The sequence below is a fragment of the Ornithorhynchus anatinus genome, chromosome 8 (genome assembly GCF_004115215.2).
Source record: "Ornithorhynchus anatinus isolate Pmale09 chromosome 8, mOrnAna1.pri.v4, whole genome shotgun sequence".
Classification (NCBI taxonomy): Eukaryota; Metazoa; Chordata; class Mammalia; order Monotremata; family Ornithorhynchidae; genus Ornithorhynchus; species Ornithorhynchus anatinus.
The window spans coordinates 972,019-1,093,914 of record NC_041735.1 but is presented as its reverse complement, the minus strand read 5'-3'; the positions used below and the strand labels follow the sequence as shown (position 1 = coordinate 1,093,914).

Below are 121,896 nucleotides of genomic sequence, written 5' to 3'. Positions count from 1 at the left end.
GCGCTCAATAAATACTCTTGTATCGTATTTATTGAATGAACAAATACCACCATTATTATTAGGGTAGGGACCGTCTCTCTCTGTTACCGATTTGTCCATTCCAAGCGCTTAGTACAGTGCTCTGCACCTAGGAAGCGCTCAATAAATACTATCGAATGATTAGCCCTCCTGCCCTTCCCTCCGCCGGACGGGCGAGGGCCGAGCGCGGCGGGCTGCGGTGCTCGCAGGCCGCCAGCAGGGGCCGCCAGCGGGGGCCGCCGCGGCGGGCCGGCGTCTGATTGGGCGTGGGCGAGCGTCCAGGCGGGCTGTGATTGGTGGGCTGTCAGGTGCCGTCTCCGTGGGAAGCGGCTGCGCCGGGCCGAGCCGAGCCGAGCCGGGCCGAAGGAGGAGAAGGAGGAGGAGGAGGAGGGAGGTGAGCGGGCCCGGGCCGGAGGGCAGTGTCCGGGCTCGGGGGCCGGGACCGCCTCCCGCTCAGCCGCCCGGGAGGGGCCCCCCCCAGGCTCGGCCCCCCGGGGGTCGTCGTGGGGCCAGCGGGGCCATGCCCGGGGGCCGGCCAGTCCTGGGGGCGGGGGGGGGGGGGGGAAAGGCGGGATCGGCCCCTGGAGGGGGGCCGGGAGGCGCCCCAAAGGACCCTCCGGGCCCAGGGGGACACCACGGGGTCAGCGCCCCGGTGGTCGATGTGGGCCCAGCGGGGCCATGCCCGGGGGCCGGCCAGTCCTCGGGACGGGAGGGGGGGAAAGGTGGGAACGGCCCCTGGCGGGGGGCGAGCGGGCCGGGGGCGCCCAGGGCCCCAGAGGACGGTCAGCGCCCCCGTGGTCGTGGTGGGCCGGCGGGGCCAGGCCCGGGGGCTGCTCGGTCCTCGGGGCGGGACGGGGGGAAAGGTGGGATCGGCGCCTGGAGTGGGGCGAGCTGGGCCCGGGGGGGCCCAGGGGGACACGACGGGGTCAGCGCCCCGGTGGTCGTCGTGGGGCCAGCGGGGCGATGCCCGGGGGCTGCTCGGTCCTCGGGGCGGGAGGGGGGGAAAGGTGGGATCGGCCCCTGGAGGGGGACGAGCTGGGCCCGGGGGGGTGGCCCAGAGGACGGTCCGGGCCCAGGGGTCACCACGGGGTCAGCGCCCCGGTGGCCGTCGTGGGCCCGCAGGGCAATGCCCAGGGGCTGCTCAGTTCCCGGGCGGGGAACGCGAGGTCAGCAAAGCCGGGGCGGGCGTCAGGGGCCATCGCCCAAAAGATGGACGGGACCCCCTGGGTCGGCGCCGGGGTGGCCAGGGGTCGGGGACCAGAAGATGGTCGGTTCCCGGAGGGACGCGACGTGATCAGCGGCGGGGCAGGTGCCCGGGTTCCAAGGGGCCGAGGGGGCGACGCCGAGGGGCTGGGCAGGTCCCCGGGGGACATGAGATCAGCGCCGGGGCGGGCTTGGGATTGAGCGGCCATTGGGAGGGCAAGGGATCAGTGGCGAGGGGCTGGTCAGTCCGGGGGGACGCGACGAGACGAGGGCCGGGACCCGTGTGGGGGCAATAGCGAGGGACTGGTCGGTTTCTGGGGTGGGGGACACGTGGTGGTCAACGCCGTGGGGCGGGAAGGTGGGGAAGGCCTATTGTTTGGGGAACACGTTGCCTGTAGTCGTGGCAACCTGAGCCAGCACAGGCCTGCCCGTGGGCACCGGCCCGCTCTCTGTATTTAGTATTTATCCGGGCCGATCCGGCCCCCCCATCCGGGGGCAGCGGCCACCGGGCCTCCCCCGGGGCCCGCCCCCTGGAGAGCCGGGATCCAACCCCGGCCTAGGGGCCTCAGGGAGGAATCGGGTCCGCGTCTCCCGAAAGAATAAGAATTAGGGTGTTTGTTAAGTGCTTACCACGTGCCAACCGCTGTTCTAAGCGCTGGGGTAGATACAAGGTAATCGGGTTGTCCCACGTGGAGCTTACGGTCTTAATCCCCATTTTACAGATGAGGGAACTGAGGCACAGAGAAATTAAGTGGATTGCCCAAGGTCACGCAGCAGAAAGGTGGCGGAGCGGGGATTAGAACCCAGGTCCTCTGACTCCCCGTGCTTTTTCCATTAAGCCACGCCATTTCTCTAGATGCGCCCTGGAACCTCTCCCGGCCACCCCCACTGCACCCAGTTGGGTTTTGGCGGTCGGGGCCCGAGGTTGGGGTCGGGGCTGGGGTCAGGGCGCAGACCAGGTTTGGGGGGCCGAACTAGCTGAGGACCGCGGCTCCGGAGCAAGGCGGCTGGGGCAGGGGCCCCGGGGTGAGCCCCGACTCGTTCTTTCCTTCATTCACTTGTATTTATTGAGTGCTTACTGTGTGCAGAGCCTGTACTAAGCACTGAGAATTAGACACGCTTTCCCGTTCCTCCAGGGTTTTACAATCAACGAGTTTACGTGGAGAGAAGGGATTGGGATCGGACACGCCAGAGTGATGAAACATTAAAGCACAGCACAGATAGATGCACAAAACAGGCTCAAAGTCTCTGCAGGGACAGATGAGTCCAAGAGCCAGCGGGAAGATGGGGCCGGAGGTGGGGACCCTCGGCGGCGGGAAGGAAGCCGTTTACCGTGGTGCTTTTCTCGGCGGGGATGGAGGCGGTATTGCCCAGTGAAGCGCCTGAGTTTGTTGTGGTGGCTTACTGGAGCCCCAGTGGTAGGGAAAGAGAAATGTGGTTCCGTGCTGCCCACAAAGAGCCCACAACCTTGTGGGTGGCAGAGGGGGACCGGAAGGGCAGACGCGGGAGGGTGCCCAGCGGTTCAAGTGAAAGTCGCGGCCGTGGTTGGCCGAAGGAAATCTGGACGAAGGAAGGGGATCCCTGAGGGCTTGGGAACCTGGCCTGGGAGGTCAGGGACCGGGGGGTCTGGATGGGAATGGGCTTGTTGTGGACAGGAAAAGAATCACCGCTTAATTGTCATGTTGTACTTCCCCAAGTCTTAGTACAGTGCTCTGCACACAGTAAGCACTCAGTAAATATGATTGATTGAATTGAATGAATGAGGGAGTGGGAATTGCTGGAATTCAGAGCAATCGGTGGCCTGAGGGACTCTTCTAGGCATCCCACACACACATACACCCCTCCCAGCACACCCCATATCCCCATCCCACTCCCCGCCCTTCCCGCCCCACTGTCCGTTCACATTCTCCCATCCCACCCCCTGTGTAACAGCCATGTTCTGGGAGGGCCAGGGCAGTGGACGGTGCCTTGTGGGTCAAGGAGGGTCCGGGATCTCTCTGTTCCGGTCTGATGCTCTACCAGTGAAAATAACTGGATCCACGTGGGACAGGGACTGTGTCCAACCCGATTTGTTTGTATCTCCCCCAGAGCTTGGTACAGTGCCTGGCACATAGTAAGCGCTTAATAAATACCATTAAAAAAATATCGGGCCCTGAAGTCATCCTCATTCCCCAAATTTACCTCCCTCCTTAATGGCAGAAGACCCGTCGTGCCTCTCTCCCTTACCCCCTTGTTACAATTCTAGCTCCTCGGAGCCAGAACTGTTGCTCTTTCCTTTTGTCACCGAAAGGGTTAGCCCTCCCAACGTCATCCACGTCCCCCACCAATGCTTAAGCTACCCTGCAGTGTTCCTGTCACCTCCCTCCCCTTCCTTTCATTCTTTCAAGAGTACTTATTGAGCGCTTACTATGTGCAGAGCACTGTACTAAGCTCTTGGAATATATAATTCCTTCCCCCTGCCCCCTTCCCCTAGGCCTACGTCAACCAGTCGCTCGATCGATCATATTTATTGAGCGCTTACTATAAGCAGATGACTCTACTAAGCGGTCGAGACAGTACAGTGCAACAGAATTAGCAGACGGGTTCCCTGCCCGTAATGAGCTTACAGGCTAGAAGGGGAGACAGACATTAATATGAATAAATCTGTATTTCATAACATATAATTTAAAGATATGTAGACAAGCACCGTGGGGTTGGGAGTGGGGAGACTATCAAGTGTCCAAAGGTCGCAGATTGAGTTGCATAGACGATGCAGAAGGGCAAGCCAGCCGGGGAAAAGAAGATTTAATCGGGGAAGGCCGCTAGGAGGAAATGTGACCTTCGATGTCCTGCCATCTACCCCAACTCCCTCCTTCCAGGCCTTCCTCCCTTGCTTCCTCCTCCCTTCCATCCTTTCTCTCCTTCCTCCCTTCTCCTTCTCCCCCTCCGTCCATCCCTCCTCTTCCCCTCCTCCTTCCCTCTGTCCCTCCCTCCCTCCACATTCCCCACATTCCCCCCCCACTCCAGGGACTGGAGCTGGGCAGTGTGTGCCCTGGGCTAACCGGACCCTGATTTTTATGCAGAGCGCGATGAGTGGCCCCCCCCCGGTGGCATGTGGTCACTGAAAGCCGGCGAGGGTGAGAGAACGGCGCCCCGCTTCTTCCTGGGAGCTGGAGATGAGGGGCTGGGAGCCTGGGGAGCAGGCATGAGGACACAGGACAGCCAGCTTCTCGAGGACCAGGACGAGGATGAGGAGGAGGAAGAGGAGGAGGAGGTGGTGAGCACCAGGAAATGAGGGAGGAGCCGCGGCGGGGGAGGTGGTCTTGTAAGGGGCAGCTCTCCGGTCACCTCGCCACCCTGGACCTCCAGCCCCAGGACTCCCTGCCACTTTAGAAGGGACACTCCACAGCCGGAAGCGGCCACGTGCACCCTCCCTCTTTCCCTCCCTTCAGTGGGGAGGTCGTGGGAGTGGGGGATCTGGGGCCCGGGTATCTCCTGAAAGTGGGCCCTCCCCAGCCCCCAGAGCCACAGATCGTGGTGGGCATCTGCGCCATGACCAAGAAGTCCAAGTCGAAGCCGATGACCCAGATCCTGGAGAGACTGTGCCGCTTCGACTACCTGACTGTGGTCATCCTGGGGGAAGACATCATCCTCAACGAGCCTGTGGAAAACTGGCCGGCCTGTGACTGTCTCATCTCCTTCCACTCCAAGGGTGGGTACCGGACTGGTGGGCCAGGAGGTCGAGGGGCTGGAGCCGCGGGGGGCGGGGGGGGGCGGAGGGTGGCCGACCACCCGACTGTGGTCATCCCGCGGGTGGGCATCATCTTCCACGAGCCCGTGGAGAACCGGCCTCAGCTCCTTCCACTCCGAGCGTGGGCCCCGGGCCGGGAGTCAAGGGGCTGGGGACCTGGCATGCTGGGGGTAGAGGTGGGATGGAGCAGGTCGTCAGCCCCGATCCCTCTGTGGCCCAGGCTTTCCCCTGGACAAGGCCGTCGCGTACTCCAAGCTCCGGAACCCATTCCTCATCAACGACCTGGCCATGCAGTACTACATCCAGGATAGGTGAGGGGCAGCCCCAATCCGCCACAAGCCCAGCCCAGGCCCTCCCACACCAGGCAAGCTGGCTGAGAAATATTTCTTCCCGGATCCGGTGACTCCCCCCCTCTTGTCCCCGCCGCGCCCACCAGCCAGCCCCCTTCCCGGCCGGCCCCCTCCCCGGCTGACGCTGTGGGTCCACAGGCGGGAGGTGTACAGGATCCTGCAGGAGGAGGGCATCGACCTGCCACGCTACGCCGTGCTCAACCGAGACCCTGCCCGGCCGGAGGGTACGTGCGCCTTCCACCCCTCTCCCCTGCCCCGCGCTTCCGGCCTGACACCGGAGCATGGAGGAGGGGGGCTCGGGTCAGCATCTCCCCGTGCAGGGAGCGGGGTCTTGGGCTGCGAGGGGGTGTGGCAGGTGGCATGTCGGCGGGCTCCCCGAAGGGGCGCGGCGGGCTCCACGAGGGGCAGCGGTGGGCAGCTCATCCGGGGGTTCCCCGCGCGGGCTTGGGCTGACACTCCGCGCCGCCCCCAGAGTGCAGCCTGGTGGAAGGGGAGGATCAGGTGGAGGTGAACGGGTCGGTGTTCCCCAAGCCGTTCGTGGAGAAGCCGGTGAGCGCCGAGGACCACAACGTCTACATCTACTACCCCAGCACGGCCGGCGGGGGCAGCCAGCGCCTCTTCCGCAAGGTGGGCGGGGTTGGGGGCAGGGGGCGGCCCCAGGTGTCCGGAGCAGGGCAGCCGGGGAGCCGCCCTCTCCCGCCACCCCCTCCTGCCCCCCCAGATCGGCAGCCGGAGCAGTGTCTACTCCCCCGAGAGCAGCGTCCGCAAGACGGGTTCATACATCTACGAGGAGTTTATGCCCACAGATGGCACTGACGTCAAGGTGAGGGGGCGGCGCAGGCGGCACGGTTGGCAGGGGAGCGGAGGGCCACCTGGGGAGCCAGCGGGCGATCTCGGGAGTTGCGTGGGAGGGCAGGTGCCCGGGGCTGGGAAGCAGGCAGAACAGAGGCCCAGATGTCTGAGTGGGAAGCGGGCGGTGGTGGGTCCGGTCCGTGACGGTCAGTTCCGCAGGTGTACACCGTGGGGCCGGACTACGCCCACGCCGAGGCCCGAAAGTCGCCGGCCCTGGATGGGAAGGTGGAGCGAGACAGCGAGGGGAAAGAGATCCGCTACCCCGTCATGCTGACCGCCATGGAGAAGCTCGTGGCCAGGAAAGTCTGCATGGCCTTCAAGGTGGGGACCAGGGCGAGCTGGGGGGAGGCAGATGGGGAGCGAGGGATCGAGGGGAGAGATGGGGAGCAGAGGACTGAGGGAAGAGCCAGGGATGGAGAGCAGGGGATTGAGAGGAGAGATGGAGATGGGAAGCGGGGGAACAAAGAGAGATTGGAAGTAGGGGATCAAGGGGCTGGAGATGGGGATCGAAGAGAGAAATGGGGATCCGGGGACAGGCGGGGAGAACCACGAGACACGGCAGGAGGGCTGGAGGTACAGGCCCAGGAAGTAGAGAAGCAGCGTGGCTTAGTGGAAAGAACCCGGCTTGGGAGTTAGAGGTCATGGGTTCTAATCCTGGCTCTGCCACTTGTCAGATGTGTGACTTTGGGCCAGTCACTTAACTCATCTGTAAAATGGGAATTAAGACTGTGAGCCCCACGTGGGCCAACCCGATTACCTTGTTTCTACCCCAGAGCTTGGAACAGTGCTTGGCACACAGTAAGCGCTTCACAGATACCATCATTATTATTATTTTTACAGGCAGATCATTCCTCTCTGTTCTCTCCTTTCCTCTAGCAAACAGTCTGTGGCTTTGATCTTCTCCGGGCCAACGGACACTCCTTTGTCTGTGACGTGAACGGCTTCAGCTTCGTCAAGAACTCCATGAAATACTATGACGACTGTGCCAAGATTCTGGGGTATGGTGGGCCAGGGGCCACGGGCGTTGGGGGGACTGTGAAACACTGGACCCCTGCCCATCCACCTGCCCACTGCTCCTCACCGTGCAATCCCCCCCCCTTTGATAAACTCTTTGATACCCACCCCAGCCGCACAGTACTTAACGCAGATATTCTTTTACTCTACTATTTCTCCTGGCCCTGTCTAATGTCTGTCTCCCCCTGTGGTCTTCAAGGTCCTCGTGGTCAGGGATCGTGCCTACCAACTTTGTGGCATTGTGCTTTCCCAAATGCGCGAACAGTGCTCTGCGCACAGTAAGCACTCAGGAGACACCATTGACGGATTAACTGGGTGATCTCTCCCCCTGGGCCCTGTGTTCCTCCCTCTCCTCCTGTCCCCCAGGAACATCATTATGCGGGAACTCGCCCCCCAGTTCCAGATCCCGTGGTCCATCCCTACGGAGGCTGAGGACATTCCCATCGTTCCCACCACGTCCGGCACCATGTGAGAATGGGACTGGGGGTGGGTGGGCCCAAGAGCGTCCCATCCGAGGACGCCGCTGAGCACTGGGCCGAGGGGGTCTCTGCAGCGGCTGCAGAGCTGGGAGTCCCTGATTGGGGTCATGGGTTGTGCAGGATGGAGCTACGCTGTGTCATCGCCATCATCCGCCATGGGGACCGCACCCCGAAGCAGAAGATGAAGATGGAGGTGACCCACCCCAGGTGGGGTCAGGGCAGAGCTGCCGCCTGGACGTGGGGAAGACAGGGAGGGACAAGGGGCTGGGCCCCCAGAGGCCTGATCCCGGACCCTTCCCAGGTTCTTCGCGCTCTTTGAGAAGCACGGAGGCTACAAGACAGGGAAACTGAAACTGAAACGACCTGAGCAGCTACAGGTGAGGAGGGTGGGATGGAGGGCGAGCCCGTGAAGTCGGGTGGTTGGGGAGGACCAAAACAGGTGGGTTCTGGAGAACAGCAGTGGTGTTGGGGGTGCAGTCCTTGTCCTCTAACCCTGCATGCCCCCAAGGCTCAGGATTGGGTCCCCCACTCTTCTCGCTTGACAGCTCCCCCCCCCCATCCCCGGGAGCCCCCACCACCAGTAGGCATCCGACTCTCAGGTCTCCCCCTGGCCCCTACCTCTCCTGCATTCTTCAGTCTTGCCTCCCTTCTTGCCTCGGGGCCATCTCCACCAGACCCTCACACTCGACCTGGCTAAAGCTCAACTCCTGCTCTCCCGGACTAACCCCTCCTCTCCTCCTAACTTCCCAACTCCTCTCCGTCCGCCACACCACCATCACCCTTGTCCCAGAAGCCAGCATCCTTGGTGTCACCCCCCGATGCCTAATCGCCTTTAAGCTCTCGCTTTCGAACTTCGGCTAGATCCTGCCCCTCTGCCGCTGTCTGCTATGTGACTCTGGGCAAGTCACTTAACTTCTCTGTGCTTCAGTTCTCTCGTCTGTAAAATGGGGATTGAGACTGTGAGTCCCACGTGGGACAGGGAATCCAACCTGATTACCTTTTATCTACCCCAGCGCTTAGTACAGTGCCTGGTGCAGAGTAAGTGCTTAACAAATGCCACAATTATTCATTATTATTCTTCCAAATCGTGCCCTGAATCTGCCCCTTCCTCTCCACCGAAACAGCTATGACCCTGGTCCAACCATTCATTCCACCAACAGCCCTCTGGCCCCCATCAAGGACCCCCCCGAGTCCCCTCCCAAGCTCACCCTGCCCCTTCTATCAGTCTCCTTACTGGTCTCCCTGCCTCCATCTCTCCCCTCCATTTTGGTCTCCACCACATGTGACTGCCCAGAACATCTTCCTGCAATGAGCCATGGTCCCTCTAATAATAATAATAATGGTGGTATTGGCTAAGCAATTATAATGTGCCAAGTACTGTCCTAAATGCCTGGGTAGGTACAATAATAATAATAATGTTGGTATTTGTTAAGCGCTTACTATGTGCCGAGCACTGTTCTAAGCGCTGGGGTAGACATAGGGAAATTAGGTTGTCCCACGTGGGGCTCACAGTCTTAATCCCCATTTTACAGATGAGGGAACTGAGGCACAGAGAAGTTAAGTGACTTGCCCACAGTCACACAGCCGACAAGTGGCAGAGCTGGGATTCGAACTCATGAGCCCTGACTCCAAAGCCCATGCTCTTACCACTGAGCCACGCTGCTTCTCTACTGAGCCACGCTGCTTCTCTTGGTACAAGAGAAGCTGCTGCTGCTTTTGGTACAAGAAAACCAAATCATCCCCACCCTTAAATACCGCCAATCAATCGATGGTCTTTATTGAGTGCTTACTGTGTGCCGAGTGCGTGGGAGAATGCAGGGCAACAGAGTCGGTAGAGACGTTCCCTGCCCACTGCGAGTTTACAATCACTACTCATCTTCCTCTGCACCGTGCCGAAATTCCTGACCATGGGCTTCATGGTTGTTCCGCAGCTCACAGTGCTCCGCACAGAGTAAGCGCTCAATAAATACCATTGATCGACTGAGTGATCTTCCATATCTGTGAGCCCTTCATTGGGCAGGGATTGTCTCTATCTGTTGTCGATTTGTCCATTCCAAGCGCTTAGTACAGTGCTCTGCACATAGTAAGCGCTCAATAAATACTATTGAATGAATGAAGGAATGAACTCTCTTCAGTTGATCAAGCAGTAGTATTTATTAAATGCTTTCTCTGTTCAGAGTACTGTACTGAGTGCTTGGCAGAGAGAACAGGAGAATTAATAGACATGATCCCTCCCCTCAAGGAGCTTACAATTTTTTGGGTGCAGAGCACTGTACTAGGTGCTTGGGAGGGGACAGCAGAGTTAATAGAATTGATCCCTGCCTTCAAGGGGCTTACAATCTGGCGGCTCTCTTCACTTCTCCCAAACTCGTCCTTTCACTCTGTCTTGCTCTGTCTCTCCCGTCTCTGATCCCTCACTCACAAGATGCCCAAACACCGCTTTTTCCATCTTAAAAATCCTCAATTATAATAATAATAATATTTATTAAGTGCTTACTCTGTTTGAGGCACTGTTCTAAGCCCTGGGGTAGATACAACACAATCGGTTTGGACACAGTCAGTGTCCCCTATGGAGCTCACGGTCTTAATCCCCATTTTACAGATGAGGGAACCGAGGCATAGAAAAGTGAAGCGACAGGCCCTAGGTCACAGAGCCGACAAGTGGCAGAGCCGAGATTAAGACCCAGGTCCTTCTGACGCCGAGGCCCACGTTCTATCCACTAGGCGATACTGCTTCTCTGAAATCCCACCTCCTCTAGCCTGTTAGCTCACTGTAGGCAGGGAACATGTCTACCAACACTGTTGTACTGTACTTTCCCAAGTGCTGAGCAGAATGCTCTGCACACAGTAAGCGCTCAATAAATCCGACTGATTGATTGAAACCTTCCCACTTCATTCCCAGCACGCCATCGGTCTCCCTTAGCACATATGGCTTGTCCCGCATAGGGGGCAGAAAGTCCCCGTGGCCTCCTCCGCCCACCTTCCCTCCTTCCCTCCCCGTTCCATCAGGAGGTGCTGGACATTGCGCGGCTGCTGCTGGGGGAGCTGGGGGCCGAGTCGGGCAGTGAGATCGAAGAGCGGGCCAGCAAGCTGGACCAGCTGAAGACGGTGCTGGAGATGTGAGGACGGGGAGTGGGCAGTGGGGCGGCCAGGGGAGGGGCCCGTCGTGGGGCTGATTTCAGGGGGTCGGTGAGCTGGGTCCACTCGGGAGGTGGAGCAGCGTTCAGCCGAGTGGGTCCCTCGTGGAGTGCGGAGGAAGGTGGTCTGTGTCCAGGGAGGGGCCGGGAGAGTTTAGCTGGGTCCAGGGTGGTTGGGGGGTGGCGCGGGTGTGGGTATGGGTGTGTGTGTGTGCGAGCGAGCCGTGTCTCCCTGGCAGGTACGGTCACTTCTCGGGCATCAATCGGAAGGTGCAGCTGACATACAATCCCCACGGGGCCAAGGCCCCTGGCAACGGACAAGGTGAGACTCCAGCCGGGGGGTCGGGGGTGGAGGGGCGCATCTGAGCGCTGGCTCCCCCGAGGAGCGGGCATGGCAGGCCCGGAGTGGATGGAGGTGGGGCGGGGGCACCATCCCCCGTCCCATCTCCACACACTGCAACCCCTGCCCTTCCCACACTCCCCTTCTGCCCTCCCGGCACTGCCCCCTGCCCTCTCCGCACTACCGCCCCCCCCCCGGTCTCCCCGCACGGCCCCGCAAGCGTCTTCCCCCATCCTGCCCCTCTCCAATGCCATCCCCTGCTTTCCCAGGCTCCTTGCCCTGCTCCTCACGCTCTCTGGTCTCCCCCTTGCACCGCCCTCGCTCTTCCCCGGCGCCCTTCCCCGACTGCTCCTCCCTCCTCCCCCGGCCCCGTCGTGCCCCGTCCCTAGGCCTCGACCTTACTTGTCCCAGATTCCCCAGCCTCTGACTGCCGCCCTCGTCTGTGCCATCCCCGTCACTGTCCCTTGTCCCCGCAGGCCCCCAGGGGCCCGCCCCCTCTCTGCTGCTCGTGCTGAAGTGGGGGGGAGAGCTGACGCCCACGGGCCGGGTCCAGGCTGAGGAGTTGGGGCGTGCTTTCCGCTGCATGTACCCCGGGGGGCAAGGTGAGGGGAGGGGCAGGGCGGCGGGACGGTGGTGGGGACAAGAGGGAGGGGAGGGGGTCGGCGGGGTGGGGGGAAAGAGGAGGGGAAGGGGTGGGACATCTCTGCGGACCCTTGTCCTCTGCCCGACTCCTTGGATCCAGATCCCCAGCCCGTACGTGCCCCTTCCGCCATTCCCACCGCACCCCCAGATCCCCCCTCGCTCCCGCAGCCCTCTCTGGATCTCCACCCGCTCCCCTCGGTCCCCTCCGTCCCGCTCCCCACCCCGGTCAGGTGACTATCCGCCCCCGCTCCAGCAGCCCTCCCCGGATCGTCACCCGCTCCCCTTGGTCCCCTTGGTCCCCTCCGTCCCGCTCCCCACCCCGGTCAGGTGACTATGCCGGCTTCCCTGGCTGCGGCCTGCTCCGGCTCCACAGCACCTACCGGCACGACCTCAAGATCTACGCCTCGGACGAGGGTCGCGTGCAGATGACGGCCGCCTCCTTTGCCAAGGTGACCGACGGCCCCGAGGCCCGAGGCGGGCCGGCCCCCGGGGCCTCACAGCCCACCCCCTTAGAGAAGCAGCGTGGCTCAGTGGAAAGAGCACGGGCTTTGGAGTCAGGGCTCATGAGTTCGAATCCCAGCTCTGCCACTTGTCGGCTGTGTGACTGTGGGCGAGTCACTTCACTTCTCTGTGCCTCAGTTCCCTCATCTGTAAAATGGGGATTAAGACTGTGAGCCCCACGTGGGACAACCTGATTCCCCTGTGTCTACCCCAGCGCTTAGAACAGTGCTCGGCACATAGTAAGCGCTTAACAAATACCAACATTATTATTATTATCACACGGACTTCTGCCCGGCTCCTCCCTGCGGGGCCTGACCCCCCTTGGTGGGCCGGTCCCCAGTGGAGAAGCTGGTTGTTCCTGACCTCCTGACCCCTCGGCAGGGGCTGCTGGCACTGGAGGGGGAGCTGACACCGATCCTGGTGCAGATGGTCAAGAGCGCTAACATGAACGGGCTGTTGGACAGCGACGGAGACTCCCTGAGCAGCTGCCAGCACCGCGTCAAGGCCCGCCTGCACAGCATCCTGCAGCAGGACGCGACCTTCAGCCAGCAGGACTATGAGCGGGTCAGGACCCCCGGCCCCGGTGGACCCCCGGCCCTCTGCCCTCCGCCCGCTTCAGGGGCCTCCCTCTCCCTCTGTAATCAGCCTCCACCTCTGGGGCCCAAATAGTCCAGACGGGGGCGTTTCCAAAGGAACTGTGGGCTAAGTGGTCTCCTAAGCCCCCGACCCCTTATCAACCAAACCCCTGACTCTTCTCTCTCTATCCCTGACTCTCCTCCAGTGACCCAGCATGGACAATTCAACACCCCTGACTCTCCCGTGACCCGTCCTGGACTCTAACACCACTGACTCTCCCCAAGGTGATCCAGCCAAGACCACCCAACTCCCCTGATTCTCCCCTCCCCATCCCTGACTCTTTCCCAGTGACCCAGCATCGACCATCCAGCACCCCTGACTCTCCCCTCTTCGACCCCGACTCTCCCCTAGTGACTCCAGCATTCATTCATTCATTCATTCAATCGTATTTTTTGAGCACTTACCGTGTGCGGAGCACTGTACTAAGCACTTGAGCACAGACCTCCATCACCCCTGACCCTTCCCCAGTGGCCCAGCACAACCCAGAGTCAGCCCAGCCCTGCCTGCGGGAGTAGGGGTGCCGGGGAGGGGGCATAGGAGTGTCTCGTTCCCAAAACCCATGACGTTAAAGGGTGGGGTGGTCGGAACTACCAAGTTCTCCCTCGGCATAAGGTGGGAGGGTCTGAGGGATGGATGCTCCCCTCAGGCCGACCGATGATCCCCCAGGTGGCCCTTACTCAAGCTTCCTCAGAGGCTGGTGTTGCCCACCGACTTGCCCACTCCTCTGCGAGCCTCCGCGCTTCCTCTGCCTCCACCTGAACTGCCCTCCTCACTCAGCGTCCACTCTCTCTGTCTCCAGCTGGCCCCCACGGGCAGCATCTCCCTGCTGAAATCCATGGCCGCCATCGGAAACCCAGTGGAGATCTGTGACAAGGTGTTTGCCCTCATCGAAAACCTCACCCAGCAGATCCAGGAGCGGCTGGAGGACCCCAAGGCTGCCGGTGGGTCCCAGGTCGGGGTGGCCACGTCCCTCCACCCCCCACGGCTCTGCCCCGGGGATCCCCCACACCCCCTCCTGGTCTCGGGCCCCGGACAGCTGCCCCCAGTGACTCGGCCAGGAGGCGCCCGGGATCCCTACCCATCCTGATGGCCGCCCGCCCGGCCGCAGACCTGCAGCTGTACCACAGCGAGACGCTGGAGCTGATGCTGCAGCGCTGGAGCAAGCTAGAACGTGACTTCCGCCTGAAAAGCGGGCGCTACGACATCAGCAAGATCCCCGACATCTACGACTGCGTCAAGTACGACGTGCAGCACAACGCGGGGTTGGGGCTGCACGGGACGGACGAGCTGCTGCGGCTGTCCAAGGCCCTGGCCGACGTGGTCATCCCCCAGGTGCGGCCCGGGGGGCGGGGGCGGGTGCCCGGGGGGCAGAGGGGGGAGTGGCTCACGGGGCTCCGGGTGGCTCACGGGGCTCCGGGCCCTCCGCGGGCTCTTCCCAGGAGTACGGGATCAGCCGGGAAGAGAAGCTGGAGATCGCCGTGGGCTTCTGCCTCCCGCTGCTCCGCAAAATCCTGCTCGACCTGCAGAGGACCCACGAGGACGAGTCCGTCAACAAGCTGCACCCCCTGTGAGGCCGGGCTCCGGGGGGGAGGAGGGGGATCTCCCTCGGGCGGGGTGCCGGAGCTGGGCCCGATGGTGACCGGGCGCTCCTCCAGGTACTCGAGGGGGGTGCTGAGCCCCGGCCGCCACGTCCGCACACGGCTCTATTTCACCAGCGAGAGTCACGTCCACTCCCTGCTCAGCGTCTTCCGCTACGGCGGGCTCCTCGACGTAAGTCCGCCACCCCACAGCCCCATCCAGTCCCGCCCGCTGCCCCGTCCCTGCCGGCCTCCGCTCGCAAACCCCGCCTCTACCCGCCTCCCCCCACAAACCCCACCTGTCTCCGTGTGGGCAGGAGTCCCAGGATGCACAGTGGCAGCGGGCCCTGACCTACCTCAGCGCTATCTCCGAGCTCAACTACATGACACAGATTGTCATCATGCTGTATGAGGACAACACTCGGGTGAGAGTTCCCCTCCTCCAGCCCCTGGAGGTCTCTCACCCCCCAGCCCCCGCCCTGGGGCTAAGTCAGGCGAGTGCTCAGAGAAGAGAGGGCCGAGGAAAGGCCGGAGCCCCCAGGACAGCTTGAACCAAAGCTATAGGGATCGCAGACTCGACCCTGCCTCTGGTTTCCAGAGAATAAGGGTGAGGTGGGGTTCAGAGACCCTCCTCCCTTCCCTTCCCCACTGAGGGCAGCTCAGAGAAGCAGCATGGCCTAGTGGAAAGGGCGTGGGCCTGGAAGTCAGAGGACATGGGTTCTAATCCCGGCTCTGCCACGGGTCTGCTGTGTGACCTTGGACAAGTCACTTCACTTCTCTGTGCCTCAGTTACCTCATCTCTAAAATGTGGATTAAGACTGTGAGCCCCATGTGGGACAGGGACCGTGTCTGACCTGATTACCTTGTATCTACCCAAATGCTTAGAACAGTGCTTGACACATAGTAAGTACCCAAATACCGCAATAATTATTATAGTCAGGGTGCAGGGAGAGACGACAGGGGAGTGCCAGCCACCCAGGCCCCCTGACACCCCCTGGCTGGCCTCCCCCCAGGACCCTTCATCCGAGGAGCGTTTCCACGTGGAGCTGCACTTCAGTCCTGGAGTCAAGGGTGGCGAGGAGGACGGCAGTGCCCCCACTGGCTATGGCTTCCGACCAGCCTCCTCTGAGGTGAGTATTCATTCAATAGTATTTAGCGCATGCTTACTATGTGCACGGCACTGTACTAAGCGCTTGGAATGTACAATTCGGCAACAGAGACGGTCCCTGCCCAGTGACGGGCTCACGGTCTAATCGATGGGTGTGTAGGGTGGGGGGTGCCGGGATAGGGGGAGCTGGGGGACCAGGGGATCCGGGGTCAGGAGCTGAGCGAACTGTAGGGGTCGGGAGGAAGGAAGACGGAGAGTTTGGAGGAGGTGAGTGGGTGGGAGTTAGGGGTCAGGAGCAGAAAGGGCTGAGGTGATGGGAGCGTTAGGGAACCGGGTCCTGGGGGTTCATGGGCCGGGAAGAGAAGGTATGTTCTTGTTGGGAGGCAGAGCCCAAAACCCTCTCAGCCCGACCCCAGAGTCGGCCCGAACCCCGCTTGACCCGACCCCCACTGGATGGGCTCCCAGAGGAAGTTGGGGTCACACAGACACCTTGAGATTGGGTGGGGGGGCGTCTCCTTCCATTCCCTGTCTCATCATCCCCATCCTTACCCCCGCCCCTCCCATCCCTACTGTCTGGGGCAGAATGAGGAGATGCAGACGGACCAGGGCAGCATGGAGGACCTGTGCCGGCGGGGGGCACCGGATGAGCCGGACCGCGCTCCGCAGCCCGCCCCCCAGCCCCCGGAGCCCTCCGGCCTCCCGAAGAAGTCGCCTCTCATCCGTAACCGCAAGGCCGGCTCTATGGAGGTAAAGGGGGGTGGGGGAAGCTGGGGAAGGGGCTCAGGTCCCCCCGCCGCCTGCCTGGCAGGGATCTTTGGAGACTGAATCTTGGTGTTCCTTGGAACCACCCCCAGAGGATTCCCAACTGCAGAAACCTCACCCCATCAAGTCCCGCCTCCCAGAAACCGAACCCCTTTAGGGGACCGGGACAGGAACTTCACCCGCATCCACACTGCCTGCTCTACTGGCTTCCCTAACCCTAACACCCTCCCTGCCCCTCCAAAAACAAACACACACACATATACTCTTTCTCTCTCTCTCTTCCCCCCTTCTCCCCTCACCTCCCCACCCCGCCTCCTCTGACTCTGTGTCCAGCTCTCTATCCTTGGTGGGGAGGGGGTCCAGTATGTCCTGTTCACTGACCTCAAGGGGTCAATGGTCTGGCTTTTTGTCCTTGGGTGGGTCTGTGTGCCCTATTGTCTGTCTTGGGGAAGGGAGCAGTCTTTGTGTTTTGGAGGAGCCAGTGTGTCCAGTTCTTTGTCCTGTGGGGAATGGTCAGTTTTCTGCCCTGGCAGAGGGGAGCATCTGTGCACCCCATTCTTTGGGGATGGGGCAATCTCTGTGTCTTGGAGGAGTCAGTGAGTCCAGGTCTTTGTCCTGTGGGGAACGGTCAGGGTGTGCTGTTTCTGTCCTGGAAGGGGAGTTGCCTGTGTGCCCCATTCTCTGTCTGAGAAAGGGGAAGGTTGTGTTGCCTAGAGAGGTCAGTGTGCCCAGCTCTCTGTCTTGGGGGACAGTGTGTCTTGCTCTTTGACCTGGAGGGGAGTGTTTGTGTGTCCAGCTCTGTTCTCTGTCCTGCACGGTGTCCCGTCCAGTGCTCAGCTCACGGGCTTTGGGCTGAATTCTGCCAGTCCAGCCCTGTGTCCGACTGCCGCCCTAGGAATCTGGCCAGCTCTGTGTCTGGATCTCTGGTCCAGGCTGCAGACTGCCCAGCTGTGTGTCCATCAGTCCCCGGGGTGAGGGCCGGCTGGCGCCCGGTGACTGGGCTGTCCGGTCTGCTTGCAGGTGATGAACATGCAGTGCACGGGGGGCCTGGACCTGGCCCCGCTGCGGGGCCGGCGCCGCCAGAGGTCAGGTGACCCCCCCCGGCCCCCGCCGCCCATCGGCCTGCAGCCCCGGGCCATGTCCAGCTCTCACCTGGCATCCAGCACACAGGTTCCTGCTTCCCAGCAGGGCTGCCTTCCCTGCTCACTGCCGCCTTCTCTCTCTCTGCCATTTAGCGTACCGGTGCCGGCACCGGCCCACGGCTGCTGGGGGGCGGCCCGGGTGGCGAGACTGCGGGTCTTGGCAGTCTGTCCGGCTTGCGAATTTCCGGGCTTGGGTGGCGGTGAGAACTAGGTCTGCCGGGGGCTCGTGGCAGGCCCGGCTCCGGTTCATTCAACTGACTCGGCCGACCCTGGCTCTCCTTCCTGGGACCGATGGGTGGTGCGGGTCGCGGCGGGTGGGGCAGGGTGGGACTAGCTGCCGCGGGCCCGGAGCCGAATTGCTTAGAGGCCGTCAGGCGGGTGGGGCTTGGGTTTGTTTGCTCCAGTTGGCTGCAGTCTCCTCCCGCCACCTCACATCCTGGGCTCTGGGTGGGGGGCTGCCCCACATCTAGTCCTTTGGCACTCAAGGCCTCCCGCCCCAGGATCCCCAGGCAGCCCTGGGTCTGGCCCAAACGGTAGAAGGTCGCCCAGCACCTGTCCTGGACCCTGTGGGTCATATCCTCTGGTCCCAAGGAGGGAACAGGGATCTCAGCCCTTCCAGACCTCCTCTCTGCTCAGGACCCCTGCCCCGATGAGACTCCCCCGGAACCGGAGGGAGGTCGGGCGGGCGGGCTGGGCAGAGCTGGGCCAGGCCGGGGCTGGGACTTGCGGCCCTCGTGGGAGACCGTGACCCTGCTCCTGTCTCCTCAGGTGCTTTCTGAGAGCTCGTCCTCAAGGCCTGGCAGTTACCGGCTCTTCCCGTCCTCACGACCCCCCACGGAGATGAAACAGAGCGGCCTGGGTAGGAGATTTTGCCCCCACATGCCCTGGCTCCCTCTGACCCTCCCCTTGCCAAGCCCCAGTGGGCGGGGGGAGGCTGGGAGAGTGGGAACTCGGACCCCCAAGGCCTGGCTTCTCTGGCCCCCCGGCTGGGAGGACCAAAATTCCTGCCCAATGGCCAGTCTAGAGGTTCGCCAGACCTGGAGGTTTCCGGAAGCTGAAGCTCTGGAGCTCAGCTCCCTCCCCGCCCCCTTCCCTGCCCCCATCCCCAGCCCCGATCTTCCCCTGGGCAGCTCTGCTGGGGATCAGAACCCGTGGTGATCTCAGGGTGCCCGGGTCCTGTTCTACCACCCAGGCCCATTAGACTTTGGTTTCTGGGGCCCCCAACCCCCGTCCAAAAGCCAAGCGCCGATGGACGCCACTGTGAAAAGGAGCTGGGATGCCAGGTCATCCCCTCCTGCAGGACTCAGCCACCTCCCTCTCTCTCCCCGAGCCCTGCAGGCCTGCCCGGCTTCACCCCTTTTCCCAGGCCACTGCTCTACTTTCCTCCTGTCCCTGCTTCCTCTCCACCTCCAACCCCACCTCCTCCTGCCTCCATCCCCTCGGCCGCCGGCCGCAGCCAGACAGAGCTGGGACCGACCACGGCTCCTGCTTCCTCAGATCCATTTGAACTAGTCCTCGTCCCTGTGCCCCACTCATTTTTTCTCCTGGGCCAGGATTCCGGTGGTGGACCCTCCCCTAGGGCATCCTTAAGACCCCTTCGGTCCTCCGCCTCCCAGTGCTGCCCCCGGGCACAAGCCCCCAGGCCCAGCCCCTGCTCCATCCACCCGGCCAAGCCCCCAAGGCCGAGAACTGGAGGTGGCGGGCCAGAGTTCTGGGCCAGTCAGGCTTGGATTCCTGGGGGCCAGAGTTGGTGAGCGGGAGGCTGCCCTCTTTGAGGGGTTCTGTCCCCAGGACTACCATCCTCCTAGTCCCATGGCCCTTCCGAGCACCCCCAGGCTTCCATGCATCAGTGCTTGGTTGTTCCTAGCAGACCCCATCTGACCCAGCAGGTGAGGGCTAAAGCAGAGACCCCTGAACCCCAGAGTTAGGGCCTTGGTCCCCATTCTGGGTGGCCCCTCACAAGGGGCATCAGCCAAGAGAAGTGAGGGAGCCAGGGTTGCCCCTCTGCCCGGGAAATGGGGTGAGGAGGTCTGAACCAGTTTTAGCTGGGCAGGGTGGCCACCAAACTTGTAGCCTCTCCCTCCCTCCCCATTTTTTTTTTGTTATGGTATTTGTTAAGTGCTTACTACGTCTTAAGCACTGTACTAAGCGCTGGGGTAGATCCACGTTAATTAGGCCAGATACAGCCCCTGTCTCACGTGGGGCTCAGAGTCTAAGTAGGAAGGAGAACATTTATTGAATCCCCATTTTTCAGTCGAAGAAACTGAAGCCCACTGACTTGCCCATGGTCACACAGCAGGCAAGTGGCAGAGCCGGGATTAGAACCTACGTCCTCTGGCTTCCAGGCCCGTGATCTCTCCACTAGACCACGCTGCTTCCCACTCCCTCCCACTCCTCTTCCCAGAGTGGGTCCCACCGGGCGAGGGTGGGCCCAGGTAGGGCCCTCGCAGGAGGGGGTGCTGGGACCCCAGACCTTGAGATGAGACGAGGGGCTCATGGGAGGTGAGGCTGGGGGCCAGAGTGCAGGCCTCAGAGACCAGTTTTAGGGGCTGGTTACAGTGCAGGGAGGGTCCGTGGGGCCCTGCTGCCCCACCCCTAAACCAAGCCCAGGAAGGCAGCAGAGGAGAAGAGATAGAACACCACAGTGGAGAAATGGCCAGAGCAGTGTCTAGAGACTGGAGTCCAGGTGTTCAGCAGACATTGCCCCGACTCCTGGAGCCCCGGGCCAACCTCGCTCCCTACTCCCACGGCAGAGATCCTACTCTGGATGAGGGCAGGCAGAAAGGAGGGGCAGCTGGGGAGGAAGAAGAGCTGGAGGAGTTCCAGCCACTCACTGGGGAAGTAACTGCCCTGGAGAGCTCTGTCTGGTCACCTCAGCTTAGCCAGAGAAAACCCGCCACAAGACCCAGCCAAGGAGGTCTTGGCCCCTTGGGCTGACTTTTTCCAGGATTGGTGGCCTTTGACCCCGGGCCAGGCCCCCCCACCCCAATCCATCCTCTGGATGGTGGGTGAACTCACCTGGTTGGGATCCCTCCCCAGCCTGCGGCCCCAGCGGCATCACCTGTGGCCACTAGAAGGGTGGAGTCCCGAGTAGAAGGGTTGAGGGGCGGGACTGGCCTGCTCCTCCTTGGACCGAGTGGCCAGCCTCATGACCAGCTCCTGCCCTTCTCTCTTCCCCTCCCAATGCCGAGGGGCAGAGTCTGGGCAGTGCTTGCCATGCCTTGCCCCGTGCCAGCCCAGCCTCTGCATTTCACCTGTGCTGCCCCAGCCAGGCTAGGGGCCCTTGGGCAGGGCCAGTCTGCCCCATCCTCACCCAGGAGGAGCCCGATTTGGGTGCTGGTGGGTGAATGGGTGGGCGGCCGGGTGGGGCTGGGAGAGCCAAGGGCAACTTCCCCTCCTCCCCTACTGTCTCTGGGATGGTGGGGGGAAGGGAGGGTCAGGTACCCACAGGGCCAGCCGAGACTCCTTTAAAATGACTAAACCTGCATGTCCCCTCACCTCTCTCCACAGACCACCCCCCCCCACCCCCACCTCCTGGCTGTGGGTGGCTGCATGGGGGGTGGCGTGTGGGTGCATGTGCTGGCTGCGTGTGACGGCTGTATGTGACGGCTGCGTGTGGCCACTAACTGGGTCGCGCCTTGCAGGCTCGCAGTGCACGGGGCTGTTCAGCACCACGGTGCTGGGGGGCTCGTCCAGCGCCCCGAATCTCCAGGACTACGCCCGCAGCCATGGCAAAAAGCTACCCCCCGCCAGCCTGACCCTCAGAGACGGTATGTGGGGCCCAGGCCCCTGTCCCCCCCGACCCGCTCAGGAAGCCCCGGGGGCCTCGGGCCCGGCAGCTGGGCAGCTTGGCTCCCAGCGGGGCAGCGGCGCCGGGGGGGGAGGGTGAGGCCGGCCCCTATGCCCGTTCCCAGGACCTCCTGCCCGCCCAGTTGCCCCTGCCGTGACCCTCCCCCAGGGGCAGCTGGGTTGGCGCTGGAGTAGGCACGGGGCCCTGCGGGTCGGGGTGGGGACGAGGGGTCGCCAGGTGGCAGATTTGGAGGTTGGAGGGGCTGGGGTGGGGCTGGCCTGATTAGAGATGGGGTCCCTAGAAAGAAGGAAGGAAGGATGGAAGGAAGGATGGAGGCACGTGTGTACCTCGTGGTGGTGGGTTCTGGGGCAAAGGGGGCACAAGGGGGTGGTGGCAGGGAGTGGGGCCAGGACCTGGCCCCCACTCGACCCTGCTTGCCCCGAGCCTGTGGCTTCCTGCCACGGGGCTGATGCCGTGCTCGCCGCCCCTCCCGTCGGAATCTGCCGTTCTCGGGCCGCCGGGCCTTGTCGGCGCCGTCTGCTCTGGGGGCCTCTGGCAGGGCGGGCTGCCGGTGTGGGTCTGGGCCGGCCTGGGCACTGAGCAGAAGGCTCCATGACTCCGGGTGGGGGGGTGGCAGAGCACCCCCCCCACCCCGGCTTTTTGTACCTGAGGGAAAGGGATTGTGGGAGGGTGCACTGGGGCCGGCGGTACAGCTCCCTCTGTTCCAGGCTCCGAGGGAGTGGGGGTGCCCAACCATCTGACCCCAACGGCCCCTTTGCAAGACCTGTGTTCATAGACCGGCCCTGTCTACCCTCCCTGTGCCCACAGATCAATCCCGCCTACCTACCCTGTGCCCACGAACCAACCCCTCCTACCCTCCCCGTGCCATGGACCGACCCTACTTACCCATGGACCGACCCTACTTACCCATGGACCGATCCCACATACCTTCCTTGTGTCCGTGGACCAATCCCCACTACCAGCCCTGCACCCATGGACTAACCCCACCTACCCACCCTTTGCCCACAGACCAACCCTGCCTACCTGTGCCCATGGACCAACTCTAGATATCCACCTTCCGCGTGCCCCCGTGCACCCATAGATCTTCCCACGCCCCCGCCAACAAACCCTCCGTACCCAATCTGCACCTGCGGACCAACCCCACGTACCCACCCTCACTGTGGTCACCCTGGGCCCATCAATCGTACCCATTACCCACCTTGTAGCATGGACCAGCATCATGTAACCACCTTCTCCCGACGCCCACCTCCCAAAACGTGTCCTGCACCCACAGACTTACCCCTGAACTTGTGGCCAAACCCCACTTACCCGCTTTTCGCCCACAGACCACCTCCCCACCCTGTCCTGTACCCTCAGACCACCTCCGTGTATTTGCCCTCCGACCACAATCCTACCCCGCGACTTTGATGAGGGTGCCCATGCTCAGAACGTGGGGCCTGCGGGACTTTAGGTTTCCATCCTGCACTTAATGAGGTATGGCAGGAAAGTGGGACTGCGGGTGTAGTTGTGGGACACAGAGGAGAGCAGGGGCCAATATAGGGACATAGCGGGGCAGGTGTGGAGACCCAGAAGCGGGCATGGACATATCTGCAATTTATTCAATTATATTAATGCCTTTTTCCCTCGCTAGGCTGTAAGCTCCTTGTTGGCAGGGAACGTGTCTATTAATTCTGTTGTATTGAACTCTCCCAAATGCTTAGTATAGTGCTCTGTGCACAGCTAACCCTCAATAAATGCCACCGATGGATTGACAGGGAAATGGGTAGGGGAGGCACAGGTGTAGGGAGACGGAGGGGTGGGGAGGAGGGCTAGAGTCAGGGTGAAGCCTTCAGAGCCTGGGGTCAGTCCCGGGCGTGATTCCCATGATATTTTCTCTCCTCAGAGCTCTTGTCTGTCCCGGCTGTAAAGCGATTTTCTGTGTCATTTGCAAAGCATCCGACTAACGGTACGTTTGCTTCTGACTCGGTGTCATTTCTCTTCATCGCATCATCGCTCCAGATTCCAGACACCAACCCTCTCTGTTGCCTTGGCTCAGACTCTAACCCCCAACTCAGCCCTAACCCTGCTCCACCCCCAGTTACCACCTGCTCCGCCCCCTGCTCACCTCATTCAATCATTTTGTTGTATTTATTGAGCACTTATTGTGTGCAAAGCACTGTACTGAGCACTTGGATCACTCCCTTCTCCCCCCATCCTCTCCCCATCCTCCACTCTGCTTCTCACCCTCTATTCCACTGCACTTGGCTCCTTTTTCACCATCACCCGGCCCAGTCGGGCACTGCCCACAAAGTGACCCAGACCCCTTCTCCACCCCAAGGAACTTACAGGCCCTTGACTCTTCCCACTTCTCTCCCTTCCTCCTGCCCGGAGTCGTCAGGGGCAGAGCCCTGCTCCCGCTGCCTTGCTGGGTCACTCATACCAGACCCCATACCACCCCTCTGAATCCCTCCACGTGTGTCCCGCCACTGTTTCTGCCGAGTGGCTCTTGTGCTCCTGCTATTTGCTTCCTGCTGCTACTCACCTTCCCGCTGCTTCACCTTTGCCTGCTCTTGTTCTGGCTCCCGCTCCCGAGGCTGGGGGTCAGGCTCAGAGAAGGAAGGGTTGGATCCCGATCCGGAATCTCTCAGCAAGGAGGCCGGGCCACCCGACTGGAAGGACACGCCTCGGGGACGGGGTGCGACGGAGCCAGCTGAGAAGTGAGGGTTAGGAAGGATCAGGGTCGGGGCTTCAGAGGCTAGGGATCAGGGGTGGGATTGAGAATTCCCTCCTGGGCCTGAGGGCAAGGGGCTGTCTGGAACTGGGGCTTGCACTCTGAGACCTTTTATTTCTCCACGCAGTAGCAACAATCGCTGTGGTATTTGTTAAGCGCTTACTACTTGCCAAGCGCTAGGGTACAATAGATAGACTCTAGCCAGACCGCCCGTCGCCTGCTGGGGCTGCCCATCTCGCCGGGGTCTGCCCCTTTAGCCTGCGGCCAGGTGCCCTAGGCGGGTCCAGAGGGGGTTGTGATGAGGTGATGGGGTACCGTGCCGCCTGCCTGTTCGCCCCAGGCCCCTTCCCGGGCTCCTCGGCCCCTCCTTGGGGGCCCGTAGTTGGAGCCCCCTGTAGAGGTGGCCCGGCCATGGGGGGTGCTGCAGGAGCACCGGGCCCGGCCCCTCCCAGCCTCGGTCTCCTCCGTTCTGTCACTGCAGAGCCTGGTCCTGGCAGAGAGCTGGACCCTTCACCCCTCTGAGTCCAGGATGGCAATGTCTTTTGCCGTCGGGCAGCCTCCCCAGTGGGTTTGGGCAGGGGGAGGAGGCTGCCCAGATCCCTTGGGTGTCAAGAGGGGCCGTTAGGGCCCGGATGGTCTCCAGAGTCAGCTGGCCATGTTCCAGCCTGCTGGAGGGAGAGCAGTGGAGAGCGACCCTGACCTCCTCTGAAGGAGCCTTAGGGCTGAGGGTGGGGCTTTGACCAGAGAAGAGCCCAAGCTGGGAGTGAGACCTGCCCCTGTTTTTTGCTCCCATTGGCCGAGTCCCCCTCCCCACCTCATCACCCCTACCAGAGGTGGCTTTGCAGAGTCAAGGTCAAGGGGCTTGGTGGGCAGGCAGGACCCCTGTCCCTCTCGCCCCTGCTGGAGGGCAGCCTCCAGCCCGAGCTCTGAGCAAGTTTGGCAGTCACCCAGGAAGTGACCTGTCTGCAGCCCAGTCCTTAGGCCGGGGCCCCCGCCTCCCAATCGTTCCCCTCCAACTCATTCAATAGGACCCTTTCACCCCAACCAGTTCACCATGATTGGTTCAGTATAACCACTTCACCCAGACCGGTGAACCCAAACACCCTGGCCCATTTGCCTAGCCCTGTTCACCCTGACCCGTTTCTGCTACCAGCTGATCGTGACCGGTTCACCTCAGCCCGTTCACCCTGACCAGTTCTCCATGACTAGTTCACCCCAGCCTATTCACCCTGACCCGTTCACCTTGACTGGTTCACCCTGACCCGTTCATCGTGACCGATTCAACCCGGCCCATTCACCCTGATTAGTTCACCCTGACTGGTTCACACCAGTCCGTTCACCCTGACCAGTTCGACGTGACTGGTTCACTCCAGCCCGTTCACCCTGACCAGTTCGACGTGACTGATTCACCCCAGCCCATTCACCCTGTCCAGTTCAACCTGACTGGTTCACCCCAGCCCGTTAACCTTGACCAGTTCACCCTGACTGGTCCACTCTGGCCCATCTACCCTGGCCGGTTCACCCCAGCCCGTTCACCCTGGCCAGTTCACCACAAGTTCACCAGAGCTGATTTACTAGAACCCGATCTCGTTCACCAAACCGGTTCATCCCATCCCATTCACTCAGACCCGATGACCGCAAACTCAGACCTGACTGACTGGCGTCGGCATCGGTGTTGAGGTCTGCAGAACCGTCCTGGAGCAGGAGGCCACAGTTGGGGCTGGAATTTCACGTTGAGTGACTCAGTCTAGGTGGGCTGAGAGGCTCCTGGACTAGTTGCTACCCACAACCATCTCCACCCCTGCCTGGCCCCTCACCCGACTGTGTCTGGGTGGACCCAGAACCGGCCCTGACCTTGGGGTTTGAGGACTACTGGCCCAGAGAGAGCCATGGCCTCCGGGACCCTCGGTCAAGGCGGGGAAGCTGTTCCAGCTCCCGTGTTTCTGCTCGACCTCGACCCCCTGACCCCAACTCAGCAAGCGCCCCGGGCTAACCTCCTCGCGACAGCCACCGCCCCAGCCGTCCCGCAGGCCAGGGCCGCTGGCTCTGCCCTGGAGCCGGTGAAGCGGTCACGGTGGGGCCCCCTGGTGCTATCTGAGCTGACCACAAGCCTGCCCCCCGCCCTCCCCTAGTCCCCCGAGGCTCACGGCCCGATGCCCCTTGCCTGGGTATGTCCGGCCGGGCCCCGGCCCCCGTCTCTGCTTCCGGTCTCCCGGGCCCGGCTGGGACGGTGCCGTCCCCCGTCGGGCTGCGTGCCAGCCCTCCGGCCCCCCTCGCCGGTGGTCCGCTCACTCTCTCTCCCTTTTCTCTCTCTCTGTGCTTCCCACCGCGGCCCCACCCTCCTCCAGAGCTGCTGGACGAGCAGCACCCCGTGGTCCGGCTGCTGCGCAGTTTCTCCTCTGAGTGCCCGGGGGGCTGGCCGCTCTCCCTGGACGCCACGCTGGCGCACCACCTGCACCAGTGCTCCTACCACCTGCGCCTCTTCCGGAACTGGCTGCGCTCGGGCGGGGGCGATCCCGAGTGCCTCTACGGTACCGGCCACTGCCCGCCCGCCTGCCGCCCGCTGCTGCTGGTTGCTTGCTCGCCTCCCTCAACGGGAGAGCCAGCCTACTCACGTCCCGACCCCCTGGGGCCGGGGCCCTTTGCCTCTAGGGCCTTGGGTGGTGCAGGGGGCTGGGCGCCTCTGCCTGCCAAGCTGGTGCATTGGCCGATCTTCCCTCTTCCTCCTTCCTCTCCTCCTCCTCTTTCTCTTCCCGCCTCCCCCTCCCCAGCACTATCCTCGGTGGGGGCTGCGAAGGGAAAGGAGTGCGCCCTTGCCTCCCCCCACAGCTCTGCTCCGTCAACATGAGCCCTCGTGCCCCTGACTCTCATCTCGCCCGGGGAAGGCTGCCCAGGAAACTGAGGCACGGCTCTCCTGAGGCCCAAAGCTAGGGGCGGGGAAGGAAAGTAGGCAGGTTGAAGGAGGAGAAGGAGGAGAGGCCAGGGAAGAGCAGTCCTTCTTGGGTCCCAGGCTTGGCCGGTGAGAGCTGGGAATGGAGGCCTGGAGCCTCGGGATGAAAGCAGAGGGACAGAGGGAGTCGGAAGGCTGTTTCCCCAGGGTTTGAGTGGTCCTTTCTCAGGGCTTCCATTCACCGGGCCCCCCAGGCCCGAGGTCACAGCTCTACGGGGCCCTTGCGGGGTGCTGGGAGTTCCCAGGGGCGTCCGTACCCTTCTTTGGGATGGGGAAACTGAGGTTCACAGGCCTGGCCTTGTCCAGAATGGGGCTGTTTGGTCAGAGAAGGGTGAGGGCAGTTGGTGCTGGGGAAATAGCAGGGCATGCGTGTAGCAAGGGGACAGTTTCTTGGCAATATCAAGGGGTGATCACCGAGGCCCGTGATTGGATGAAGGGGGTGCGCTGAGGGTTGGGGGCGGGGTAATCTGTGCAGGTAGGGGACAGTTTCTTGGCCATGTTTTGGGTTGGTGAGAGGAGGCCTGTGATTGGTGAGAGGGTTGCTGGGGAAGCTGCTCTTGCATGAGCCTCGCTGGCTGAGCTGTATGTGTATGCTGCATGCCCTCCCACCTACCCCTCCCCACATCTGCGCCGTCCGCCCAGACCAGGGGAGTGTGGCCCAGATGCCCCTGGTGGGATCGAGTCCGGGTCCCAATCACCCTAGAACCCCACCCTGGACTGGGGGAGGGTGGGTCCCTGAGTTTGGAGGGCTGGGTCTGCGGCCCCGTTCGGAACCCGTCTTGGTGGCCCCCGAGGACGTGGTGGACGGAGGCAGCGGGCTGGATGCACCTGTGTCTCTTCCTGCAGGGTTCGAAGGGTGCTCTATGGTGCCAACCATCTACCCGCTGGAAACCCTGCACAACGCTCTCTCCCTGCGACAAGTGAGCGACTTCTTAAGCTCCATCTGCCAGCGCCACACCGACGCCCACACCCAAGCCTCTGCAGGTACGGTGACTCACCCTCGCGCCCTGGACCCCGGGCCGAAGGGGAGGGGAGGCGGGGGTTGGGGGGAGCTCAGGGGCGAAGGTCCGGCTGGCTTCTAGCGCCAACCCGCGGGACTCACTTCCCAACAGCTTGGAGGGGCCAGCCCCACTGGTACCCGGCACGGCCGGCACCCGGCCCCGCCAGCACCCAGCACTACCGGTGTCCAACCCCGCTGGTGGAGAGGCTTGGTCGGCAGCTGGGGTCTCTGGGTCCTGACGGGGTGGAGTGACCCCGCCTTGACCATGCAGAACTCTCCTCTGTCACTCCCACAGCCCTGTTTGACTCCCTGCGCAGCGGCCAGCCCCCTGGGGGCCCATTCCCCCGCCCGCAGACCCTCAGTTCGCCCCCTCTGCCGCTTCAACAGCAATCCCAGAAGCCCCCCTGGTGTGAGTACGCCTGCTGGTTTCGGGGTGGGTGGGGAGGGTTGGGCCGCTGACCATGCCAAAGCAGGGGAGGAACATCCCGGGGCGGGGCTTCCAGGGATTGGTGAAGGCCTGAAAGACATCCGCGGGGGGAGAGGGACGGTTGGCTAAAGCTGCTGCTTCCTCTCCCATTCCTCTCCACCCCCTCCCCCTCCTGGAATCTCAGGAGGGGCAACCCCGGTTCACGCTAGACCCTGGTCAGTCTCAGCCTCACCCCTCACCCACCCCTGAGAATGAGCCTCTGGGGTGTGGGGTATCTTGGGAAAATGAGTACTTGGAGCGGGAATTTGCCCTAGTAGGCCACCTGCTCCTGAGTCATGTCAGCCCCTCACTGCTCTGGGGCCTCACAGCTGGGGATGGGTGACGCCAGGACAGATTCCCAGCAGGCGGAGCTCAGCCTCCCGGCCCGGCCCGCGGGGCTCGGACCCAGCCGGTAGGGTTCAGCAGTCGGCTTTTCCTTTGCCTTGCAGACAGCAGCGGGCCCTCCAGTGCAGTGTCCAGTGCTGGTCCATCCTCGCCTACCATGACAGCGGGGGCTGCCTGCTTTGGCTTTGGTGACCGCCCAGTCTGGAGTCCCCAAGGGAGTGAGGAGCTCCTGGCCCCAGAGGACAGAGCCCAGCCGACCCCCGAGGGCAGGGCCTGGGAGACCTCTAAAAAAGGGCCCCCGGAGATGGAGACCCCTGAGACTGGGGCCCAGGAGGTCCTGGAGATCACTGAGGTTGGGACCCGGGAAACCTCTGAGGTCGAGACCCCAGAGACCTCCGAGGTTGGGGCCCGGGAGACCCCAGAGTCCTCCAAGGTTTGGGCTTGGGAGACCCTGGAGACCCCCGAGTCTGGGGCCCGGGAGACGCCGGTGACCCCTGAGGCTGGGCCCCAAGAGACCCTGGAGATCACTGAGGTTGGGACCGGGGAGATCCCGGAGACCTCTGAGTTTGGGGCTCGGGAGCCCCTGGAGTCCCCCGAGTCTGGGTCCCGGGTGACCCTGGAGATCCTGGAGACCTCCAAGGCTGGGGCCCGGGAAATCCCTGAGACCTCTGAGATTGAGGCCCGGGAGAACCCAGAGACCCCTGAGGCCGAGGCCCTGGTGACCCTGGAGATCAGTGAGATTGGTGCTCGGGAGATCCCTGAGACCTCTGAGGTTGGACTCAGGGAGACCCTAGAGATCCCTGAGTCTGGGGCCCAAGAGACCCCGGAGATCCCTGAGGCTGGGGCCCAGGAGACCCTGAAGATCACTGAGGTCGGGGCCTTGGAGAGCCCTGAGACATCTGTGGTTGGGGCTCAGGACCCCCCAGAAACCACTGAGGTTGGGGCCCAGGAGACCCCAGAGACCCCCGAGGTTGGGGCCCAGGAGACCCTGGAGATCACTGAGGTTGGGGTCTGGGAGAGCCCTGAGTCCCCTGAGGTTGAGGCCCAGGAGACCCCAGAGACCCCTGATGAGGCTGGGGCCCAGTTAACCCTGGAGATCACTGAGGTCGGGGCCCCGGAGAACCCGGAGACCTCCGAGGTTGGGGCCTGGGAGATCCCGGAAACTTCCAAGATTGAGGCCCCAGAGACCTCCAGGGTTGCGGCCGGGGCGACCCCCGAAGTTGGAACCCAGGATGCCACAGAGAAGGGGAAAGGGTTGCCCCCCGAGCCAGAGCAGGGCCCTGCGGAACCCCGTGAAGAGGCCGAGCTGCCACCCGGCGAGGAAGGGCCCCGAGCCCCACCCCGATCTGCTGTCTCGGGCCTGCAGGAACCACTTCTAGCCTGTGACCCGGCCTCTCTGGACCCCCCAGACTTCCCAGGCTCACCGGCCTCGCATGACTGAGGCACCTGTGAGGTCATCACACCAGCCCGTGCCTCTGGCCACTAGCCAGCAGTCCTTGTCCTCCCTGCTGCCAGCCCTCCTGGCCCTGGAGAGGCCTAGGGGCGGCAAAGGAGCTGGCAGGGGCCAGGACACTGGGTGCTCAGGAAGCAGGTTCTCCCCTCGGGGGGACGGGCATGTGGCACTGGAGTTGAGGGGCCCCTGCCAGGCCCAGCAGCTGCCCATTGCCCAGCATGGCCAAAGCCTTGGGCAGCAGGCGCCCGCAGATCTGACAGCCTCATCCCTGCCCCACCCGAGAGGGAGAAGCAGCATGTCATAGTGGAGAGAGCGCAGGACTGGGAGTCAGAAGGTCATGGGTTCTCTTCCCGGCTCTGCCACTTGTCTGCTGTGTGGCCTTGGGCAAGTCACATCACTTCTCTGTGCCTCAGTTACCTCGCTTGTAAAATGGGGGTTGAGACTGTGAGTCCCACATGGGACAGCGACTGCATCCAACCTGATTTGCTTGTATCCACCCCAGTGCTTAGTACAGTGCCTGGCACATAGTAAGCACTTAACAAATACCACAGGTATGATTATTATTTTTAGGGGTCCCATAACCCCAAACCCCATCGCTGCCACCAAAGCGGGAAGGCCATAGGAGTCTTGGGGTGGGGCAGGCCTTCTCACTGGGGTCAGTCCTCTCCCGTGGATCAGCCCCTACCTGAGGGGTGTCTCCAGTGACTCCCTATCTCAGCTAGGGTAGCATTAGGGAGAGGGGCGCCGGGACCCCCGCTGGCTGTGAGGGGCCAGGGAGGGCGCAGGCCTGTGGGGGAGAGAATCAGGTTCTGTCATAAGCAATCAGCACAGAGGTGATCATTGTAGAGGCTCAAGCAGAAGTTTAATATATATTTCTTAGGCCGGCCAGGGCCCGCTCTCCTGCTGGGAACCGTGCACTCCGGGGTTGACCCCACTTTGGTATCCAGCTGAGGCCCCGCTAGGATTGTGAAGCTTTTCCCAAAGGTCTATGGGGGTGGGGGGTAGCGGGGGGTAGGGGTAGGGGACATTGTGCAAGCTCAATAAACCGGTGACGGTGTTGACAGGGCATGGACATGGTGTGTGACAGAGCGGCAGCGGGCTTGGGTTGGGGCTGGCCAAGGGTGTTTGGTTGTGTGGGCGATCTCTGGCCGGGGGCCAGAGGTCCTTGACTCCAGGAGCCCCGAAGAGGATGGGCCCCGCCTCACTTTGCCTCACCCCCAGGTCAAGGGGGCAAGATGCTCGATTTTGGAGTCATTCCCGACCTGGACCATCAGCGGGTACTACGCTCCCGGATGTCTCCAAGCACCCTGGGCCAATTAACCTCTGCAGGGACTGTGCCTGCAGATACACACACACACACTTCCCTCCCCCCACCCCACTTCCCTCCACCATCACCAATTCCCAAGACCGAGCCCTGCTAAATCCCTGGAAATCACTCCCTGCCCAGCCCGGAGATGCCCGTGGTACCCTCCCTCCCAGACCCAGCACCCCATCTCCCATTCAGCACCATCCCTTCTTCCATCCTTCAGGTTCTCCTCATTTTGAAAACCCACAGGGCTTCCAGGATCTTCAGAAGGTAGGGCCTCTCCTGGCACTGGTGAGTGTGTGCCGGCTACAGGCGGGTAGTCATGTAGGGGAAGACCCCCGTGGAAGGGTTTGGTCCATAGGACCCGCTCTCATGGGTCAAGGAGGGCGGCCCAAGCGGAGTGTCCATTAATTAAGCCAAGCTTTTAGCTGTCCCTCACTTTGGACTCTCCCGGCTACAACTCTCTCCCTCCTCACATCAAACAGACCCCAGCTCTCCCCATATTCAAAACCCTTCTAAAATCCCACCATCTCCAACAGGCCTTCCCCGATTAATTTGCCATCACTCTGAGCCAGAGCATCCCATCGGGCAACTCTAGCATTTCTGTACCTCTTCCTTAGCACTCAGTCCACTCGAGTCCACTCAATTTATTCTGAACGTGTCTCTGTCTCTCCCTTAAGGGTGTAAATTCCTTGCGGGCAGGGAATGTGCCCCTTGGTTAATCTGTACCTCAAAAACCCAGTACGTTGCAGTGTGCCACACCAACTGGGTGCTCAGTGAATGCAAGTACACTAGTAATGGGCCTCCCCTCCAGGGTCCTCCCTTCCAGGTGGGGCTGCTGACTATCTGGGGGCATTTACCAAAGGCATAGCTTCTTCCCCGGCTGCTGGGGGAAACTGCCCGTTTAAGCAGAACCCTTTGCCCCACCAAACCAATCTGGCTGGGGCCGGCCCGATCCGCTGCCATTCTGGTCCCACCTAGGGACGGGACAGTGTAGGGTGAGCTCACCCGAGATCTCCCGGCTGGCAGGGCTGGGGTCTGGGCCGCAGAGAAACTGCCAACGGTGCCCTCGCCTGTCGTGCCATGGGCCTCAGCTGCTCGCGGCCTGGAAGAGTCTCTTGGGGGGCACCAGAGTTGTGGCATGGGGCTGTGGGTTCCTGAGGGGCACCTGGGCATCCACCCCTCTCCAGTTGTTTCCCCTGCTGGGTGTGTGTGGGGACGTTCAGAGCTCTGGACCCGGGACCACGGTCACCCTCCACCCCAGTTAACCCACGCCCGATGCCCCACTCCCCAAATTCCCCTTCCTTCCCCTGCTACGGCCTGAGGGCTGATTCCTGCGGCCGTGTGGCGATCTCATGTGGAGAGCAAGGCCTGGACTCCCACACGGGGTGGGAAGTGCGGAGGAGGAAGCGGGAAGGGGAAACGGCGGAAAGAGGGCGGGCGGGCGGCGATGCGCGTGGTTTATTGGAGTGTCGAAGGCGGCTCCTTTTACAGCAGCTGGAGGCGGGGCGGAGCGGGGCAAGCCCCAGGGAGGGGGCAAGAGAAAGAGGGGCGCGCTTCGGCTTTCCCTCGTTCCACTGAGCAGACAGACCAGGCGGCTGGTCAGGTCCGGAGTGGCGGCCGCCCTGAGGGGGAGCGGGCCCCTTCCTGAACCCCGCGGCTCCGTCCCTCACCCCCTCGGGAGAGTTCGTCCATACAGCTCCTCCTCCTCTTCGTCCTCCTGCCCGGAGGGGGATGGGATCGAGCCCTGCCGGGGGTCAGCTAGGGCTGGGGTCAGGCCGGGGGCCGGCCCCAATCCTTGGCAAACCAGGTCAGGGCGGTCGGCCGCATGCAGAGAAGACAAGCAGTGGGTGCTCTGTGTGTGTGTGTTGGGTGTGTGTGTGTGTTTTTGGGGGGTGCACGAAGGCAGGGGAGGGAGACTGGGGTCTGCGCTAGCCACCCTCCCCAAGCTTCCCATCAGGCCTGAGCTGGAAACTGCAGGACAAGTGTGGAGTAGGAGGAGGAGGAGGAGGAGGAGGAGGAGGGAGCAGAAGGAGGAGGAGGAGGGAGCACCCCACCCCCAACCCTCAGAGGGGCTTCAAATTTTGGCTTTGGAGACATTCAGATGTAAGGGATGGACTGGGGGAAGGCAGTGCAGCACAGAGTGGGGCTCGACGCAACCTAGGCCGGGACCCCGGTGGGAGGGGGCAGGTGGGAGAGGACAAGGGGAGGCACAGAACCCTGGGCATCGAGCACCCCACCGCGGGCAACAGTAAATTACACTCAACCCTCTTGCGGGGGCAGGGGCTGCGGGGGGCGGGGATGGTGGCTGGGGCGGCAGGATAGATCCAGAAAACGGGAATGGGGCACCCTGGGGAAAGGGGGCCTGGCTCTCCCTGAGAGGAGGGGTCTGGCCGGCCGTGTCCCCTCTCCCGCCCTGCCGCAGACCTGGGCACCGCCTTGGGGGGAGGTGAAATCTGGCAGAATGGGAGGTGGTCGTGGGTCCCCACTCCGCACCCTCCTCTTTCTTTTCCGGGGAAACAAAAAAATAAATCCTTTGGTTCTCGGGCCCCGGCCAGGCTGGGGAGGGGACACACTGCATTGCGGGGGCCGGAGGAGGGGGAGAATGGCCTCTCCCCCGGGGACCCCGGGACTCCCGCCCATCCCTTCCCCGGAGGAGTCGGGGCTCGGGGCTCGGGGCGGGGCCGGGGGCGGGGCCGGGGGGCAGGCCCGGGGGCCGGGGCGGAGCGGGGCGCGGCCGTCGGGCTCTCAGAACTCGATCTTGCAGGCCGGGAAGGACTCATCTTGCATGACTACGGTGCTGCTGCTCGCCAGGACCAGCACGTTGAGCTGCTGCTGCTGTTCGTGCGTCTGCTGGTACCATTCGCGGGTCACTTCAGTGTCGTGGGTGGGGATGAGAGTTACCTGGGGGGCGAGGGGGGATGGGAGAGAGACCCCGATGGGAGGGGAGGTGGCATGGGCGCCCCCGGCCCGGGCCCGCTCCGTACCCTTTCCGGCCTCCCCGGTCCCCCCTCCGCCCCCCGCCCCCCGCCCTCGGCCGCTCCGGCCCGCCCGTCCGCACCCGCCTCGGCGCCCCGCGCCCACGGACCTGTAGGTTCTCCCCCCACTGGGCTTTGCCCTCCAGCAGCGCGTCCAGCACGGCCCGGCTCGGCTCGCCGTTGGCCGGGTCGTTGCCGCTGACCACGTAGTAGGAGGCGCGAACGCGGCGGAAGAAGTCGAGGTCGGCGTTCTTCCCGCTGCAGTGGTTGGGGATGTAGGCGAGGTCCACGTAGACCGGGGGGCCCGAGCTGCCCTTCGGCCCCGCGGCTCCTGGGGAAGGGGGGAGAGGAGGGGGCTGAGAGAGGACCCCGGCCCACCCCCTTACCCTCCTCTTCCTTCCTCCCCGCGCCCCTCTCTCCCTCCCGGCCCGTAGCGGCGTCCACCGCCCTCACCCGGGCCGGCCCCTCACCCGGCCCGGCCCGGCCCGGCCCGGCCCCTCACCTGGCCCGGCCTTGAGGCCGCCGGCCGAGCCCTTGGGGGGCGAGGGGCCGTGTCCGTCCCTGTCGTCGCCGGCGGGCGGCGGGGGCCGGGCCCGGGCCCGGGGGCCTCGCTCGGCGGGCGCTTTGGCCGGGGTGGGAGAGCGCTTGGTCCGCAGTTCGAGGCGCCGGGCCGGGGAGGCCGCCTTGGGCCGCCCGGGGGCCCTGCGGCCGGGGCGGCCCTTCTCCCTGTCCCGGGGCCGCTCGGCCCGGCCGGGCTCGGCCAGGCCCTCGGGGTCGGCCATGCAGACGTCCGGGCGGGGCGGCGCCGGGCGGGGGTCGGGGGCGGCGGCGGGGGGCGGGTCGGGCCCGGGCCGCTGGGCCTGCGCCCCGCCGCCCCCGGCCTTGTCCACCGGCAGGAAGTCCGCGTCCGAGTCCGAGTCCAGCGCCGCCTCGGCCGTGATGGACGGACACTCTTCGGTCTCCGGGGGCACGTCCGAGTCCGACTGCGAGGAGCCCGAGTCGCTGGGCGAGGTCGGGGGCGTCTCCTCGGCGGGCGCCGAGCCCCCGGAGCCCCCGGAGCCCCCGGGCCGCCGCCGGCCCCCGCGCCCGGCCGGACGCGCCTCGTCGGCGGAGGCGTCGCTGTCGTCGGCCCCCCGCGGCGGGGACGGGTTGAGGAAGGACGGCGACGGGTCCCCGCGGGGGGCCCGCGGCTCGGCCGCCCAGCCCTGCGGCCCCGGCCCGCGGCCCCGGGGCCCGGGGCGGCCTCCGCGGGGAGCAGGGAGGTCGGCCGGCCGCGGAGGCCCGGCGGGCTGCGGAGGCCGGGCGGGCTGGGGGACGGGGGGCTGTCGGGCCCGGGGGGGCTCTGGCGGCCGGGGGGGCTGGGGGTCGGGGGGCTGCGGAGGCCGGGGGGGCTGGGGGTGGTCGGGGGGCTGCGGAGACCCGGGGGGCTGGAGGTCGGGGGGCTCTGGCGGCCGGGGGGGCTGGGGGGCGGGGGGCCGCGGCGACCGGGAGGGCTGGAGCTCGGGGGGCCGCGGAGGCCGGGGGGGCTGGAGCTCGGGGGGCCGCGGAGGCCGGGGGGGCTGGAGCTCGGGGGGGCGCGGAGGCCGGGGGGGCTGGAGCTCGGGGGGCCGCGGAGGCCGGGGGGGCTGGAGCTCGGGGGGCCGCGGAGGCCGGGGGGGCTGGAGCTCGGGGGGCTGCGGCGACCGGGAGGGCTGGAGCTCGGGGGGCTGGCGGGGCCGGGGGGCTCGGGGCTCGGGGGGCTGGGCCCGGGGCCCGGGCTGCCGTCGGTCGGCCCATTGGCCGTGCGGCGCCCCGGCGGGGCGGGGGCCCCGGAGCTCAGCGGCCCGAGGTCCCAGAGGCCGCGGGCCGGCAGGACCGGCGTGGTAGCCTCGGACGACGAGTCCTCGGACGGGGCCGGCGAGCCGGGGCGGGGCAGGCGGGGCAGCGCCGAGTCGAGGCTGGGCGCCTTGGTCCCCTCCAGGCCGTCGTCGGGGCGCGGGCGGCCCGGGGGCCCGGGGGCCGGGGCCAGGGCCAGGGCGCGGTCCCCGGAGAAGGCCAGGGAGCCGCAGGGCGCCGAGCGCGGCTCGGCCGGCGAGGGCGGCGCGGGGACGGCGGGCCGCAGCGACGAGAAGCCGAAGGCCGAGGCCGGGAAATCCAGGCTGGGCCGCGCGGGGCTCCGGGCCTGGGCCTCCTTCTCCGGCGGCTCCCGCGCCCCCTTCTCCGGCTCCGGGTCGCTCTCGTCCGACGGCTCCTCCGGCCCCGGGCCCGGGCCCGACGCCTTCGGGGCCGGGGTCGGGGCCGGGGTCATCGCGTAGTCAAAGGCGGCGGCCCGGACGTCCCTCGGGGAGGCCGGGGACGACAGCTCCTTCTCGGCCGGGGTCTGCCGCCCGGCCGCCGCCTCTTTAGCGGAGATCCCCGGAGGGGCCCCGGGAGCCCCGGGAGCCCCGGGGACCCCGTGCGGAAGCTCCCGGGCGGGGCGGACGGGGCCGGGCCTCGCCAGCAGGACCTGCTCGTAGATGTCGGCGTAGTGGAAGGCCTTGTCGTCGGGGTAAGGGGTGGGCTCCCTGGGCTCCGGCTCCGGCTCCGCTTCCCCGGCCTTCGGTTCTCCGGCCTCCGGCTCCCCGGCCTTCGGCTCCCCGGCCTCCGGCTCCCCGGCCTCCGGCTCCCCGGCCTCCGACTCTCCGGCCTTCGACTCTCCGGCCTTCGGCTCCGGTCCTCTGAGCTCCGTCCCCTGCACGCCCACGGGCTCCGGCTCCCGATGCCCGGGCCCGCGGACGGGAGCCTCCGCGCAGCTTTCCCGCCCCTCCTCCCCCTCGACCCCGGCCCGCTCGGCCTTGCGGTAGTCCTTACCCAGCGGAGAGTAGGGCCCCCCCTCCAGCTCCGCCGCCCCCTCCTGCACGGCGGCCACCACGCTGTCGTAGTCGGCCACGCTCCACGGGAACGGCGTCGGAGGTGGCGGCGCCGGGGCGGGGGGCGCCGGGGAGGAAGGCGCCGGCGGGAGGGGTCGCTCCCTGGGCACCCAGGGAGGGATCTCGGCCAGCCAGGAGGGCGAGGGGGGCTCCCTGCGGGCGGGCGGCCGGGGCCTGGGCTCCGGGAGCGGGGCCTTCGGAGGAGAGCCCGGCGGGGACAGGATCTCGAAGGGCGAGGGCGCGGGGTCGGGGGTCGGGGTCGCCCCCCGCTCTCCCTCCCCGTCCTCCGGACCCTCGTCCAGGAACCTGCTTTCCCGCTCCTCGCTATAGCGTGACCTTGACCCCGGGTCGGGGGCCCCGTCCAGCTCGTGGGGAAACCAGACCTTCCGCTCGCAGCTCAGCTCCCTCCAGGAGGCGTCCTCCTCCAGCGCCGTCCACAAAACGTCCGAGGCTCCCGCCGGGCCCGGTTCGGCCCCCGGGGCCCGGTGGCCGCCGAGCTCCCCGGCCTGGCCTGGCCCGTCGCCCCCCGGGGCCGCTCCGACCTCCCCCGGCACCGCGGTGGCAGGCGGGGCTGTCTCGGGGCTGTCCTGGGCCCGGGGACCGCCCGGGGGACTGGGGTCGCCACCCTGGAGCGGACTGAGGCTGTCTGGAGTCAGCTGCTGGGAGGAGATGTCCAGTGAGGTCTCTCGGCTCGGGCTGTCTTCGGAGAAGGACAGCAACCGCGGATCTGCCGGGGAGAGGTCGGGCCACGGGCCGGGGCCCGCGGCCGGGGACATCCCCGTGGGGCAGTAGAGGCGCTGGGGTTCTCCACCGAGCCGCCCGACGCCTGGAACCTGAGGGGAGCGGCCCCACTGGGACTGGGGTGGCTCCTCCGAGGGGAGGGTCTTGGCACTCGGGGCCTGCGGCTCTGGCGGTGCTCTGGGCTCAGGGATTTTTGCGGGCTCTGGTGGTGCTATGGGCTTAGAGATCATCGGGGGCTCCCACGACGCTTTGGACTCAGGGATCTTCGTAGGCTCTGGTGGTGCCGAGGGCTCAAAGGTCTCTGTGGGCTCTGGTGATGCTTTGGGTTCGGGGATCTTTGTAGGCTCCGGTGGTGCCGTGGGCGCAGGGATTTTTGTAGGCTCCGGCGGTCCTGTGGGCTCAGGGATTTTTGTAGGCTCCGGCGGTGCTGTGGACTTAGAGATCGCTGTGGGCTCCCACGATGCTTTGGGCTCAGGGATCTCTGTAGGCTCTAGTGGTGCCGGGGGCCTCGGTGGTGCCGTGGGCTCTGAGATCTCTGTGGGCTCTGGCGGTGCCTTGGGCTCTGAGATCTTTGTGGGCTCTGGCGATGCCTTTGGCTCTGAGATCTTTGTGGGCTCTGGCGATGCCTTTGGCTCTGAGATCTTTGTGGGCTCTGGCGATGCCTTTGGCTCTGAGATCTTTGTGGGCTCTGGTGGTGCCGTGGGCTCCGGTGGTGCTGTGGGCTCTGAGATCTTTGTGGGCTCCGGTGGTGCCTTTGGCTCTGAGATCTTTGTGGGCTCTGGTGGTGCCGTGGGCTCTGCTGGTGCCTTGGGCGCTGAGATTTCAGTGGGCTCTGGTGACGATGCATTGGGCTCAGAAATCTTTGCGAGCTCTGGTGACAATGCCTTGGGCTCAGAAATCTTTGTGAGCTCGGGTGGTGATATGGACTCAGAGATCTTTGTGGGCTCTGGTGGTGATGAGGGCCGAGGGATCTTAGTGGGCTCCGGTGGTGATGTGGGCTGAGGGAACTTTGTGGGCTCTGGTGGTGCAGTGAGCTGTGAGATCTTTGTGGGCTCCAATGGTGTTTTGGGTTCTGGTGGTACCTTGGGCTCTGAGATTTTTGTGGGTTCTACTGGTGATGCGTGGGGCTCAGAGATCTCTGTGGCTCCTGGTGGTGCCGTGGGGTCAGAGATCTTTATGGGTTCTGGTAGAGCTGTGGGCTCAGGGATTTTCGTGGGCTCTGCTGTTGCCGGGGACTCTGAGAACTTTGAAGATTCTAGTGGTGCCGCGGGCTCAGAGACCTCTGTGGGCTTTGGTAGTGCTGTGGACTCCGGTGCCAGGGTTTCTAAAATCTTGGTGGGCTCTGAGATCTTGGCAGGCTCTGAGGTCTTTGTGGGCTCTGGTGGTGCTGGGGACTCTGAGAACTTTGTGGAGTCTAGTGGTGCCACGATCTCAGAGCTCTCTGTCGGCTCTAGTAGCGCCGTGGAATCCGAGAACTTTGTGGACTCTAGCGATGCCGGGGTTTCCGAAGTCTTGGTGGGCGCCGAGATCTTTGTGGGCTCTGGTAGTGCTGTGGACTCCGGTGCCGGGGTTTCGAAAATCTTGGTGGACGCTGAGATCTTGGCAGGCTCTGAGATCTTTGTGGGTTCTGATGGTCCTGTGGGCTCAGAGACCTTTGTGAGCTCCGATGGTGCTGTGGGATCAGGAATCTTTGCGGGTTCCGGCGATGCTTTGGGCTCTGAGATCTTTGTGGATTCTAGTGGTGCCGTAGGCTCCGAGATCTTCTTGGGCTCTAGTGATGCCTTGGGCTCAAAGAACTCTTTGGACTCTGATGGGGCTGAGGACTCCAAGAACTTTGCGAAGTCTAGTGGTGCCTTGGACTCCAAAATCTTGGTGGGTTCCAAGATCTTTGTGGGCTCTGGTGAGGCTGGGGGTCCTGAGATCGCCGTGGACTCCAAGATCTTTGTGGCCTCCGGTGAGGCTTTGGGTTCTGAGGCTGCTGTGGATTCCGAGATCTTTGTGGGCTCTTGTGAGGCTTTGGCTTCTGAGACTGCTGAGGACTCCAGGATCTTTGTGGGCTCAGGTGAGGATGGGGGTTCTGAGATCGCTGTGGACTCCAAGATCTTTGTGGGCTCGAGTGAGGCTAGGGGTCCTGAGATCACTGTAGATTCCAAGATCTTTGTGGGCTCTGGTGAGGCTTTGGGTTCTGAGACCGCTGGGGATTCCAGGATCTTTGTGGGCTCTGGTGAGACTGGGGGTTTTGAGATTGCTGTGGACTCCAAGATCTTTGTGGCCTCTGGTGAGGCTGGGGATTCTGAGATCGCTGTGGATTCCAAGATCTTTGTGGGCTCTGGTGAGGCTTTGGGTTCTGAGATCGCTGGGGATTCCAAGATCTTTGTGGGCTCTGGTGAGGCTGGGGGTTCTGAGATCGTTGTGGACTCCAAGATCTTTGTGGCCTCTGGTGAGGCTTTGGGTTTTGAGATCGCTGGGGATTCCAAGATCTTTGTGGGCTCTGGTGAGGCTTTGGGTTCTGAGATCGCTGGGGATTCCAAGATCTTTGTGGGCTCTGGTGAGGCTGGGGGTTCTGAGATCGTTGTGGACTCCAAGATCTTTGTGGCCTCTGGTGAGGCTTTGGGTTTTGAGATCGCTGGGGATTCCAAAATCTTTGTGGGCTCTGGTGAGGCTGGGGGTTCTGAGACCTTTGTGGACTCCAAGATCTTTGTGGGCTCTGGTGAGGCTTCGGGTTCTGAGATCTCTGTGGACTTCAAGATCTTTGTGGGTTCTGGTGAGGCTGGGGGTTCTGAGATCGCTGCGGGCTCCAAGATCTTTGCTGGCAGTGGTGGTGCTATGGGTTCCAAGATCTTGGTGGGCTCTAGCGCCTCCATGGGCACCTTGAACCCCGAGACCTTTGTGGGCTCCGAGATCATTATGGGCTCTGAGATTCTCACTGGCTCTGGGGGTGCGGTGGGTGTGATAGAGGCAGGTGCCGAGATCTTGGCCGGCTCTGGCGATGCGGTGGGCTCTGAGATCTCCATCGGCTCCCGTGATGCCGTGAGCTCCGAGGTCTTTACGTGGTCTGTGATCTTTGTGGGCTCTGACATCTCCACTGACTCCACTGGTGCTATGGGCTTTAAGATCTTGGTGGGCTCTGGGACCTCCGTGGGCTTCTCAGATTCCGAGACTTTGGCGGGCTCCGGAATCTCTGTGGGCTCGAGCGGTGTCATGGACTCAGAAATCTTTGTGGGTTCCAAGATCTTGATGGGTCCCGGGGGTGCTGCGGGCTCAGAGATCTCGGTGGGCTCTGGGGCCTCGGTGGACTTCTTGGATTCTGAGATCTCTGTGGGCTCCGAGATCTTCATTGGCTTCAGCGGTGCTGTGGGCCCTGGGGACTCTGAGCGTTTGGTGGGACTTACGGGTTCCAAATTCACCGCAGACTCGGCACTGGCCGGCCCCGGCTCCACAGAGGCGGTGTCCTCGAACTCTCCCTGCTGGGGTCCTGACTCTGCTGCCCCTTTCTGGCCCTTCCCACCTAGGCCCACGGGGCCCACGGGCAATGTGGCTTGGGCTCCTCCCTGCAACACGGCTGCCTCAAAGGTCTGGGGTTCGGCCTTCTCCTCGAGGGGCGACTGGTGGGAGGGGGTGTGGCCAGCGCTGGGGGGTCCTGATGCGGGCGGCGAGGCCATCTTGACGGTGCTGTCGTCGGGGCTGAGGCAGCGCTCCTCCAGCTCCCCACCCTCCCCGGGGGGTGAGGGCGATGGCACCGCCGGGGTCACCGTGGGGTCGAACAGCTTGGGCCCGGGGGGACCCCGCAGCTTCTCCGGCTGCTCCACGTTGGGGGTCTCATCCTCTTCCTCCTCCTCCTCCTCCTCTTCAGCCGTCACCGCCACCACGGTCCCCGCTCCGGGCAGCACCCTCCCCACGGCCTCCCCGGAGGCCAGGAAGTCTTCGCAGGGCGGTGATTTGAAGCCCCGATCTTCTTCCAGCGAGGAGGTGGGCGAGATGGTGCCTGCAGACGGTAGGTAGTCCAGCCCCTGTGTGGCCTCGGTGCGGGACGAGGGGATGCTGGGTCCCGTGTCCAGCGGCAGGGACCCCCGGCCGGCCTCCTCCGTCTGCGGAGCCGTCAGCGACGCCCCGGATTGGTCCTCAGCCACCGATGTGGCAAAGGAGGAGAGCTTGTCCCCCTCGGTGATGGATGTGGTGGACGACACGTGCTCCTCCTCCGCCAGCGGCGCGGCCACCAGATGCGGGGCGTAGGGGGCCGGGGTGGGACCGGGGGGCTCGAGGGCGGCGACGGGGAAGCGGGGGGCTGCGTCGGGCTCGTCGTGGATCTCCTCGTCCGAGATGGTCTGCTCGGTCTCGGAGTAGCCGGGGATCGTCTCGTCCTGGATGTAGGACACGTGCTCGGGGCCGGCCGGGCCGCCGAGCAGCGCCTCGTCCCTCTCGGGGCCCCGGGCCCTCAGTGGGGGTCGCGGCACGTCTAGCCGGGGAGGCCGGAGGGGTCCCACGGCCTCGGGAGCCACCTCCGGCGGTTGCTCCGGCGGCCGCTCCGGCGGCCGCTCCGGCGACCGCTCCGGCGACCGCTCCGGCGGCTGCTCCGGCTCCTCCATGGCCTCCACCTCTGCCTTCTCGATCACATCCTCGCAGGCCTCGGGCTCGCTATCCTCTCCGGCCTCCTCCGGGGCCTCCCTGGCCAGGGTCACCGGCGGCGTCGGGGTGGCCTGGTCCGTCCCCTTGGGCTGCTCCCCGGGGGCTGACCGCTCGGGGGCCGGGCCAGGTGGGACGGTCAGCTGCTCCAGTCGCAGAACCTCCACGTCTCGGCTCAGGTCCTCCGGGGGGGACGGGGCCGGCACCGCGGGGCCCGGGGCCGGTGCGGGTGCGGTGGGCTGTGGTGGCGGCTCCTTGTCGCCCCGGGCGCCGCGGGGTTTGTCTAGCTTGGCTCGGCCGGGAGCCTTGGCCTTGACCAGGGTCTTGCGCACCTCGGGGGTGAAGGCCTTGAGGTCGGGCCGAGGCGGCCGCCGTGGCTCCGGCCTGACCTCCTTCTTGCGCTCGTCGCTACGCCGCACCTCGTCCTTGCGCTCCTTGCGCTCCTTCTTCAGGTCCCGCTTCTCCTTGTCCCGCTTCTCCTTGTCCCGCTTCTCATCCATCCGCGCTGCCTTCTCGCGCCCGTGCTTCTTGGCTCCTTTGTCCCGCTCCCGCGCCGGCCGCCTCTTCTCCGTCCGCGGGGCCTCGCCCACCTCGGTGCGGGCCTTATCGGCCTTGGCCTTCTCGGCCTTGGCCAGCTCAGAGCGGGCCTCCTTGGCGCCCTCCTCAGCCGCCTCCTCCTTCCGGGGTGGCCTGGTGCCCGTGGCCGTGGCAGCGGGGCCTCGGAGGCTCTCCTTGCTGTCGGCCCTCTGCTTACCTTTGGCGGCGGCGGCGGCGGGGCCGGCGGGGTCGCGGGGCGTGGCCGTCGGGGCGCGCAGGAAGTCCAGGTGGCGCAGCCGGTCCAATCCCTCCAGGATCTTGCTCTGCGGCGCGTTGCCGGGGAAGAGCACGCGCACGATCCTCTCGGCCGGGCTGGCGGGCAGCCAGACCACCAGGGCCGTGATGGAGGTCAGGTAGGGCACAGAGATCTCGCCCTCCTTGCCGCTGGCCAGCACGATGCCCGTCTTGGCCTTGCTGTTGCCCGCCCAGCGCTGCATGAGGAACTGCATCTCCTTGCTGTCCCGCACGGGGTTCAGCACGTAGAGGTCGAGGCGGCCCACGCCCAGCTTGTGGAACAGGGTCAGTGGCTCCAGGGCGGCGGCGCCCGCCGGCCGGGCCAGGGGCTCGGGCACGATCCCCAGCCGGTCCAGGTAGTGGACGGCCAGGCTGGCCTCCTCCAGGCTGCGCTTGGCGCGGCGGGTGGCGTCGGGCAGGCGCAGGCGGTCGGGCACGTTGAAAAAGACGACCCCCAGCTCGGGCGAGATGAGGTTGCGGACCCAGTCGCCGTAGCCCCCACCGCCCCCGCCCCCGCCCCCACCGGATCCCTGAGACGGCGGCTCCTCTTCCAGCTCGGCCACCTTGCGCTGGAGCAGCCCGTTGATGCCGGGCAGGTTGTCGGCGCCGATGTGCGTGAGCAGCAGAGAGTCGATGCGGTCCAGGTGGCGCACCAGCTTCCAGAAGCAGGCCCGCCGCTCCGACCCACCGTCCACCAGCATGTTGAACCCGCTGACGGCGAAGAGCGCCGAGTCGCCACGGCCGCCGGGGAAGATGTAGCAGCAAGGCCGGGACAGCTTCAGGAAGCCGCCGGACGCGGGCGGCTCCAGCAAGTCGAAGGGCGACGGCACGTCCACCGTCTCCGAGACATACTCGGCGAACTCGGCCGCGCCGTCCATGGCGGGCAGAGCCGGCTCCGGGTTCAGGCGCAGGACCAGGCTCTGGCCGGGGCCCAGAGGCGCCCCCTGCCCCCAGTCGCCCTCCCCGAGGGCGGACACGGTCAGGGAGGCCTGGGGCCCGGGCTCGCCGGGGCGGAGCCGCTGGGAGACCTGAGGGCGGCGAGAGGCACTTGGTCGTCCGCTCGTCGCCCCGGCCCCCCCGGCCCCCGGCCCTCCCCGGGGGGAGCGGGCACACTCACCTCAGGCTCGAGCAGGATCTGGGCGAAGCTGCGCGGGGAGAAGGTGCCCCTCTGCAGAACCAGGTCTCCCGTGGGTTCGGTGGCCTGCCCGCTCAGGATCAGCAGCTTGTGAGCTGAAGGGGCAGCTAGGAGAGTCCGCACCTGCGGCCGAGGGACGGGGGGATGGGGAGGCGCTGATGCCGGGGGACGGGGGGGGGGGAGGGGTGGTCCACAGGAAGGCCCCCCTACTCCCTCCTCACCTCAGAGCTGATGCTGTTGGCGGCGGGGTTCACGAGGATGACGGTCTCGAGGGTCTCGCTGTGATGGCTGAGGGTCCTCTGGCCTGGGTGGGAGGGGCAGAGCGGGGCCGGGGGGATTGCTGGGGAGGCCGCAGAGCATCCTGGGGAGAATGTGTCCCTCCCTCCTCCCCCCTCCCCCCCACCCCTCAAGCGGACAAGGGGCTTTTGTCTTCCTCCAGTGTCGGGATCCTGGCACAGCCCTGGGGGAAATTACCACGTTGAGGGTTGGGGGGCAGGGGGTAGGTCTGGGCCCTGCCATTCTGACCGATATCCCCCACCGTCAGGATCCAGAATCCCCACCCGGCCCCAGGGGGGACTGACCCCACACACCCTTGCAGGAAGAGTGACTGAGGAAAGGCCGATCCAGTCCCCCTCCCCCGGCCCCAGGCCAGCACCCCCAGTCCCTCCGAACACACAGCCCGGGGTTCATGGGGAGAGGGTCTTGCCAGTGATCCTTGGGAGGTGGGAAGCAGTGTCATCCCCTCAAACTCCCCTTAAAGATACCTCAGCACAGCCCACAGACCTTGACCAGAAAGAGAGCAGGGGGCAGGTGGCCTAGAAGACGAATGAAGGTGGGCACCTGTTTCTCCTCCTCCCCCCGTCCCCTCCCTAAATTCATGAGAGGCCTAGGGTGCGGGTGAGCGTGGGTGGGTGACAGAAAGCAGAACGTCGGGCAGAGCAGTCGAGACAGAGTGACCCATTCGAGAGGCGGCAAAGCTGCCTTAGCTGACTGGACACCCCCCAGCCCGCCACCCCCCAAAGTCTGTGTAGAAGAGGCCGTATCCTCTTTTCTCTTTTTATCTGGGGTTAGGGGGACAGTCTTCCGGGGATCTCTCAGGATCCACAGTGATGTGTGTGTGTGTGTGTGTGTGTGTGTATGTGTATGTGTATGTGTTGGTGATGGTGGCGATGGGGGGTGGGGGGGGGGCAGCTCCGGCAGCTGCAGTGTGCCGCAGTGTGTGTGTGTGTGTGTGTGTGTGTGTGTATGCACCCGCACCGTGCACGAGCTTAGCTCCGCCTCCCCCCTCCCCCCACCCCACCATGACAAGCTATTTTCTTGGCTGTCTGCGCAGGGGTGAGGGGCCTTGGGGTCTCCACTCCTCCCAGCTCCCCAGGTTGGGAAACGAGGGTTGGGGGGGGCATCGGCCCCCCGATGGTGGACGGGGGCCGCAGAGAAGTCTCTCCCCTGCCCCCAGAAAGAAGGGTGCAACCTAACAGTGACCGGAAGGCCCCCCGTCAGCTCTGTGACCCCTCCCGGCTCCCCAGGGGGGCCGGTCCCTCCAGAGAGCAGCTGGGAAATGCTGCAGCGGCAGCTGGGGAGGGGGAGGGGTGGGTGGTCATGGGGGTGGCTGCTCTTGTGGCACAATCCCCACCTCCGTATATCCCCTCTCTCCTCAAGGACTCAGCGCCCAATGGTCGCCCTCCCCATCCGTCCAGGGCCTTGGCCCCCGAACGTCCAACGAGGAACTCGGCCCCCTATTCCCTCACAACTACCGTCCAACAAGGGAGTTGGGCCCCCGATCCCCCTCCCCAAACTACCGTCCAACCAGGGAGGTGGCCTCTGATCCCCCCAACTACTATACGACCGGACACTTGGCCCCCGGTCCCTCCGCGACTACCCTCCGACGAGGGATTTGGCCCCCGATTCTCCCCCTGCCCCAACTACCGTCCAACCGGGGACTCAGCCCTAGATTCCCCGGACTACCGTCCAACCAGGGACTCGGCCCCCAACCCCCGCAACTACCATCCAACCAGAGACTCGGCTCCCAATCTCCCCAAACTATGGTCCAACCAGGGACTCGGCCCCCGATCCCCATCCCCGTCCGGAGATGCTGTCCCCAACCCTCTTGCCCCACCCGTTTTGGTGGCCTGAGGTTCTGACACCATCACCCCCCCCCCCCCGGGCCGCCCTCTCTCCTCTCGTGCCTCCCAGGTCCCCACCCTGACCCGGCCCGCTCCTACCCTGCGCTGGGCGGAGGGGCCGGCATGGAGACGACAGGGGTGCCCCTGACCTGCTGAGGCTGCGACTGGATGAGTCCGCAGCGTTGGGTGGAGGGGAGGGGAGGGAGGCGGGGCTCGTGCTCCATGACGCGTTCTGGGAGCCTTAACCCTCCCTCTGCCGCCCCAGCCACACTCATTCAGCTCTGGGTCCACCCCTGCCCCCGTCCCACCGTGGGGGAGGGAGAGGCCCGTAAGATGGTCGAGGCAAGGGCCCCGGGTAGTGATAACGCCAAGCCTGTGACCTGCTCCTCTCCCTGCCCGCGGGGTGATCCAGCTCTTCTCTGCCTCTGGGCTCATCTACCTCCAGAGGTTTGGGGGTGTCCAGCAGAAGCCCCCTACTCCACAACCGGGCTGGTGGTACTGACCCCCTCTCCCCTCCTCCCCTACCACCACCACCCCCACGAATCTTGGGCCAGGACACTCCCCATTGAAGGAATGGAGCCAGCCTATCCCTGGGCCTGGTCAGAGAATCCAAAAGCTGAGAGCCATCACTGGGTCTGGACAGCAACGTGTCCATCCTTCCGCCTCCCCCCAAACCCCCCATCACCGGGCTCAGTGATGTGGAGAGCAGCCGGGAGGCCATGGCGGCAGAGGCTGGAGCTGAGTCACCATTAGCACAGGAGGAGGGTGGAGGAGGTGGACCGTCGCTTCACGGGGTCTAAGGGTAGGGGGATGTCCGACTCCTCTCTCCTGGACTCGTTGACCCCTGCCCGGGGGTAGGATGCTCAGGGCTAGGATGCCCAGGGCTGGGATCCCTAGCCAGGCTCCAGGTCCGGGAGCCCGTGGCACAGAAAGCAGCACTCACACCTACTGCTAGGCCAGACAACCGAGCATCTCCCCACACCCTCCGACGTGGGCTCTGACCAGAGTGGGTTCTGGAGGACTCTCTGGACCCTGCACCAGTCTGACAGCACATAGCTTCAGGACTTGGCCCAGGGCAAGGGCCTTTTACCTCGATGTGGTCCAGCTAAACCTCTGGTTCCCTTAAGCCCCCATGGGCCTGGGCTCAGAGGGGTTGATAAGTCCCTTTCTAGCCACAGGCCGGGGGAAGTGAGGGGAACCTTTTGGGATTTCCTAGGTACTCTCAGGGACTAGGACCTTCCCGACTTCCCAAGAGCCCACCCATGGATCCCATCCCCGCAGTTCTCGGCCCCGCAGCCTGATTTCCTTGAAGTTCTCCCTCTCCTCAGGGTAGGGTTGTAACAACACAGAAGTTATTCTTCCCTGCAGAACTTGGGACCGTCGGCGGACGGACGGATACCTGACCGTCACCGGAAAACAAATGGTCTGTCCCAGGGAAGACCAGAGTCGGGTGCCTTCTCTCTTCAGCAGCAAGGGGAGGGTGGGTGGGGGCCTGGGGCTGCACAGGAGCAACTCAATCATTTTAGCCTCCGTGAAGCTCTGTGTGTGTGTGGTGTGTGCTCGTGCGTGTGTGTATGCACGCACACATAGTAATTATAGTATCTGTTAAATGCTTATTAGGTGCCAAGCACAGTACTAAATGCTGGGGTCCACACAAGTCAATCAGATTGGACACTGTCCCGTCCCACATGGGGCTCATACTCTTGATCTCCATTTTACAGATGAGGTAGCCCAGAGAAGTGAAGCGACTTGCCCAAGGTCACATGGCAGACCTGTGGCAGAACTGGGATTAGATCAAGTCCCTGTTCCAAATGGGAGAGCGTGTAAGGGCTGGCAGGGACTTGGTAGGGCCTGCTTGGTCCATGGGCTCTCGCCCTCCTTAGGGTCAGCCCGCTCTAGAAAGGGGGGTGAAGGGACTACTGGTCCCCCGGTTCCTTCCCACACGGGGCCCACAGCTCGGCCGAGAGGATCAGACCTCCCCCTACTCCTCTTCCAGCCCCAGTCCACCCCCACTCCCAGCCTCTGACGCTGGGAAAAGAGAAGTTTCAAGGGGAAAGGCGAGAAGGAAGTAGGGAGTTGAGCAGCCTGGGTAATCTACCCCCTGGATAAGTGACAGCGATGGGGGTCTTTCCTCCAGTTGATATACCAAGAGCCCATGCTGGCCTGTTTCTAGCAGAGATGAGAAAGACTGGCACTTTTATAAAAGGGCCTGGAGAATCCTGGCAGCAGAGGGCTCAGACCCAACTTGCCTGACCTAGGGGCCTAGGGGATCCTGTTGTCCTTGGAGCCTGGCCCCACGAAAGCCTGTGGACTTGACTGGTCCAAGACTCGCCTTCTGGGGAGGGTTTGGAGGCTAAGCCGAGGGGCCTCGGGGGGTGGGAGGGACTAGAGGCGAGGAAAGAGAAGCCGCGTGTCAGGCCGATTTGGTTTAGGGGAACAGCTGCCAGTCATAGAACACCAGGGTCAGGCTCCCTGAAACCTCCCCCTTGCTCCCGGGCCGTGAGATGTACTGAGCCCTTCCCTTCTGGCTTCAGGCCTGGGCAGCTGATGCTCCCCCGCCCACCCTCTGCCCCTCTCCACCCCCACCAGCGGGCCCCGCTCCTGGGCAGGAAACAAGCTGCTCTGAACCCACCCCCCTGTGGCTGAGCCTGACCTTTAACCTCTGAGGAGAAGTGCGCCAGGTGCCGTGTGATGAAGAGTTTCAGTTGCTGGTTCAGGTCGCAGAGTGACAGGTCGATGTCCCATGAGCGGATCCCTGGAGGGAGATGGAGCCGGGGGTAGGGGGAGTCAGGGGGCTGAGGCCGGCCGGGCCCGGACCGGGGGCTGGCGTTGCCAGACACGGCCAGGTCTCGGGCCTGGTCTACCTCTGAAGCCTGGGGACCCCGGGGGAGGGCCTCTGGGAGCAACTATAGGAGGGCAAGAAACCTTGACTGTTACCGGGGTGTCTTTGGGACGGCCCTTGACCGTTTTCCCCCAAAATCATACGGCTGTGTTCTCTCTTCTCGGGGGCAGAGACCGGGGGGGTCAGGTTGTGGCCTTTAAGGAGTCAGAGCCGGGGGCTGTGGGGAAGGGGCCGGGGCAGAGGCAGAGTCAGGGATGGGCCAGGGTTGGGACAAGGACAGGGTCGCGCCAAGCTCTCTGCAGCTCCACCCTCGGAGTCGGGTTTCGGATGCCGCAGGACCGGGCTGAGGGCCATGAAGTTTGCATCGAACTCCACTGCGGGTTTACTCGACTCTCAGATTTTCTCAGTAGAGGGGCCAGGCGGTTTGAGGGGCGTTGAAAGGGTGGTTCTTCCCTCCCTTGCCCCCCAGCTCACAGCCCGCTGCCCTGCCCTCCAGGGTCGAGGGTTCTGGGTCTCCGTCTCCCCTTCCCCTCGGCGGGCTACCCCGCAGCGCTGCGCCACCGATGTTGACCTTGGACCCTTCCGCAGCTCTTCCCCGCACGTGGGGACCCGGCGCTGACCCTCCCTCCAAAGAGAGCCTCGACAGGTCTGGCAGGTGCAGTGGCACAGCGTGAGGCCTACAGGAGGCAGGAAGGCTCCGGGGCCGTCGGGCAAGAGGGAGCCTCTGGAATTCGGGGAGGGGAGAGGTGGGTGCAGAGAGGGGGGAAAAGACCCCAACCGGGGCACCCCGGGAACGGCGGGGCGGCGCGGGCCGGAGGCCCGGGGAGCTGAGGAAGAGGAGAGAGAGCGCCTAAGGGCCGGGGGGTGCGGGATGCTCAGGGTTGGAGGATGCAGGATGCCCGGGGCATCGCGGCTGACCTTGCTCCAGGTGTCCCCGCACGGTCCGCAGTTGACTGTCGCTGCTGATGTCGCCGATCACGATGAGGAGCGAGTGCCTCCGCGGGTCCCAGCGCGCGGCCGCCGCCCCCGGCTCCCCGGGGCTCGGAACGGGCGGCGCGCCGGGGCCGCAGCGCCCCGGGTCCGGGGCGGTCTCCATGACAACGGCGCCCGGCCTCCGTCTCCATGGAAACCGCGGCGGAGAGAGAGCGGGCGCCGCTCTTAAAGGACGGCCGAGGGGGCCGCCCGTTGGTTAAGGCCACCCGGGGGGGGCGGGGACCCGGCACTGCAGGGGCGGGGGCGGGGCTGCGGGTTGCGGGGGGGGATGGAGGGGATGGAGGGATGCTCTGCAGCGCGATCCGGGCAAGGGGCGGAGCAGGGATGAGGCGGGGAGGGAGGGGGGACCACCCCTCCCCCCCCCCAGCGCCCGCAGCCTTCTCTCCAGCTTGGGACCTTCCCCCCTCCCAGCACCACCACCCTCCGCGGACCCCAGCCTGGCCGCATGCATTCTCCAAACCATTCGATAGTATTTACTGAGCGCTTACTATGTGCAGAGCACACAGCCTCCGCCTCCCGGCACCCGCAGCCGGGCCTGGACGCAGAGAGGGAAGGAGATGCTGGCCCTGCCTGCCAGGGGCTGCCAGTCTGGTGGGGGACACAGGAGACACCCCCCCCCCCCCCGCACACACACACACACTGCTGCAATGCTGAACACTGCAGAGGGCCCACAGCAGCGTCTCCTTGTGTTGTCCTCTCTTCCCTGGCAGAGGGGTCTAGAGGTTAATAATAGCCATAATAATGATGGTATTTGTTAAGCGCTTACTATGTGCCGAGCACTCTTCTAAGCGCCGGGGTAATAATAATAATGTTGGTATTTGTTAAGCGCTTACTATGTGCAGAGCACTGTTCTAAGTATCTACTCTGGGGTAGATACAGGGTAATCAGATTATCCCACGTGAGGCTCACAGTCTTCATCCCCATTTTACAGATGAGGTAACTGAGGCACAGAGAAGTGAAGTGACTTGTCCACAGTCAGCTGACAAGTGGCAGAGCCGGGATTCGAATCCATGACCTCTGACTCCCAAGCCCGGGCTCTCTCCACTGAGCCACTGTCCTACGTGAGCCTCACCGTCTCAATCCCCATTTTACAGATGAGGGAACTGAGGCACCGAGAAGTGAAGGGACTTGCCCAAAGTCACACGGCTGACAGGCGGCAGAGCCGGGATTAGAACACATGACCTCTGACTCCTAAACCTGGGCTCTTTCCACTGTGCCACGTGCACCTTGGGCTAGGCCATCTGACACAACAGAAGATGGTATTTGTTAAGCGCTTACTATGTGCCAAGCACTGTTCTAAGCACCGGGGTAGATACAAGGTCATCAGCTTGTCCCACATAGGGCTCACAGTCTTCATCTCCCTTTTACAGACGAGGTCACTGAGGCACAGAGAAGTGAAATGACCGGCCCGAGGTCACACAGCTGACGAGCGGCGGAGCCGGGATTAGAACCCTTGACCTCTGACTCCCGAGCCCGGGCTCTTTCCACCGAGCTACGCCGCTTCGAGAAGACGTGGCTGATCGATCGCTCTCTCGGCGCAGCTCTCGCCGGAGGACCGGGCCAGGAGAGCAATGTGACCCTTTCCAGGCCACTGCTTCCTTTCAATCAATTAACCAATCGATAGTATTTACTGAGAGCTTACTCTGTGAGGAGCACTGGCCCAAGTACTTGAGAAGTACTTGAGAAGAGCCCGACCCTCCTCTAGCGGGGGAGGCGGACACTGAAATAAATTACAGAGGGGAGAGAGCGAGAATGTAAATCTATGTATGTCAGGGCACCGGTGGGGTGAGGGGGTGAGGCCCCAAGTGCTTAGCTGATGCAGAAGTGCTGAAGTGGGAGGTGGAGGGTGGGAGAAATTGGGTGTGAAGATTTCTATTCCTGGAGCGGTAGTAATGATGGAAATTATTGCACGCCCACTGGAAGCCTCACACTCTACTGAGAGCTTGGGAAAAGGCAACTGATACCAGAGAAACATCTTCGGCCCACGGAGTGCTTACATTCTAATGGGAGAAGACATCGAAGATTGACAAATAGAAGAGTCTCAATATCTGACTGTAGAATTGAACATCGATACACAAATGCTGGGGGAGGGTACAAGTAAATATACAAGTGCTAGAGGTGGCTGGTGGGTTGATGATAATGTTGGTATTTGTTAAGCGCTTACTATGTGCAGAGCACTGTTCTAAGCGCTGGGGTATACAAGGTAATCAGGTTGTGTCCCACATGAGGCTCACAATCTTCATCCCCGTTTTACAGATGAGGTAACTGAGGCACAGAGAAGTGAAGTGACTCGCCCACAGCCACACAGCTGACAAGTGGCAGAGCTGGGATTCGAACCCATGACCTCTGGCTCCCAAGCCCAGGCTCTTTCCACTGAGTCACGCTGGGTCGATGTGACGTGGGGGTGCTGGGAGTTAGAGAAGGCTTTGTTAGAAGGACCGGGATTTTAGGAAGGCTTTGGATGTGAGTAGAGCTGGGTTCTGTCACAGTGGGTGGGGGAAGTGAGTCCCAGACTGGGGGGAGAGTGTGAGGGAGGGGATGCAGAGTAAGCGCTTCATCAATAGCTTCATTATTAGGAAAAAACGGTAAGGCCTGGCAACAGATTGAGCGTGAGAGTTGGAAGATGGGCGTTTCTCAAATGAAAGGAGATGAGCCCGGCGTGGGTGGTGGGAGGGTGACATCGTCCGCCAGCTGGGGGCAAGGGGATAGGAACAGGGTGCTGAGCGAGGAGGGGATCGAGAAGGGTGGAGTCTTGGGGTTAGGGGCTGTCGAGGCCCGTGCGGGAGAAGATCACACCGAGACTAGGGGACGGAGTACGTTCCAGCCTCGTTGCAGCAGGCCGATTCCGTGGTGGGGTCGAGGTCTCCACAGCTGGGGTCTGGGCCCACCTCTTTGGGAAGCGGGATTCCCGCTTCAATCTTCATGCCGGCCTCCCCGATCCCAGTCTCCCTTTCCCTATCCCCACACCGGTCCCATCCAACACACCGCTCGCGTCATGGCCCAGTGGAAAGATCCCGAGCCTGGGAGTAGAAGGACCTGGATTCTAATCTGGGCTCTGCTACTTACCTGCTGAGTGACCTTGGGCAAGTCACTTGGCTTCTCCATGTCTCAGTTCCCTCAGCTGCAAAATGGGGATTCAATACCCGTTCTCCCTCCTACTTGGACCGTGAGCCTCATGTGGGACCCGACAACCAGTGCTTAATGCAGCGCCTGGCACATCGTAAGCATTTAACGAATGCCAAAGTTAGCATCATCTAGTCGGGTCCGTCCCCTTTAGCTCGGAGAGGTGAGACGAAAAATTCCAGATGGTGGATTTGAGGCTCTGGAAGAAGTCATCCCCTTCTCCCTCTCCCAGAGGTTCTAAAAAGTGGTTGATGTGGGATGGGGGTGGTAGAGGAGGGAGGACTCCGGGGCGGGGGGAGGGCAGACGGATTGTTCCAGCTCTGCTCCCTCCCAAGCAGGAAAGGAGCTGGCTGTGGGCCTGATGTTTGTTTCTGTTTGCCTCTGGTGTCTGATGGCGTCTGATATCTACCAAAGCTGTCATCTTGTACCCTCCCAAGCGGTTGGCACAGTGCTCTGCGCGGTAAGTGCTCAATAAATACGATTGATTCATTGATCGAGACTGCGGCCTTGGGCCCCTCAGGTCGAGAGGGCTGGAAAACTTCGCAGCAGCCTCCGCTCCTTCAGAGTTGGGATGAGGGGGAAGCCTGACACCGCCCCTCTCCCCCATGGAGAAGCAGCGTGGCTCAGTGGAAAGAGCACGGGCTTTGGAGTCAGAGGTCATGGGTTCGAATCCCGGCTCGGCCACTTGTCAGCTGGGTGACTTTGGGCGAGTCACTTAACTTCTCGGTGCCTCAGTTCCCTCATCTGTAAAATGGGGATTAAGACTGTGAGCCCCACGTGGGACAACCTGAGTCCCCTGTGTCTACCCCAGCGCTTAGAACAGTGCTCGGCACATAGTAAGCGCTTAACAAATACCAACATTATTATTATATTATTATAGATGGGAGGCCTCAGGGAGTACGAATGGCGGAAATCAGGAGAGCTCCTCTTGGGTCTGGTTCGGGTGCATGTTTGTGTTTTATATTGTCCTCTCCCAAGAGCTTAGTGTAGTGCTCTGCACACAGTAAGCGCTCAATCAAGACGATGGACAGAATGAATCGAAAGGATGAAAGCGCAGTCGTGCCGGAGGCCGGAGAATGGAAGACATGTGAAGCGGCGTGGCTTAGTGGAAAAAGCCCGGGTTTGGGAGTCAGAGGTCGTGGGTTCTAATCCCGGCTCTGCCACTTGTCTGCTGTGTGATTTTGGGCAAGTCACTTCACTTCTCTGTGCCTCACTGGCCTCATCTGTCCAATGGGGATGAAGACCGTGAGCCCCACGTGGGACAGCCTGAAGATGCTGTCTCTCTCCCGACGCTCAGAACAGTGCTCGGCACATAGTAAGCGCTGAACAAATACCGACATTCTTCTTCTTCTCTGTGCCTCAGTGACCTCATCTGTCCAATGGGGATGAAGACCGTGAGCCCCACGTGGGACAGCCTGAAGACCCTGTCTCTCCCCCGGTGCTCAGAACAGTGCTCGGCACATAGTAAGCGCTAACAAATACCGACATTCTTCTTCTTCTCTGTGCCTCAGTGACCTCATCTGTCCAATGGGGATGAAGACTGGGAGCCCCACGTGGGACAACCTGATGACCTTGTCTTTCCCGTGGCGCTCAGAAGAGAGCTCGGCACATATTCATTCGATCGTATTTATTGAGCGCTTACTATGTGCAGCGCACTGTATTAAGTGCTTGGAATGTACAATGCGGCAACAGAGACAATCCCTGCCCAGTAATAATAATTATGGTATTTGTTAAGCGCTTACTTTGTGCAGAGCACTGTTCTAAGCCCTGGGGTGGATACAGGGTCATCAGACTGTCCCACGTGGGGCTCACATTTTTTTTTTAAATTCCCATTGCCCAGTGACAGGCTCACAGTCTGTAAGCGCTTAACAGATACCAACATCATTATTCTGGGAAGCAGCGTGACTCGCTGGAAAGAGCCTGAGCTTGGGAGTCAGAGGTCATGGGTTCGAATCCCACTCTGCCACTTGTCAGCTGTGTGACTGTGGGCAAGTCACTTCACTTCTCTGGGCCTAAATTCCCTCATCTGTAAAATGGGGATTAACTGTGAGCCTCATGTGGGACAACTTGATTACCCTGTATCTACCTCAGCGCTTAGAACAGTGCTCTGCACATAGTAAGGGCTTAACAAATACCAGCATTCTTCTTCTTCTTCTCTGGGCCTCAGTGACCTCATCTGTAAACTGGGGATGAAGACGGTGAGCCCCACGGGGGACGATCTGATGCCCCTGCATCTCCCCCAGCGCTGGTAAGCGCTTAACCAAAGGGGAAGCAGCGTGGCTCAGTGGAAAGAGCCCGGGCTTCGGAGTCAGAGGTCATGGGTTCGACTCCCGGCTCTGCCACTTGTCAGCTGTGTGACTGTGGGCGAGTCACTTCACTTCTCTGGGCCTCAGTGACCTCATCTGTAAAATGGGGATGAAGACGGTGAGCCCCACGGGGGACGATCTGATGCCCCTGCATCTCCCCCAGCGCTTAGCACAGCGCTCCGCACCTAGTCAGCTCTTAACAAATACCAGCATTCTTCTTCTCTGGGCCTCAGTGCCCTCATCTGTAAAATGGGGATGAAGACGGTGAGCCCCAGGTGGGACGACGTGATGCCCCTGCATCTCCCCCAGCGCTTAGCACAGCGCTCCGCACCCGCGTGGCTCCGTGGAAAGAGCACGGGCTTTGGAGTCAGAGGTCATGAGTTCGAATCCCAGCTCTGCCACTTAGCTGTGTGACTGTGGGCAAGTCACTTCACTTCTCTGGGCCTCAGTTACCTCATCTGTAAAATGGGGATTAAGATTGTGAGCCCCATGTGGGACAACCTGATTTCCCCCGTGTCTCCCCCAGCGCTTAGAACAGTGCTCTGCACATAGTAAGCGCTTAACAAATACCAACATTATTATTATTATTATTATTATTATTATTAACAAATGCCAGCATTCTTCTCTGGGCCTCAGTGACCTCATCTGTAAAATGGGGCTGAAGACGGTGAGCCCCACGGGGGACGACGTGATGCCCCTGCATCCCCCCCAGCGCTTAGCCCGGCGCTCAACCCCACGCTGACAGTACGGTGAGGAAGAGATGCCCTCCCAAGGTCTCCCGGGGGGGGGGGGGGAGGGAAGGACCGGGTTCCGCAGCCGGCGGGGGAGCGTTGCCGGGGCAACGCGGGGGCGGGGCGCCCCGCGGGAGGGGGCGGCCAATCGGCGGCGGCGCCCGTCGAGTGGCGGGGGCGGCGGCCAATGAGGGCGCGGGAAGGGAGAGAGGGGGAGGGAGGGGTGAGGTGTCCGGAGCGCGCCGGAGCGGCCCCTCCCCCCGCGCCGGAGCAGCCGAGGCCTGGGCCCCGCTCGGCCCGGCCCGGGAAGGAAGGAAGGAAGGAAGGAAGGAAGCAACGGTGCAAGGAAGCAAAGCCTCGACCCGCACCCCCCTCCTCCGCAGGCCTGCACATGGACGCCGCCCCCGAGGACCAGTCGGACCCCGCCTTCTCCCCGCCGACCACCCCCTGCCTGCTGGTGGAGGACTCCCAGCCCCATGAGCCCGGCCCCGACCCGCCTCACCTGCACCACCCCGCCGGAGGCCCACCCACGGTGAGCGCGTCGCCGGCCCGGGATGGCCCGCCTAGTCCCCTGCATCTAGTCCCAGTCCAGCTCCCGTGGAGCTCCCGCTCTGGGCGGAATGCCACGTTGGGCGGCGCCGACCGGCCCGGGCACGGTCTCCTGGGGGGAGGCACACGGGCGGAAGCAAGACGGGATCATCACCAGAAAGAGAAGCGAGGGGCTGCACCGCTGCGCTAAGCGCTGAGCTAAGCGCTGCGGGGGAGGGGGTACCAATAAAAGATAAATTGTATCGGGTAAGCGCTTACTATGTGCGAAGCGCTGTTCTAAGCGCTGGGGATACGAGGTGATCAGGGGACGTACCGCTGCGCTAAGCGCTGCGGGGGAGGGGGTACCAATAAAAGATAAATTGTATCGGGTAAGCGCTTACTATGTGCACAGCGCTGTTCTAAGCGCTGGGGATACGAGGTGATCAGGGGATGTTCCGCTCTTCTAAGCGCAGGGAGTACAAATAAAAATCAATTGTGGTATTTGTTAAGCGCTTACTATGTGCAAAGCACTGTTCTAAGCGCTGGGGATACGAGGTGATCAGGGGATGTACCGCTGCTCTAAGCGCTGCGGGGGAGGGGGTACCAATAAAAGATAAATTGTATCTGGTAAGCGCTTACTATGTGCAAAGCGCTGTTCTAAGCGCTGGGGATACAAGGTGATCAGGGGATGTACCGCTGCTCTAAGCGCTGCGGGGGAGGGGGTACCAATAAAAAATAAATTGTGGTGTTTGTTAAGCGCTTACTATGTGCACGGCATTGTTCTAAGCGCTGGGGATACAAGGTGATCAGGGGACGTACCGCTCTTCTAAGCGCTGGGAGTACAAATAAAAATAAATTGTGGTATTTGTTAAGCGCTTACTATGTGCACAGCACTGTTCTAAGCCATGGTGGATACAAGGTGATCAGAGGACGTACCGCTGTTCTAAGTGCTGGGGGAGAGTACAAGTAAAAATCAATTGTGGTATATGTTAAGCACTTACTATGTGCAAAGCACTGTTCTAAGCCAGGGGGATACAAAGTGATCAGGGGATGTACCGCTGTTCTAAGCGCTGGGGGGGGGGGGTACAAATAAAAATAAGTTGTGGTATTTGTTAAGCGCTTACTATGTGCAAAGTACTGTTCTAAGTGCTGGGGGATACAAGGTGATCAGTTTGTCCCACATGGGGCTCACAGTTTTAATCCCCATTGGACAGATGAGGTCAGCGAGGCACAGAAAAGTGAAGAGACTTGCCCAAGGTCACACAGCGGACTAGCGGCGGAGCAGGATTTGAACCCGTGACCTCTGACTCCCAAGGCCGCGCTCTCTCCACTGAGCCACGCCGCTTCTCTGCAAGGTCATCGGGTGGCCCCAGGTGGGGCTCACGGTCCTCCTCCCCATTTGACGGATGAGGTCACCGAGGCCCAGAGAAGGAAAGGGACTTGCCCAGAGACACCCGGCGGACAAGTGAAGTGGCGTGGCTCAGTGGAAAGAGCCCAGGCTTGGGAGTCAGAGGTCATAATAATAATAATAATGATTATGGTGGTATCTGTTAAGTGCTTACTATGTGCCGAGCACCGTTCTGAGCGTGGGGGGAGATACAGGATCATCAGGTGGTCCCACGTGAGGCTCACAGTCTTCCTCCCCATTTTACAGATGAGGGAACTGAGTCCCAGAGAAGTAAAGTGACTTGCCCACAGTCACAAAGCTGACAAGTGATAGAGCGGGGGTTTGAACCCATGACCTCTGACTTCGAAGCCCATGTTCTTTCCACTGAGCCGTGCTGCTTCTCTAGGTCATCGGGTGGTCCCAGTGGGGCTCACAGTCTTCCTCCCCATATGACGGATGAGGTCACAGAGGCCCAGAGAAGGAAAGTGACTTGCCCAAAGCCACCCAGCGGGAAAGTGAAGCAGCGTAGCTTGGGGGAAAGAGCCCGGGCTTGGGAGTCAGAGGTCATGGGTTCGAAACCCAGATCTGCCGCTTTTCTGCTGTGTGACTGTGGGCAAGTCACTTCACTTCTCTATCTGTAAAAAGGGGATTAACTGTGAACCTCACGTGGGACAACCTGATTAACCTGTATCTACTCCAGCACTGAGAACAGTGCTCTGGACATAGTAAGCGCTTAACAAATACCGACATTATTATTATTATTATTATTATTGTAAAGTGGCGGAGCAGGGATTAGAATCTCTTCCCCTCTTCAAAGCCCTCCTGAGGGCTCACCTCCTCCAGGAGGCCTTCCCAGACTCAGCCCCCTCTTCTCCTCTTCCCCCTTCCCCTCAGCACCGTGCTCATTTGAATATATCATTTATTACCCTATTTATTGTCTTCATGACGTATACATCCCCTTGAGTCTATTGATCTTGATGATGTTGTCTTCTTTTTTTTTGTTCTGTTTTAGCTTTGCCGTCCAACTCTCCCGATTAGACTGTGAGCCCCTCACGGGGCAGGGATGGTCTCTATCTGTTGCTCAATTGTCCATTCCAAGCGTTTAGTACAGTGCTGTGCACAGAGTGAGCGCTCAATCAATACTATTGAGTGAATGAATGAATGAGCGGGGACAGCCCTGCGTTATCCCTTGGGGGTCGTTGTCCGTTGCCGGCCAGTGGCCCGCCGGGTCGCGTCACCCTGGGTCTGCAGCCGGGGAGGGTCGGGGGGTGGGGGGCCGTACCCAGTCTCTCTTCTCTACTTGGAAGCCCAACCCCGTAGGGGACAGGGACTCTATCCAACCTTTCATTCATCCGTCTCTTCAACCGTACTTCTGAAGCCTTTACTGGGAGCAGAGCACTATACGAAACGCTTTGGAGAGGAGTCATTCATGCTTGTCGGCTGTGTGACCTGGGAAAAGTTACCTCACTTCTCTCCGCCTCAGTTACCTCATCTGTAAAAGGGGAAGTGAGACTGTGAGCAGCATGTGGGTCAACCTGTTTACCTTGTATCTAGCCAGCGCTTAGAACAGTGCTTGGCACATAGTAAGCGCTTAGCAAATACCAAAATTATTATTATTATTGTGTGGGACAGGGTTGTGTCCAACCCGATTTGACGGTATCCACCCCAGTGCTTAATACAGTGCCTGACACACAAGTGTGTAACAAATACCACAGTTATTATTATTATTCTTTCAATTGCGTTGCATATTGACTGTGCAGAGCACTGAACTATGCACTTGGGAGAGTACAGTGTCCCCTGCATACATTGTGCTTACAGTCTACAGAGACAGACCTTAATATAAGTAAATTTCAGATATGTGCATAAGTGCTGTGGGGCTGGGAGGGAGCAAGAACAAAGGGAGCGAGTCAGGGCGACGCAGAAGAGAGTGGGAGAAGAGGAAAGGAGGGCTTAGCCAGGGAGGGCCTCTTGGAGAAGTTGTGCCTGCAGTAAGGCTTTGAAGCAAGGGAGAGTCACGTAACCGTCTGTCGGATTTGAGGAGGGAGGGCTTTCCAGGCCAAAGGCAGGACGTGGGCAAAGGGTCGGTGGTGGGACAGATGAGATCGAGGTACAGTGAGAAGGTTAGTATTAGAGGAATGAAGTGTGCAGGCTGGGTTGTAATAAGAGAATAGCAAGGTGAGGTAGGAGAGGGCAAGGTGACTGAGTGCTCCGAAGCCAGCGGTGAGGAGTTTTTGTCTGAGGCGGAGGTGGATGGGCAACCACTGGAGTTTTTTGGCGAGTAGGGTGACCTGCTGAACCTTTCTGTAGAAGAATGATCCGGGCAGCAGAGTGAAGTATGAACGGGAGTGGGGCGAGATCGGAGGCTGGGAGGTCAGCGGGGAGGCTGAGATAGTAATTAAGGTGGGATAGGATAAGTGATTGTATTAATCTGGTAGCAGTTTGGATGGACTGGAAAGGGCAGATTCATCTTCTCCCCACCCCAGAGCTTAGACTAGGACACTACACAAAGTAAGTGCTTAACAAGTACCCTTATTGACACCAATGCCCACTGCCTTCACGAGTTGTTCCAGACGTTTAACTTCCTCCTCAGGCCCCCTGTTCCCCCTGCCTCCCCCATCCCTTGCCTCCAGTGACCTGCTCACCTAATTTATTAAGAAAATTGACAATATCACCCCTGCCCCTCCTCAGTCCCTCTCCTTTCTGGCCCCCTCTTCAACTCTCCCATTCTTCCCCTCCTCCTCTTCCCCTGCATCCTCTCAAAATCCACCCTCTCCACCTGCGCCTCCGACCCCATTCTTTCGCACCTTATTAAAACTCTTGCCTTCCTCCCTTCTTCCCTCCCTAACAGCCATCTTCAACTATTCGCTCTCCAATGGTTTTCTTCCCCATTGCTTTCAAACATGCCCATGTCACCCCTATCCTAAAAAAACCCCTCCCTTGACCCTGTGACTCCCTCCAGTTATCGTCCCATCTCCCTCCTACCATTCCTCTCCAAACTCCGTGAGCGAGTTGTCTGAACCCGCTGTCTCAAATTCCTCTCCTCCAATTCTCTCCTGGACCTCCTCCAATCTGGCTTCTGTCCCCTTCCCTCCACAGAAACCGCCCTCTCGAAGGTCACCAATGACCTTGCCAAAACCAACGGCCTCTATTCCATCCTAATCCTCCTCGACCTCTCAGCTGCCTTTGACACTGTGGACCACCCCCTTCTCTTGGAAACGTTGTCCAACCTTGGCTTCACTGACTCTCTCCTCTCCTGGTTCTCCTCTTATCTCTCTGGCCTTTCATTGTCATTCTCCTCTGTGGGCTCCTCCTCTGCCTCCCACCCCCTTAAATGTGGGGGGCCCCTCCGGGTTCAGTTCTGGGTCCCCTTCTATTCTCCATCTACAACCACTCCCTTGGAGAACTCATTTGCTCCCATGGCTTCAACTGTCACTTCTATGCAGATGATACCCAAATCTGCATCTGCGGCCTGATCTCTCTCCCTCTGTGCAGCCTGACAATTCCTCTTGTCTTCAAGACAGCTCTACTTGGATGTCCTCCTGTCACCTCAAGCTTAACAGGTCCAAAACAGAGCTCCTCATCTTCACACCCTAACCCCGTCCTCTCCCTGGCTTTCCCATCACTGTAGATGGCACTGCCATCCTTTCTGTCTCACAAGCGCGTAACCTTGGTGTTATCCTTGACTTCCGTCTCTCATTTAACCCACTTATTCAGTCCTTCACTAAATCCTTTCAGTCCCACCTTCACAACATGGCTAAAATCTGCCCTTTCCTCTCCATCCAAACAGCTACTACCTTAATACAATCACTCATCCTATCCCATCTGGATTACTCCACCAGCCTCCTTGCTGACCTCCCCGCCTCCTGCCTCTCCCCACTCCGGTCCAGACTTAACTCTGCTGCCCTGATCATTTTTCTACAGAAACGCTCAGGACACATCACCCAGCTCCTCAGAGAACTCCAGTGGTTCCCCGTCCACCTCCGTATCAAACAAAAACTCCTCACCATTGACTTTAAAACCATCCATCACCTTGCCCCTTCCCACCTCACCTCGCTAATTCTCCTACTACAACCCAGCCCGCACACTTTGCTCCTCTGATGCTGACCTTCTCCCTGTGCCTCGATCTCGCTGCTGACACCTCACCCGCATCCTGCCTCTGGTCTGGAACGCCGCCACCCCTCAAATCTGATAGACGGTTACTCTCCCCCCCTTCAAAGCCTTTTTGAAGGCATATCTCCTCCACGAGGCCTTCCCTGACTAAACACCCCCTTTCCTCTTCTCCCACTCCTTTCTGCGACTCCCTGACTTGCTCCCTTTGTTCTGTCCCTCTCCCAGCCCCACAGCACTTGGGTACAGATCTGTAATTTATTTATTTTCGCTAATGTCTCTCTCCTCCTAGATTGTAAGCTCATTGTGGGCGGGGAATATATCTGTTTATTGTTGTATCGTACACTCCCAAGCACTTAGTACACTGCTCTGCACACAGTAAGCACTCAATAAAAAAGGGTTGAATGATTGAAAGTACCATAATAATTATTATTATTATTGTTCCCGGAGGTGATGTCGGGCAGCGAGCAAACAGCTCCGGAAGGAGGACTGGAAAGCGGCAGTGGGCTCGCCGAGCAGGTGGATGAAAGAAGGAGTTTAGGTGAGAAATCTGAGCCCGTCTTCCTGCTGGGGGCTCCCGGGAATAGTAACGTTAGCAGCAGAGGCCCTTAGCCAGCGCCATCTGAGGTCAACGCGCTATGTTGAATGGTTGGGAAAGGACAGCAGGAGTGGGAGACGTGTTCCCTGTCCACACGGGGCTTCCACTCGCCCCACTGGGCTTTGAAGCCTGAAAACCCAGGCCAAGTGAAGCGTCTGGGCCTGTGCAGCCGTGGGTCAGTGGGAGCTGGGCTCGCTGGTCCCCGGAGAGGTGGTGGGGTGGCTGGTGCCCAGTGCCCGCCGGGCGTAGGGCCCCACCCTAGGCACCTGCTTGAGCGGCTGCTTGTTCCTCAGAGCCCATGGACACATCCGGCCCCTCGGACCTGGACGGTTCACTAAGCCAGGTCATCGAACGACTACCGCCGCAGCCTGTCAGGAGAGTCAGGTACTGGTGCCTGAAAGCGTCTCGGCTTAGCTGCCCCAGACTTTCCACCCTGTTCCCCTTCCCCTCCCGTGGCCGGGCCCCAGCCTTGCCGGGCAGTACCGCTGCCCTCGTTGGAAGAAACACGAACAGACGTGCCCTGAGCACGGGCCAGCAGCAAGCAGTCCCGATTCCTGAATTTTGCCCAGAGGACGATCTGGGGGTCTGCTTCTGGCTGTCCTGCCGAAGGGAGCCGCAGCTCTCGCCTCCCACTCACTTTTTCCACCATCTTTCCTTGCTTGTGCTCTTGCTCTCCCTCCTTCCCTCTCTCAGTCTCCTGGGCTCTCCCGTTGTCCTTCATTCTCGGCGAGAAGCCCACTGACATCTGCGTGCTCTACCGCCCTCCTCCTCCTCACCCAAACACTTGGGGGAGGGTGCTTGGGCTGGATATGATATGGGGAAGCAGCGTGGCTTAGTGGAAAGAGCCTAGGCTTCGGAGTCAGAGGTCATGGGTTCGACTCCCGGCTCTGCCACTTGTCAGCTGTGTGACTGTGGGCGAGTCACTTCACTTCTCTGTGCCTCAGTGACCTCATCTGTAAAATGGGGATTAACTGTGAGCCTCATTTGGGACAACCTGATTACCCTGTATCTCCCCCAGTGCTTAGAACAGTGCTCGGCACATAGTAAGCGCTTAACAAATACCGACATTATTATATGTTAGAGCCACACTGATGACCTTGGTGTTTATTATGAAGGGTTCAGCGAGTGGGCCTTTCACAGACATCGCCGGAGAGAGGGAGGGTCAGCATGAGGGGAAACCCCCACTCTCCCTTTTCCAGCTCTCCCTGCCTCTGGCTTCTGCCCCAGCGGGTCTCAGCACCTGTTCTGGGCAACATCAAACAGAGATTTGAGTATTCCTCTCTAGCCCTGTCCTTCCCTGTTTTGCGGGGATCGGCTAAGAGACCTGAAAAGTCATGCCTCCCTTCCCAGCATCCAGGTAGTCCAAGGCCAGCAGAGCCTTTCCACTGGACAGTCGTAATAATAATGATATTTGTTAAGCACTTACTATGTGTTAAGCATTGTTGTAAGCACTGGGGTAGATACCGGGTAATCAGGTTGGATCCAGTCCCTGTTCCACATGGGACTCCCAATCCTAATCCCCATTTTACAGATGAGGAAACTGAGGCACAGAGAAGCAAAGTGACTTGCCCAAAGTTGCACAGCAGACAAGTGAGAGAGGACCTTTCGCCTCATGGCGGGTGGGCAGGTGGATGGGGAAGGAAGTAGTGAGAAAGTTGAGTGACCGGTCTGCAACCAAGTTTATTGGACCTTGGCCGGGTGTTTCACTAGCCCCGTCTTTTCCCCCACAGCCTGCTTGAGGCAACCATGGGAGCGCAGGAGGAGGAGAAGGCAGGGGCAGAAGACTCCGAAGACAGCACTCCTTGCTCCCTTGTGGCCGAAGGTAGCCTTTGGGGGTCTTGGTGGCCGTTGACTTTGTTCTGAGCCCCTCATCCTCAGGCTGCATCCTGCCGATGACTGGAATTCAGGGTTTCTGGTTTTCTGACTATGCCGGGAGCACTGCCTGCTGGGCAGGTAGTTAGCTGAGAACCTGGGGTCGTTTGGGGATATGGGGCCCGTGGGTCTTCCCACCTCTCTCCTCTAAGGCCTGACCCTTCTTCTCGTTTTGGGGGGAGACACGGGCAGGCGAAAGGAGAGGACAGGATGGAATGAGCCTTGGGGGCAAGGGGGGACAGGACATCCACAGGTGATGCTCTGGGCTTTTCATCTAAGATGCCGGCACGTCTCAGCTGGGCTTCGGAACGCTGGAGCTCTCCCAGAGCCAGGACCTCGAGGGACCCATTCCCCCAACCGAGCCGGACAGTGGATCACCGCCGCAGCTGGGAACTGCGGACCCCGTGCCGACTTCCCCCGACTCCCCCACTGGTATGTGCCCGACCCTCGGAGCGGGACCGGTACCCTGGCTTCCCTGCTCTAACGCTGCTCTGGCTGCCCGTCGGACCCTGCCCCGGGCCAAGTGCCTCTGAACCCTGGGTCTTTCTGGCCCCCTGGCAAGATAGGCACCCGCCTTCCCTCCTTGCCTCTAGAACCACGCTCTGCCCATCCTGCCACCCCTCCTGCAGTGCAGTCCAGTGAAGAGGTGCCTATGGAAAGCGGGCAAAGGGAGCCGGAGGAGAGGTAAAATGTGGATTGCTTACTCCGCTGGTCCTTGAGGAGGGAGACTGCGGGCTATCCCTCCCCCGCCCCTCTTCCTCCCATTTCCCCTCCTTCTTATTCCTCCCCCTTTCCTTCCTCCTTCACTTCCTTCCCTCACCCTCCTCGTTTGCCGACTGGACGTCAGAGCCCCAGGAGTATGGTTCTGGGCTCCCGCCTCTTTTCTCTCTGGGTGTTCCAGCTTGGAAGTCAAACTTCTAAGCCTTTTCAAAAAGGGGAACACACAGGCATGAGCCCCAGGCCTGTGCATAGAGAGGGTCAGGTGTAATCTCTGCCTAGCCCTTCAAGATCCCTAAAAGGGCATGTCGGGGTGGGGAACGCCCCGGCCCCTCCCTTGGGAGAGAGTTGATGAAATGGCCTGGAAGACATGGGCCACGTGACCCTCGAGAAAGCCTTTCTGGACCTTCTTGTTTTCCAGGTCAGCGGCTGTGCCCTCCCCCTGCCGTGCCTCACCAGCCGTGGTCCCCCAAGCTGCTGCCGAGTCCGCTCGGAGGCTGGCAGCCACCCTGGAGCTGTCGGGAAGTGGGGCGCGGGAACAGGAGGCTCTGACAACGGGGCATCCAGAGCTCGAGGTTGTGTCCAGCCAAGAGGACATGTTTGACCAGAGCCTGCCCCCAGGTAGAGCACGGGCATCTCGGTTCGGCAGCACCCGGCAGGGGCAGAAGATGTCGGGGTGGGCGCACCCCGACATCTTCTGCCCCTGCCCTGACCCAGTCTGGAGTCTGGGACGGACAGTGCACCGGGGATGGAAGGGGATGGAGGGACGGAGGAACGGATTTCCCTGGAGACAAGCTCTTCGAAACCTCCGTTTGGTCAGTAGCTTGTTAACTTAGGGCCTTTAGTTCAGCTCTCACCACGTGCAGAGTGCTCGGCCACACAGACTCAGCAATGGTCAGATGAGGCGCCAGGGGATCAGCAAGCCAGCCAGTAGTATTCCTCCACCCCCGTATCGACTGCAGGGCCCTGAACTGGGTGCTGGGGGAAGTGCCTCAGGACCAGAAGCCACGTTCCCTGGCCCCTGGGCGCTTCCACCAAAATGGAGCCGAGCGGTCCTGGGAAGGAGTTCGGACCGGCCCCTTCCCCCCGGGCCTCGCCCTCCCAGCCAGCATCTCTGTGGCCCCACAGCTCCCGGAGCCCGCTGCTCCCCTTCCCGGGTGCACTGCGGCCACGGCGACCGCAGCGATGGCGATCTTGGTGGCGGCAACCGTGCCTGTTCCCTGGCATCCACTCCTGCCAGCACGCTGCAACTCCTGCACCTCTCCGGACAGGAATCCTTTGTGCAAGAAAGTCTGTCCACGTAAGTGAGGCGCCACCGGCCCGCCCGAGGGGGACTGGCTGCCCGGGCGGGGCCTTGGGCAGACGGGTGGCGGGCCAGGCTCAGCTTCGGGCTCACGGCTTCAGCGGCCCCACAGATTGGGCTGCTGTTCTCGAGGGCTTCTTGGGGCGGGGTAATCATCCCCGGATGGGGGAATCGGGATCCAAATGGAGCCGTTGAATAGCCACTGCCCAGGGCCCGCACAGAGGCTTCGTCTGTGCCTGAGATCTGGGCTCCAACTGGATGTGGCCGGTGCCTGGGCACCACGGGGTGTGGACAGAGAGGGTTAGAAAGACCCATTCACTCCTCCCAGTCAACCTGGGGAAAAAAGACAGCAAACCCCGAGGTGGCCCAGATCACCATTATCATCATCATAACAACAACAAATAAAAGAGTCATGACATTTAAGAAGCACTTACTGTGTGCTAAACACTGAGGTGAATTTAGGATAATCAGTCCGGACAATCTTTGTCCCTCCACCCCAGGGCTCTCAGTCTAAGAGGCAGGGGGAGCAGGGACCTATTTCCCCATCTTACAGATTCATTCATTCATTCAATAGTATTTATTGAGCGCTTACTTTGTGCAGAGCACTGTACTAAGCGTTTGGAATGTACAATTTGGCAACAGATAGACTGTGGTGGGCTCACAGTCTAATGACGGGCTAACGGTCTAATACAGATGCGGATACTGAAACCCAGAGAGGTGAAGTGACTCACCTGCAGGCCAGGGGCAGACCTGAGACTAGATAAATATGCCTGGCCTGGGAAACCCAGCTGGAATAGAGGCGGGCAGTTGAACAGACGCTGGCTGTGCTTCACGGTGGCTGTCACTGGGGCCGTCCCCGCCATCCGAGCGTACGGAGCGCGGGGGTGTGCCAAAACCCACCTGAGACTCTTTCATCAACAGGGCTTCCTCCGACCTCGTCGCTCCTTCCCCAGACGCTTTTCGGTCAGCCCCATTTCTCGTCCCCAACACGCCCACTGGGGCCCCTGGGCCAGAAGGTGAGCGGGGGCGGGCCTGGGCCGTTGGGTTCGTCTCCATCCGGTCCTGCCTCTAGGCTGTGGGGGCAGGAGGCCGGCGGGCTGGGCCTTGGTGGGGCTCTGACCATGAATTTATTCACTGGCCAGAGAGCAGACGGTGCGGCTCCAGGGGCTCTGGTCCCCATGTGGTCCTCTGGCCTTTACGGCATACCCCAGCATGCCGTGCTCTCCTTGGCTTTCTGACTCTAGCTCCCTGATCCTCTTCCTGAGGTTCCGGACCCGAGGTAATTGGATGGTGTCAGGGGACAATTTGGAGTTGCTTTGGTGGTCAGGAGGGTGTCCTGCCCACCCCCCACCATGCCTAGTGTCCCTCTGAAGGTTGGAGGAATGCCGCGGGGGAGGCCGGGGAAAGGCTGGGGCCCGGGCCCATAGAAGGAGAGGCTGCAGCTCCCTGCCTCTAGGGCGGAGCGAGCCCAGCCACGGAGGGCCCAGGAGAGAACTTCGTCTTTTTAAAACCTCCTTTCCTTCCTTGTTCAGAGGAGGCAATGGATGTGGCGGACACCCCCGTGGGAGGAGGAGAGGATGCTCAGCAGAAACCTCAAGATGACGAGCCAATGGAAACGGACGCTCCCCTGCCCCCACGCGAACCCTCTGTGTTCCCACAGGCTTCGACTCCCGTGTCGCAGAGCACCCCAGCCTTCACCCCGAGCTCCTTCCCCATCCCATCGCAGCCGGAGTTTTCTCACGTGGGTCCCTCCCCGCTCTTCCCGCCGCCGATGGTCTGGCGTGGCGGGGCCCAGCTGCAGGGTGGTCTGGGGCGGGAAACTGCCGCTGAGCACTGACCCCCATTTAGGTGTCCCAAGCGGCAAAATGCGGAGGGGAAGGGTCCTGACTGAGTCAGAACCGCTCCTCCCGAGCCCTCCTGAGGAGTTGCGGGGGGGTGGGCTTGGAGGCAGCCCAGGGCTGAGCTGGTGGAGGAGGGGGCGGGGCGGCAGTGTTGCTAGGAGACCGCCTTCCCCGGGTCTCCCCGGTTCTGGTTGGTGGTGGCTCTTGGCGGTCCTCGTCTTCACCCGAAGGGGCCGAACGCCTGGGCGGGTGGGCGGCGGAGGAGGTGGGTGGGTGACTCCTGGGACAAGCTGAGGAGAACTAGTGACGGCGAAGGTGAAAGCGGGTGTGTGCCTACGCACTCAGCGGCTCTGCCGGCTATGGCCCCCTGATCTGATGCTCCACACTTAGTGGCTAAGGTGAGGCTGGAGACCAGGTCTCCTTAAGTCTCCCTGCTCTGCCCTATCCCCATGGGCCAGGCTGCTTTCCTTTCTAGTTCCACTCTGGCTTTGAGGTCTTTGGGGGCTCCTGTTCACATCTGGACCCCAACCCTTGCCCCACTGACCCCTTACCAGGTTGGCTCTTTGATGACCCAGAGCAGAGGGACAGGCTAGCAGGTGGGTATCGGCTGGTATGTGTCAGCGGAGCCTCTAAGTCGATGGGTCAGAAAGTCCAGTTGGTCACTGTTGGGGTGTATGGTTTCAAATATCTGTTCCTGAGGGACCCATTTGATCGTGGGCTGATAAGGTTCCCGAGTCGGAGTGGCATGTTCCATGTCAGAGGGATGCGCGTGAGCACGGGCTGATGTGGTTCTTGGGTCACGATGTTTTGTGTGTGAGAGGCATGTGTGAGATGTGTGGAGGCAGGCCAGCGTAGCTCCTGGGTCACTGTGGCCTGTTCTGTGTGTGAGGGATGTGTGTGAACGCAGGCTGGAACGGACAGCCTAGGGTGGGATGGACTCCCCCGTCCCCACCCCCAGGAAGGGCTGGCCCTGTTCCTCTTTGAGGGGTGGTCTGAATCACTCCAATCCCATTATCCCAGCTATCTGGACTGGGTGCCCGCCCTCCCACCCCCCAGCCCGCTTCACAGCCCTAGGGTTCAGGGTGTTGGTTTTTGTGTGAGACTCAGGCGGGATTTTGGGTGGGCAGCTGGGGACCGAGCCCAGGATGGGAATGTGGCTTAAAACACGATGTAGGACTGGGGAGCAGCAGAGAGGACCCCCCTTCCCCCGCCCTGCAGGGGGCCAGTAAGCCGCCCGTCGACTCTCCTTTCTTTGCTCCTGGAATGGAGCATCCAAAAGGCCAGGGATCCTGGGGGTGGTCCCAGGGTGGTCCTGAGGGGGCAGTGGGCCCAGCACTAACCCAGCCTCTCTCTTCCTGACTCTCCCAGGACATCTTCCTTCCCTCGCCTAGCTTGGAGGAGGGGCCGAGCGGAGAGGAGGACCCGGTTCCCCAGCCAACCAAGTCGCCAGCTGACGTGGACCTGTCCCTGACGGCGGAGTCCTGCAAGTTGGTGCTCTCTGCCAGCGAGGGCCTCGAGTCTTCCCAGGCCGAGGGTCGGGGCACCGGTCAGCTTGACACTGACCCAGAGAGCTCCCAGATCCAGGAGACAGGCCCCTCGGAAGCCCAGCTCCGCCCCACGGAGGATTCACGTGGGCAACGGAGCCCGCCACAGGACAGCCAGGCAGCTCCGGGGGCCGACCACCGGCCCTCCTCAGCAGCGGGGGCGGCCAGCACCGTGATCCCCAGAAGCCAAGACGGGGAGGAGGCAGCAGCCAGGGCGGCTGACACGGACCTCACAGATGGCGAGCCTGGAGCTGGAGCGTCTCCTCCTCCCCACACAAATCCCCCTACATCTCCCCCAACTCAGGCCCAAGCTGCTTTGAGTGGCTTAGGGCAGGAAGAGATTCTGGATGTGGAGGGCTGTCCATCTGAGGAAGTGTCTTCGGCGTCTGAGGTTGAACAAGTCCCCGAGACACCTTGTGAGAGCCAGGAGCGGAGCCAGGGCCTGGAACAGAACCAGGGGTTGGGGTTGGGGCAGGGCCAGGAGCAAAGCCAGGGAGGGGGGCAGGGCCAGGGGAAGGTCCAAGGGCAGGAGCTGAGTCAGTTGCAGGGTCAGGGGCTGAGCCAAGAGCAGGGCCAGGAACTGAGCCAGGAGCAGGGCCAGGGGCTCAGCCAGGAGCAGGGCCAGGGGCTCAGCCAGGAGCAGGGCCAGCGGCTCAGCCAGGAGCAGGGCCAGAGACTGAGCCAGGAGCAGGGCCAGGGGCTGAGCCAGGAGCAGGGCCAGGGCCTGAGCCGGGAGGAGGGCCAGCGGCTGAGGCAAGAACAGGGCCAGGGGCTGAGCCAGGAGCAGGGCCAACGGCTGAGCCAAGAACAGGGCCAAAGGCTGAGCCAAGAACAGGACCAGGGGCTGAGCCAGGAGCAGGGCCAGAGGCTGAGCCAGGAGCAGGGCCAGGAGCGGGCTCAGAGGCTGAGCCAGGAGCAGGGCCAGAGGCTGAGCCAGGAGGAGGGTCAGAGGCAGGGCCAGAGGCTGAGCCAGGAGCAGGGCCAGAGGCTGAGCCAGGAGCAGGGCCAGAGGCTGAGCCAGGAGCAGGGCCAGAGGCTGAGCCAGGAGGAGGGCCAGAGGCTGAGCCAGGAGGAGGGCCAGAGGCCGAGCCAGGAGGAGGGCCAGAGACTGAGCCAGGAGCAGGGCCTGAGGCTGAGCCAGGAGCAGGGCCAGAGGCTGACCCAGGAGGAGGGCCAGAGACTGAGCCAGGAGCAGGGCCAGAGGCTGAGCCAGGAGGAGGGCCAGAGACTGAGCCAGGAGCAGGGCCAGAGGCCTAGCCAAGAGGAGAGCCAGCAGCTGAGCAAAGAGCAGGGCCAGGAGCTGAGCCAGGAGCAGGGCCAGAGACTGAGCCAAGAGGAGGGCCAGAGACTGAGCCAGGAAAGGGGCCAGGGGCCGAGCCAGGAGCGGGGCCAGGGGTTGGACCAGGAGCAGAGCCGGCAGGGACAGGGTCCAGAGCAATGCCAGGGGCAGGAGCAGAGTCAGAGAGAGCAAGACAGCCAGAGCAGCATCTCTCTGCATCTCTGTCTTTCTCAATCTCAGTGGCCAGGGCTGGGTGTCTGCAGGGAGAGCCTGAGTCAGGTGGACCCAGACGCGATGGAGGTCGAAGTCAGCGAGTGCAGCAGGAATTCTGTGGCAGCGCTGCCTGAGGCACACCGGGAACTGGATCTGGAGGCTCAAGCGGCTCGTGGAGGACCTAATTTGGAAGACTCCGGGATGCTAACCGCCGAAGGACGGGCAGGACGAGGTCGGTGTGGCCCGGCCGACTGCCCCCCCGTTCTCAGCCTGGTGACACGGGACAGAGCACCCAACGCACCCCTCCAAAGCATAGCTACTCCAGGGACTGAAGCCCAGCCACAGAGTCGAGGGGAGAAGAGCCGAGAACCCGGAAGGGAGGGGCAGAAACCCGTGACCATGCAGGAGAATTCCCAGCAGCCCCTGGGGCTCTCTGGGCCGACCGCTCACGTGATGAGGACCGGACCGGGAAAGCAGCCCCCTCAGCCACCGGAGGAAGTCAACAATTCCTTAATTAAATGCTCCAAGATGGATGACACCAAGCGGATGGGAAGCCATGTTGAGACCCAGCAGGCGGAGGGGGTTGCGGACCCCCTGCCCCCAAGTCCCTGCGAAAGCTCCAGTGGTGAGTGTGCGGGGAGCGGTAGGTAAAGTGGAGGTGGTAGGCACGGTGGAGGTGCCAGCGGCGGTGCAGGTTGTGGGAGTGGTGGGAGTGACGGGCAGGTTGGCACAGTGGGCTAGAACCGCTTGGGGGGGCGTTGGGATGGTCAAGGGGCAGCTCGTGGCCATCACGGCTCATGGAAAAGCCTGGATGTCGCTGGGGTGAGAGGGGAGGGGCAGAGAGTCCCTGTGGAGTCGGCACTTGGAAGCTTCCAGCTGGGTGTCTGGCCCCTGTGGGGTTTTCTGTAAGAGTGAGGCCAGTTTCTGGGGGCGGCAGTGGCTGCTCTGAGAAGTTTTTTCCCAGGCTTGAATGTTGCAAGGTTTCCAGGGCTGGGGGACCGCTAGCGGAAGAGAGAGGGGAGAGCAGGGTGGGGTGTGGCAGGGTAGGGCAGGGCAGGGTGGCTGCAGCTTCACCCTGGGAGATGTGCGGGCTGACCCTTGAATTGGACGCAAGGCCGAATGAGGCCCAGATCCCCGGGATAGAGTGGGAAGCACCCGGGCATGGGTGGGAGGGTAAGTGGGCAGCTTCCCGGGAGCTCCAGAAGAAGCAGCGTGGCTCAGTGGAAAGAGCCAGGGCTTGGGAGTCAGAGGTCATGGGTTCGAATTCCAGCTCTGCTGCTTGTCAGCTGGGTGACTTTGGGCAAGTCACTTCACTTCTCTGTGCCTGTTACCTCATCTGTAAAATGGGGGTGAAAACTGTGAGCCCCATGTGGGACAACCTGATCACCTTGTATCCCCCCAGTGCTTTGATCAGTGCTTTGCACATAGTAAGCGCTTAACAAATACCACCATTATTATTATGTCTGCCTGGATAGATGTGGAGGAGTCCAGGTGCAGGGGTGGGAATGAGTGGGGGACAAGGGGCAACCACGGGTGGTTCATTTAGAGGGGATTGGAGTGGATCAGGGAAAGCTTTCCAAGGGAGGAGGGCCTGCGCCCTCTCTTGAGGCAACAGCGGGATGGAGGCCTCTTGAGCGGCATTGCTGAGAAGGAATGGGGTGGACTGTGGGTGGGGGGATGAGGCTGGAGGGATAGGTGGGGCCCACGAGTATGGTGGAGAAAAAGCAGAAAAATCCAGGTGGCAGGTGGGGGCAATTTGGTCAGCTGCTTGGCCAGGCTCGTTATGTCCAGGAACCCCAGGGCATCACCAGGGGGTGGAAGAGAGGGGCGGGGCGGAGCGTGGGCCAGTTCAGGCCTCCGGGAGGGGGTCCGGCCCTGGCTGGACTGATCAGTAACATTTACTGCGGAGGTCGGCCCTCCCTCCTCGGGCAGGGCAGCACAGCGGCTCTCCCTGCGGCCCCGCCGGCTGGGCGGGCCCGGAGCTTCGGCCGACCGTCTCCGACGCGGTTGACGGTCGGTCCTTGTTGCTCTGTCACGGCTCCCCACGTGGCCTCTGCGTGTGTGTCTGAAGCCCCGTTCCGGTTCACCCTGCCGAAGGAGGGTAACCTCATCCAGCCCCTGAGCAGCACGCCCCCTCTGCTGATGGAGCACCTGAAGCGGGGGCCCCGGAGGCACAGCACGCCCATCGGTGAGTGAGGGGCCCCACGCGTCCCGCCGCCCCGGGGAGCACCCAGTCTTGGCCTGGCTGCCACTGTCACCTCTGGTCCCGGCCTCCTTCACATCTCAATAAATACGATTGAAAAAATGAACGAACGAACGAACGAACTAACAGCTTCCTTGCATCCCTCCTTCCCTCTGTCCCTCGGACCCTCCCAGCACCTGCAGTGGAGGGCGGCTGTCCGGAGAACACCATGGCCACCAGCGAAGTCATGGCCGAAAGCTCGGTGAGCGCCAGCGACAGCACCATTGACAGTGAGAAGGGGGAGAGGGCAGGGGCTGCTGGCACGGAAGGGGAGCTTTGCCTGATGATGAAACTGGTCAGCCCGGACACCGAAGCCAGTGAGGAGTCTCTACAGTTCAGTTTGGAAAGTAAGTCTCAACCTCTGCCAAACCCAGGGATTCTGTGCCCGGGGATGCCCGAGCCTGGGGCAACTGAGCTCAGATATGACTGAACCCTGGGCGATCGCACCCAGGGAGACCGAGTCGCGGTGGGTGACTAAGCCGGAGACGACTGAGCCCAGAGTCACTCAGCCTGGGACGACCGGGCCCCAGGTGGTTGAGTGTGGGGATGACTGAGCCTGGGGTGACCAAGCCAGGGATAGCTGAACTTGGGCAACTGAGCCCAAGGTTAACTGAGCAACTATGACCAAGTAGGGGATAACTGAGCTGGGGGCCACTGAGCCTGGGACCATTGAGCTGGGGTTGACCAAGTGGTAGAGCCTTAGCCCAGAGCAACCAAATCCAGGACAACTGAGCCTAGATAACCAAGCCCAGGCTCCAGTCTGTCCCGCAGCAGTTTGAGAAAACTGGTGACCTTGGCCTGTCCTTCCACCTATCTGACCGTCGTGGGCAAAAGGTTCACCCATTTCTGGGCTCAGACTCGGAGGGAGGGAAGTGTCCTAAGTGGAACCCTAAATCCTCTGGGATTGACCAGACTGCCGGTAGTGTTTGTGTGTAGCCACCATCTGGAAACCAGTTGAAGGGACAGAAGCAGGGAAGGTAATGGGTGGGCTCCACTGGCTCCTGGCGTGTCCAAGGTTGGCTTAGGGGTTATTCTGGCCACTGACGGCCACAGAAAGTCGCTGAGACCCCAGAGGATGATCTTTGCCCTCCTGAATGCGGGCCGGGGGTCCGGCGCCATCCCGGGGCGGGGGGTGTGAACCCAACATTGAGGCCCCATTCTGCCGCTTTGCCAAACAAGCAACTGCCACTTCCTCTTTCTTGTATCTCCTCCACTGTGACTCCATCCCAACAAGGTCTGGAATTAGAGCCACCAAGCAGGGCTACTGAATTTCCCTTTGGGACTCTAGTGAGAGCAGTTCACAAAAATGTGAAGTGTCTCCAGTCTCGCTGGTGGTATCAAGAGTCAGGGCGGAGGAGGAGGAGATTCAATCAGTGCGATTTATCGAGCACCTGCTAGGTGTAGAGCACTGTAAGACGCATTTGGGTGAGCACAGTAGTTAATAAAAATGATCCCTGCCCTCAGAGAGCTTCCAGGCTACTTGGGGGACGCAGACCTCAAATTATTTATGGATAGGAGAAAGAAGAGAATGGGCAGCTGGGTGGGTGGATGTGTAGGTGCGGAGAAAGTAAAGGGGCTAAGTGGATATTTACTGAAGTGCTCCTGGTGGGTTTGAATGCATCAATGTGGAGGCAGCGCGAAAGAGCCGAGGTGGTGTTTGGAGGCCCTGCCCCGGAGAGAAAGAAAAATCAAACCGGAAAGGCCTGGGTGATGGGATTTCAGGATTTGGGGTCTGTCGGATGTGAAGGGAGAGAGAGAGTTCTCGGCAAGAGGGAGGGCATGAACAAGGAGGTCAGCGGCATGGAAGATGAGAACAAAGCACAGTGAGTATCTTGAGAGAAGCAGAGTGAGAGTGGTGGTTCAGTGAGAGAAAAGAGTGGATCAGTGGGAAGATGGAGCTAATGGAGTGCCCTAAAGCCAATGGTCAGGAATGTCTGCTTGTGGCTGCGAGGAATGGGCGACCATCTTAGAGTCAAGCATAATGTCAACTTGTGGGATGGGCTTTGGAAACAGGGAGAATGGTGGTGTGGTCATTTGGGTTGGAAAAGCTAGGTGGAAGAAAGATGCCGTTGCATCATCGCCCCGGCTAATTCCTTTCCGGGCCGGTGAGCTCACTGCCCCGGAGGGCGGAGCAGGGGGTGGTGGTGGTGCTCTCAGAGGCTCTCGGGACTGGGAGGAGAGGGGCCATCTGCACCTCTGCAGGCCCATTTAGAGGGGTGTGTTTGAGGGGCCTGTCATTTGAGCCCATTTCTACCACAGGGGTTGCAGATGGGGTTCCGGGGCAGCCGGTCTGAGCCTCAAGTCTGCCGGCCCCAACTGTACTGCAGATTACTCTTCCAGGGGAGATCTAGGTCTCCCAGGCAGGGCCTCCCAGTCAGGGTCCAGGCATTTCTGTGGCCTTGCGGAGGCCAGAGCAGCGAACCAGAAACCCTCCCGTGGGTCGGCGAATCTTCCACATCCTTGGCCTCCGGGAGGGCAGGTACCCATCTGTCTCTCTTCTGTTCTCCGGAGGAAGGTAGTGTGTGTCTGTGGCAGCAGCTGCTCCCAGCCAGTCACTGTGGAGTGTTTGTCCCTCCGCAGCCCAGAGATTTAGTAATGGGAGCAGGAGGGGAACCTGCCTGTTGGTGGGGCCTGAGGACACTGGGTTCTTTGATGTCCAAGGAAGAAGGTCCCACCTCCTCATCCTTAACCGCCCACAGCCGGGGCAAGGGAAAGTGGAGAGAGGCTTACCGGAGTGACTGACTGGATCGTCCGTCTCCTCCCTGTCTTCCTCCTCCTCCCGCTCCATGGCCTCCTCCCCATCTTCTCTGTTTCCACCTTCCCCTCTTTTTTTTTTTTATGGTATTTGTTAAGACATGTAATCCCATGTCTTAATACCCACTATACAGATGAGGGAACTGAGGCACAGAGAAATGAAGTGCCTTGCCCAAGGTCCCAGAGCAGACAAGTGATGAAACTGGAACTAGAACCCAGGACCCTGTGACTCCCAGGCCCGTGCTCCTTCTCCCTGTCCTCCTTCCCTGTCCTCTCTAATAATAATAATAATAATAATAATAATAATAATGTTGGTATTTGTTAAGCGCTTACTATGTGCCGAGCACTGTTCTAAGCGCTGGGGTAGACATAGGGGAATCAGGTTGTCCCACGTGGGGCTCACAGTCTTAATCCCCATTTTACAGATGAGGGAACTGAGGCACAGAGAAGTTAAGTGACTTGCCCACAGTCATACAGCCGACAAGTGGCAGAGCTGGGATTCGAACTCATGAGCCCTGACTCCAAAGCCCGTGCTCTTTCCACTGAGCCACGCTGCTTCTCCCTACTCCCTCTCCTCCTCCTCCCCCTCCCCACCTTCCCCTTCCTCCCCACCCTCCGGGTCTTCTTCCCTGTCTCCATCATATCCCCGTCACCCTTCCCCTTTTGTTTTTGTCCAGAGCCAATAACCGGAGAATGGGAAAATGGATCCGCTGCTGTTGCCGGGGCCGTTGCCAGGTAACCGAGCCTGTTGCTATGCAGAAGGTTTCCTCCGCGGGGCCTCCCAGCAGGGAGAGTGTTTCACAGAAAGCCGGCAGAGGGACTCGAGCCGGGGGTGGGGGTGGGGGCTGGCGGGTGGCCCGTCCGTCCGTCCATCCATCCGCCCTTAGTTCCAGCCCCTCTACCTGGGGCGACAGGAAACAGATCTGTCTGAGCTAGCTTCCACCTTTCCTACCCCCAGCTGCCCCACCTCTGCATCGAGGGAGCCTTGAGGGCCAGCTGGGTGCCAGCACCGCTGTACTAATCAATCAGTCAGTTGGTCTTATTTGTTGAGCACTTCCTGTGTGCAGAGCGCTGTGCTGAGTGCTTGGGAGAGTACAGTATAACAGTTGGTCGACTTCTTCCTTGCCCGCAAGGAGCGTACATTCTAGAGGGGGAGACAGACATCCATGTAAATGTGTAAGTAAATTACACATATGTACGTAAGTGCCCTGGGGCTAAGGGTGGGTGAATAAAGGGTGAAAAATCCCAAGTGCAAGGGTGACGTAGAAGGGAGTGGGCGAAGAGGAAATGTGGGCTTAGCTGGAGAAGTTCTCTTGGAGGAGATGTGCTTTTAATAAGGCTTTGGTGGTGGGAAGAGTGATCGTCTGTTGGATGTGAAGGGGGAGGGAGTTCCAGGCCAGAAGAAGGATGTGGGCGAGGGGTCGACGGCGAGATAGAGGAGATGGAGGGCCAGCGAGTATGTTGGCATTAGGGGAGTGAAGAGTGTGGGCAGAGATGGAGAAGGACGTATTAGGATTTAGTGCAGTGCTCTGCATACAGTAAATGCTCAGTAAATACCATCGACTGACTGCCAGTGCTGTTGCCGCCTCAGGACTGAGATGCCCCCTGTTTTGCCCTTCCCCTGCCTCCCCCTGTCAGGGGCGCCACCTCCCACCCCCACCCCACCACCCGTGTCTCCTCTGTAGCCGCTCAGAGCTCCACAGTGTCACTCCGGCTTGCTCCTGTGTCAGCCCTGTTCTGCAGGACAGGGAGGGAGAGAGCTAGGGGAGGGAAAACTGGGAGGAAGGCGTGGGCAGGGTTGGGCACAAGAGCGGCTTTGCCACTTTGTAGCTGAGGGACAGAGAGAGCCCCATCTGCTCCGGGAAACGGATTGGGGCTGAATGCCTTTCCCCACTGTGGGGGTGGGAATTGTGGAGGACAGACTTGGGCCTGGGCTCGGGGTCTGTCCTCCCCGCACCACCTTGTGGCTTCCAGCTCTGTTTCTCCCCCTGGAAAGCGCACCTGGGTGTGCAGGGCCAGGAGGCAACCCCAGGGCTGTGTGGGTGGGCATCTGTAGGGTGGGGGTGTGTGCCAGGTGGAGGTGGGGTGTGCCTCCCGGTCCCTGGTGAGGTCTTGTATTTACAATCTCTAGTTCGGTCGTAATTATTGAGCGCTTACTGTGTGCAAAGCACTGTACTAAGCTCTTGGGAGAATACAAGACAACTGCAAACGGACACATTCCCTGCCCACGACGAGCTCATTTTTCTGAGCCTAACTACGTCAGCTGGCCTGGGTGGGGCGCGGGGGCAGCCTACCCGCACCTCCTTTCCCGGGCCCAGCTGACCCAGCTAACGCCCACCTTACCCCGATCCATGCCCCAGCGTCCAGCAGCCCATCTCCGTGTTCAGTCGGGTGTGTGAAGTGCGGCAGGAGGATGAGGCCAGAGGCCGCGACTCGCCCGCTGCCCATCTCAGGTAAGCAGCTGCCGCCGCCCTCCAGCTGCCCTCCCGGGGCCCAGGCCCGGTCCCGGTCCCGGCCGCCCCTTGTGGTGCCGAGGTCCCCCGGGACCTGGGTCCGCTGTCTGCCCACCTGTCAGTCAAGGTGTATACTTAGCGAGGCTCCGAGGACTGACCTGTGTGTGGCCTTGTCTGCAGGGGCCCCCTGTTCCGATTCCCGAGCCTGCAAGCGGAGGAGGAGGAGGAGGAAGAGCTGGTGGGCGACCACAGGACTCGGCTGGGCCACCAGCCCGGCAAGCCTGGCCGTCTCGTCCAGGACTCGACTTCCCCGCCGCCTTTGCAGCGGCAGTCCCCCACCCCACGGCCGGCCAGCCAGGAGGGCCCGGCCTCGGACAGGGATGGGCCAGAAGGCCAAGGGGAGAGGAAAGGGGAGAGGAAAACCAGTCCGGACCGGCCTTCCCGGAACACACGGAGCCCAGACCCCCGGCCCAGCACTCGGCACAAAGGCATCCAGACCGTGGCCCCGGCCTCCGTGGCCCCGGCCGCCGTGTCGGCAGCCACACAGACCCCGGGTGGCCGGGGCAGCCAGGTGGAGGTGGGGACGAACACGGCAGGCCAGAGTCTCGGGAAGCAGGATGCCAAGATCCAGACGGAGAGAAACCGTGGCCAGGGAGACACCACGGATTCACTGCCCGGTCAGGTGAGGGCAGCCTCAGCAGGGGGGTCTGGGAGCTACGCCTCTGTGGGGTGAGGGTGGTCCCAAGGGGCACACCCGGAGCTGCCCTCAGGAGTCAAACAGTATGTCTTGTCCACCCTACCCTCCCACCCCGCCTTTTTAAGCGCTTGCTTATTAATTTTATTTATTTATTTATTATGTGCTTATTATGGGTCAAGCATTGTTCTAAGTGCTGGGGTAGGTACAAGTTAATTTGGTCAGACACAGTCCCTGTTCTGCATGGGGCTCACAGTCTAAATAGGAGGGTATCCTATCCAGTTCACTATCCACATTTTGCAGTTGAGTAAACTGAGGCCCAGAGAAGCAGAGTGACTTGCCCAAGGTCACATAGCACACAAGTGGTGGAGCCGGTATTAGAACCCAGGTCCTCTGACTCCCAGGCCCATGCTCTCTTCTCTAGGCCATGCTGCTTCACACCTGGAGGGAAGAGCACCACCCTGGGCCTCCCCCAGCCTCACCACCCTGAAGCCCACCCACATCCCCCCGGCCCCACGTCTGAGCTGGGATGGCCAGGGTGAGGCGGGGCCGCTGGGCAGTGGGCTTGGGGGGAGCTGGGGATACAGTGGCAGAGGGATCGAGGATCTCGGGGAAGGAGGAAGCACCGAGGCAGAGAGAGAGGGCGATGTCCCCAACCTCCTCATTCCAGACTCAGGCCTCGGCCAGGGAGGACGCCCAGGGCGTGTGGGGTAACTAGTGCATCAGAGGTGGGTGCCAGACAAATAGCATTTTCTGGTGGATAGAACACGGGCCTGAGAGTCAGAGGACCTGAGTTACCATCCTGGCTCTGCCACTTGTCTGCTGTGTGACCTTGTGCAAGTCACTTCACTTCTCTGTGCCTCAGTTTCCTCAACTGTAAAATGTGGATACTGAACTGGATAGGATACCCTCCTATTCAGACTGTGAGCCCCATGCTGGAGAGGGACTGTGTCTGATCTAATTAACTGATACTTACCCCGGCACTTAGAATAATGTTTGACAGTGTTTCTCTGGGCCCTGGGTCCCTCATCTGCAAAATGGAGAGTTAATACCTGTTCTTTCTTCTACTTAGACTGTGAGCCCCATGTGGGAAGTGATGATGATCTTGTATCTAAACCAGTGCTTAGTACGTACGGTGTTTGGCACAAAGTAAGTGCTTAACAAGCAGTGTGGTCTAGTGGATAGACCACGGGCCTGGGAGTCAGAAGGACCTGGGATCTAATCCCGGCTCCGCCACACGTCCGCTGTGTGACTGTGGGCAACTCATTTAACGTCTCTGTTGCCTCAGTTACCTCATCTGGAAAATGGGGATTAAGACTGTGAACCACACGGGATACGGACTGTGCCCCAGCTCTTAGTACAGTTCCTGGCACGGAGTCAGCGATGAACAAACTGACATTTAAAAAAAGCAAATACCACAATTATCATTATCAGGAAGAAGAGGAGGCATTTGAGCTGCCCCAGCCGCCGCCCGGCCAGGTCCTGCATCGCCACGTCCGGACCATCCGGGAGGTCCGCACGCTGGTCACGCGTGTGATCACAGATGTGTACTACGTGGATGGCGCGGAGGTGGAGCGGAAGGTCACGGAGGTAAGTCCCCCGCCCCGGTGTTTCCTGACTAGCCCGCCTGCGCAGTCTCCCGCGCACACAGTCTGGCCTGGTAGGTTGGCAGTCAGTGCTCCCCAGGTCCGTGGGGTGGCGGCCCAGGACCGGCTCCAGCGGCTCCCCCAGACAGGTCAGTGGCTCCCGGTTCCCCCTGCCTCCTCATCCACCACGTTCCCCTTTCTGAGTAGGTGGGCGAGGCCCCAGGGACGGGGAGGGTGAGCGTCTGGGGGCCCGGGCCGGACGGACCTGGTGCCCAGAAGCCCTGAGCTTAACTCCTGGAGGAACCCGGCTGCCGGTGCTGCCAGCTGGGTGGAGTGCCCGGGGGAGGTCCCCGGCCAAACTACCGGCCGGCCGCAGCCCCCCGCCCTGCCCTCTGTCCCCCAGGAGACGGAAGAGCCAGTGGTGGAATGCCAGGAGTGTGACACCGAGGTCTGTCCGTCGCCAGCCGGCGGCTCATCTGGTGACCTGGCAGACATCAGCTCCTTGTCCTCCAAGGCCTCCAGCCTGCAGCGCACGTCCAGCGCGCACAGCAGCAGCGGCGGCAGTTCCGGGCGGGGAGCTGGACTCCCCCTCCCCCGCGGGAAAGGCAGCAGCGTCCAGCACGGCGAGTTTACCTGCCCTGGAGCCCCAGCGGGGCCGGGCACACCCAGGTGTGGACGGGGCCGGGGGGAGGGAGGGGGAGCCGCCCCCGGAGGAGGGGCCCGGTCGGGATGGGAAGGTCCTGTTCACAGGGGTCGTAGCCTGTCGAGGAGGAGGCCAGGGACTACTGGGAGATGGAGCAAGGTGTACGCCCAACCTAGTCTAACCCGCTGGCCAATTCTCCCTCCTATCTCCCTTCTCCCCTACCAGCCCCCGGAAAGGCGGGGTGCTCATGGGGGCGCCGGCACCCGAAGAGGGTGGAGAAGCAGCACCCAGCAACCGGCAGGGGGGCAAGGGAGCAACCACTCCCCGGGGGCGGGGACGCCGGGGCCGTCCCCCTTCCCGAACGGCCGGAACCCGGTAAGGCTAGGCTGGTGGGGTCCCGGGAGGAGATGGGGACGGGCCGAGGGCGTAGGATGGAGGTGCCGGAGTCCGGTGGCTGCGGCTGGGGCAGGAGCTGCCGGACCGGAATGGGCCTCCCCTCACCCAGAATCTCTCACCCGCAGAGACGCAGCAGGGCCGGGCGTCGAGGACGGGTCGGCCAGCGTCTCTCCCGACGACCAGCCTTACACCCGCATCGCGTCTCGGCCAGCGGAGGGGGGTCGGCGGGCCGAGGCGGGGGTCGCTTCCTACCGCCGCAGTGAGTCCCCGGAGATCCCGCTGCAAGACCCGCCCGGGGACCCCGATCCCGCCGGCGGTGGCGGTGGCAGCTTTGTGGGGCTCCGCGTGGTGGCCAAATGGTCTTCCAATGGCTACTTCTACTCTGGGCGGATCACCCGGGCCGCTGGTGGCGGCCGCTACAAGCTGCTCTTCGACGACGGCTACGAGTGTGACGTCCTGGGCCGGGACATCCTGCTCTGCGACCCCATCCCGCTAGACACGGAGGTCACTGCGCTCTCCGAGGATGAATACTTCAGCGCAGGTGAGCGGCCCCCACTGCACCCCCAGACCCAGCCTGGCTGCCCATCTGTGCAGGTTCTCAGGAGAGGCTCAGTGCCTCCCCTCTTGAGGGCCCCAGTCCCTGCCCTACCCGCTGGCTCCAGGAAGCCCTAATAGCGGCCCGGGGTTGGGCCAAGAGCCCGAGGGAAGGGTTTCATGCCCGCGCTGCCCCCAGAATGCCTTGGGGCCTTAGACTATGGCCGCTGGCTGCCGTCGTGCGCCTCTCCTGCCAGCCAGCCGGCTGAGGCCTCAGCACTGGCTCTGCCCGGCCGTCGGGTGACCACGGGGGCCCCATGCCCTGTATGCACTGTTGGCAGGGGTGGTCAAGGGACACCGGAAGGAGAGCGGGGAGCTGTACTACAGCATCGAGAAGGAGGGCCAGAGGAAATGGTACAAGCGCATGGCTGTCATCCTGTCCCTGGAGCAGGGCAACAAGCTGCGGGAGCAGTACGGGCTGGGTCCCTTCGAGCCCACCACGCCCCTCACCAAGGCCGCTGACATCAGCCTAGGTATGGAGTGGCAGGGGGTGAGTGCCGGGACGGGTGGGGCGGCAGGAGGAGCCGTGTCTGTCCATCCGTCTGGCGAAGAGCAACAGCAGGACTCTGTCTCTTGTGCCGCTCGTGCCGGGGGCCGTACTCTGCTGCATTCTAGGGCTCCTGGTGGGCACCTCAGCTTGCCCCAAGACCCCGCGGCCTCAGGCTCCCAAGTCCGCAGGCCCGACTGCCCCTGTGGTTGTGCCCTGCCGGGGGCGGGTGGGCTAACTGGCCTCTTCGACTCCCCGGCCTCAGATAACTTGGTGGAGGGGAAGCGGAAACGGCGTAGCAACCTGGGCAGCCCAACAACACCCAGTGGGGGCAGCGGCGCCACCCCCCCTCGCCGCGCCCCCGACAGCCCCCGGCTCCCCTCTGGCCTCCTGTCTGGGAAGAGGAAGCTGGTCCCCCTGGAAGAGGAGCGGTCACCAGCCAAGCGAGGGCGCAGGGTCGCAGCCGGGAAACCTGGTAAGCGCCCATCCTGCTCCCGGGATCTGGGCTCATCTTATTCATTCATTCAGTTGTATTTACTGAGCGCTTACTGTGTGCAGAGCGTTGTACTAAGTGCTTGGGAAAGTAGAGTACAACAGACGCATTCCCTGTCCACAACGAGCTTACAGTCTAGAGGGGCCCAGATGCACCCCAGGCTCCCCCGTCACATCGCCGCCTCCTCTCTCCAGGGACTGCGGGGACTGGGGAAGGTGAGCACCCCCCCTGTGAGGCTGGGGACCCCCTGGCCCCAGAGGACCAGCGGGGACCACTGCCCCATAACAAGACACTGTTCCTGGGCTACGCATTCCTCCTCACCATGGCGAGCGCCAGCGACCAGGTGACCAGCCACCAGAAAGTGCCCAACGGCCCCGCGGGAAGCAGTGAGGAAGAGGACGGTGAGGCTCAGCAGCCCCTTCTCCGCACGCTGGGGCGGGGCCGGATTGTGTAGTTCTTGGGGGCAGTAGCATGACCCACTCCCATCCTCTGGCTGAGGCTGACTTCTGATGCCCCCCTTCTTACCCACCTGGACCGACCTGCCCTCCACACATCCCCAACTCCACTGGACTTCCCCATTCCATTTCCAGTCTCAGAACCTTCCCCCAGCTATTCTATGGGCATTCTGGCAGCTCTGAGGGAGGGATCTCAAGGGGGCAGGATCACAGTGGCACTGCTCCCCGGGGGTGGGGAGGCATCACTAACGGGGTGCCCCTCTGATGCTGGCGCAGAATTTGCAGAGATGCCACCGTACAACAAGCGGCACACTGAGGCCCAGCTGCGAGCGGGGTCAGGCTACATCTTAGAAGACTTCAACGAAGCCCAGGTTGGTGGTCTGCCTGGGCCAGAGACCGAGGCCGGGAGCAGGGTGGCTGGTGGGAGCCCAACTGGCGGGGGCTTTGGGGCTGGGTGGAGGTGAGGGCTCCATGACCTCATGCCCCCTCCCCGCTCTCCTCTCCCAGTGCAACATGGCCTTCCAGTGCCTCCTGATCGCCGACCAGCACTGCCGGACGCGGAAATACTTCCTGTGCCTTGCCAGCGGGATCCCCTGTGTATCCCACGTCTGGGTCCATGACAGTTGCCATGCCAACCAGCTCCAGAATTACCGCAACTACCTGCTGCCCGCCGGCTACAGCCTCCAGGAGCAGAGGGTCGTGGAGTGGTACGGAGACCCCTTCCCCCTGGGAGTGGGGCTGCTGCAAGCGCGATCCCGGGAGTGACTTCCCCCCATCCACCTCCACCCTACTCCAGGGTTTTGAACGGTTGTTTGGGCATGTACGCGGGTAACCAACGAGGCGATGCTGCTGAACCCCACTCCACTCCCCTTTGTTGCTCACAGGCAGCCCCGGGAGAGCCCCTTCCACGGGCTGAAGGTGCTGCTGGTGTCGGACGAGCAGGAGGGCTTCTTGGAGCTCTGGGCCGAGACCCTCATGAGCGGAGGGGCCGCCTTGGTGAAGCAGCACCGCTCCAGCTCCCAAAACAAAGGTAGCAGCCGTGGGGGATCTCCACACGCCCTCCGGCCCCGACCGGGGCGGGTGGAGGGATAGAGCCGGGGCCCGACGCCACGGAGGTCTAGTCCCACATCCCAACCCCGACTCTCCCTTCCCGCAGATGTGGCCTTGGGGGTGTTTGACGTCGTGGTGACGGACCCATCCTGCCCGGCCGCACTGCTCAAGTGTGCGGAGGCGCTTCACCTGCCCGTCGTGGCCCAGGAGTGGCTCATCCAGTGCCTTGTCGCCGGGCACCGAGTCGGCTACCAGCAGCACCCCAGATACAGGCCCGACTGCGGCCCTCGCTGACACCCCCCCGCCCTCTCCCCACCTTATGGCTGGGTGGATCCCGACCATTTTATCTCTGTGTCTGTCTGTGTTAGCTGCGCTGCGTGCATGAATCACTGTACATAGTTTTATCTGCTGGACTTTTATGACAAAATAAATGTTGGATCTCTAGGCTTGTTCCTGAAGGACACGAGGGTAACGCCGATGAAGGACCACGCGGACAGGCTGAGGTGGTCGGGCCTTGGAGTGCCACTCCTGTCCTGCCCTCCAGGGTCCAGCATGCGCTGAGCCCAACCCTCCATCTGTCCGGCCGTCAGTCCTTCCACCCGCACGGCGGAGGATGGAGCTGCCCCGAGTAGGTCGCCGGCTGGGATGCAACGGCCGCTTCCGAGTCCTCAAGATTCTGAGCCGGGGCAAGGCGGAGCCTGCTGCTCCCGCCTTCGTCCCTGCCTGCCGAGCTTAGTTCAAGAGGTTGGGCAAGGCTCAAGGGGAAAGTAGGGGGAGGGAGATGGGGATGTGGGTGTCCAGGACGTAACCTAGGTGACACGAGTTGGGAAACACAGATGCTCCTATCCCCTTAGGCCCGGCTGCGCACACATGCCTGCATTCATGCATATACATACACATTCCCATGGGAGAGGGTGGCACTGACCGGATCTCCCATGCTTTGGCAGGAGAAATCACACCAAGGGGTCCTCCCCGCCATCCCACCAGGTGGAGGTTGGACTGAGGATGGGGCGGAGGGGAGGGCAAGAGTAGAAGCTGGGCTGGCAGAAGGGCATGGGCAGGATGGTGGGGCCTGTGGGCACTGACCAAGGCAGGTAAATGGTCACAGTGCCCTCCCCCCCGCCACCGCACCCCCAGCTAACTTAGGGTCACAGCACCTGCTCTGCTGGAAACGGCAGGGTCACACTCCAAAGCTGCAGGAGACACAGATAGGCACGGTCAGAACCAAGGCCAGAGAGAGAAAGTCGGGGCCGGGGGAAGGCCCGACAGCATTTGGGAGCAGCGGGCAGAACCTCCTGGCTGCCAACCCAGAGTCCCAACTTCGGGCAAGGACCAGGCCCCCGTTCCCTGCTGGGCCTGCACCAATGATGCCACATGCCCACTCGGCATTCTACACAGGCACACGCTGGCCTTAAATCTCACCCAGGGGCCCACCCACCTAGCATTCTGCCCCTAGGTCCAATGCCTCATCCGGTGTCCTGGCCGGGTGCCTGTCAGGCCAATGTTTCTCCCATGCGCCCAGCGGCCCTCCCAGGGGCCACCTGCCCCCGCATCCATCTCTCCCAACGGGGCACCCACCTGCCCAGTGTGCCGCCCGCCTGGGTGTAGTACTTGTTGTAATCAAGCCGCAGCAGCAGCTGGGCCAGGTCGGAGTTGATCTGGTGGTTGCGCACGCTGGACAGGATCTTGAAGAGGAGGGAGGACTGGCGGCTGAAACCCTGCAGGAGGAGAGGCTGAGGGGCGAGGCCCCCTACCCTTGGCCGGCCTGAGGGAACCCAGAGCCTGCCAAGCCCACCCACCTCAATGGATGCCAAATTACCAGAAGAGCCATCAGTGGGGGGCACTGCGAGGAAGAGGGGGGAGAGGTGGGCAATCCAGTGGGGGTGAGGGGGGCAATCCAGAGAGGGCAGTAAGGGAAAGGCCCACTTTCTCAGCAAAGGTTTGCATCTGGCAGGGGCTGGGACAGGAAGTCCTAGAGCCAAGCTCTGGTCGGGCACACCAAGGCTCCGGGGCCGGACCACCCACACTCCAGCCTCCCAGGAAGCACCAGGAGCCCAGGCCTGGAGAGAGGAGGCGAGACCCACCTTCACAAGGACGCTGAGCTGGGCAGCTCCCCGCTCGTCCAGGGGCCCCAGGTCTTGGCTGACCAGGGAGCAGAAGCTGTGACACTGATCCAGGATTTCATTCAGGCAGTGGAACACCTGCACGAAAGTGGGGCACGGGGACACTGTTTGGGGTGCCTTCGGGGTCATTCAATCCAGCCCCCCCGTTGCAGGGAGGGCTCCAAGACCTCAAGGGGCTACTAGATCAGAAGCCGGGTGGCTCTGCGCAGGAGTAAGCAAGGGCGTTGGGGGAGTTGGATAACGGGAGGAGTAGGAAGCAAGGCCGAGTGGGCTTCACTGGGCGCCTCCCCCCGATTTCTGACACGGCCCAGGGGGAAGGGGGTGCCCCCGCTCACCGGTTTCAGAAGGATGAAGGACTGCGCCAGGAGGTTGCTCAGGAAGTGGTCATGAGCCAATCGGATGCTCTCGAAGTCGCGGGTGGAATTGATCTGTTGCAGCAGCTGAGAGAACTGGGACTCCAGCACGTCCACCTGGATTGGGATTTGCTCCCTTTATTCACCCCTCCCTCAGTCCCACAGCACTTACGTTCATATCCGTAACGTACTTATATTAACATCCGTCTTCACCTCTAGACTGTGAGACCTCTGTGGGCAGGGAATCTGTCTACCCGTTCTGTTATACTGTACTCTCCCAAGCACTTAGTACAGTGCTCCGAATACAGGAAGTGCTCAGTAAATAATAATGTTGGTCAGTAAATACCACTGATTGATTGGCTGATTGAGGGGGGAGGTGGAAGGGTAGGCCGTGGCCATGTCATCAGATTATTGGCCACCACCCTCCCAACACCCCTCACCACGCCTGCCCAGCTCCACCTGCCTCCCCTCCTCAGTCGACTGCGTCCGTCCTGCCACTGCTCCACGGGGACCGGCCCATCTCCGGGATGGTTTCCAGGTGTCCCGGGCTAGCTGTGCCCTGCCCTTCTGCCCAGTGACCCAGCCCAGGCCTGCAGAGCCTGAGGCCGCACTGAATCCCGCGTTTAGAAGCCGCACTAGAGGCCGCCTCCCTCTCTCTGGGGCTCCCGAGGCCCAGTCTCCCCAGAGCCTGGCGCGGAGGTGGGAGCCGGGAGCGGCGGGAGCCCCGTCCTCATGGCCCCGAGGGTCCCCACCTGCAAGTAGTACTGCAGATTGTCCACCAGGAAGGCCATGTGATCCCTCAGGCGCCACTTGATAGCATCCGTGCGGTTTGACTTGAGGTGTTTGCGCTGCATCTGGAGGGCCCAGCAGCGCTGCAGCTCGGCCTGCACCCGGCGCACGCTCAGCAGGTACCTGAACACCACGTTGTACCTGCGGACGAGCCCCTGTCATCAGTGCCCTCCCCACCCCCGCCCCATCGTCCCCCCTCCCCACTCCCATTGGTGGCCCTCAGAGGCAGGCAGACGGACAGACAGGTGGCAGACACGCAAACAGATGACAGACGGGAGGGCCCGTTGACAGGCCGACTGGGGCAGAATGGGACATGAGAGCAACGTTTTGGGGCCCGACCCCCAACCCCTCTCCCGGAGGAGCTGAGACCGGGGCTCTGACACTCACTTCTCCAGAACGGCCGGGGTGAACAGGATGTGCAGGGGCCACTGCACCTTGTAGGACAGGCCCAGGGCCGCCCAGCCAGCTGCAGGTGCCTCACGTGGAGAGCTGTCGCGGGACGGACCCTCCCGGGCCTGGGCTGGGTCTGGAGAGACGGAGAGTGGGAGGGGGCTGGACTGGGGGTTATGGGGGAAAGGAAGGGGGGAGGAGTGGAGGGAGAGGGGAGGAGCGGAGGAGCGGGGCAGAACCTACCTTTGGGCTCCTTCCCGTGACAGTCAACGGTCAGGTGGAGCCGGGGGAGGAGGTTGTCGTCGTCCAGCAGCACCCTGTGGGCCGACTGCTGGAAGGCCACATTCACATCTGGAGGCGGTTGGGGACGGAGCGGGGGGGATAGAGGGAGGAGCTGACGACGGCTCCGGTTCTCCCAGCTCGCTCCAGACCCCCATGCTGCCAAATGCTTCCCCACACCCCCACCCCACTCTGAGCCCTCGAGGCCCCAAGCCTGGTCCTGTCTCCCCGGGCCCCCGGCTGCGGCCCCAGTCCTGACCGTGCTCGGTGACTGACGTGGGCGGGGTCTTCAACATGTGCTGGGCTGTGTCGATGAAGGCTTGGAACAGCTCCCCTCGTCCCAACAGGTAAAAATCCTTGATGATCTGCACAGAGGCCACGCAGCCAGAGTCAGGCAGCCCAGGCTGGGCTTCCCGGCCGATTCAGGACTCCACATGCCCTGGAGTGGCGAGGGCCGAGCCAGGGCGGGCAGGTGGGCCCTCGGAATCCGTCCAGGCTGCGGGGGCAGATGGTGGCAGGGGTGATAGCAGGTTCCTCCCTGGGGCCAGAACAGCCTACTCGACTCAGAGGCCTCCAGTTTGGGTTTTTGCCTCCTAAGCCAGAAGCTCCTGGGCAAATGGGGCTCAGGGTGGGGGCACAGGACAGAGACACCAGCCGTTGACGGGCTGGAGGAAAGGGTCACTGGCAAGGGAACGGTAACAGGGATCAGGGCACAGTGACAGGAGGGCTGTGGGCCGGGGGACTGAGGGGGCCACGGACGGGACCCAGCAGTGGGAGGGTGGCCGGCTAGTACCTTCAGCTGGCTCAGTAAACCGGCATCCTCCACCATCAGCTTCCACAGGTGCTGTGAGGACCGGAAGAACCATCTGTCAGCTCCCTCCCCATCCTCAATTCCTGGCCCCCACCCCGGGAGGGGCAGATGAGCCATCTGGGGAGGAGGGGGAGGCATGGAGGACAACCTCCAGATGAGACACTCCATCGGGCCGCCCCTCACCCCGTCCCCCGTGTCCTTACATCCCCTGCAGGGTCCTCAGCCCGCTGCTCACTGTGGGAGGGTAAAGTGTCTAGTTTATCGTCGTACTGTACTCTCCCAAGCACTTAGTACCCGATTTGCTTGTATCTACCCCGATGCTTAGGACAGTGGCTGGCACGAAGTAAGCGCTTAAATACCATAATTTTTGTTAGTAGGCCAGTGCTCTGCACACAGTAAGCGCTCGATAATGAAGGAAAGAACGAACCTCAGCCACGGTGCTCCTGATCCAGTCCACCACCATCTCAAAGTCCACCAGGCTGAAGAGCGGCTGCTGCTTGAGGCGGTGCAACTCTGCCGCAAATGTGTCCTCCTGGTTCTTCAAAATGGAACCTATACCACAGGGAGGGGCAGAGGGCAGGGATGGAGCCCGGGGGTCGGGAGGGACAACAGAAAGGCCCTTTGGAGCTCTAAGCTCTGGGGTCGGGGTTCCCTTGGGGAACCAGGGCACTACCGGGACTGGGGGTGGGGCCAGGGGCCCATCTTACCCTTCCTGGCCAGGGTCACATTCTGGTTCTCGAACATCTGGACAGACTCTCCGACGAACAGGATCTTCTCGGCCGCCCGCACGGGGATGTAAGAGGGCAGCATCTCCACCCGCAGCGAGAACTGCTTCAGGGTCGGCGCCAGCATGTTCTCCTCCTCGATGAGCCGCTGGTGGCGGCCGCCCACGAGGATGGCCCGGAGGGGGAAGGGAGGGGAAAGCAGGGCGGTTTCAGGGACGGAGACCCTAAGTCTCTTGGAGGCGGTACCCCCAAGGGGCCTCTGCCTGCCGGGAGGATGGTCTCTGCCCCTGGCCCCGCTCACCCCAAGGGGCGGGCCCCGGAGCTGGACAAACACTCGGAAGTCAGTTGTGGGCCCAGTCGGGAGACGGGCCAGGCTGAGCTCAGACTGTGTTCAGACTCCTACCCGGAGCGCCCCCTCAGCACAAGGGGGGCCCACGGCCACCAAAGGCCACCAAAGAGTCCACGGCCAACTACGTGGGGGGTGGGAGCTGCTGCTCAAAGGTTAAAGGCAGCTCCACAGCCATGGCTGCCTTGCTCCCACAGGGAGCTGGGCAGCGAGAAACATCGGCATGTCCAGAGAGGCTTGAAGAAACCCATGAATGAGTGTCCATGCTGGTTCCCTGGGGGAGAGTCAGGGACATTGGAGGACCTATGCTAAGTCAGTAGGGGGAGAGGAGAGGGTCAGAGGTTTTGGATGGTCCATGCTTGGGTCACTGGGTGGCAGGAGGGGTTGGTCTCTCTCTCTCTCTCACCAGGTCCTGCAGCTCCCGCAATTGCTTCCCCGTGAGTCCCCCAAGGCCAAGGTCATCATCTTCCTCCTCTGGCTGAGTGGCGGCGGCAGCGGCGGCCCCACCCGCCGACGGGCCCTGCTTGATGAAGAACTCCTCGTGCTGGTCCAGCAGGAGCCCGTGCAGCATCCAGGCAGACAGCTGCTTGTACATGACCCCATGGCACACTGCCAGGATCCTGGCCCAGGGAGGCGGCACGGCCTGAACCCGGGCCCCAGATCCCAGGCACTGCCCTGTCCCCAGGCCCACGGTGGGCCCCCGCACTCCAGGGCCCGTCCCATGGGTACAGCTCCATCCCAAATCCCAGCTGAGCAACTAGGACCACTCCTGCTCGGGGGTGGGAGAGTTTGAAGGGAAGGCAGGATCTCCAGGGCGGACACTGCCTGGGGCCTCCCGGACCCCTGGGCCTCATCGTGGGCCGCCCCGGGCACTCACCGTTCCAGGGCGCTGCGCACGGGGGGCAGGCCGCCACAGCTGTATTTGTGCACCGTCTCCAGCAGCTGGCAGCCGTGAATCTGCACACCGACGGCGGCTTAGTCCCAGGTCCCCGGGGGCAGTCCTGCGCTCAGGCTGGCCTGGCCCACTCTGCCCAGCCGTGCCTGGGTCCCCCACCTCCTGGTCGCCTCTTCCTCCCCTCCCTCACTCCTGGCCAGGGCCTTGTGGTTAGCACAACTCCTCTGTGGAAGCCCCTGCTTTTCCCACCCCCACCAGACCCCGCGCCCAGGCTCCCGAGGGCCAAGGAGGGGGAGCACAAGTTGGGTCCTGCGTTCCATCTTTGGGCAAGTATGGCTCCAACTCAGCACCCTCCTGCTTCTTCCCAATCCCCAAGACCTGGACTTCAGGCTCCCCGGCCCAACCCGAGTTCCTCCTTCAGAACAGGGGCCCGCGACGCCCCGGCCACCAGCACCAACCACTGGCATCGAATGGCACCCTCAGTTCCGAGTTACTCAAGTCACCTGGCCCTCGGCCTTCGGTGGTCCGGAGGTGGGTGGGTGAGGGGAAGGTGGAGGACAGCGATCCCGTGCTCACCTTCTGACTCTTGATCTGCTCCACGACAACCATCAAGGAGGGGAAGAGGAGCTGGAACTGCAAGCGAGGCCAGAAGTGAAGCCCAGCTGCCAAGGGCTCCAGCCCTATCCCAGACAGAACATGGGTGACATGGCCCTTCCTGGCTCAGAACAGGCCCGCGCTGGGGGCAGGTGGCCCAGACCCTTACACAGGCCACAAGGCCCCTTCAATCATTCATTCATTCAATAGTATTTATTGTAAGGTGTGGGCCTGTGTAAGGGTCTGGGCCACCTGCCCCCAGCAATCATTCATTCATTCATTAGTATTTATTGAGCACTTGCTACATGCAGAGCACTGTACTAAGCACTTGGAATGTACAATTCGGCAACAAATAGGGACAATCCCTGCCCAATGACAGGCTCACAGTCTAATTGGGGGAGACAGACAGCAGAGCAAAACAGAACAAAACAACATGATCACAAAAAATAGAATCAAGGGGATGTACACCTCATTAACAAAATTAATAGGGTAATAAATAATATATACAAATGAGCACAGTGTTGAGGGGAGGGGAAGGATGAGGGGAGGAGCAGAGAGTAGGGTGGGGAGGGGAGGGGGAGTAGAGGGAAAGGGGACTCAGCTGAGGGGAAGAGAAGGGGGAGGAGCAGAGGGTGAAGGGGGAGCAGAGGGAAAAGGGGGGAGCTCAGTCTGGGAAGACCTCTTGGAGAAGGTGAGCTCTCAATAGGGCTTTGGAGAGGGGAAGAGAGTTAGAGAGTTAGTTTGGCGGACATGAGGAGGGAGGGCATTCCAGGACAGCGTGAGGACATGGGCCAGGGGTCGATGGCGGGATAGGCGTGAACGGGGGACAGTGAGGAGGTGAGCGGCAGAGAAGCGGAGTATACGGGGTGGGCAGTAGAAATGGAGAAGGGAGGTGAGGTAGAAGGGGGCAAGGTGATGGACAGCTCTTGAGAACAGGAAGCCTGGAGCTTCCCCCGGCTCAGGCAACAAAGCTCAAGCTGCTCCCCTGCAGAACTGGAGGACAAGGGTTCTCCTCAGTGCTGCAGGAAGCCGGAGACTGCACAGATGGAGACCCTGCAGCCCCCCTCATTTGGATTCCCCACACCTGCCATCCGTGGACTCTCTTACCTGGTCCAGGGAGTAGTTGACGTGGGATATGGTGAGGTGTGGGTCAGCCAGGAACTGCAAAAAATACCCCATCATGAGTGCAGCCAAATGAGGCAAGCCTGAGAGGCATCCGGAGTGGGGCCCTGGGCTCCCACCAAGGGCTCTCCCATCCCAGTGGGCTCCCCCATCCCGGTGGTCCTTTTCCTCCACGGACTCTCTCCCACTCCGGCGGGCTCCCCCGGGCTCACCTCCTGCTCCAGGTCGAGCAGTGCCTGGCGATAGGGCTGCAGCGCTGAGTCCAGGCCAGTGCAGAAGGCTCGCAGATAGATGCCATGCAGGCCCCCCTGGCCCTGCTGGGAAGGGTGGTGGTCCTGGAGGACACAGAAGGAACCGGCTGCTCGGGGCTTCCCGGAGCCATTGCGGGGCCTGGACTGCTCCTCCCGGAGTGCAGAACCGGTTGCATCAGGGCCTCAGTCGGGCTCCCAGACTGCCCCAAGGTGGGATGGAACCACATAAGATCTGACAGTCCTGAGCAGCCTACACAATGCTGGGCACAGGGCCTGCACTCAACATGGGCCACAGTTGCTTTCTGCTCGCCCTAGACAGCGACAGTCAACTGCTTCCCCAAATAACCTGGGGGTCAGGGATCTCCAGCCATCAAGTCATCTTCTTCTTCCCCTCGTTCTGCCAATTCCCAAGCTCCCAGGACTGCGCTGGACACCCAGCAGGGCAATTCTTTTGCTGGCCCACTCAGGGCACCTCTGCCCGGGGCACTCCCACCCCCTCGCAGTCCGAGAGGAGAGGCGGGCCAGGTCTCTGCCCCCCACAGCTGTGGACCGGCGGCGGCCATACCTGCTGCTGCACATGGCCCGTGTACTGCTCGATGAATTCTGTGAAGCGGATGTAGTCTGTACCCAAGCGGCAGAGACGGTTCAAGACGCTGGTCTCGCTGGGGTGGAGGAAGGGCAGGTCCTGCGACACCTGTGGGCAAAGCAAGGAAGCTGCTTTCTGGGGTTCACTCGGTTCCAGATGTGGGCTCATCCCCAAATAATGGTATTTGTTAAACACTTACTATGTGCCAAGCCCTGTCCTAAGCGCTGGGCTAGTTACAAAGTAATCAGATTGTCCCACATGGGGCCTCACAATCTTAATCTCCAATTTACAGACAAGGAACTGAGGCACAGAGAAGTTAAGTGGCTTGCCCAAGGTCACACAGCAGACGAGTGGCAGAGGGGGGATTAGAACCCACATTCTCTGACTCCCAAGCCCACGCTCTTTCCACTAAGCCACGCTGCTTCTCATCCCTCCCACCCCTGGATGCCCGCTGAACCTGGCGAGCAGATGGGGCTGTAGTCAAGAAAGAGATACCATGAGGCCTAATAGAAAAATAACCCCAAGCATGGGGTTCTAATCTCCATTCTGCACCTGCCTGCTCGGCCTGCTTGGGAAAATCACTTCCCTTCCCTGGAACTCAGCCTCCTCATCTGCAAAATGGGGATTTAATCCTGTTAGAATAATAATAAAGTTGGTATTTGTTACGCACTTACTACGTGCAGAGCACTGTTCTTAGCGCTTGGGTAGATACAGCAGAATGAGGTTGTCCCACGTGAGGCTCACAGTCTTCATCCCCATTCATTCATTCAATAGTATTTATTGAGCGCTTACTATATGCAGAGCACTGTACTAAGCGCTTGGAATGAACAAGTCGGCAACAGATAGAGACAGTCCCTGCCGTTTGACGGGTTTACAGTCTAATCGGGGGAGACGGACAGACAAGAACGATGGTAATAGAGTCAAGGGGAAGAACATCTCGTAAAAACAATGGCAACTAAATAGAATCGAGGCGATGTACATTTCATTAACAAAATAAATAGGGTAATGAAAATATATACAGTTGAGCAGACGAGTACAGTGCTGAGGGGATGGGAAGGGAGAGGGGGAGGACAGATGAGGGAACTGAGGCACAGAGAAGTGAAGTGACTTGCCCACAGTCACACAGCTGACAAGGGGCAGAGTTGGAATTCGAATCCATGACCTCTGACTCCCCAGCCCGGGCTCTTTCCACTGATTTGTTATCCCTCCTGTCTAGACTGTGAGCCCTATGTGAGGCAAAGGACTGTGTAGGACCTGATTATCTTGTATCTACCCAGTGTTTGCACGGTGCTTGGCACACGGTAAGCGCTTAAGAAACATTTCTAGTATTATCATTTCTAATAATAATAATAATGTTGGTATTTGTTAAGTGCTTACTATGTGCAGAGCACTGTTCTAAGCGCCGGGGTAGATACAAGGTAATCAGGTTGTCCCACGTGAGGCTCCCAGTTAATCCCCATTTTACAGATGAGGTAACTGAGGCACAGAGAAGTGAAGTGACTTGCCCACAGTCACACAGATGACAAGCGGCAGAGCCAGGATTCGAACCCATGACCTTTGACTCCCAAGCCTGGGCTCTTTCCACTGGGCCACACTGCTTTTCTAGAAAGGTGACTGTTCACCGAGTGACCAGAAGCGAGGCCCGAGGACGTCTGTGAGGCACGGCTAGGAAAACCTGCGGTGTCTTGGGGAGAGGCAGAATAGCCAGCCAGGGTGCAGAGGTCTGGGTCTGAGGGCAAGCTTGGGAAGGGTTGGTGGCGGAGAGAAATGGAGGGTGTCGGGTTGGAGCTGGAGAGAAATGGAGGGGCCCACGGCCCTGGGACCCGTGCCCTCTCCACGGCCAGGCCAGGCCCGGCCCCTTCCTTCCCCCAGTCCGGCCTTTGCTCTCTTCCTACCTCGTGGCCCCGTCCATTCCAGACATCATGGGTTCTAATCCCAGCTCTGCCACTTATCAGCTGTGTGACTTTGGGCAAGTCCTTTCACTTCTCTGTGCCTCAGTGACCTCATCTGTCAAATGGGCATGAAGACTGTGAGCCCCCCGTGGGACAACCTAATTACCCTGTATCAACCCCAGCGCTTAGAACAGTGTTTTGCATATAGTAAACTATTAACAAATACCACAGTTATTATCATTATTCCCTCAGCCCCTTCCGGGAGATTTGGCCCCTCCTACAACTCCTTCCCGTCAGTCAGTCGGTCAGTATTTAATAATAATAATAATGGTGGTATTTGTTAAGCGCTTACTATGTGTAGAGCACTGTTCTAAGCGCTGGGGTAGACACAGGGGAATCAGGTTGTCCCACGTGGGGCTCACAGTCTTAATCCCCATTTTACAGATGAGGTAACTGAGGCACAGAGAAGTAAAATGACTTGCCCACAGTCACACAGCAGACAAGTGGCAGAGCCGGGATTCAAACCCATGACCTCTGACTCCAAAGCCTGTGCTCTTTCCACTCAGTCAATACTGAGTGCTTACTGTGTGCAGAGCATTGTACTAAACCCTTGGGAGACGACATACAATACAGCAGACACATTCGCTGCCCACCACGAGTGTATAGTCGAGAGGGACCTCGCCCCATGAACCGCCCCCCAGTCCCACCCCTCGAGCCGGTCCCGCGAGTTGGCGTCGCCGCTTCTGCTCATTCAATCGATTTTATTGAGCGCTTACTAGGTGTAGAGCACTGTACTGAGCTCTTGGAGTGTATAATTGGGCAACAGGTAGAGACCGTCCCTGCCCAACAGCGGGCTCACAGTCTAGAGAAGCAGCCTGGCTCAGTGAAAAGAGCCCGGGCTGGAGAAGTCAGAGGTCATGGGTTCGAATCCCGGCTCTGCCACTTGTCAGCTGAGTGACGGTGGGCAAGTCACTTCACCTCTCTGTGCCTCAGTGACCTCATCTGTCAAATGGGGATTAACTGGGAGCCTCACGTGGGACAACCTGAATACCATGTATCTACCCCAGGGCTTAGAACACTGCTCTGCACATAGTAAACGCTTAACAAATACCAACATTATTATTATTATTAAACGGGGAGACAGACAGCAATGCAAGACACAACAAATCAAGCAGTCTAGCACTGACATCATCAAGATCAATCGAATCAGAGACACCTAGTGAACAAAATAAATAGGGTAATAATAAATATATACGAATAGCGCTAATTAGACTGTACGCCCGTCAAGGGGCAGGGATTGTCTCTGTTGCCGAATTGTTCATTCCAAGCGCTTAGTACAGTGCTCTGCACATGGTACAGAGGTCATGGGTTCGAATCCCAGATCCGCTGCTTGTCAGCTGTGTGACTGTGGGCAAGTCACTTCACTTCTCTGTGCCTCAGTGACCTCATCTATATTCAAAACCCTACTTAAAACTCACCTCCTCCAAGAGGCCTTCCCAGACTGAGCTCCTTTTCTCCCTCTACTCCCTCTACCACCCCCCCTTCACCTCTCCGCAGCTTAACCCTCTTTTCCCCCCATTTCCCTCTGCTCCTCCCCCCTCCCTTCCCATCCCCTGAGCACTGTACTCGTCCGCTCAACTGTATATATTTCTATTACCCTATTTATTTTGTTAATGAAATGTACATCGCCTTGATTCTATTTAGTTGCCATCGGTTTTTACGAGATGTTCTTCCCCTTGACTCTATTTATTGCCATCGTTCTCGTCTGTCCGTCTCCCCCGATTAGACTGTGCACCCGTCAAACGGCAGGGACTGTCTCTATCTGTTGCCGACTTGTTCATTCCAAGCGCTTAGTCCAGTGCTCTGCACATAGTAAGCGCTCAATAAATACTATTGAATGAATGAATGAATCTATAAAATGGGGATGAAGACTGTGAGCCTCACGTGGGACAAACCGATGACCCTGTATCTATCCCAGCGCTGAGAACAGTGCTCTGCACATAGTAAGCGCTTAACAAATACCAACATTGTTATTATTAGTAGTAAGCACTCAGAAGCAGCATGGTTCAGTGGAAAGAGCCCGGGCTTGGGAGCCGGAGGTCATAGGTTCAAATCCCGGCTCTGCCACTTGTCAGCTGGGTGCCTGTGGGCAAGTCACTTCACTTCTCAGTTACCTCCTCTGTAAAATGGGGATGAAGACTGCGAGCCTCACGTGGGCCAACCTGATGACCCTGTATCTCCCCCAGCGCTGAGAACAGTGCTCTGCACAGAGTAAGCGCTTAAGAAATACCAACATTATTCTTATTATTAATAAGCCTCACTAAATACTATTGAATGAATGAATGAAGGGGGAAGAGCAGAGGGCGGGAGAGGGGGGAATAGGGAGGAGGAGCAGGGGGAAGTAATAATAATGATAATGTTGGCATTTGTTAAGCGCTTACTCTGTGCAGAGCACTGTTCTAAGCGCTGAGGGAGATACAGGGTCATCAGGTTGTCCCACGTGAGGCTCGCAGTCTTCATCCCCATTGTACAGATGGGGTCACCGAGGGCCATGGAAGGGCCCTGCCCACAGTCACCCAGCTGACCAGCGGCGGAGCCGGGATTGGAACCCATGACCTCTGACTCCCCAGCCCGGGCTTCTTCGGAAGGGAGGGGGAGCTCATTCAGGGCAGGCCTCCGGGAGGAGGTGGGGGAGGGCCGGATACCTGGAGGCCGGTCCGCTTGTTCCAGGTGAAGATGGCCCCCGGGTACCCACTGAGGGCCAGCAGCAGTTCGTGGATCATGGTGGGCCGAGGGCCGCGTACAGTCCTGCGCGCCCCCGCCCCGCCCCGCCCCCCGAGCCAAGGCGGAAGTGCCCCCCGCTCTTCGCTGATTGGGCGGCGCCGCGAGGGGGCGGGGCGGCTCCTCGGGGCCCCGGCGGCCGAGCCGTTGATGCGCATGCGCCCTGCGGAGAGGGACTTGGCATCTCTGGCCCTCCCTCCCGGCATCCTTTTCGGCCGCCCGTCCGTCTGTGGAGTTGGCCTGAGCGGGTGAGGCGGCGGGGAGGCCGGGCGGCCCCCGGGGAGCCCCCGGGACCCAGGCCCTGCGGCCCGGCCCCGCCCCGCCCCAAACACCTGCTCCCCCCGGCCTTCCCCGAGGCCGCCCTCTCCCTTCCCTCCTGCGGCTTGGAGGGCGGCCCTTCCCCACCCCCTCGCCCTCCCTACCCTCGTCCCTTCCTCCCCACCTCCAGGAAGGGACCCGCCCGGGTCGCCTTTGCCCTGCGGCTCGCCAGCCCGATGCCCACGTCCGGGGGAGCAGCCCCCGGGGCTGCCATGAGGTTTGGCCCTGGGCCCTGCGGGAATAATCCTACTGATAACGATGATGGCGTTTGTTAAGCGCTTGCTATGTGCCAAGCCCCGTGCTAAGCGCTGGGGGTTGGGGGGGGAGGAACGAGCTGATCAGGTGGGTTTTTTTGGTATTTGTTAAGCACTTACTCTGTGCAGAGCACTGTTGTATGCGCTGGGGGAGATACAGCGTCATCAGGTGGTCCCACGTGGGGCTCACGGTCTCCATCCCCATTTTCCAGATGAGGGAACTGAGGCCCAGTGAAGTGATTTGCCCCAAGTCATCCAGTTGACAAGCGGCGGAGCCGGGATTAGAACCCATGACCTCTGACTCCCAAGCCCGGGCTTCCTCTCCTGAGCCACGTTGCTTCTCTGGGAAGGCTGACGCGGTGGTGTCTGTGTGTGTCCGTCTGTCTGACTGTCCCAGGGAGAAGCGGTCCTCGCAGGTAGCCGGGGAGGCCGAGCTCCCCTTCCCTCCTCCTTCCCGGCCCTTCGGGGAGCAGGCGACTGAGCCATGGCCAAGCCCAGCCTGCGAGGGGACGGTACCAGCTCGGAGAACTTCCGCCAGCGCTTCCGGCGTTTCCGGTTCCAGGAGGCGGCCGGGCCCCGCGAAGCCTTCAGCCAGCTCTGGGGCCTGTGCTGCCGCTGGCTGCGGCCCGAGCTGCACACCAAGGAGCAGATCCTGGAGCTGCTGGTGCTGGAGCAGTTCCTCAGCGTCCTGCCCGAGGAGCTGCGGGCCTGGGTGCAGGACCACTGTCCCGAGAGCGGCGAGGAGGCCGTGGCCGTGGTGGAGGAGCTGGAGAGGAAGCCCCAGAGGCCCAGGCAGGCGGTGAGAAGGGGAGGCAGGTGGTGAGAAGGGGAGGCAGGCGTCCGACTGAGCGATGGATCGACCGATGGCACGACGGACCGGGGGAGGGGGCCGAGGGAAGGGAGGTGAAGAGAGACGGGTGCCTTTGGAGCTGGCAGTGCAGGTTGGCACCCGTGCCTCGGTCCCCGAGGGGGTGGGAGGTGTGAACACTGCCCCTCTGCAGCCCAGAAGCTTCCGAGTCTTCCGTCTCACAGGTGTGGGGGGCGTGTGCGCGCACGTGCATGCACCTGTACGCGTACCTGGGGGAGCGAGGGGTGGGGGACTTAGCTCCATACACCCCCAGAAACCCACCCCACCAAGGCCCTGAAGCAGCTGGGGATGGGGCTTCTTCCAGGGGCCAGTCCGTGGGCACGGGCAGCCAGTGCCCTCCGAGAAGGCGGCACCCCTCAGGGGGGCTCGGGAACCGCTGAGGGTCCAGAAGGAGCGGGTGAGGAGCCCACACCGGAGGGGCCAGGAGGAACCCGGCCTGCAGGAGAAAGCCCTCCCTCTTCAGAGGAGCGGTGAGGAGCAGCCACCACCTGGGATGAGGGGAAGCCCCCGTCCCTCACGGGGAAGGTGACTGGACTGGGGCGGGTGGATTCTTGGGTCATGTAGGACATCCCCCTGCGGGCAGGCATAGCCCCCCGGGACGTGTCCTCGGCTTTCGCCCCTTTCCTTCAGGCTCCGGTGAAGAAGCTGCCCGTAGCCTAGCCGGGGGCACGAGGCCAGTTGTCCCGCTGGTAGAGTCAGCCCCGGATGCCCTGTAGAGAGAGGCTATGAGAAGCGACTGCCCTGGCTGCTTGGGTTCGTGGGTCCAGACAGCCCGGACCTTTTCCCTACCCTAGGGGCAAGGATGGACCTCTGGGCAGGGTCCAGTGACCACTGTTCCCTCCCCTTGTCCTCTGTGGGGGTCTCTGGGCATTGGTCGGGTCTTCTGAGCTCTTTCATGGGTATCCGCGCAGGGGAAAAGCGAGGGGCGACAAGAAGAGAGAGGAGAGCGTGTGCAGAGCAGGAGCTGTGGAGCCTGGAAGATGAAAAGGTGGCAGGGGTGCACTGGGGCTTTGAAGAGACCAAGACCTTCCTGGCCATCCTCAGCGAGACGCAGTTCTACGAGGCCCTGCGCAACTGCCACCGCAACAGCCAGCTGTACGGCACCGTGGCGGAGCGGCTGCGGGAGTTCGGCTTCCTGCGCACGGCCGAGCAGTGTCGCACCAAGTTCAAGAGCCTCCAGACCAGCTACCGCAAGGTCAAGGGCGGTCTCTCTCCCGACACCTGTGCCTTCTTCCAGGAGATGGACGCCCTGGTGAGCTCCCGGGCCCCGGAGCCGCCGGTGGGCAGCCTGGAGGATGAGGATGACGAGGAGGAGGAGGAGGGGTGGGAGGGGCCGGACCGCTCCGGGACCGGGGGCAGCGACGTTGAGCCGGAGGAGTCGGGGGCCTGGAGGCACCGTGAGGCAGCCGGGGAAGACGACTCTGATGGCGAGGAGATGGGTTTGGACGAGGTGACGCGGGCGCCCGGGAGCCCCAGCACGCCCGTCCTGTTCCGGAGCCCGAGCGGTGAGTCTCCTCCCTGGCCTCCTCTCCCCACACTCCCTCCGGGGAGTCCCGTTGGCAGCCTCATCCTGGGGTTCCTCATAGGGGACTGCCCAGACACTGATTAGCCTGGGCCTCAGCGAACCCCTGATGTTCCGAGTCCTGGCCTGGATGTAAGCGGGTGGCGCAGCTCCACCGTGGTCCAAGTTCTGGTCTCGCCACGTCTAGGCTGTTGCGTCGGCCTCCTCGGCGAGTTCCCAGCCTCTCCCTCCAACAGCCTTTACTCTACACTCCTGTTGCACAGATCATCAGTCGGTCCGTCGTATTTATCATCTTTCTCTAGTGTCGCTCGGCCTACACCTCTCCTCTCCTCAAAACCCTCCACTGACTCCCTGTGTCTCAATGCATCAAATTAAGACTTCTCCCACTCAGCTTCACTAAGCCCCACCTTACCCGTCTGCTGTCTTCTCCTGCTCCTCTCCAGTCCGTGTCTTTTCTCTTCTCTCAGGCCAACCTTATATCTGCCCCTCACTCTTGACTTTCCCTATGTTCCCCTGGCCTGCAACTCTCCCTTCCCACGGCAGTTAGACCTCAGCTCTCCCCACATCTAAATCCATCCTTAAACCCCATCTCTTCCAGCAAACCTTTTCTGGTTAATTCCCCAGCCCCCTGAGGTAGGTCATCCAGTTCTAGCACTTGAGAACCGTTCGCTGTATGCTGACACTGTTGCAGCTCTATGCATCCCTGAACACGAGCTGTTTGTCTATGTTCGTGATGATTGATTTTGATCAATCTAGTGGTAAATGTCTCTAGGCTTGCCTCCCCCCTTAGACTGTAGGCTTCTTGTGGGCAAGGAATGTATCGTTTCCTTATTCTGTACTTCCTACAAACCGTGGGGGTGCTCAATAAACGCCGTTACTATTGCTCCTATTGGCCCTCCTCTACACCTGTGCCCTCACCGTGCAGTGGGAAGGAAAGCGCATTAAAAGCAAAAAACCAAGCAGAGGGGAAGCAAGGCCCTAGTCAGGACAAGAGACCGGGAGGAGGAAAGAGGGAAGCGGGCGGGGATGGAGCAGCGGCCTCTAGCTGGCCAAGTCAGGTGTGGGGTGGCCTCCCTGGGAGAGAAGGGGGTGGCCCGGAGGTAGTGCCAGAGCCACGAGAGAAGGGAGCCCCACGGGTCCTGGGTGAGAGTGGGCCGGTGCTCCACCGGGTCATGGCGGGCCAGGCGACTGTCGGCGCCGCGGGGTCCGAGGCCAGGAACGCCAAGACCTTTGGCGTCGCCTCAGCCGCCGGCCTGTGGGGCAGGAGACCGAGGCCGGTACCGAAATGCTAAACCTTCCCTCCTGGGGCAGGGGTGCACTGGGGCTTTGAGGAGACCAAGACCTTCCTGGCCATCCTCAGCGAGACGCAGTTCTACGAGGCCCTGCGCAACTGCCACCGCAACAGCCAGCTGTACGGCACTGTGGCGGAGCGGCTGCGGGAGTTCGGCTTCCTGCGCTCGGCTGAGCAGTGTCGCACCAAATTCAAGAGCCTCCAGAAGAGCTACCGCAAGGTCAAGGGCGGCCTCTCCCCGGACACCTGCGCCTTCTTCCAGGAGATGGACGCCCTGGTGAGCTCCCGGACCCCGGAGCCGCCGGTAGGCAGCCTGGAGGATGAGGAGGAGGAGGACGATGATGACGAGGAGGAGGAGGAGGGGTGGGAGGGGCCGGGGCACTCCGGGACAGAGGGCAGCGACACCGAATCGGAGCCGGGAGCCTGGCGGCACGGTGACATGGCCGAGGAGGACGACTCTGACGGCGAGGAGTTGGGTTTGGATGGGGTGACTTGGGCCCCCAGGAGCCCCAGCACGCCCGTCCTGTTCCGGAGCCCGAGCGGTGAGTCGCCCCTCACCTGCCTCCCATGTCACATCTCCTCTCTTCCCTGGGGCTGGGAGACCTGGGATCTCGGCTTGGCTTGGGCCCTGATTGACTGGGCCCCGCGGTCTCCCTCCCTCAGGGATTTTGTTCCTGGCTCCCAACCCTGCTGTGGGGACTGGGCTGTGCTGGGGAGGTGGGCTGGGAGGGTGGCGGACAGGTGGTGTCCCAAGACTTCCTGGCCTCTCTCTGGGCAAGGTTCTGTACCTGCTCCCTCTACCCGGCCCCCTGGGCGCAGGCTCCCTTCTGTCGGCCCACAGCGGCCTGATGCCTGCCAGAGTGCCCCTGAGAGCTCAGGCTCCAGTGGGCCGTTGGTCCGACCTGTCCAGAGTCTGAGCTGGGGGTCTCTGCCTTTGAACTCTTGCTGGTGCCCAGACTTGGTGGGTTTGCGGGAAAGGCCGGTGGTGGGCAGTGGCCTTGGGGCAGACCAGGTGCTGGCCTCATTCGGCCCGAGGGTTATTCTCCCTGGCTCAGGACTCTTATGGAGCACCCAGGGGCTAGGGGTCAGCCACTAGGTTCCCCTCAACGGTCTGGTTATTCTCCCTGGCTCGGGACTCTTATGGAGCACCCAGGGGCAAGGGGTCAGCCACTCGGTTCCCCTCAACGGTCTCCCACCTCCCAGCGTGGTGACCCCGGGCTTCTTAGAATGGCTAACTGTCCCCTCGGCCTCCATTCCCCGATGGCCCTCACTGGCCTCTCTGCCCGGCCCTCAGCATCAACTCCTCGGTGGCCCTCACTGGCCCCTCAGCCCCAGTCCTGGGTCACAAGGCTGCGGACCTTGTCGCCTGAGGGCCCTAAGGGTGAAGACCCAGCACAAGCAAGGGCTTAGTCGAGCTCTCTGTAAATGGGAGGAGAGCCCAGGGTGAGCCACCGACCCTCTCTCCCCTTCATCCCCCACTCCATCCCTGCTTTGTCTTCTTCCAGGCTTCGAGGCCGGCTACGAGGGCCAGCGAGTGCCTCAGCGGGACATTTCGGAGGAGGTGGAGCTACACAGGATCCTGCTGGGGCGGTCAGGGCGCAGGGTCCCCCCACGCGTGGGCCTGGGGAAGGGCGGCGTGGGGCCGGGGCGGAAGCCCAGTGCCAGTGAGAGGCGGGGGAAGGTGCTGGCCCGGGAGAGGGTCCCCCGGCCGGGCGGGAGGGGCGTGGGGCAGCCGCCCCCCGCGGCCGGGCCCCCGGGCCCCCCGGCCCCGAGCCCAAACCTGTACCGGTGTGGCGACTGCGGCAAGAGCTTCGGGCGGAGCGCCCGGCTGGTCCGGCACCGCAGGATCCACACGGGCGAGAAGCCGTACCGCTGCCCGGACTGCGGCCGGCGCTTCCGTGACAGCTCCAACCTCATCACCCACCGGCGCACGCACACGGGCGAGAGGCCCTACGGCTGCTCGGACTGCGGAAAGCGGTTCAGCCAGAGCTCCAGCCTGGTCATCCACCGGCGCACCCACACGGGCGAGAAACCCTACGCCTGCACCCAGTGCGGCAAGCGCTTCGGCAACAGCTCCCACTTCAGCGCCCACCGGCGCACCCACACTGGCGAGAAACCCCACGCCTGCCCCGACTGCGGCAAGCGCTTCGGCAAGAGCTCGGACCTGCGCGCCCACCGCCGGACGCACACGGGCGAGAAGCCCCACGCCTGCCCCGACTGCGGCCGGGGTTTCGGCAAGAGCTCGGCCCTCAACAAGCACCGGGCGATCCACGCCGGGGACGGGCCCCGCCCCCGGCCGCCCACAGGGCCGAACTAGACCCAACGCCCCCCCTGGCCGTTCCGCCCTGCAGGCCTCCCTCGGGGTCCGGCCCCGGATCGCCCCCGAGTCGGGTCTGGAAGCGGAGCCTGGGGTCCGGCCTGCTTCAGGGTTGAGTGCAGGGTGTAGTGCAGCCTCCCCGAGGAGCTCGGGAGAGGAAGGAAGGCCTGGTGGGGGCGGAAGGGGGAGTGGGTAGGGCCTGGTGTGGGACGCGCTGAGCGGGATGTGAGTCTCCTCCCGTCTCCTCTGCCCTTTCTTCCCCTCTGCCTGCCGTGGGATGCCCATGGTCCCCTGCGGCAGCCTCAGCCTGGACACCACCTGTTCAGTACACCAACAGTTTTGCTAGTGAGGGCAAACCCTGTGAGGGGTGAGGCAGGTGGTGTATCAGTGTTCCCACCCCGCCAGGACCCACCACCAAAATCTTTTAGCCTTCTCACCACTGCCCCTCAAGTCTTACCTGTCACTTCAGGCCCTGAGTCCCAGAGAGAGAGCCTGTGGGCTGGGGCCATCTGGGGCTATATCCTAAGAGCCTCCCTTCATCCTTGGACTCCCAAGTGCCTTGGGTGGGCATTTGCCCTCTGTGGGCCCAGTGACCAGTGGAGCAGCTGGGACAGGTGAGAGCTGCAGCCCCACTGAATACTCAGAGGGCAGGGGAGCTGGGGACTTCCATCCCCCCCAGGTCGAGGAGTGCCTTCACCAGTTGCTGTTTCCGTGTACATGTGAGGGGCAGATGGACAGGCATCCCCCACCTCCAACCCGTGCCCACTGCAGTGCTGGTTCCTGGTGTGCAGCTGCTGCTTCCATCGCCCCTTCCCTTGAGTGGGGTCGGGGCCTCTGGTGGTACCCGAAGGCTTCCCGGGAGCTTTCTGACTGGTTTGCTCTGCCATAAGCTCTGGTCCTGCAGCCAAACTGCAGCGTGTCCACCTGGGTTGGGTGGGGCTGGCACCTGGGGGCTGGGCAATCTACGTCCTGAGGGGTATAAAGTCCATGCTGGAAGTAAAACCAAACGATAGCCCCTTGCACACGCCTCAGAATTCAGAGTGTTGCTTGGAGGGGGCCAAGGGAAGAGGATGGGGGGTTGGGAAAGGTTCCGGGTCAACTTTTGGGATAGGGTCGGGGGGGCATGGGGTGGAGACCCAGGGTAGTGAGGGAATGGAGGTCAAAAGTGACTGCGGAACTGCCTGGCAGATGGAACGAGCTACACTGGGAGGAGGCAGCTGGAGGGGAGAGTAAACAATGGAGCCAGATGGTGGTGGGAGGTGGGGCAGAACTGAAGTGGCTGGGATACCCCCGTGGCCCCATTAGAATGGGAGAAGAGTAAAGCTACCTGGGACCCTCACTCAGCCAACAGTGGAGAGAGAAGTACAAAGCTACTCTGTATCCGCCTCATTCGGCAGCCCCTCCCAGAAAATCAGACGTTCAGAAGTGGTGAGCTGGAAGGCATCATTTTTAATATTCCACAGGGTCAGAATTCCCCCGCAAATTCAATGACCACACTCACTTAAGCGGGTGGGACTCTGTCCTGCTTCTTTAGCATCTCGGGACCCTGCATCCTGGGGAGCAGCGTCCCCCTGATCCACCAAGTTTCTCAAAGCAGGGCCCTCAGGCCCTCGATCCTGTGTCTGTCATGGAGCCCGGTGACTCCCCGTCCCATTCCTGGCTCCACATAAACCTCGTCGAGCTAGGCTAAATGGTGGGAAGGGCAAATCTGGGTTATACAGTATCGCCAGGGTCACTGCCATGCCACTGACAGGAAGAGCTTTGCCACAGCGGGGGGAAGCAGAAAGATTCATATGCAGCCACGTTTCTGAGGAAGGAACGTGCTTTGCTGCCCAGATAACTTCGCTTTCTGTGACATTTTTCGACCTCTGGGCTCCGTCCCAGGGCTATGACACATCAGACTGGTCTGCCCGCTGCTGTAGTCTCCTAGCAGCCTCTGCCCTGCCACCCCATGTGAGCTTACCGGAGGCTGTAAAACATCTGTCGTGTACTGCGAGTGTGTGTGTCTGGGTGTCCCTTACTATCCTTTGGCCCCACTACTGCTCGGGACTCTTGCTGGCATCCATTCTCCACTCACATTCCGCCCAGCAGGGGTGGGGTGTGACTGTTGCCTTGGTGCTGGTGAGCTGACTGGGTGACCCTGCCTCCTCAAGCCTTCTGGCCTCCCTAACTCGATACCACATCTTCTGAACACCTTGTCGTGCCTCTTAGCCAAGTCCCCAGAGAGTAAGGATCTTCCTGCCGATCGCAGCGGGCGGGCCCTCAAGCAGACAGGCTCAGTAGTAGTAATAATAATTATATTAAACACTATACGCCAAACACTGTACTAAGCACTGGGTTAGATACAAGATAATCAAGCCAGACACTGTCCCCTTGCCCCACAAGAGGGCTCTCACAGGCTAAGAATGAGGGAGAACATTTTACAGCAACCGAAGCACAGGAAAGTCAAGTGACTTGCTCGAAGTCACACAGCAGGCAAGTGGAAAAGCCCGAATTTAAACTGAGGCCTTCTGACCCCCAGACCCAAGCTCTTTCCACTCGGCTACCTCATACCAGTCCCGGAGCGGGCCCTGAACCCTACCAGAGAAGCAGGTGAGTGGAGTAACAAGAATCATGAGCCTCAGCCTAATGATCCCAAACTCCCTCTTCACCCCTTGAGGGTAGGGTAGACCTGGTATAGTCCCTTAAACTTTCGGCAGTCAAGGAGACTTGGGTTCTAGTCTTGACTCTGGAAAACAGGCCTGCTGTGTGACATTGGACCAGTTGCTGAACCTCTCTGGGCCACAGCGGCCTCAGGCATGCAGGGAAATACAAAACACTACAGATGGCAGGGATTGCTGGGTTTCAGCGATTTCTGTGGAGGGTGGGGGGCAGCTGGACGTCTGAAATTGGATCGTCACTGAGGGGAGGGAGGGAGGAGCTTGGCTGAGGCTGAAGGGGAAGTGGTGTGGCTGTCAGGCCTGGGGTCGCCGGCGGGAGCGGGGGGTGGGGGCGGCCGTGCGGGGTCCCCCCGAGCGGAGAGTGTTGGGATTGGGGGGAAACCCTCAGTCGGACCGTTTTCCCGCTAAGGGGCCGGGCCTGCGAGGCCTCAGGGAAGTTTGCTCGAGTTCCCTGAATAATTCCTTCTCTCCCTCCCCCGAGCCTGCGGAGACCCCGTTTCGGGGGCTGGTTATAACCTAGCTGGGGAGACAGACACAGATAGATGAAAGATCGGAGGAAGAAATAGAGTGTATTGTATATATTTGTATGTAGAGCTAGAAATGCTTCGGTAGTGTGGAAGTACTGAAGTGGGATATAAACCCGGGAGAGGGGAAGAGAGGTTAATCAGGAAAGGCTACCGGGAGGAGATGGGATTTCAGGAGAGCTTGAGAGCTGTCGGGAGTTGGGGTCTGCCGGATGTGAAGGGGTGAGCAAGAGGTTGGGAGTGGGAGGAGGAGTGACTAGGCTAGATTGAAAGGTGCAGAGAGTGTGAGCTGGGGGATAGTAGGAGTGGAGAGAGGATAAGAAAGGAAGAGAAAGCTGATGGAGTGCCTTAAAGTGAGGGTCAGGAGAGAAGGTATACACGGAAGGCGGCCGCTCAAGACGATTGATTGAATGATTGATGATGGATCGGTGGGTGCATGTATTGGGGTTGGAGTGTGCCCGTGTGAGTCCGTGCCCACCTGTCAGGAGTGTGACCTGTGTGCTTCAACGAAGCTGAGCCTAAAGCGCCCCTGGGTCAACCAGAGCCACAGAAAACCGGCCCTTTCCCTCCCCCTACTCTCCACCCTTCCCCCCCACATATACCCTTCCCCTGACACCCGGGGATCTCATCGGGGTTGCTTCCTGGGTCTTAATCTCCCTCTGCTCCCTGGTGGCCAGGACTGTGCAAGAGGTAGCTGGGTCTGGGATTCCCTTGGGAAGGCCCGATGGATGGCCCAGAAGGGAAGGGGGCTTCCTCAAGCTCCCTTCCCCCGGGAAGCCCCCACTCCGCTGGTGGAGAGAGAGGGAGGAGATGGAGGCAGGCGGGGATCCAGGCGGGGAGCCGGGATGAGTCGGAGGGGCCGGTCCCGCCAGGAGCCGAGCCGTGGGCGCCGGGCAGCGGGCGCGCTGGGCCCTTCTGCCCCGTAGCGGCAGAGGCGGCACCCTCGGGGAGGGGGCGGGGGCGGGAACGTAACGGGGCAGGGTCCGCGCCCGCCACCCCCCGTCCCCAGTTCTCCCAGCCCGGCCACTCGAAAAGACGCTCTGAGGCCCAGCGGTGTGTCTACGTGGACCGTGCTAAAGACCTCGGTGGGCTAGCACGCCTGGGATACGTGGGGGGGGGGGTCAAGGGGGCAGGGAGGGGAGGTGTGAGGGGCGGAGACAGAAAGGGGGTTCGTGGGGGGCGGGGGCGGGGAGGGGGTAGGTGGGGGTCAAGGGCAGGGAAGGGAGATGTTCAGGGTAGGAGCGGGAAGGGGAAAGTGGGGTCGGGGATGGGAGACAGGGGAGGCTCAGGGCTGGCGGAGGAGGCCGGGGGTCCGCGGGGTGAAGATCATGTCCAGCGAGGCCCCGGTCTCGTCCGGGTGCAGGGCCAGGTCGTTCCTCTTGTGGACGCCCTCGATGCCGCCCTCGAGCTCCTGCACGTGGTAGCGCCGCAGCAGCGTGACGAGGATGCTCTTCATCATCACCATGGCGATGTACTTCCCCGCGCAGCTGCGAGGCCCGAACCCGAAGGGCTGGAAGTAGCGGTAGGGGACCTGCGGGGGAGGGTGGGGAGGGGCAGGGGTCGTGAGCGGGCCCGGGGGGAGCGAGGAGAAGGGCTGAGAGAGCCGGGGGTGAAGGGACAGGGCGAGGGCCTGGGGGAGAAGGACCTCGGAGAAGGGGGTTCTTGGCGGGGGTCGCTTACGTTCTTGGCGAAGTTCTCCAGGGTGAACTCGTCGGGTTTGGGGAAGAACTCCCGGCGGTGCATGCGGCCGATGTTGAGGATGATGTTGGTGCCCTTCTTGACCGGGTAGCCGTCAATCACGTCGTCCTGCAGGGCCTTGCGCATGACCAGGTCGACTACGGGCTGGTAGCGCATGCTCTCGAAGATGAAGCTCTCCACCACTTTCAGCTTCTGCATGTCCTCCATCTCGATGTCCCGGTCGCCTGCCGGGCCCGCAGCGACGCGGCTCAGCCCAGGAACCCTCGGGCCCCACGGCGGGGCGAAGGACGCGCGGAACAGAGCGCGCACACCGGCCCCTGGGCCCTGGCGCTCGGGAGCGGCTCCGGACCTCCGGAAGGCGGCCCCTGGGCCAGCCCCGGGGTGGGAGGGGGGGGCGCGGCCCGGGGTCGGGGGGCTCGGCCCGGGGTCGGGGGGCCTGGCCCTCCCCCTCACCGATCTCCGTCCGGATCTCCTCCACGATGGCCTGCTCGACGTTGGGGTGCTTGGCGATGAGCAGCAACATGAAGAAGATGGTCACGGACATGGTGTCGGGAGCGGCAATCAGCATCTCCAGCATGCACTGGTTCACATTCTCCCTGGTCAGATCCCCGCGGTCCTGGAAGACGCGGCCGGGACGCTCCCTGGATGCCGCCTCCCCCCACCCCCACCGGGGGACCCCAGGGCAGAGACGGCCGGGCCAACTGATGAGGGGCCAGGGGTCAACGGGCAGGCCTGGCGGGCTCCGAGACACAGGGGGGAGGTGGAGGAGGGAGGGAGGGAGGGAAGGGGGCTGGGCTCTTTCCGCTATCCACGGATGATTCCCGAGTCTCCCTATCCAGCCCCGGCCTCTCGCCTTCTCTGCAGCCTCGCATTTTCTCCCGACTTGAGGATATCTCTATTGGGATGATGTCTCTCCGACACCTGCAGATCCCGTCTCCTCCAAGAGGCCTTTCCCGACTAACCCCTCATTCGTTCATTCATTCATTCATTCATTCATTCATTCATTCATTCATTCGTTCGTTCATTCAGTCGTATTTATTGAGCTCTTACTGTATGCAGAGCACTGTACTCCTCATTGCCCTCCCCTCTGCGTTGTACCTGCACCTGACTCTGTAGTCGGTCAGTGGATCTTTTACCCATTTAATATTCACCCCGCCCTCAGCCCCTCAGCACTCATGCACCCTGTCATCCCTTGAGAAGGTATGCCCCTTCTAGGCTGTAAGCTTGTGGTGGGCAGGCCACCAATGTGTCTTGCCACGTTCTTCTAATCTACCCACCCCAACCCTTAGTACAGTGCTCTGCACACAGTAAGCGCTCAATAAATACTACTGGCTGACTGACCCTAACTTTATTTATCTTAATGTCTGTCTCCCCCTTTACTCCATAAGCAGGGACGGTATCTTGCAACTCTAATGTCCTCTCCCAAGCGCTCAGTAGTGTGCTCTGCACACAGCGGGTGCTCAATAAACATCACTGATGGGTTGATCAATCAGAGTGGGGGAGCCACGGCTGGAGGGAGGCCAGGTTCCGGGCAATGCGGGGGGCCAAGCCAAGCCAGTTCGTTTCTGACCAACTATATCAGATGCCCCGGGCTCCACGGGGCCACTGTACTGGAAGGAAGAGGGGCGTGAGCAGACAGGGCAGGTGGGCTGGGGGGATCGCCCACCTGTCCCTGGGGGGGCTTGACGGCACCTGAGGTGGGGAGGCACCCCCCCCATATGGGGCCGAACCTGGGCAAAGATGAGCTGCGAGGCAAAGTCCACGTGGTCTTCAAGCTTCTCAGCCGCAGAGAGGCGGAGTCTCTTCTCATCCAACAGGGTCTCCACGGCGTCTTGGAGCTCCTTGCTGCAAGCGAGTGGACAGCAATCAATTATCAATCAATCGATTCATCGATGGCATTTATGGAGCATTTGCTGTGGGTGGAACCCTTAGGAGAGTCCGATACGATAGAGTTGATAGACACGATCCCTGCCCTCAAGGAATTTAGCGAATAGAGAGGGAAGCAGACACTCAAATAAATCACAGCTAGGCGAAGAGTATAAGGATATGGACATAAGTGCGTGGGGCTGGTGGGAAGGGAGGGGGTGGTGGTGAACATCCAAGTGCTTAAGGGGAGGGTGAATAAGCGGGGAAAATCAGGGGTTAGTCAGGGAACCCCTCTTGGAGGAGATAGTAATAGCTTTAGTGCTTACTATGTGCCAAGCACTATTCTAAGCACTAGGGTAGAAAGAAAATAAGCAGAATGGACACAGTCCCTGTCCCAAGGGCCTCACAGGTTAAGGGAGAAGGAAGGAGAACAGATTTAGAAGAAGGCAACCACTGTACTGCTTTTTCATTTTCCTCTGAAGCCACTGGATGTGACAGACTACAGTATACTGTTCTCCCCCAAGCACTTAATACAGCGCTCAGCACATAGCAAACTCTCAGCAGATACATGTGGTTACTACTAGGCTGGAAGGACCAGTGTTAGCGTTCCTTAGGTTCTTGTTACAACTCCCAGCATCCCGTTGTCCCTCCCTCTTGCTGGGAGATCGCTCAGATAACATTTTGAGTCACAACAGTCACATTAATTGCAAAGTTTCTTGTTAGGCTGTTTTTGTTCTTCACAGTCACATCACGTCAGTAGGACTAAGTAGAACTGGTGGTGCTTCTAAACTAGAAATCCTTTATGCAGGTATTCCTTTTTTAAAAAAAAAAGTGGTATTGGTTAACAGTTTACTATGTGCCAGGCGCTGTATTAAGAACTGGGGTAGATACAAGCTAATCAGTTTGGACACAGCCCGTGTCCCACATGGGGCTCACGCTCTTAATCCCCATTTTGCAGATGAGGTAACTGAGGCCCAGAATAATTCAGTGACTTGCCCAAGGTCATACAGCAGACAAGTGACAGAGCCAGGATGAGAACCCAGGTCCTTCTGACTCCCAGGCCCGTGCTCTCTTAACGCATTTTTTCTTCTATTGGCAGTTTTTCATGGGCCAGTGAGCATCCAAATCCCTTGTCTTTGAGCAACTCTGGCTGGTGGCATCCCCAAATCTAAATGCATCCCTTAGAAACCTGCATTCCAGTCAACTCATTCAAAACAAGACACAATCTCATCTCAACCCAGACTTGGGGGAGATTGTGCTGAGACCACCAACCTCAGGGAAAGCCCCTGAAGTGATGTTGGATTAGGCTGATGCTAAATCGCTTCCAAGAAAGAGAAAGAAGATGAGTATGTTATTCATTATTACTGAGATACTCCAGAACAGGGCGGGTCTACTTGGGTTGGGGGTGTCAAGAAGCCCCTTGGGATGTGCCATTCCTACTGCCCACCCCAGCCCGCAGGGGCGGCCCCATCTCTCCCCCTTCTCCCCCTCCCATGCCCCTCAGCCCACATATCCTTTCCCCAGTAATGGCGGGGAGTGGACTGCAGCTCTCTGGTCTTGGGCAGAGGAAGCAGTGCCCTGGGCCTCTTCCCCTGGGGTCCCTCTGCAGGACAGGCCCCCTGGGAGTCCCTGCCCCCATCCATGCTCCATAGTAGCTGGCCCGCCAGCGCGGGCAGGGGGGGGACTTGCCTCCAGACAGGAAGAGCTCCATCCAGCCCAACATGCCCTCCCCCACAACCCCATGAACTATTTTTTTAAATGGTATTTGCTAAGCTCTTACTATGCCAGCACTGTACTAATCGATGGGGAAGATAATAATGATGCTATTTGTTAAGCGCTTACTATGTGCCAGGCACTGTACTAAGTGCTGCGGTGGATACAAGCAAATCGGGTTGGACACCGACCCTGAACAATGTGGGGCTCACAGTCTCAATTCCCATTTTACAGATGAGTTAACTGAGGCACAGAGAAGTGAAGTGACTTGTCCAAGGATGCACAGCAGATACATGGTAGAACCAAGATTAGGACCCAGGTCCTTCTGACTCCCAGGCCCCTGGCATATCCACTAGGCACAGTGGCTGTCTGCACAGGTTTAGGGGTGCCCCCCACTCCCGCCCCCACCCCAAGATTCCAAAAGCAGGAGGGGGTTGGTAAGAGAAGAAAGGTTTGGGAAAGATGTGGGAGCCGTATGGTCCCCAAGGGCTGGAATGGTAGCAGGAGGGATTGGGATTAGATTTACAGAAGGTGAGGTTTCTGGGGGCTTCAGAGGCCCTTGTACAGTGGGTCCTGACTAAGCTATGGGGGCAAAAGCATCTGAGAGCAAGGGGTGGCCTGGAGCCAGGGGTGGGAGACGGCATATGGTCAGACTGGGACGCCGGGATACTTACATGGACTTTGCATACTTTTTGTACAGCCACGAGACCTTGAAGAAGATGTCGGGCTTGAGGAGGAGCGCCTGCCAGGCATTGAAATAGCCCTGGATTTTCATCACCATCTCCGACTCTGGAGACAGGTAGGGGACAAGGGAGGGCGGTCACCCGAGGTCTCCAGGGGCCTTGGGAGTCACCATTGGCCGGAGAAGACCTCGAGAACTGGGTCAACTGGGGGATAAAGGGCAGGGGACTGGGAGAGGCAGGGGGACAGATGGGAAAGGTTCCTACCATCCTTGGAGATCCCCAGGAACAGGGTGTTGGAGTTGTCCAGTGGGGAGCAGTGGATGAAGAGGTGGGGGTTGGGGAGATCCCTACCATCCATGGGAATCCCCAGGAACAGGATGTTGGAGGTGTCTGGGGGTGGGATGGGGGATGGAGAGGTGGGGGCTGGTGGGCAGAGGGTCCCTACCATCCATGGGGATCCCCAGGAACAAAGCATTGGAGGTGTTCAGCATGATGCGGCGCATGAGAGTCAGCACACTGATGTAGCCCAGCTCATTGGTCACTTCATCCAACTTGTCCAGGTGTGTGATGGTGGACTGCACGCACATGGCCACCATGTGCACGAGGCCCGGTCCGGACAAGGCTGCGGGGTTCACAGGGGCGGGGACACAGACACGGACAAGGACCCTGTCAGCAGAGAACGGCCCATCCTGGCCACGAGGCTGATGGGTTCTGGACGGTCGGGCGGTCGGGCGACGGTCGGGGAGGAGGCCTCCCGGACACTTCAGGATCACCCTTAGCCACTGCCAGGCGGTCCCCCACAGGTCCCGGGCTGTTGGCTCGGAGACAGGCCTGCTGGCTAGAGCACGGAAGAAGACCCCCGTTCGAGTCCCCCTTTCTGTCTTGCTCTGTGGCCTCAAGCTCCCTTGGGCCTCGGTGTCCTCTGTAAAATGGGGGCACGGATATCTCTTTTTCCCTTCCCCATGGGGTTGGTTCTAGAGTTCTAAGATCATTCCTGGGAAAGAGTTTGGAGAAAAGAAAGTTCCCGCCCGATTTCGGGGCTTATTCCTCTGGCGCTCCCGGGATGAAGGAAAGGAAACCCCTTCCCACAGCGCTGAAGGCCGGGTCTTGCTGGGACGGAAGGGGGCGGGGGTGGGTCGAGGAGAGGGGCCGGAGAGGAGAGGGTGAGCCCGTCTTTGGGTAGGGATCGTCTCTATCTGTTGCCGAATGGTACTTTCCAAGCGCTTAGTACAGTGCTCTGCACACAGTAAACGCTCAACAAATACGCCTGAATGAATGAGAGGGGAGCGGTCCGCTTCTTCACCTTTGGTGAAGAAGGGTCGGATGGCTTTCCAGAGGGTGGGGTTGTTGTTGAAGATGATGCCCTTCTCGTGCATGCCGATACACTGCAGGCCCAGCTTACTCCCGAAGCGACAGCTGTAGTGGTTGTGCTTCATGATGTGGAACATGCTGGACGACCTGCGGGGAGGGGGCGGCGGCTGAGCCCGGTCCGAGGCGGCCTGAGCGGACGAGGCCCCGACCCTCCAGGGCGGCCCGGGAGCGGCCGGTAGGGGGAGCCAAGGTCCTGGAGGACGGTCCCCGGCCTCGCCAGAGGAAAGCCCTCTCCGGGTCTGTCGGGGGGCGGGGGTGGAGCTCAGGACCCCCCCGTCCCCACTCCCCCCTCCCTCCGCCCCCCCCCCCCCACATCCACACGCCCTCCCCGGACCCCCCGACCGGCTCTCTGGAACTTTGGACTAGTGGCCTCCTGAAAAACCTCCCTCAGAGTTAGGGCTGGGACCACCCAACACCCCGGGAAAGACGTCAACTCAACCTGTCCCCCGACTATCCGACGCCCCCATCGCCCCCCTCCATCTCTGGCTCTCCCCCGGTGACCCAGACAGGACCATCCGGCACCCCTGCCTCTCCCCTCTCCATCCCTGCCTCGCCTCCGGTGAGCCAGCCCCGACCACCCAACGGTCCTGACTCTTCCCTCTCCACCTCTGACTCTACCCCCGGGCCCCAGCCCGGACCATCCGATCTCCCCGTCTCGGAATGACCCTCACTTGCTGATGATGAGCGTCTCCTCGCCACCTATCCAGACTCGCATGAACTCTCCGTACATCCGATTGTAATAGTTGCAGGCGCTGCCGATCCCCATCCACAGGAACCTGCCGTGGGACACCAGGGGCCCGAGCCCCAGGCAGTACCCGGGACCTGGGGAAGGCAGGCAGGTGGCCCTCCGGGATCAGAGTGGCCCGTCCGTCCGCTCGCCCGGCTGGGGGTCCCCGCCCAGAGAGGCCGCAGCTCCCTCATCGCCCCCAGGTCCCTGGAAACGCGCGGTAGGGGAAGGGGGAGGAGGGAGGCTGGGGTCGGTGGGGGGCGGTGATGGAGGCCGAGGCCGGCCGGGCTTTCGGGTGGGGTCGTCAGGGTGGGGCTCGGAGTCTCCGGCGGCCCGGGGAGCGGGGTATTATCGCTTCTTCCCCGCCCCAGGCCGGGGAACGGTGCGGGGAGCGGTGCTGCGGAGGGGCCGGTCGGCCCTGCCTCAGTTTACCTGGAATGGCGGCAGCGTCCCGGCCGCTCCAGAGCGCGAGCGGGGTGCCGGCCAGGAGGAGGAGAAGCAGCAGCAGCAGCAGCGTCAGGGTGGCGGCGGCGGTGCGGGGCCCGGCCTCGGGCAGGAGGCCGGCCAGGTTGAGCTGCGCCCATCGGAGCCCATCCAGCAGCATCGCGACGGGTCTGTCGGCGGGGCCCGGGCCCGGGGCAGCGAACCTGGCCAGCCGGGACACGGGGCGGAATTGGACTGGGCTCGCCCGCCCCCCGCCGCCGGCTTTTTACCTTGGCCCGAGCCGGGGGGTCGGCAGGGGTGGGGCCTTCCCTGCCCGCTTCGGCCCTGACGCGCCTCGTGGGGCGAGTCAAAACAGACGGAGATAGCCCCGGCTGCGCAGCCGACGGTGGCCTTGGGTCTTGAGGAGCTCGGCCCGAGGGAATCTCTATCGCAATCTCCATGGGCGGGGCCCGGGGGGGAAGTCTCAAGGGGAGGGATGGGGCACAGGCCCCATCCATCCGCAACCCCAGCTCGGAGCTGAACACAGAAGATGAAAGGCGCTGTGGGGATGCATGTGTGTAAGGGGGTTGGGGGTGGGGAAGAGGTGTGAGAGTGTGGGTGTGGGGGGTTGTGTATGGGGGTAGGGAGGACGCCGACAGTTTGCCCTCCCGCCCCTTCTCCCCGAGAATTCGCTTCATCGGTTCACCCTTTTTGCTCGTCCCACAGGCGCCAGCATTCCCCGCTTCCCCATCTCCCTCCCTTTCCCAGGCTACCTGGCCTTGCCGCCTCCTCTCACCCCTGGAGGGGGAAAATGGTGCCTATCGACAAGGTGGGGGTGCTACCCCAGGGTCCTGGGGGGACGGGGCTAGGGTCTACGGATCAGAACCCAACCCTAGTCCCCCTTAATCCCCTCAACCTCCGGGTCATCTCTCCTGGGCTCCCCGGCCCCTCGCTTGGGTTTCGACTGTGCACCAGAGGTCCGGCTGACCTGATTTTTCCTCAAACTTCCAGACCTGAGTAGACCAACCCCAAGCAGGATGACTTTCCTGGAGGATCTGGGCGCGTGGGCGGGCACCCTGTGGGCACTCCCATGCGTGGTGGAAGACTAAACTGTGCTTGCACCAAAACCCCACACCTAGGCCTGTGCACCAATCTGTCCTTGCTGGCCACAGAGCGGGGCAGAGGGCTGACACAGGGCCCGTGACAGCATGGGGGCAGTTGTGAATAGTGCTGGGTCCAGGCCCTTCAGGGGTGGGGCTGCCCTGACCCCTCTTATAGTCGCCCCTGTAGTTTTTTGGGGGGGGGGCAGAAAACTGAGTTTTAATGGTGAAAAAGACCTCAACCCATCTCTAGGCTCCAAACCCTGCCCCCAATTCCAGCCCTGAACTCCAGTCCCGCCCCCACCCCACCTAGTCCCCAGCCCCTAGCTCCAATCTCTCCCCAACAGCCCCTCCACCTCCAGGATTTACCTTCCAGCCCCCAGGCCCTGACTCCAGCCCTTTCCCCATCCTTACTAAGTCCCCACCCCCCAAACCTCAGTTCCAGGGGAACTCTCTCCCAGTGGTCAGAGCCAAGGTCTGGAGAGGGGCCATCCATCCCCTCAGCCCAGGAGGAATGGCTGTCCATCAATCAGTAGTATTTTCTAAGCACTTACGCTTGCAGAGTGCTATACAAAGCGTTTAAGTAAATACCATGTAATAGAGGTGGTAGACACGATGGTTGCCCCATCACCCCCACATCTGGGACCTGGAGACCCTTGCTCCATCGCTCCCATTAGAGGGGGACCCGAGGGCACCGGCCCATTGACCCCTAGCTGGAGCCAGAGGGCACCATCCCCAATGCCCCCCAACTAGGACCCAGGGGTACCAGTCCCATTGCCCCATAAATTGGGAACCCAGGGGCCCCAGGAGTCAATCTGTCGAGAGGCTGGGAAGGTCACCGTTCAGGCTGTAGACTCCCATGCCCCAGAAGGCTGTTTCCTTATTATCTGCCCTCCCAGACTAGAAGCCAGAGGCGCCAGGGTCTTCATGGTTACCCAAACAGAGATAATGCAGCTGTGGAAGGGGGCGGGGGTGAGAGGACTGGTTTCGGAGGTTGGGGGGGGGGCAGGTATTTATTTCCCAGCTCCAGTCAGCTTCCAAGGAGAGGCCCAGAACCTGGGCTAAGGGGGGCCGGGCCCTTCCCTCCCCGGGGAGGGGTTCGGTCGGGGTCTGCCCTCCTTCTCCTCCTCTCCCCCTCACCCCATCCTTCCTCAAGCTCTGAGACCTCTCTCCCTCCAGGCCCCGCCAGCACCCTGGGCTCAGCGAGATGCCCGAACGACCACCATCTCCTGCAGCCAACACTTTGACCTCCTGGGGAGGGCAAGCTGCATCATCAGAGGGACAGAAGGGGATGAGCTTTGACCTGGTAGGCAAGAACGTGAGCTCCCTAGGACTAGACCCTCATTCCCCCTATTTCCTCTCCCTTCTGTGAAACCCTTGCATTTGAACCTTTGGGCCCTTGATAACCACCCCACTCTCAGCCTCACAGCACTTATGTACGTATCCACAGTTTATTTTAGCGTCTGTCTCCCCCTCTAAGTCTGTAGGCTCCTTGTGGACAAGGAACGTGCCTACCGACGCTGTTACGTTGTACTCTCCCAAGTGCTTACTCGATAGATTGACTGATTGGCAGGAGGAGGAGGAGGAATGGGAGTAGGAGGTGAGGAAGAAGAGGACTAGTAGTAGGAAGAATAATAGGAGCTATTGGAGTAGTACCAGTAACAGTAACAGTAGGAATAGAAGCACTTATTGAGCACCCATTAAGTGCAGTGCACTGTACTAAGCTCTTGGAAAGTACAGCATGATAAAGCAACATGTTGCCTGCTCTCGAGGAGACTCTTCACTATCAGGACCCCAAGGCTCAGTTTTCCACTGTCCCCAGCTTCCCTAATCCCCTGCTGCCCCAATCCCCCACAGCCCCACTCCCCTTCACCCACTTATTCTGGCCCTTCTAGGACTTTGCTCTCTCTCTACGCCCACCCTTATGGGCAGGCAAGCACATCATTTTTTTCTTCACAAACATCATCATTATCCCCATCATAACCATCACCACCAGAACCTCTATCGTCACCACCACCATCACCCTGGTTACCATTACCCACACCATCACCGTGGTAACCATCACCAATAGCACCATCACCACCGTGGTCACCGTCTCTACCACCATCCTCATCATCACCACCTCTCCATCATCTTTGTCTTCATCTTCATCATCACCATAGTAAATACGATCTTCCTCAGAACATGGCTATTATAATCATCATAATCGAGAGAAGTAGCATGGCCTAATAGATCAAACAGAGGCCTGAGAGTCAGAAGGACCTGGGTTCTAATCGTGGCTCCACCACTTGCTTACTGGGTGACTTTGGGAAGTCACTTAACCTATCTGTACCTCAGTTACCTCACCTCCAAAATGGAGGTCGAGACGGTGAGTCCCGTGCAGGACTTGGACCGTTTCCAACCTGATCAGTTTGGCTCTGTCCCAGTATTTAGTACAGTGTCTGGCACATAGTAATTGCTTGATAATAATAATAATGTTGGTATTTGTTAATCGCTTACTATATGCAGATCACTGTTCTAAGCGCTGGGGTAGATACAGGGT

General features: G+C 61.4%; 6 protein-coding genes across 19 annotated transcripts; 3 read left to right on the top strand and 3 right to left on the bottom strand.

The window, feature by feature from the left end:
* Window positions 1-383: 383 nt before the first annotated feature.
* PPIP5K1 (diphosphoinositol pentakisphosphate kinase 1) lies at window positions 384-30,583 on the top strand. 10 transcript variants are annotated; one of them, XM_029070815.1, is made up of 32 exons: window positions 384-412; window positions 4,284-4,477; window positions 4,717-4,912; window positions 5,172-5,262; window positions 5,440-5,525; window positions 5,774-5,928; window positions 6,023-6,124; window positions 6,313-6,474; window positions 7,030-7,151; window positions 7,534-7,635; window positions 7,767-7,853; window positions 7,948-8,023; window positions 10,656-10,765; window positions 11,023-11,105; window positions 11,600-11,725; window positions 12,093-12,214; window positions 12,648-12,830; window positions 13,702-13,843; window positions 14,011-14,234; window positions 14,342-14,469; window positions 14,558-14,672; window positions 14,797-14,904; window positions 15,493-15,609; window positions 16,170-16,334; window positions 17,370-17,519; window positions 18,260-18,350; window positions 21,136-21,261; window positions 23,185-23,247; window positions 26,361-26,543; window positions 27,809-27,946; window positions 28,258-28,371; window positions 28,878-30,583. In XM_029070815.1, exons 2-32 carry the CDS (start codon window positions 4,313-4,315, stop codon window positions 30,212-30,214), a joined length of 5,169 nt encoding a protein of 1,722 aa, XP_028926648.1. In that variant the 5' UTR covers window positions 384-412; window positions 4,284-4,312; the 3' UTR covers window positions 30,215-30,583. The 10 variants fall into 10 exon arrangements, with proteins under 10 accessions (XP_028926648.1, XP_028926650.1, XP_028926649.1 ...); XM_029070817.1 differs by lacking the exon at window positions 17,370-17,519; XM_029070816.1 differs by lacking the exon at window positions 23,185-23,247.
* Window positions 30,584-32,978: 2,395 nt separating this feature from the next.
* MAP1A (microtubule associated protein 1A) lies at window positions 32,979-50,821 on the bottom strand. The gene is made up of 8 exons (XM_029070608.1): window positions 50,612-50,821; window positions 49,505-49,606; window positions 44,950-45,032; window positions 44,711-44,851; window positions 35,996-44,621; window positions 35,013-35,852; window positions 34,621-34,841; window positions 32,979-34,436 (listed from the first exon to the last, which is right to left on the bottom strand). The coding sequence occupies exons 1-8, from the start codon at window positions 50,787-50,789 to the stop codon at window positions 34,281-34,283; spliced, it is 10,347 nt and encodes a 3,448-aa protein (XP_028926441.1). The 5' UTR covers window positions 50,790-50,821; the 3' UTR covers window positions 32,979-34,280.
* A 6,309-nt stretch (window positions 50,822-57,130) lies between these two features.
* On the top strand, window positions 57,131-86,526 carry TP53BP1 (tumor protein p53 binding protein 1). The gene is made up of 28 exons (XM_039912871.1): window positions 57,131-57,378; window positions 63,319-63,409; window positions 63,760-63,850; window positions 65,197-65,288; window positions 65,618-65,770; window positions 65,932-66,022; window positions 66,477-66,676; window positions 67,184-67,355; window positions 68,280-68,374; window positions 68,891-69,099; window positions 70,568-71,698; window positions 71,933-72,860; window positions 74,307-74,423; window positions 74,612-74,824; window positions 77,909-77,966; window positions 79,592-79,684; window positions 79,865-80,366; window positions 81,813-81,968; window positions 82,368-82,633; window positions 82,833-82,982; window positions 83,129-83,544; window positions 83,879-84,070; window positions 84,350-84,559; window positions 84,772-84,978; window positions 85,309-85,403; window positions 85,540-85,739; window positions 85,917-86,062; window positions 86,189-86,526. The coding sequence occupies exons 1-28, from the start codon at window positions 57,238-57,240 to the stop codon at window positions 86,374-86,376; spliced, it is 6,603 nt and encodes a 2,200-aa protein (XP_039768805.1). The 5' UTR covers window positions 57,131-57,237; the 3' UTR covers window positions 86,377-86,526.
* TUBGCP4 (tubulin gamma complex associated protein 4) lies at window positions 86,482-100,066 on the bottom strand. Of its 2 annotated transcripts, none has more exons than XM_029070286.1 (18): window positions 99,944-100,066; window positions 95,326-95,454; window positions 94,722-94,844; window positions 94,495-94,548; window positions 93,370-93,426; window positions 92,776-92,855; window positions 92,305-92,518; window positions 91,535-91,700; window positions 91,255-91,379; window positions 90,810-90,860; window positions 90,276-90,381; window positions 89,981-90,088; window positions 89,735-89,873; window positions 89,311-89,488; window positions 88,541-88,675; window positions 88,167-88,283; window positions 87,661-87,815; window positions 86,482-87,275 (listed from the first exon to the last, which is right to left on the bottom strand). In XM_029070286.1, the coding sequence occupies exons 1-18, from the start codon at window positions 100,019-100,021 to the stop codon at window positions 87,263-87,265; spliced, it is 2,028 nt and encodes a 675-aa protein (XP_028926119.1). In that variant the 5' UTR covers window positions 100,022-100,066; the 3' UTR covers window positions 86,482-87,262. The 2 variants fall into 2 exon arrangements, with proteins under 2 accessions (XP_028926119.1, XP_028926120.1); XM_029070287.1 differs by having other exon boundaries at window positions 87,661-87,800.
* Window positions 100,067-100,215: 149 nt separating this feature from the next.
* ZSCAN29 (zinc finger and SCAN domain containing 29) lies at window positions 100,216-107,783 on the top strand. 4 transcript variants are annotated; one of them, XM_029070965.1, is made up of 6 exons: window positions 100,216-100,267; window positions 100,989-101,390; window positions 101,764-101,929; window positions 102,371-102,964; window positions 104,293-104,814; window positions 105,778-106,673. In XM_029070965.1, exons 2-6 carry the CDS (start codon window positions 101,076-101,078, stop codon window positions 106,587-106,589), a joined length of 2,409 nt encoding a protein of 802 aa, XP_028926798.1. In that variant the 5' UTR covers window positions 100,216-100,267; window positions 100,989-101,075; the 3' UTR covers window positions 106,590-106,673. The 4 variants fall into 4 exon arrangements, with proteins under 4 accessions (XP_028926798.1, XP_028926796.1, XP_028926800.1 ...); XM_029070963.2 differs by lacking the exon at window positions 100,216-100,267 and adding an exon at window positions 100,367-100,554; XM_029070967.2 differs by lacking the exon at window positions 100,216-100,267 and having other exon boundaries at window positions 100,894-101,390; window positions 104,293-104,549; window positions 105,778-107,783.
* A 3,180-nt stretch (window positions 107,784-110,963) lies between these two features.
* Window positions 110,964-118,486, bottom strand: LOC100078619 (aromatase). Its single transcript, XM_003429051.4, has 9 exons — window positions 118,264-118,486; window positions 117,776-117,926; window positions 117,037-117,191; window positions 116,179-116,355; window positions 115,725-115,839; window positions 113,202-113,316; window positions 111,925-112,087; window positions 111,454-111,695; window positions 110,964-111,304 (listed from the first exon to the last, which is right to left on the bottom strand). Exons 1-9 carry the CDS (start codon window positions 118,433-118,435, stop codon window positions 111,059-111,061), a joined length of 1,536 nt encoding a protein of 511 aa, XP_003429099.2. The 5' UTR covers window positions 118,436-118,486; the 3' UTR covers window positions 110,964-111,058.
* Between the last annotated feature and the right edge of the window lie 3,410 nt (window positions 118,487-121,896).

Excerpts from the sequence above, each read along its gene's own strand:
- MAP1A (XM_029070608.1), bottom strand. The coding sequence starts at position 50,789 with ATGGAGACCGCCCCGGACCCGGGGCGCTGCGGCCCCGGCGCGCCGCCC. Across the intron at positions 49,607-50,611 it reads GCGGGGACACCTGGAGCAAG|GGATCCGCTCATGGGACATC; the intron begins GTCAGCCGCGAT and ends ATCTCCCTCCAG. Across the intron at positions 44,852-44,949 it reads CCAACAGCATCAGCTCTGAG|GTGCGGACTCTCCTAGCTGC; the intron begins GTGAGGAGGGAG and ends CCTCGGCCGCAG.
- TP53BP1 (XM_039912871.1), top strand. The coding sequence starts at position 57,238 with ATGGACGCCGCCCCCGAGGACCAGTCGGACCCCGCCTTCTCCCCGCCG. Across the intron at positions 66,023-66,476 it reads CAAAGGGAGCCGGAGGAGAG|GTCAGCGGCTGTGCCCTCCC; the intron begins GTAAAATGTGGA and ends CTTGTTTTCCAG. Across the intron at positions 82,634-82,832 it reads GCGGGGCCGGGCACACCCAG|CCCCCGGAAAGGCGGGGTGC; the intron begins GTGTGGACGGGG and ends CTCCCCTACCAG.
- TUBGCP4 (XM_029070286.1), bottom strand. The coding sequence starts at position 100,021 with ATGATCCACGAACTGCTGCTGGCCCTCAGTGGGTACCCGGGGGCCATC. Across the intron at positions 94,845-95,325 it reads CGGGCCATGTGCAGCAGCAG|GACCACCACCCTTCCCAGCA; the intron begins GTATGGCCGCCG and ends TGTGTCCTCCAG. Across the intron at positions 91,701-92,304 it reads TGCGGGAGCTGCAGGACCTG|CGGCTCATCGAGGAGGAGAA; the intron begins GTGAGAGAGAGA and ends GGCCGCCACCAG.
- ZSCAN29 (XM_029070965.1), top strand. The coding sequence starts at position 101,076 with ATGGCCAAGCCCAGCCTGCGAGGGGACGGTACCAGCTCGGAGAACTTC. Across the intron at positions 102,965-104,292 it reads CCTGTTCCGGAGCCCGAGCG|GGGTGCACTGGGGCTTTGAG; the intron begins GTGAGTCTCCTC and ends CTCCTGGGGCAG. Across the intron at positions 104,815-105,777 it reads CCTGTTCCGGAGCCCGAGCG|GCTTCGAGGCCGGCTACGAG; the intron begins GTGAGTCGCCCC and ends GTCTTCTTCCAG.
- PPIP5K1 (XM_029070815.1), top strand. The coding sequence starts at position 4,313 with ATGTGGTCACTGAAAGCCGGCGAGGGTGAGAGAACGGCGCCCCGCTTC. Across the intron at positions 4,478-4,716 it reads AGGAAGAGGAGGAGGAGGTG|CCCCCAGAGCCACAGATCGT; the intron begins GTGAGCACCAGG and ends GGCCCTCCCCAG. Across the intron at positions 13,844-14,010 it reads GGAGGACCCCAAGGCTGCCG|ACCTGCAGCTGTACCACAGC; the intron begins GTGGGTCCCAGG and ends GCCCGGCCGCAG.
- LOC100078619 (XM_003429051.4), bottom strand. The coding sequence starts at position 118,435 with ATGCTGCTGGATGGGCTCCGATGGGCGCAGCTCAACCTGGCCGGCCTC. Across the intron at positions 112,088-113,201 it reads CGCAGCTCATCTTTGCCCAG|GACCGCGGGGATCTGACCAG; the intron begins GTTCGGCCCCAT and ends CGCGTCTTCCAG. Across the intron at positions 111,696-111,924 it reads GGAGATCCGGACGGAGATCG|GCGACCGGGACATCGAGATG; the intron begins GTGAGGGGGAGG and ends CGGGCCCGGCAG.